A 144,179-nucleotide genomic window follows, 5' to 3' on the forward strand; every position below is an offset into this window, starting at 1 on the left:
CGTTTCGGCTGGAGAAGCTGCGAATTGCCTTGGCAACCCTTGGAAAAGATTGCGCTACAAAATTCCTTGAACTTCACCTGTCACATAAATAGTAATTAACGAAAGTAACAGGATTCAAGTACGAGTGTGCTCAGGCAATCGACATGCGCGGCATGCTCGAGCGCACAGTTTTGAGGCCAAGCGTTGTTATAACCGTCAGCATCCCGTCCAGCTTTCCACCCAGTTGGGTCTAAATAAATCAATTAGGTACCTACATTTAAAGCCAAAGCCGGTGTTGCATAAAGGGCTTCGCCGATTTCAATCAGTGCTGATGTAAGGTTTTCAGCTTTTTTGAATTAGAGTCCTTGTGCAGCCTAGCGCTTGCCGAGGACCTCTGGCAGAAATTCGAGTAATAACAGCGACACTCCGCTAAGGAAGACTTGAAAACAGGAATACTTCAACTTGTAGTAAATGTAACTAACTTTCTTCCTTAACTATTTCTTAATCATTTTGGTAATTTGGCTGTCCAGCTAAAAAAATGAAGAGAACTTAAGTAACTTTCTGGCTAGCTCTCCCAACAGAAAGGGGGGCCTTTTTTATACTCAGCTGAGCAGAGCTCACAGAGTGTATTAACTTTTTTCGCATAACGTTAATCCGTAACGGCATAAACTAATCGAGATAGATATAGATTTCTATATATCAAAATGATCTGGGCGAAAAAAGAAATTAATTTAGCCATGTCCGTCCGTCCGTCCGTCCGTAAACACGATAACTTGAGTAAATTTTGAAGTATCTTGATGAAATTTGGTATGTAGGTTCCTGGGTGCTCATATCAGATCGCTGTTTAAAATGAACGAAATCGGACTACAACCACGCCCACTTTTTCGATATCGAAAACTTCAAAAAACCGAAAAAGTGCGATAATTCATTGCCAATGACGGATAAAGCGATGAAATTTGGCAGGCACCTTACTCCTATTACTATATGTGTGCTAAATAAAAATTACCAAAATCGGATGACGAACACGCCCACTCATTTTGCTAAATGGTGATTTTCCCTTATTTTGTCCCCATAGCTCTCAGCTGCGTATGTAATGTGCGGTTACACCCGAACTTAGCTTTCCTTACTTGTTTCGTCTGCTTCTATTCATAAGTGCTCAGTTTTATTAGACTTTACAGATCGTGTTGCTGGACCCTTCATTCGTGTATCGCATTTAAGTCTGCTGGACCATAGGTCTTTACATTTGTTGTTTTTACTATGCAATACTGCCGCAGTTGAGCCGATCTTCCTATATTAAAGACATCCCTGTGAAAGGCACTGCAGCAGCCTGGATGTCGTTAGCTGATATCCAGTTATTTGAGAATTGTACACTTTCATATTCTCTTTCCAGGTTTGGAGTGTTAGTCTAGATTATAATATTCCAAGAAATACCTGTCTAGGCTCTCCTACGTTTCTCTCATATTTCTCCTATTTGGTATTACGTTGGATCGGAAAAGATTCTGTGCACAAGAGCGTAAAATCAAACAGAAAATAATAATAGTTTTCTGTATGAAAAAAGTCTTCTGAGTCCCAAAGGCCGCATGCCGGTTAAATATATAAAAATTCATTCCTAGTAATTTGTTGTTGATGTCAATATCATATCTGACGATTGCGATTTTTTGCATTACTTTCTTTGTTCACAAGTGGGTGTGTTTGTAACCCTATTGACTGAGAATTATGCCAACCGCAAAATGCTAAAAATGCGACCAAAGTGCTACCGGTGCCATTGCAAATAACTTGTCATCTGCTGCTCCCAATGTACGGATGTCATTCACTCATAGCTAAACAAAGTGAATAAAAAAATTATAAAAAAAAAATTTCAAAATTGTTGCTGCTATTTATATAGTCGCATTAGGGTTGCAATTGCTTTCTTGTTATTGTTGTGGTTGTCGTCATTTGCTGTCACTGTTATTTGACAAAAGGCAAAATGAAAGTTGTTTTCATATTTTGAATACAAATTGCTTTATTTGTATACTGCCAGCGCAGCGCATCATTCCACTTTACCCATTCGCAATTTCTCATATCTCAGGGGTAGCTCTATGAAGTGCATGAGGTTGTAACGTCAACTTAGTTACGTACAAGTGCTTATAAATACATTCATGCACACAAACATTTGAAAAATATGAAATCAACAATTTTGCATGCCAAAATTATGACGTCCTCATTTCATAACTTTGCAAGGATTTTCTTGTATAAATTGCTTTTCAGTTTTTCTACGGAAAGTTGACCTTTTTTCAAAGAAGTTCTAAATGAGGGACTGTTTTCATACGTGTTCTTGCTGTTCGCTGCTGTTGGTACTGTGCTCAGGCGTATTATTTTGCTATCTACTTTCAGACCTCAAAGAAGTTCCAATTTGAGATGTCGCTGGATCGTTTTGGAAGAGGAAAACTTAAATATATCTTTAGAGGAAGTACGATATTTGTGGTATTGGCGGCTAATCCGGAACAGAGGGACATCTCACGTTCCACTTAATTTTTGAAGATTCCACGTTCTACAATTGGTGTGGAATTTAAACAAAATATATGTGACATCTGGTAGCACCTTATTGCAAAACACGCTTCCTTTTAGTTGAGCTAAACGTCTTTTTCCATAAAAGAAGTGTGCTCTGTAAAATCAATTTGTAATAAAGTAAGTATTACATTTTGTTAAAAAAAGTATTATTATCAGCAAATTTTGAGTGTGAGTGATATTATTTGTTCATTTGTTAAATTGCGACTAATCGGCTTTTGTAATACATTTGATGGTGGCTAATGTGGTAATATACCACATTACCCTTATAAAAAATAATATGTTTTTCCAAAGAAGTAAAAAGCACTTATAGATGCCGAAAAAAGGACAAGTTAGGAAATGCAATCATTCTGACATGACTGCCGCAATTAAGGTCGTACATAAGGGAAGCTTCGGGATTTTGTCGGTGTCCAAAATATTAAACGCTAGACAGAGGGTTCATGAGCCCACTCAAGACTTATTACAGTAACGAATTAAAGGATTTTATGAGAGAAAATGGACGAAAAGTTATTCAAATCGATTTAGTTGGCCTCTTTTCCAAAGCGTATTATAAGATTAAGACTGGCCAGGTTGCAGTTAACGGTTTCAGGTGTATATTCGATCAAAATATTTTTACTGATGCAGACTTTATTGCTGCAAATGATATGTATGAGCACGTAACTCCGAAAACTCGGAAGTTTCCGAGCAAAATAATGCAACTTCCAAGACTGGACGTACTCTTTTTCGCAAACATATAAAACAAATCGAGTGACTTATCAAAAACCTGTGACATCAACCAGTAAACAAGACGTATCACCATGGAGGATTTTACCATTGCCAAATATTAGAAAACCAGTAGCTACCGGAAGAGAAAAAAAGTCAAAAGCGACAATATTAACAAAATCACCATATAAGAAACAGTTAGAAGAAAGCATTCGGAATATCCATGAAAAAGCGAAGCCAAAAATTAACAAGTAAGGAAGGTTAAGTTCGGGTGTAACAGAACATTACATACTCAGTTGAGAGCTATGGTGACAACATAAGGGAAAATAACCATGTAGGAAAATGAACCGAGGGAAACCCTGGAATGTGTTTGTATGACATGTGTATCAAATGAAAGGTATTAAAGAGTATTTTATGAGGGAGTGGGCCATAATTCTATAGGTGGACGCCATTTAGGGATATAGCCATAAAGGTGGATCAGGGTTGACTCTAGAATGCGTTTGTACGATATGGGTATCAAATGAAAGGTGTTAATGAGTATTTTAAAAGGGAGTAATCCTTAGTTCCATAGGTGGACGCCGTTTCGAGATATCGCCATAAAGGTGGACCAGGGGTGACCCTAGAATTCGTTTGTGCAATATGGGTATCAAACGAAAGGAGTTAATGAGTGTTTTAAGAGGGAGTGGGCTTTTCTGGACCAGGGGTGACTCTAGACTTTGTTTGTACGATATGGGTATAAAATGAAAGGGGTTAATGAGTATTTTTAAAAGGGAGTGGGCCTTCGTTCTATAGGTGTTCGCCTTTTCGAAATATCGCCATAAAGGTGGACCAGGGGTGACTCTAGAATGAGTTTGTACGATATGGGTATCAAATTAAAGGTATTAATGAGAGTTTTAAAAGGGAGTGGTGGTAGTTGTATATGTGAAGGCGTTTTCCAGATATCGACCGAAATGTGGACCAGGGTGACCCAGAACATCATCTGTTGGATACCGCTAATTTATTTATATATGTAATACCTGCCAAGATTTTAAGGGTTTTTTATTTCGCCCTGCAGAACTTTTTCAATTTCTTCTACTTAATATGGTAGGTGTCACAACCATTTTATAAAGTTTTTTCTAAAGTTATATTTCGCGTCAATAAAACAATCCAATTACCTTACCATATTTCATCCCTTTTTTCGTATTTGGTATAGAATTATGGCATTTTTTTCATTTTTCGTAATTTTCGATATGGAAAAAGTGGGCGTGGTCATAGTCGGATTTCGTTCATTTTTCATACAAAGATAAAGTGAGTTCAGATAAGTACGTGAACTGAGTTTAGTAAAGATATATCGGTTTTTGCTCAAGTTATCGTGTTAACGGCCATGCGGAAGGACAGACCGACGAGTGTGTATAAAAACTGGTCGTGGCATCAACCGATTTCGCCCATTTTCACAGAAAACAGTTAACGCCATAAAATCTATGCCCCTACCAATTTAATTTTTGTTCGACTTATGGCGTTAAAAGTATCCTAGACAAATTAAATGAAAAAGAGCGGAGCCACGCCCATTTTTAAATTTTCTTTTATTTTTGTATTTTGTTGCACCATATCATTACTGGAGTTGAATCTTGACATAATTTACTTATATACTGTAAAGATATTAAATTTTTTGTTTAAATTTTACTTTTAAAAAAATTTAGATAAAACTACAAACGTGGTGCAAAACAAATTCAAAATCGGTTCAGTAGTTTAGGAGTCCATTGGCCTCAAACTTGTGACACGTGTTTTTTTATATATTAAGATTAGACTACGTTTGCGTATTTCGGGTTCACTCGAATTTCGTCTTATAAATTGTAAACTGTTGTTGGCATACAACTTTTGATAAAGTACGCTATACATGATATTTCACTAAACAACTTGCGACCAACAACTGCCGAATTTGACTAATGGTTAGTCCAAAATTATCCAAAAATGCCGCAGGTCCCCTAATATATGTATAAGTAAAACTAGTTTTATGGTGACTTGAAAATGCGTCCGCTGATATGAAACAATTTGATTAACACTGCAACTACCCAATTTTATACCCATCAACTCAAATTATTTCCTTTTGGGTTATCTCTTTGCAGCAAAAATACCAAGCAATTCGAAAAAGCGACGTGATGTAAGATATATCGACTTAAATTTGCACCTCTGTAACTCTTACATATTTATAACCTTTAAATTTTAAATGAAAGCAGTTGTCACTATGTTTTTTTTTTTATCGAAACCCGTTTGTGGAAGCGGAGAAAGAGGGCGCCCTCCATTCCGCTGGAAGTATCAGGTGGAAAATGATTTAAATTCTTTTGGTGTGACCAATTGTTGCCAGTTAACGCAACGAAGAAACGACTGGCGCGCCCGTTTGGATGGCCATAATCGTTTAAACGGTTAAGCGCAAATTAGGTAATTAAGCAAGTTGTCGCTATAAAGACAGGATGTGGATATCCTGGAAATTGTTGTTTCAGAGAGCCAAATTAATGATTTTCCAAAATATGGTTAATACGAGATTAGTCATGGAAGTTTCACTTCTAAACATTAGTACATATACTCTGCAGAGAAAAATTATATATTACAAAAAAAGCTTACTAATGTTTGAATTTGCAAAAAAAGATGTATGTACTTAGTACGAGATGTATTCAAAAAGTACCGGAAAATTGTATATTTTAAAAATTATTTATTTATTCATGAATATCTATTTTGTCCCGTTCAAAGTAATCCCCATGAGATATTATGCACTTGTGCCAACGGTTTTTTCAATATTCGAAGCAATTCAAAAAATATTTTTTTTATCTTGTTCAGTTCCTCCTTCGATGCCGTCTTTATCTCGTCAATCGTAGCGTAGCGTCGTCCTTTCATCGGCATCTTCAGTTTAGGGAACAGGAAGAAGTCACAGGGTGCCAGATCTGGGGAATACGGTGGCTGCGGCATCATTATTTTGTTGTTTTTGGTCAAAAAATCGCGTCCAAATTGAGCAATTTTGGTACGAATTTCACGGCGACCCTTCTCATGCCAAATCATTGATAAAAATCGAATCGCACGAGCCAATCTATCTGTCTAGGTCCTAAGCAACTTCTCTAACGGTGATTCGAAGATTGGCCAATACCATTTTCTTCACTTCATCAATTTTTTCGTCTGTTGTTGGAGTACTCGGGCGTCCGGCACGCTCTTCGTCGTTCACATCTTCTCGGCCTTCTGAAAAAATTTTGTACCACCGATAAACGTTGCTTCGGTCCAATGTGGCTTCTTCATATGCCACAGTCAACATTCGGAATGCATCCGCGCACTTAATTTCGTTTTTCTCACAAAAATTGATACAGATTCTTTGATAATTTTTTTTTTTTTGAGTAGGTAAAAATCCAACACGAGCCAAAGCACGTGCAAGCAAAGCAGCTGTCAACAATTAAGTGAACATTCAAAATGGCCGAGCTTTTCGACATAAGTGAGAGACATAAGTACCAACATAACGCCATAAAAAAATCGAAATTCGAATATACGTAACCTGCGAAAATTCAAAATTCGCGATACTTTCTGAACACACTTCGTATACTCGTGAAAAGTTATACCTCTTTGGCATCATCACTCTTGAATTATAACTTTTGAACTAGATCACTTGGCGTTCTGCAAAGAGGATCAATTTGTAAGTAATGATGTCCCTTTTCTAAATATTGTTTGAAAGGAAGAAGAAAAATGGGATTTTAAGAATTGTACTTGTGTTAGCGTAATATATTTTCGTGGTGTTCTATTCTAAAAACAGGCACATTGAAATCGGAAGGTTTGGTGAAGCATGTGTTCCATATTTAGTATCGAGATTCCATATCTGAAGAACTTGTAGTGCGAGAGTTATCGGAAGTGGGAGAAAGAATAACGGAATTAGTGATGGACAAGCATAATAAGATAAGTAGAAGACAAAGAAGAATACAATTGGATAGAGACCAAGGAGGTGTAGCGCAGCTCACTTTTGAAATACTCTAGTACCTATTAATATTGTTTATGTAAATATATAGTCAAACATTTTAAAAAATTAATAATTTGGTAACCAAAATATCCGATTTCCGCATACCTCAAAAATGTCTGCGTTTTCCTTGAAAGCCAATTGCTCCCCTGAGTATTTCTGGTTTTTTTACATAAACCTTAGCTTTTTTTTTATTTTCACTCTTATCTCTTACCTCCCCTTGTGCAGTATTTTTTTTTTACAGTCCTTACATTCATCCACCCACCCGTAATCCAGCTTTACTTGCTCTTTTAACTGTAACAATAAAAAACCATATTACCTGTCATGTAAATAAATCACTGTGTTTGCTGTTAATATGACGTCAGCTTGTAATATTGCTTTGCTAAGGTCCCAGTTACAAACTTACAAACGTATAAACAAATATTTGCAAAAAAAAAAAAAAAAAATTCAAAATCCGCATAAAGGTAAAACTGTCAGCTACTTTTCAATTTTTGCAAATTTTTCGTTGCTGGCCTTGTTGTTTTTATTGTTTGTATATGGATTACAAAAAATTCAGAACCAACAGTTCTGTGTGTGGCGATTATAAACAATGATGAATGGATGTTACTGTGCAGACTCAAAGTATTTGGCAGAGGTAAGTAAGTACCGTTGTAGAGCATATTTTGTGTGATTTATTTGATTAGGGGAAATTTGACAAGCGCCGTGAAAAATAATAATCGATTTAACATATCAAATTACAAAATGGGGACAAATTTGACAGCATCTTCTGAGTGTTTTGTACGCGATTGATTACTGGTGGTTGGAAGATTGAAAAATGGTAAAATATTCCTTTTCATTTAACGAAACATAATATGTTAGCTATTTTTATACCTTTCATGAAAATGAAATGGTATATTAATTTCGTCACGAAACCGAAAATTGTAAGTCCTTAAAGGAAAATAGATAGACCCACCATTAAGTATACCGAAATAATCAGGTTGAAGAGCTGAGTTGATTTAGCCATGTCCGTCTGTCCGTCTGTCCGTCTGTCTGTTTGTATGCAAACTAGTCCCTCAATTTTTGAGATATCTTGATAAAATTTGGTGAGAGGGTGTATTTGGGTGTCCGATTAGACATTTGTCGGAACCGACCGGATCGGACCACTATAGCATATATCCTCCATACAACCGATTTTTCAGAAAAAGAGAATTTTTGTAATATCTTACCCAATTTAACAGATTGAAGTTTCAAACTTCACCATATACTTTCGTATATTGCACATATTGTTGCCTGAAAAAATTTATGAGATGGGTCGTATATATAGTATATATCCCCCACAACCGATTGTTCAGATAAGGAACTTTTTGTAATTACTGCCCTATTTTAAGAGGCTAGAGGCTTCAAATTTCAACGAATGCTTACGTATATAGCATATATTGTTGTCCAAAAAAATCATAGAGATCGGTTGTATATATAGTATATATCTCATACAACCGATTGTTCAGATAAGAAACTTTTCGCAATTTCTACCCCATTTTAACAGCTATAAGCTTCAAATTTCACCGATTGCTTACGTATATAGCATATATTGTTGTCTGAAAAAATCATAGAGATCGGTTGTATATATAGTATATATCTCATACAACCGATTGTTCAGATAAGAAACTTTTCGCAATTTCTACCCCATTTTAACAGTTATAAGCTTCAAATTTCACCGATTGCTTACGTATATAGCATATATTGTTGTCTGAAAAAATCATAGAGATCGGTGGTATATATATTATATACCCCATATAAACTCTAATTTTTACCCCCTTTTTACGGCTAAAAGCTTCAAAATTCATCAAATTTCATCAAATAGTTACGTTTACGTCATATATTGTTGAAATACGTGATTCGTAGTCATAGGTTTTACACGCAGACCACAAAAAACCTGAAACTTTGCATCCTCACACAAAGTACCTGCCTGTTTTTTATTTTATATTTATCTTAAAAATCGTTAAGGTATGTAGATCTGTTCACTATATTATATTTCTTATTTTACACATCCGATTATTCGGAGATTAAGAACGGGATAAGATTATTGTTCAGCCCCATTCATGAAAGGTATGAAGTCTTCGGCACAGCCGAAGACAGTCCCGTTCTTACTTGTTATTTTTGCAAACAGATTAGAAGCGTTTATCTTATCAACGTGCATTGGGTGTATGTACATTCATTAGGCTAGCCCGAATCACTTTTGATAACAACCATTTAAATTTGCTTTGCCCATTAGACTTCTCAAAGGCTTTTAATTCAGCAAATCATGAATTTATTTGATCTAAATTTAAAAACTTTTTTGGATTTTGTAAAAATTCTGCAAGGCTTATGAACAACGGGTTTCAACGAGAAAAAGTTGGATGTGAGTCATCTGTACTAAAACCTTGGTCCTTGGTCCATTGATATTCAATACTGTAACGAATTTTGGGTAATTTCTATTATTTATTATTTCTGCTAACGTTCGAAGCATTAAACTGTTGAATAAATAACTGCAATATTCATTAATGCAAAATGGTCTTTATTAGACTACTTTCACAATAACACTTCTACTTCTCAACTTCTACTTCTTAACACTTCTACTTCTCAAGAGAAGCGTGCTTAAATCAAACTGATTCGTCGTGCCTCAGCTGGTGCTGCTTTTATACTCTTTGGTTGCCTCGTTGACATATTTCTAGGCATGGTTCTTTTTCCTAAATGCTGTTCGCTTGAGGAGTTCGATTCTGTGATTTTCATTGTACTCTGAATGTTTAGGTCCGAGACCTAAATATTTCGGCCCACCCTCGTAAATCAATCCGCATACCGGTTTCTGCCTGTAGACCAATAGTTTCGCTTTAATATATATGCACTAACACAAACACGAATTTGTGTTTGCCGCTAGGAGCTTTTAGCACCGGAGCCTTGTTAAGGGGAAACTTAACGAAGGCTCTCGTACTGAGGGTTCAGCGCGTTTTTGCAATTGCTTGGTTTTTTTTTTTCACGACCTTCAACGGGAGCAATTCTGGCCATCCAGCGTCAAGGTAAGAGAACATTTATTCGAAACACAATTTTATTGTTAAATGCCTATAATTTAAATCATTTAAACCACTATTTGAATGTCTTAATTCGAAACACAATTTAATTGTTACCTCATTATTCTTGAATTCAATAAAATCCACTCGAATATATTTATTAACATTTTTCATATCTTTTAATTTTTCGTTTCACTGGGTTCAATTTTCCATTGGCGATTACGTGAGAGATTCGAATCTTTCACGTAATCATTTGGTCCTTCCGAACCGAGAATTTAACAACAAATCGAATTACAGTCCACAACAAACAACAGCAATTCAACAATAGCCCAATTTGGAAAGCACTCAAAGCGACCGAAGAAAAAAAAATACATTGGTAGAAACATCTGGAGTCATCTTGGTGAGAAGAAAGTGAAAACGTAACCCCAAGGCTATTAGCACCGTAGAACACAACCACACGGCAATTGCGAGAAATCACAACAAAGCAAACCGGACTTTTTTCCAAAAAAAAAAAAAAAAATTTACAACGAACTTATAAGGTACGTGGTTTCTTAAATTCGGGCACGTGTGTGATTCCTTTTTTGATTAAAAAATTAGATATAATAAAGTGGCAAGTTATTATTTAACGCGTACAGTGACTTTTGTACACTTCCCTTGACAGCGGTGATCACATATTGTGCATTACGTGCACACACACACACATCTACTCAAAACAATTTTCTTAAAATCCTCACAAGTGAGAAGATCCTCCAGTCACAGTATTGGTACGGGTTAACATAGCCCCAAAAATCGAATATCATTTCACCGCAGCTGCAACACATTTGAGGAAATAAATTTTAGTTAGTGGAAAGCCATCTTATTGGCATTAATTCAAAACTGAAACTTTATTTGACATCACACGGTCACACAGCGAAGCAAACAAAAGTCACTTAACAGCGTAATAGTTGAAAGTTCTTCTAGCTATCCACATATATACACATACATACACTTTACACTTATTGTTGTTTTGGGCGGGAAAGTTCGGAATATTTTTAATACAAACTCGCTATTCATATTGCCGGAATATACGTCGTAATTCCGGCACAGTCCACAAATCCGTACGTAGCGGCGAGTGTACTTGCAACTCAAGGAACACCTTAAAAATTACTAGCGCTGACGTACAACAACCACAGATACACGAAGTGAAACGTAACGTGCAACGACACTACAGTTGCCAAAACCCTTGAAGGACTCATTTTCGGCATTTTGTCAACCACACTTTCTTCACACATTATCCACTGGTTGGCCAGTTCTTTTTTACTTTTCACACGGTTTTTATTAAACTTTACGCACAAGTGGAAAAACACTCTGTACATTTTCCGTCATAATTAACTGGTCGGTTCTTTCAAACTAAGTAGTAGTTGTGCCACAGTCCATAGGAGGGTGTTGCACTTTAATCACTTTTAACACATTACACAAATATCACTTGGGTTCGTGCACACACCCATTTAGTTACGTAGGGTGGCACGATTGTAATAACACTTCTGCGACACAGCGAGTGTAGCAACTCTCAATCCCTAGGATATTGATCAGTCACCTCATACACGACTCTCTGCAAAGGCAAATTTCATTAAATACTTTGTGTTTAACAAGTTCGTTTTCCATTTAATAAGAAAATGGAGAGCTATATCCGCCAGGCAGATGCAGTGGCAGAATTTAAGGTAGATTATAATGCCATGCTCACAACTGAGCACAGTAAACACTCCTTAAAACTTCAAACGGAGGAACTAAAAGCCTTGTGGGAAAAAACAAAACGGGCATACGACGATCTTCTCAGTTCATCAGGCCTCGAAACAAAGGACATAGCAGCAGTTAAAAAGAAACATAAAGCCACTTATTTCAGTTTCTTAAAATGCCAAGCAACAATAAATGAGCTAGCTGAAAAAATAGAAAAGTTAGAGAAAGAAACAGATTCCGTGGGTCGCGAATACAGCGTACGCCTGCCTCCTTGTGACACAGATGTCTTTAAAGGGGATTATATTTCATGGCCGTCCTTCAGGGACATGTTCAGCGCCATTTACATACTTAATAAACGCCTTACCCCAGTCGAAAAGTTGTATCACCTCAACCAAAAGACACAAGGGGAAGCGAAAGAAATAGTGCGACGATGTCCACTAACTAATGATGGGTTCCAAACAGCTTGGAAGAATCTATGCGATCGCTATGAAAACAAGCGTATCTTGGTAAATGCACAATTGAAAATTTTGTTTAATTTAAATGCAATTGACAGCGAATGCGGTAGCTCGATCAAAAAACTGCAACGAGATATAAACAATTGCATCTCAGCGCTTCAGTGTCATCAAATTGACATATCCAACTGGGATGCAATCTTAACATATTTATGCTCCACTAAACTGCCTGAAACTACATTGGCTTTGTGGGAACAAACAATAGAAAACAAAACTGAAATCTCGAAATGGGTTGATATGGACAAATTCCTGACGAATAGATTCCAAACATTGGAAACCGTCACAGGGCTGAAAGGAAAGCCCCCTAAAAATCCATCCTCTCGATCAAGCGCTGAAGCACCATCGAAAAAGCTGACCTTTCAGACTAGTGTAGCCAAACCAACATGCAAGATGTGCAAAAGTGCGGCACACAGAATCGCAAAGTGTGAGAAATTCTTACGCCTGACACCAAGCAGTCGCATTGAACATGTGAAGAGCATACGAGGGTGCTTGAATTGCCTATCCGCTGGACATACGGTTTCTAAATGTTCAAGCACATATCGTTGTAGGACGTGTCAGTCAAGACACCACTCACTACTCCACCTTCCAATTCAACCCCAAGCAAACGAGCCACGGGATTCATCTGACAACGGTCCATCTACATCCAGACAGGCCCAAGCTAGGCGCGAAACTGAAACAGAAAACACTAGGGTTAATAACGTAAATTCATGTTTCGCAAATTCAAGCAAGGGAATACTACTAGGCACAGCGAGAGTCAATATACAACATAATGGTGTTAGCTTCTCAGCAAGAGCGTTAATAGATTCGGGGTCAGAGTGCTCATTCATAACCGAGCGACTCAAACGGCGAATTAAGTTGCCTTCCAAAAGAGTGAGTGCCCAAGTATCGGGCATTAACAACACGATTTCGGCACAGGTAAAGGAAGCGTGTCCCATGCAATTGGGTTCATTAATAAACCCTCTAGTTACAATAAACACAATCGTGTTAGTCTTACCCCAACTAACAGGAAATCTCCCCAGCTGCCATGTAGATCCAATGACAAGACAAGCGTTCCCTGATCTTGTTCTTGCCGACAAAAGATTCTTCGTGAACGAACCAGTCGACTTGGTATTGGGAGGAGACATATATCCTCAAATTATGTTAGGCGGACTGAAAAGGGATGTGTTAAATAATTTGATAGCGCAGGAAACCGTATTCGGGTGGATCCTGACAGGTCGATCAGACTCGATAAACAACACCCAGAATATAGTATCATATTTCAATGAGGTTACACTGTCCAAAAAATTGTCTGCGTTCTGGGAACTAGAGGAAATCCCAAAAAAGAGGAGTGAGCACGAGGATGATAAATACTGTGAAGAACTCTTCAAATCCACCACAGTAAGAAACAGCGACGGGAAATACGTAGTTTCTCTACCATTTAGAAAAGATGTATGTTTAGGGCCATCATTAAAAAGCGCATGTGCTCAATTTTATCGAAACGAAACACGTCTTGGAAAAAACCCAGCCTTACAAACAGAATATAACAGAGTCGTATCCGAGTATGAAACATTGGGGCATATGAAACAAGTAAGAAACATAGCGCCAGAATCGACAGAGTGCTACTTCCTTCCGCACCATGCCGTAATTAAGGAGGACAGTACCACAACCAAAGTACGAGTTGTATTCAACGCATCTTGCCCCACGACAAATGGCAAAAGTTTGAACGATGCCCTCTATCCAGGTCCCATTCTCCAAGCCGATCTTACTGTATTAATACTCCGGTGGAGATTGTTTAAATACGTCTTCAACAGCGATATTGAGAAGATGTATCGTCAAATATGGGTTAATCATGATCAAACAAGATATCAGCGGATCGTATTCCGAAAGGATCCAAAGGATACAATAAGTCTGTACGAACTTAAAACAGTAACTTTTGGGGTGAACTGTGCTCCATACTTAGCAATACGGACATTGCATCAACTCGCCGATGACGTGGAGCACACGCACCCAATGGCAGCAGACATTCTGAAGAATTATATGTACGTAGACGACGTACTCGCCGGCGGCCACAGTATTGATACCGCAATAAAGGCAAGAGATGAAATAACCGAGGCACTAAAATCAGCAGGATTTCCATTAAGAAAATGGACGTCGAACTACAAGAAAATTCTACAAGGCATACCGAAATCATATTTGCTAACAGAGAACTTTTTAGAATTTGAAGATACCAGCATGGTGAAAGCACTGGGCATAAGGTGGAACGCGCACGCTGATTATTTCTATTTTACGGCGAAACCAATAGAAGATTACAGCGCCACTACAAAGCGAAGCATACTCTCAGAGATTGCTAAGCTTTTCGACCCTCTTGGCTGGTTGGCCCCAGTGATAATAGTCGCCAAAATCGTTATGCAAAAGATCTGGTTAGAGGGTACAGGATGGGATGAAGGCGTGTCACCAACCACATTTGATCGCTGGCAAGTATTCACGCAGGAATACATGCGGATCAACGATCTGCGTATCCCGAGGTGGGTTCATTTTACGGAGAGAGACAAGGTCGAAATACATGGATTTAGCGATGCCTCGGAAAAAGCGTACGCAGCTACGGTTTTTCTTAGAGTTCATGAAAAAGGCCGAACCCACACCAGCCTGCTTATGGCGAAAACCAGAGTAGCCCCAGTTAAAACTATTTCGTTGCCACGACTAGAGCTCTGCGGTGCAGTTCTGCTTGCCGAAATAACAGAATCGGTTATTGACAACCTAAACCTGGCAAATCGAGAAGTGATCCTCTGGACAGACTCAACGATAGTTCTCGCATGGATCCGGAAGCCACCATGCTCGTGGTCTACCTTCGTCGCCCATAGAATAACCAAAATCATAGAAAAGGTAGGAACCAAGGTTTGGCGGCACGTCGACTCAGCGTCAAACCCGACAGACTTAGCAAGCAGAGGACTGCCAGCGTCGGATTTAATAAACAACTCTCTGTGGTGGCAGGGCCCTTCCTGGCTGCAAGAAGACCACGAAAACTGGCCAGCGCAAGAAGGCGATTATAATACGAACATCGAGGAAAAAAGGGTACGAATTCACGCAACGACCCAACAAACTAATCCTAACATTCTTGATAGGTTCTCCGATCTGTCTCGAGCTTTACGAGTAATTTCCTATATTTTCCGATTTTTTAAAGCAACCCACCCGCAGACTAAATCTTCCGGAAAACCGAAGTCAAAGTCACTTTCTCCACTCGAAATAAATGAAACAACTCAGCGTTTAATAATTATCTCTCAGAATCAATATTACCGCGAAGAGTACAATTGTTTAAAGGAAGGGAAACCGATAAGTGGCAGAAGCGACATTTTACCTCTCAGCCCCTTCATAGATGGAAATGGCAGCATCGGAACGGGGGGGGGGGCGACTCGGCGCCTCCAGTGACCTCCCCTACAACGAACGCCATCCTATTATTCTCCCTTACGCCTGCAGGTTCTCTCGTCTATTGGTTCAATTTATCCATTCCATCTCATTGCACGGGGAAAATCAGCTGATGTTACGCCTCATCCGCACTCAGTACTGGATTCCCCGCGTCAAAAATATGATTAGGTCTGTCATCCACAATTGCAAGGTCTGCACAATCTACAAAAAGCGTTCGCAAACGCAACTCATGGGAATACTTCCTAAGGAACGTACCACGTTTTCGAGGGCGTTTACCAATACCGGGGTGGACTTCTGCGGACCGTTCGACATTAAGTCATACAGCGGTAGAGGATGTCGGACTTCAAAGGGTTATGCCTGCCTATTCGTCTGCTTCTCCACCAAGGCCATCCACCTTGAACCGACGAGCGATCTTTCCACCGGATCCTTCCTAGCCGCTTTCTCCAGGTTTGCCGCCAGACGAGGCTGTCCGAAAAACATATATTCTGATAACGGTACTAACTTCGTAGGGGCTTCGCGATCGTTAAGATCAGAATTCAAAGCATTTCTGCGAGAAACCAAAGATCGTACCATCTCGAGACATAGCCACCAAAACCTGGCATGGCATTTCATACCCCCGGGCGCTCCTCACATGGGGGGCCTGTGGGAAGCTGGGGTCAAAAGTTTTAAAACCCATTTCAAAAAGATCGCTCTGGATCACAAATATACCTTTGAAGAGTTTGGCACCTTATTCTGCCGAGTAGAGGCGTGCCTCAATTCAAGGCCCCTCAGTCCTGCGTCTAACGACTCTTCTGACCTGGAACCGCTTACCCCCGGCCATTTCCTCGTGGGGGGGTATCTGTTAGCTCCTCCCGAACTAGACACGACAGAGACCCCGGCCTCCATCGTAAATCGATGGCAGAAACTCAAAGCCCTACACCAAACCTTCTGCAAAAGGTGGAAGGCCGAATATCTCACTGAGATGCAAAAGCGGGTTAAGTGGCAACGATCGCAACCCAACCTCAACCTAGGGGACTTAGTAGTCATTCGGGAAGACAACCTACAACCGAACGAGTGGAGAATGGGAAGGGTCGTAAAATTGCACCCTGGCCGCGATGACCGCGTGCGTGTAGTCGACCTGGATACCACTAAAAGACAAACAACACGCCCCATCGCTAAGTTGGTGCTGTTACCGGCGCCAAGCTACGAAACAGAGACTACTCCCGCTTAACCCTTCAGGGACCCACATTCTACTTAGAAAACTCACTTCCATTTCATATAATATTATTCTGTGCAAAAACTTGGTGTTCGTACCAATGAGTTACAAACCCGTATTCTTCATATATGCTAAATTCAAATCTTTGCTTCTTTAATGAAGATAAGGAGAGCTTTCTTACAAACAGGTTACTAAGACTGAATGTGTCAAATTATAAATATAAGTCTTACTAGCCCCTACCGCTGTGCCACCATTTGGGACTCAGAGTTGTACACCGCCACATAATTATATTTTCATAAATATGTCCCTGAAGCTTGGGTTGTATACCTGCGGAACGGCTGAAAAACCTCGTACAGTAGATCAAAGTCTTTTTTTAAATACAGTCCCAGTTTTAAACAACCAATGGCTCAAAATTTACTTGCACACGTATTATCAGGCTTAGGAAATCGTTTTAGCAAAGAACAAAAGCAAGTACAGCGTACCATAACAACAGTTACCACGACAACAACGATATAAAGAATCCCCATGTATTTAACAAACGCACATAATCCTTGCCGACATTATGTTTAAAATAAATACAAGATAACTCACGTGAATTCGATTACTACTAACACATGCATTTTATGAGCTTACTGACGATGATCCAAAGCCAATGTATAACGATCCCTATCGTCGGGCACATTCATCAAAGCAGCATAAAAGGGATGAAGTCCTGCCATTATAAAATTATAATTAAAGTTTATTCTACGGTTTAAGAAGGTTAAAGAAAACAGAGTACCACATACCTCTTTGTGTAACCAGAACACAATGACGCTAACGTAAACGGAATCCCGTGAAGTAAGCATTTCCGTAAATCGTAAAATGTGGCAGATGCATAGGTAGAGGGGTGGCTTTAATTGCACAAATCGATGTCACGGTATCATATTTTATTTTGGCACCGGCCAGCAAACCCTCTCTTTTGCATTGGATTCCATAAGGCTTTATTGGTGTCGTTGTTGATGATGCAACAATTTCCTAATTTGCAACAATCTTTGGTAGGCTCGGTGAGGATTCTGCACTCGAGTTGAGCATCAAACTATCTTGGTCAGTGGAGTCACCTAATAGTGATTGACTGGCCATATTGAGATCATCATTTGTGATAGAAGTGTTGGGTGAAAATTTGGCTTTTGTTGTTGTTGAACATTCTGGCCTGTGTCGCACTTGCCGCTTTGGTTGATGCTGTTGTGGTTATAGTTAGTGTCCCTGTACGGGGACGTCCCATTGGTGGAATGCACTTGCTTTTTAGCGGAGTTTGTCCGTGGTCGGAATTCACAGCGTCACCTTTTGCGTTGAACAGAATGTTCTTAATACCACTACCAATGTTGTTGCTAGCGCAAACCGCACTACTTGCCTTATTTAATGGGTACCATGCTAGCAATAGTTGTAGGAATACGTGGCCCAGGTGGATTAGCAAGGATCCTTTTGACAAATCCATAAACTTCCTCCACAACCATCTTGTCTACCATTGACTGCGTACATTTTCAAATCTTATGCGGCCTTTAGGCACACGTAAAACGTCATCAGCACTGCTAACTACTACCAGCGACGTTTCAGATTGAATTTTTTCACGCAATGATTCAATTACCTCCTTGCTTGATTTGGGCCGAATGATGCCCAATGACAAACAAAATTGGTATTTTTTGATATCCAATATGCGATCATTGGGTGCACCACGTACTCCATTAAATGTGTTATGAGCAAATCCCATACACGCTACACAGGCTCCATTCTCTGACCTGGCTGCCTGCAATGCTTGTTCACAAAAGTCGGCACTGCACTTTGTACACTTTTTTACAACTCTATCAATTATATATTTGTAGTTATAACATCGCAAAAACGTTCAGATATATAAAACTGCGAAACGACTCAACTCTGTTGAGGATCAATTAGATACCATTTTTTGAAGTCGGTCTTGGTACAAAGCCACTAGTAGGTACTGACTGCAAAGCAACAAGCACTGAATTGAACGTTAGATTCCGTGGTTTTCGTATTGAAACTAGGTTCCCATTTGTTTTTCGTACGCAAAATGTGATTTGGGTATATGTTCCAAATTGTATGTAATAAGATGTGGCTGTTTTGTTGTGGGAAAACGTATGTCATCGCCACTCAATTTAAATTCTTTTGAAAATGTGCACTGACGCTGTTCAGCTGTAAAGTTTTCGATTCAAAGGTTTACATGGGTATGCAATTCATCCATGTCAATCTTGAAAATGAAAGGATCTTTGTAATGAATTCGCCGAATACATCTGGTGATCCGCCTTGACCTTTCAAAAAGTAAAAATATGGTTTCACATCCTTTTCAAATTCTACGCCTAATACAAATTGGGCCAAGCCTTTACTCTCAACGCTATGTAAATTACCACCAAGTCTTACAAATTGTTGCAGCGTTGTCGATTTGTTGACGTAAGCCGCAAGATTGAGTGTGGGTACATGATCTGATTTTTGCCCAACCAATTTTCAATGACGACTCTTCATCATTTGTATTAATTGGCAAATGTTAGTTGCAACCGAAGGAATGTGTTGTTGTGATGTGTTTGCATTTGGATCATGCTCCCTTTCCATTCGCCTCCGCTCGTCCTTTAAATATTTATTCGCAGATTACCCAGTGGGGTATGTATGTTATCTACTTGCGTGGTTTGTCTTAAATGATTGGGTAGCTCTCTATCAAATTCCTCGGCCACGTCCAATTCGAAGCTTTGTCTAGGCAGAGTGGGCAATCGGTGGCGCATATTTTGAGACAGGACCAGTTTGTTTAGCGGTATATGTGAAGAAGCAAAAGTTACTAAAAATCAACATCTTCACTTTATTAACAGAACAAATACCACTTGGTTTTGTCTCGTTGATCGCAAATAAATGTTTCAAATTTTCCAAAATACGTCGTACGCCATGTGCGGGAAATGAATGAAAGAATTTTCATTCAGGAAATGCATTATTGTCAAATGTCAGACGACGGCATTGCCAGCACATAGAATGATAATCACTTCAATGGGTGTGTTCCGTGGGCACTAGCACCGCGTATTCACGCGTCTCAAAGCCTAGAAATTAAAAAAAAGCGAAATCAATGCGTTTAGCACCCTCTGATTTTATTTACATACCTTTTCTAGCAAGCCATGACCTACTCAAATTTTGAGAACTATATATTCCTACTATGTATATGAGTCATTATTTCATTTTTTTTGGGGGTTTTCCCGCATCCCATGCAAAACAACACTAAGAGTGTATGGTAGAGTAACGGTCATGACCCCAGGTTCACCCACTTTACAGATCATGAGCCACGTTTCGAAAGCCCATAAACTTACGTACCACGTTGACTGCCAATTGTGTAAGAGGCAGCACTCCATTAGGGTTTGTCCGGAGTTCCGCGCTATGACTCCCGAGGAGAAGTTACGAGCGGTCCTGCTTCATAAGTATTGTCCGAACTGTCTGTCTCCCTTCCATCGCGTAGGAAATTGCACCAGCAAGTACAGGTGCAAAAGGTGCCAAGAGAAACACCACACGACGCTCCACTTAGATGAGTTAAGGGAGGGCGACCACCAGGGTGAGGAAGATAATTTGGACGACACGCTGTCGATTCATTTAACAGAGCAAACAAAATCGTGGGCGCAGCAGGTGGAGGAAGAGGAAGAACTACAGGAGGAACGACCGAAAGCAGCATCAGCTTCGAATAGTCGCAACCCAGTGCAGAGCATGTTTCGGCCTTTACTGCGGAAGCAAAGAGAAAGGAAGATGGAGAGCCCACAGGTAAACGACTGGCGTCAAGACAAGCAAAGCCTCAGCGTCCCGAATCGAGGTCGAGTGAATAGCCAAAGAGATGAAATTACCAGGAGATGCGCGAAGACCCGACAACAAAAAAGGGCAGCGCCATACGTTAAGGACGTGCGCCATAAAATCGGTAACCGAGCTATAGAGAGCGCCACAACCGCCGGTTTCAGAACGGGCCGACTACAACCAAATGTGGCTCCACTGCCAACCATGCGGCCGTTCGTGCCAATATCCCCCACGGCCATTGTGCGTATAGAATCGCACGGGCAGCTCCACCTAGTAAGAGCAATTATCGACCCTTGCGCGCCCACCACCATCGCCGACAGTGAGCTGGTCCGAGATCTACGTCTCGAGCAGCAGGGACCCAAACGGTGCACTATAATACTGCGAGGGAAGTACGGCGCAGCCAAGCGCATTCATACACAGGCCGTCGTCTTTGCACGGCATCAAAGGGTGAGCCCGCCATACAGCATAGATCCCCAAATTGCGGTGCCCTTCCAGTTTATGCGTCTGGCAGACCCCCGATTCTATCACCCATCACCTATTCGGCTTACACTCGGCGCTGACATCTATGCCGAACTGATGGTGAGTGATACAGCGACTACCACCATAGGCGGAATTTTAGCCCAGCCGACGGTCTTCGGCGTGGTCGTATCCGAGGTATGCCAACAATAGGTTCCCATGCACATACATCCACACATCTAAACGTAACTAAGTGCCATCGAATTTAAACCACGTACATTTCTTCTAACCTTTTTTTCTTCTCTTTTCTCCGTAGAAAACATCAACAACACGCATAGTATAGCGAGGTGCAGTGTCCGCAGTCCGCAACTGCTCATCCGCTCGCCACCTTGCCTGGGCGAAGGAGGGCTAGGTTGACTCCCTGGGTCCATTGATCTCGATTTTTCTTAATACTTTAATCTATAGTCTATTTCCTTATCATTGCGCGCGGCAAGGGGGCCGGCATGTTTAGGTCCGAGACCTAAATATTTCGGCCCACCCTCGTAAATCAATCCGCATACCGGTTTCTGCCTGTAGACCAATAGTTTCGCTTTAATATATATGCACTAACGCAAACACGAATTTGTGTTTGCCGCTAGGAGCTTTTAGCACCGGAGCCTTGTTAAGGGGAAACTTAACGAAGGCTCTCGTACTGAGGGTTCAGCGCGTTTTTGCAATTGCTTGGTTTTTTTTTTTTCACGACCGTCAACGGGAGCAATTCTGGCCATCCAGCGTCAAGGTAAGAGAACATTTATTCGAAACACAATTTTATTGTTAAATGCCTATAATTTAAATCATTTAAACCACTATTTGAATGTCTTAATTCGAAACTCAATTTAATTGTTACCTCATTATTCTTGAATTCAATAAAATCCACTCGAATATATTTATTAACATTTTTCATATCTTTTAATTTTTCGTTTCACTGGGTTCAATTTTCCATTGGCGATTACGTGAGAGATTCGAATCTTTCACGTAATCACTGAACATTTCAACCAATATCGACAGATTATTTTTTCTGTATAATTTTTAAAATAAAAAGCTAAACTTTAAAGTTTTGTTAAATCATATTATAATCCCGGATTAAAGGGGATGATAGGCGCATTACAAAGAACAAATTTGAATGTATCATATACATATTTAGTAGGCGAGACTCTGCTAAACGCAAGTTCCCCATGAAGCTAAGGAGTAGGGGAGGGATGGCTTAGAAGGTTTAATCTGGTCATATCAATCGTTCCCGAGATAGTCAGGCTAGTATCTTAATGGTGCTTGTTACCGGAACGTACCGGATCTCTATTCGGCAAATAACCACCAACACCGACTCTCCAAAAACCCTCGGGAAGTGCCTTTATCATTAATACAACAACAATTAAAACAAGAAAATAATCTCTTATAAAACTGTAAAATAACTACATGTTAGTAAATAAAATAGTGGTAGATTTAGAAAAGGCGGTAGGTGTAATAAAAGTGAAATTTTCCAAAAAAAAAACAAAATATTGTTAGTTCTACCACAATTTTGCTGAAGTGGCTATACTGATGCCAGCATCTTCTATGCATAAGTAAGAGCCAAATCCGTTACACATTTAGAGTTTTCCAATAATAAGGTCCCAGATTCCGATAGAGTGCCAAATATAGCCCTTAAGGCAGCTATGCAATATAGAATATCAGTATTTACGGATCTCTTAATCAACTGTATTCCCTAAGGCGTTTCCCACCGCTCATGGAACGTCAAATACTTGTCCTTTTGCTGAATTCTGGTAAGTTGCCCGACCAGCTATCCGATTACTGGCCGCTTTGTATGTTTGAATCAATAGGATATACTTTCGAGCGCATAATTAGTGAGCGCCTAGAGCAGACCCAGGAAAGGCCAGTGGACTTGTCAAATAGTTAGTGTGAATTTCGAAAATCAAGATATATGATAGATGCAATTCAAATAGTTGTATACATAAAGCCCGCCCCTCATCTGCATTGCAGATGCCGTTCGAAGTCGGTGTAGGTTCCACCATTTTGTAGGAAAAATTAAATGGAGCACGACGGAAATTGAAAGAGAAGCTCTGACCAAAATCTCTTCGGATATGATTCGTGCCTTATATTTATTAATTTTTATTTTATGACAGTGAAAACTGGTTGCTTACCTACGGAGAATAATCGGTAGCTATTTAAGCAACAGAATATTCCTTTTTTATACGGTTAGGGACCAAGAGAGCAAATATCAACGGCAGCGTCCCCCAGAGATCTGTTCTAGGGAAAAAGCGACGAAATGCGACACATGCCTCAAATCGACTTTCTCCGAGGCACGCAAATGGTCATCTACGCAGTGGCCAAGCAACTGGATCTATTTTAAGTATTATGTAATGGCGACGAAGGAAGAATAGGAATAGATGATGAATATGGGGCGAGAGATGGCTAGAAATGAGACAGAAATGGTCTTGGTGAGCTTAAAGCAGACTTTGCGTGAGTAAGTTCTGAGCATAGGAGATTATCAAATAAATTCAAAGCTTTACTTGAAATATATAGGAGTAAACACTTACTTTAAGATAGCCTTTAACGAGCTCTACAGAGTGGTGGACAGCCATCAGCTATTGACCAATAAACTATCTCGATAATATTATAAGCAGTAACAGTGTAGCATGGATCTAAAACCACCAAAAAGTTGTACTATCAGCTAACCGAATTACTGCTATACGAATAGCAAGTGCATATCCTTTTTTATGTCGGAAAGTTCCAGTAAACTGTCAAGTGAAATAGCCGATCCTTGTGACATTGGAGTTGGGCGATCATCAGGTGATGCAAAAAAAAAAAAAAGCGCACAGTCACGAACAATATTTAGGTGGCAAGAACGGTGGAAAGTATCGATGAAAGGACGCTGGATCTTTACGCTTGATCGAAATGTAGCGGAATAGTATGAGCGAAAGCACAGCTGGCTTAACTATCACCTTACATAGATACTAAGTGGACAACGAAAGACGATGAAAGACTCTCTGTAAACAGAGATTTTGGAGAGGAACCTTTCATGATGAATTTAGTTCCCCTAATATGTAGACACATAGAGTGTTGGACTGCTGTTACCAAATGGTTTTCCTTGTTATGACGCGATTGATGTATACGGAGAGAGAGCACACATGAACATGCTTAGCCTAGTTTCATTGGGTCATTTAAGGCAGAGCGCTGCCAAAACAAAACGGAGACAAAAAACTTTCTACTTAGAATAGAAGAATACGCACTTACTAAATTGTTTTGTTTACCGGATCTCTTTGTTCTGATCAAAGAACGTCCGTCTTATATCCGAAGGGGGGCTTTTATTTGTAGGAATACCCACGAGCTTCGGGGTGGTAGACGGAGCACGCTACCACCACACCATGGCGTATTATTCGCACAGCAGCTTTACTTGCTTTTCAGCAATTATTTTAAGTGCTTATGAGTGTTGATTTGAAATCTACTACACTAAAAAATAAAACCAAAAAAAAAAAAAAAATGTATCACCACTTGACTAACAGCAATTCACGATTACATGAAAATTCATTGATATCACTTTTCCAATTGAAACTGTTATTCGCATCAGTAAAATCACCGCAGCGTCACCACAACTTGAAATGCTAAACTCACCGCCACAAATGCCGCCTTTGACGTCAATTTTCCAATAAAAATGTCGAAGAAAATGGATACTTGGAAAACTTTTCAAATTTGAAATTTCTAAAATAGCCTAAAAGTGTTAGTAGCCAGTACATTTACAGTATGAATGGAATTCTTAATTGGAAAACTTTGGCAAAACCAAATAAAAGTGGCAAAACAAACTGAGAGTGTGATAGCAAAAAGAAAAGACCAAAGACCGAAGACAGGAGACGCCACAAACAGTAAAAGATAATAAACCAATAACAACTACAAAACTTGAATGAATTGTATGACTGATTCCGAGCAGCAGCTGCAGTCACAGTTGCAGCAAAAGCAACAAAAAGAACAGCACCAGCTCAAACACACCGCAATGCTGCTACGTTAAAACTGGAAAAGGCCATTATGGCTGAAGTGCAAACTCAACAGGAAATAACAACAACCACAACTAGAACAACAACTAACAAATAAATACTGCTTGCACTTTTTAAGCAAGCAAATGGCATGAAATTGTTCTACAAAAACTAGCTTCTAATGCTACTTGCAACAAATTGCATGCAACATGCTGTGGCCGAAGCAAATACAATCACAGCTTGAGTATATCTTCTTGTGCTTAGAAGGTGATATCGTATCTTGCAGTTTCCGATTTTGTTGTAATACCATTTTAATTTGATTTGCGCCGTGATTGGCTCTGCTTTTGTTTTTGTAATAGGGTTTTTCAGTATTTGGTTTCGCACAAGTCTTAAAGAGATTAAGCTTTGAGTTTTAGCTTTGTTTCTGTTGCATTACATGGCTGTGCTGTTTGATGTACATTTAGTTGTCCACATCTTGCACTCAGCCTATGGCGCATGTAGAACAAGTTGTTCTGTGGTTACGCGCAGAAATCGTCGGTTTTGTTAATGTCATTTGTATTAACAATTGAAAACGAGTTGCGAACAAAATTTGTGAAATTGGGTGTTATTAGTGTATCGTAAGAAATTCTTTGATATTTCATTTCTAGCATTTGCGCTAGAGATGTATTTCCAATTGCCCGGGTTTTTGCTATTACATCAATATACATGGGTTATTCTTCGGAAGATTTATACTCGATGTCGCAGATTTCATCGGAAAATTTTTATTCGGTAGCTTATATTAAATGAATCGACATTTGTTTTTATTTTGTGTGAACATCTTTGCTCTAGTGTAAGCGTGCACGTAAGCATAAGTGTAGTGTAAGTGTAATGCTATAAGTGGTATGGTATAACTTTATTGGACGAGTATTAGACACGAGCGATGTGGTGTTTCACCCAGACAATAAAAAACGTATAGCACAGATACTAAAAACGAATGACCTCCCTCCCACTTTAATACAAAAATTGATCAAAGAATACCTAAAAGTGAAATACCCAAAGGGTGGAGAAAAATCTACATCAAAATATAAATCCGTGGTATAAATACCAGGTTTGTCTGAACACAGCTTATACTAATCATATATTTTTCAGCAACATGAGTAGCAAGGTAGACCCGATGGACAAAAATAACACAATATACAAAATTACATATGCGGGAGACAAAAAAGATAAATGTGCGAAAGAATATGTGGGCACAACAAAAAACAAATTAAAAACCAGAATAGCTGGGCACCGATCTGACATAAAATGTACATCATTTGTCAGCACACAAAAAACAGCACTTCCGGCCCACTGCGCAGAGAGCGGCCATCAACCTGACTTTGAATCGGCGAGCATACTGGAGAGAGAGAACAATTACTCCAAAAGATTTACTTTGGAAATGCTTCACATAGCAAATTGGCATACCGTATGAAGTATCACAGAGAGAGAGAGATAGAGAGAGAGAGAAAGAGAATGTAAGCGAAAATGTTGTCACTGCACTGTAGAAAAATGTAGGTACACATCGCCTAGATGGAAATTAAAGTCTCTGAGCATACACAAAATTTGTTTGCATGCAAGTACTTAACTAGTATATACACTAGGGTGGGTCCATTTGTATGGATGAAAGTTAACCGATATCGCGCCATCGATTTTCGATAGGATTTGGGCTCAGGAAAAAAGTTCCACTACGCATACCCAAAAAAATGTCGAGCCTGCGAAATTTCATTTTTTTGACTTTGATTTTTAAGGTTTTTTTCATGACCTACTAAAAAAATTTTCATATGTATACCCAGTCCGACCCAAAATAGTCCACTAAAAACGTTGTCGATAATAGTTTTTTGAAAAAAAAAAAATTTACAATCAAAGTCGAAAAAAAGTCAAAAAAATTAAATTTCGCAGGCTCGAAAATAATTTTTTTGGGTATGCGTAGTGGAACTTTTTTCTCCAGAGCCCAAATCCTATCGAAAAATCGATGGCTCGATATCTGTTAATAAATCGACCCAGTCGAATACACACATCTGCCTTACTGGAAATTGAGAACAAGAGATAAGGTCAATAAATGCGTGATACACAAATGGTTTACAAAAAAAAAAAAGCACGTGATTAGGTATTCAGGTTTAAGTTGAAATTTGTTTCTATTTATGGTTTTATTATTTGTAACATAATTGTACTTTTAACCAACTCACAGGATCTTCTATTATTTTCTTCCTTTGTGCTATATTTAAAAAAAAATTTATTGGAAAGCGTGGAAGCAACTTAAATCTTAAAAGTTTACATGAATACGACACTCTTTTGACCACTAAGCGAGCTCTATTTAAAAATACTAATTTTCTAGAATTACCTGTAGATTTACACATTGAACCTCACCCATTCTCCCGCATTTTTTCGACCCTGGATTGCGTTTCTTTTTTCCCATAGCTAGCTTCGAACACGACCACCTCCAGAAAAACGCATCCTACAAATTTTTTAGTGGAATAGAGAAGATGAGTTCGCAAGGTAGGATGCAACCCGATGAAAATCTGGTGAAAAAGGAGAGGAATACTTAAAAGCAAATAAAGTGAAGAGAAATGAGAACAGATAGGGGAACGGATAGATATAGTGATGATGGAGAGGTGAAAAAAGGAAGATGGAGATGAAATGACGGCGATGAAAGAAGCAGAAGTGTAAAGGTGTGAAAAAGGGTAAGGAGTAGGGGAAGCACTGCGAGAAGCAGTGGGAGAAGAGAAAAAAAGAGTGAGAGGAAAAGGAAAAGAATGTTAGGAAGACAAAATATGGATGTGGTTGAGAAGAATGAAGAGAATGGGTTGCGGAAAACGAAAGAGTAAGGGAGAGTCGGAGTACAAGAAGAATAGGAAAGGGTATTTAAAAGGAGTAAAGCAGAGGTAAAGGAGTGATAGGGAAGCAAATGGACATTTAGGGGAAGAGAAGCTGGTGAAGGAAATGAGAGGTGGGAGAAATTTGGTAAACGAGAGTTTAGAAGAAGGGGCACTGCTGAATGAAAGAGGATGGTTAAGGTCAAAATAAATTAAAAGAGATAAGGAGCAGAAGAGAAGTTTACATTTAAATGGCAATGGCAGAGGCAAAGCAACGACGAAAGAGGGAGAAGGAATGTGAAGAAAAAAGTGGAAGAGAAGTTAAAAAAAGGCAAGGGAAATGGAAGCAGAGAGTCAAGGAAAAAAAGAGGAGGAAAAATTAAAAAAAATATATATATACATATATATGCAGATGAGAGTAAAAGCAAGAGCTTCAATATCAATAAAAATTAAATCGATTAGAGGGAAATTTGTATTTTTAAAGAAACATTTCCTTTATATTAGCCTGGTCGAAAATGTTTCTCAGCACTAAAATTCAAGTAGATCGTACCAAAAGTTGTATTTTTTTAAAGGGTTGGCACCCGTTCTGCTATAATGAAGAAAAGTTTCAGAAATATTGACATAGTAAAAGATGTACCACCACTGTATAAAATTTCAAGCACATCGAGCTATAAATAAGATTTATTGAAACCAGTTGATCCCTGGTCCACTTTCCGAATTATTTAACTGGACCAAGTTTTGCCATCTAAAATCGGCTGTAATACACACAAAAAATGTCATTAAAATCGGTCTATGTAGTCGTTAAAATGTTCCGTGACATACACGATCACACTAGAAATATCAAGATATATTGTTGGTCTTGGCAATATTTTGACTAAATCTGTTTTGACATATCCTAGGAAGTTGCAGGGCTCACCTAGTATCATATATATGCATTACACAAATAAGTTCCAAAGAGAATATTTTACTGACACTATTAGCTTTGTTTGTTTTTATGAAATCAAATATTTGTCAATTCAGAAAATATATCTTTGAACGAAAAGCATTTAAATATACTTTTAAGTTTTTCTGGCGACGTATGTGACCTTTTAATTTTACATTCCTAATAGTTTATGTAAGTACGTATAAATGAAACCTTAAATAAATACTAGATATCTTTATCTTTTTAAGCCATATTTTATATATTCAATTCATGTACATTGCAGCTCTCTCAACTATGTCATTAGTAGTAGTCATGCCATTATTTAACTTAACAGCTTAACATATGTACGATTAATTAACAAATTTTCAAACTGAATATATCTATTATGCTCGCAGCATAACTTAAATATTTAAAAAATTTCTTCTAAAGAACATAAAAGTTGTTTATACTGACCAACTCATCGAAAGTTTTTCAACCAACTGACGCATCACTTGACCCAATCACGTAATAAAAAAAAAACTGAAGACAAACAAGAAATTAATTGAAAGAAAAATTTGTGTTATCTAACCTTTGAAATCTACAATCAAAATTGTTATTTTGAACGAGCACGTATCAGCATCACAGAATACATAATTCTTATGTAATTTAAGCTTAAAATGGAAAATGTATGCCTAACTACCCTTAATCGGGCAATAAACTTTACATTAAGATATTTTGTTACTCCCACTTATCATATATTTTATCTTGTAAAGTTTCACTTATGGATGTCCACTCAGCTGTCCTTTTTTTTTGATTGTATGTATAATTGCGGCATTTGTAAGCCATGTAAGTACACACACACATACATATATATGTGCTTGTGGATATGGGTCTGAAATCAAATACTCACGTAAATTTTTGTAATTTCACTCGCACTTTTCTTTGGGTGTGTTCCTTTACACTTCCAAGTAAAAACTTGCAAAGCAATATTTTCACATATGTAGATTTTTTTAATTATTATTGTGGCGAACATTACACACATAAATGTAAACATCAAAGCTAAAAGCGAAGAGAATATTTCTTATACATAAATTTCGTAAGCAGCTAAGAGCGAAGAAGAAAGAGAAACAGTCACACATCATGTAAGCATCAGATAGGAGCGAAGATGATATTACTCACACATATACGTGTATATAGCTAAATAAGAAACTATGAGATACAACTGTTCGAGAAGGCTGTTCGTGAAAAGTCTAGACCATAGGAAAAATAGGCGAAAGAGTCAACAGAGAGTATCAAAGCAGCGCCAGCTGAAGAATAATCAATCAGTTTGACATTAAGCGCTGTAATTAAAGTACGCGAGTAATCTAATTGTGAAATACTACTACCAAAGTAGTGTAAATAAAGAACATATTGCTATACTGAATACATGAGTTATTTATTCGACAGTTCAGAGCTGCAAACGATAACAGAAGCGGCGAAATAATTCCTAAAATTATCTGCATTATTGAAGAATTAGCGGCCACCGTGGTCTGATGGTAGCGTGCTCCGCCTACCACACCGTATGCCCTGTATTCACACCCCGGGAAAAGCAACATCAACATTTTAGAAATAAGGTTTTTCGATTAGAAGAAAATTTTTCTAAGCGGTGTCGCCCCTCGGCAGTGTTTGGCAAGCGCTCCGAGTGTATTTCTGCCATGAGAAGCTCTCAGTGAAAACTCATCTGCCTTGCAGATGTCGTTTGGAGTCGGCATAACACGTGTAGGTCCCGTCCGGTCAACTTGTAGGGAAAATCAAGAGGAGCACGACGCAAATTGGAAGAGAAGCTTGGCCCAAAATATCTTCGGAGATTATTGCGCCTCACATTTATTTAATTTTATTTTTATTTTTTTTTTGATGAACTCATTTTCAAGTAGCTTAAGCAAGTGACCTTCAATGTTCAACTTGACAACTTCCAACTATTCGACATTTTTGTGAGATGCAGATAAAAGTAATTTCTCAAAGCATGGCAACAAAACTTGAAATATGAAAAATAGTATTTTGGCGATATCGGATAAATTTAAGTATCAAGAAGAACACGCTGTTTTGTTACATTCATAGATTGCGTTCAGCAAACTTGGAGCACCTATTTTTAGGTTGGAAAGTATTACTTGTTTTGGCATCAGATACCAATTTTATAATCACTAATTGAAGAGATATTCAAGCGTTCCAACTCACATTTGCAGGAACATCATTAAGAAAGGGGACAAAATGGAACGAAAATGGTGAGCATTATAACTTGCCATTAATTGTGGTAATGTTTCAACTCTAACAGATGGGTCTTCGTCCGTGACCAAGTTGAAAGGTCAAGAACAGCAAGCATGAAAGATCTATCTTAAAGTAAACGAAATATTTAGGTAACGTGCGAAAGATGTGTTATACCCACAGCTTGAAAGAATCGACCCGTATGTGGGCTGTACCTATGTGCATCTTAAAAAGAGGAGTCCTAAGGAAAATAACCCCAATTCGATAAAAGCAGGGAAGGTAGGAAAGAACCTCAATTACCAGAAAGAAGGGGCAAACAGCGAGTGCATAGGCGCAGTGACGAAGGTGTGGGAAGCGAGAAAACAGCTCAGTTACGCTGCTAGTCTTACAAATAAACACAATATGCTTTGATCACGAGAGATAAAAAGGAACTTCCAGTAACTGGAAGAAGCGGCAAAAGACAAGAGCACAGACGCGGAGGTGGAGGAACTGGAAGAAGCTATATGATTATGCGAGACTTACAAATAGCCAACTACTTTGCGAACAGTGTAAATAGAGACATACCACTTAAGCCTGACAACTTGAACTGCGTTAGCGCAGTGGTGAAGAATTTGTAGAGAAAAAAACAGCTTATTGGCGATAGGAGCTTTACAAATAAACCTCCAACACAGTAAAGTGGAGTCGATGGAGTCGCGCAAGCTCCTCTTAACTTTTGAGGAGGGTTTGGATCAGCTCCATCTTGTTCAAGGTAACATTTAGCATGCTCTTTGACCGCATAGAAACGTAGATTTCGAGGTATACTCTATCAAATTTCATTTACTGTAAATGGAAACGAACCTGAAGCTGCGATGACGATGTCGTCTGCGTATGGCACTACCTTCATTAAATTTTTATTGCGTTCCAGTAAAACATCATTCAGTGCAAAAACCTACAAAAATGGAGAGAGATTTCTTCATGAGAAGTTTTTTTGCTTCCTTATACAGCGGATTGTAATCGCGCTGATTTCTATGTTGTAAAGTCCCTCATAGTGTACTCTTGCTTGTCGTTCCTCCCCTTTCAAAACACTGCCACGTACGTGTGAGACTTTTAAGTCCTTTCGCAAACTTGGCACAATTTTTTACAAGCTTATATTAGCTTCACTTGAATGCCTGTTTGTACTCTGCTTTTTATACCAAACTAGCGTACCCTCGCCCGCTTCGCTAGGCGGTAAATTCAATAATTTGCTGAAAGAGAATAAAATTAATACGAAACAAAGCAAATTCTGTGCTACAATTTCATTCGAACTTTATTATAACACTTTTTGGTAGACAACATTTTTGGTTTTTCCGTCTTTCGCGTAAATGAATAATGATGATGGTTTGCCTACTCGTGAGCAATCTACATACAAATCTCCATGACAAAAAATTGGTTATTCTAAATTAATTCCGCACATTTGTAGAGACTGTCCTCGCGCCTTATTAATTATCATAGCAGGGGCAAAGCGAATAGTGAACTTCAAACGTTTGAAATTAAATGGTAAATCCGTCGGAATCAGTGGAATTCTGGGTATCAAAACGTCTTCTCCTTTGTACTTCCCTTTCAAAATTGGTGCTTCGATAACGTTACCCATTAGCTTGTTCACAGCGAGTCTGATACCGTTGCAAAGTCATGGCACATTAATGTTGCGCAGCATAATAATCGGTGCTCCAATTTTTAATCGTAAATTATGAGAGTAGGCCTGGCAAATCGAGTGAGTTTAAGAATTCAGTTGGATAACTTACGACATCATCTTGATCAGTAATAGTGTCCATTGATTTATATGCCACTATGTCACCAGGTATGTATTTGATCCAGAATAGCTGAATTTATATCATTGACGTCCTTATTTTATCCAGGTAAAATTGCTCATTCGCTGAGCCACACATAGTTTTTGTAATGTTGAACTATGTTTGGAAATACACTCTGTATCAATGCCTCTTTAGACTGTGCAAAAGTGCAGAAATTGTTAGGCAATGTAATCATTCCTGTTGGATCGACAGACATTTGGCCATTTCCGATTTTCAGTAATTGCTGTGAAAATTCAGCTGCTTGCGGATCGTTTTTTAGTTGAACACGTACGTTTGTAGTAAGTGTAAGTGTGTTAACATGTTTCCATAAATACGATGATTTTAAACATGCATTGATTTCATCTGCAGCCGTGGATTTTGGGATCCCAGGTAATGTTTGCCTGAAATCTCCAGCCAATAAAATTGTTTACGCGGGGTAGGCTGCCACCCGTCCCATCTCCCTCTTGTACATACGTATATCCATGAATTTATATATATTCCGTATCTTGTACTGTATTTTATTATATGGAATTGTATTATATTGAATTACCCACAAAATCAATGAATTGTATCTACCCTTAAAGTTCCTACTGGGTCTCCTCATGGACGTGTGGCAGCCTCCACCGCGTAAAACCACCAAAACAAATTCGCCGCAATGTGCAGTGGGGCTATCCGTCATCACCGACAGCTGTCAGAGCAGCCATTTCGTTTATTATTGTCATTATTGAAAAATCATAAATCATCGTCGAGAATTTGTTTGCTTGAAATTTTCTTACCAAAATTTTCCTTTCGAGTGCAACTCATAAAGAAAAATCCTTCGCTACACAAACCCTACGATAATCGCGGTTTTCATACACCATATATCTTATTGTTACCCGCGTTTCAAACGAGTTGAAATCCCTCTATGAGAATCTCGCCAACTAAAATGCACTGGCCATACGAAATTTGTGATAATCGCGCATACTTGTTCCGAGCATTAAATAGAGTGCAGCAATTCAGCCAGAACCTTGAAGTGTTTGGAAATTGAAGGCTGTCCAGGCGTTATCAATATCTTCAAACGATATTATTAATGAGCGGTTGAGTGGCAAGCTACGCTTTGCACTGAAGCTATAAAATCACCATTATAATTTTTTTCCAGTTGGCTGTAAATTCTATTTAATCTTTTATACAAATAGTTTTACGCACTAAACTCTGTGAACAGTGATTATTATTTTGCTAACATTAAAGCTTGAAGTATCTAAGGATTACGCACTGTGAAAAGTTATTCGTCTGACATAAACCGACTGCAGTGGAATTCACAGCAAAAGGCACCACCATCACCAGTCGAGGCTTTCACCAAGCGGCGATCATTCAAGCCTCCCCAGTAGGCATCAGGAAATCGGTGAGTAACACCTTCTCAATTATCTAATGGTCCTTCGAGCCGGATGACCGGCTCCTATGGAATTACAACTAGACGACTAAGCCGTCTAGGGGGGGGGGGGGAGCATGTTTAAGCTACTAAAACTATGACTTTTTTTTCTTTCGTTGGTTTCATTAGCCATTGAGTGTGCTTGTAATTCTCAACTTGTTAGTGAAATATTCTAAAGATATAGTTTTAGTTTTTAATTTAAACAAGAGTTTCTTCAAATAGAAGATGCGGTGGCTCATTAGATCGAAACGTCAGAGCCACCAGTGCTCGCCCCCAATGAATAAATACAAGAGGTTCCTCAAATAGAAGATGAGGTGGCTCATTAGAGCGAAACCTCAGAGCCCCCAGTGCTCGCCCCCAATGAATAAATACAAGGTGGTTTTCAAAGCAAAACAAGGTGGCTCATCCCGCAGCCAATACCTTGGAGCCCCCAGTGCTCGCCCCCAATGAATAAATACAAGGTGTAACAGGTACATAGTGACCTCTCTCTAAATAAATTTAAAAATAACAAACAAATACATTAAAATAAAGTTATCATAAATAAGGTGTACCGATGCTTTGCATCGTACCGTATTTTAAATACAACATAAACAAAGTAAAATAACATACAGTCCATTAAAATAATAATTTATAAAATAAAAAAAAGATAATAAATTTAAAAAAATGCTTGCTTGCAGTGGGCTTTGAACCCGCAAACCCAAACGAGTGAGTCGGGTACGTCATCCACTGTGCCACGACTCATACGCCTACAAGCGCATCAAATTACTCCCTTATAACTCATATTAAACTGCTCACCCTCAACTGCCCCACGCTTAGCTAAAAATCATTGCACCTCCAAAGATTGTTTGGCTTCCTCGTAGATCTTTCAAAGTTCTATAAAGTGCTTCCAATGATGTCTTGTGTGCCATAGTACACTCGTCCCATACGACGAGCTTACATACTTTAAGAACTTTTTCCATTCCAGATGTTTTCGAAATACTTCATGTTGGTGTTTCATTTACCTGCATATTCAAAGGCAACTTTAATGCAGAATGTGCTGTGCGACCGCCTTCCAGTCATGTAGATGCCATGCGAGTGCCAATGCGACGTTATTATCTGATCGAATTGTTGCTAGTATCAATGAAGTCAAAAAGGTCTTGCCTGTTCCCCCAGGAGCATCCAAGAAAATCAATCCACCAGTCCCATGGCTAACATTATTCATGATTGTATTGTTGGTCATTAAATTTCATTAAATTTTATGTTACAAATGTGTTTAGTTCATTAAAATAATGATGGTATTCATGCTCCAGTTCTCGATTGAACATCACTTCAAAAAACGAGAGTATTCCATAAATAGTGTAAGGAATACGCCTTTAGGAGTATAGGAGTGTTCCAAAACTAATCTGTATTCATACAAAAAATGTGCTCCAATTAACATTGCGATGCCCTAGGAGAGGAGTAGGTGATCCCACTCTCGCTTTGTTTGTGAGTATTCCATAGAGTACATACGTGAGAGTACTTTCCATAGTAATTTCACTGTAGTACTCCATGGAGCACCCACAGAGGATCATATGCCAAAGTACTCCTACGCGAGCTTTAAATATCTGCAATTTTGGTGGTTGGTTTTTTAACTATATGTATGTCTGTCTTCGGGTGTAGGTAGTATATGTTTGTATTTTATTTGGTAGATATATGTAAATATTATGTTATAGTATTATATTTTTGAATTAAGTGTCGTATATATGATTCAAGGTTCGAATCGAGCTCAAGGCCAGAACAATAATTTTTTTTTCTAATGATAATTATTGTTATTTTTTAATTTTTCTAAATTTGAAAAATTGTATTTTGTTTTTGGAATAGTAATTAGAAAAATTTTCAGACAATCTGCCATAGCTGCGCAGATAGATCCATTTCGAAGGGTGCTAAGAGTTCATCATCAGTACGCTTTAGGCACGCTGCGCTAACCATTTAGCTATACAGCGGTGGTTTGTTTGACTGGCAAATTTGCTACTTCTATTCCTTTTTACCAATTATATTTATTCAGTGTTGCGCCATCTGGTGCAAATCACTGATAATGCTGGATATTTGTTTATTGTCAAATACTTTGTTTGACATTCCCAAGTGCTCATGGTTTATTAACAATTGTTTTTTTTGTTTTTATCGGCCTATTGATAAATCATTCAAGGTTCGAATCGAGCTCAAGGCCAGAGTAATAATTTTTTTTTCTAATGTAATTATTGTTATTTTTTTATTTTTTTGCCAGTCAAACAAACCACCGCTGTATAGCTAAATGGTTAGCGCAGCATGCCTAAAGCGTACTGATGATGAAGACTTAGCACCCTTCGAAATGGATCTATCTGCGCAGCTATGGCAGGTTGTCTGAAAAATTTTCTATTTACTATTCCAAAAACAAAACAAAATTTTTCAAATTTAGAAAAAATTAAAAAATAACAATAATTATCATTAGAAAAAAAATTATTTTTCTGGCCTTGAGCTCGATTCGAACCTTGAATGATTTATCAATAGGCCGATAAAAACAAAAAAGCAATTGTCGTATATAAGTTTAATAGTAACCGTGCGAAATTGGAATTAAAACAATTTGGTTTTCAAATGGAATATTTCTCTATACTATAGTATGTATACATAAAACCAGTTGCGCGATTGCATTTTAACAGAGCTACCATAGTAAATTTTAATATCAGTTATTTGTATGCAATATTTTACTTTTAGAAACTCTGTTCGATCGTCATCATGTCGTGATCACGGTCGTTAAAACACGAGCAATGATCGGCTGATGGTGGTCTGCAAACGCATTGCAAAGGAGTATTGTTAGACTACTCCAACATGAAAAAAATTTAACACGTAATCCAACAATTTTTGCAGGGATATCATGCATTGGACGATTTGCTGCTGGCATGCCCAATTGTACTAACGATTTGTTTGACATCGACAAACAAACGTCGTCAATCCTTATCAATGCTTCATTGTAAATTTCCAATGTGAATTCCAACTCATAATTTGCACTATTTCAACGCATTTGGTTTAAAATATCATCTTTGAAATTATTCCATATTTCCAATGGATTAAATGGGGGCACATTGCAATTACTATCGAAAATGATATTCGTGTTTGATGTGGACTGGCTATTACAGCTGAAACGGCAAGCGTATCTTCCCAATACTTATCATTCTCCAACAAATTTAATTGTTGACATGCTTGACGATATGTAACCCACAATTCACCATTAATTGTTCTTAAATCTTTGAAGGATGTTGGGCCACGAACATTAATTAACAACACGCATAAGTAAAAACACTCAGCATTATTTTGATGAACTGCATAAATGCGTCCTAATGCATCTGTTGAGAACACATTAGGATGACCTTGAACTGGTTTTCCTTGTTTTCGCCTTTGAAATGGTTTCCTGGATTTATCCCATGTGAAACATTTTGGCACTTCTGCATATAGCAATGTTCTTGCAAAATCGTTCAATTGACTTAAATGAAAAAAGGCAGTCAAAGTTGTAGACGGTGCACTTGTTGCTCTAAGCGCTGCATTTTCAGGAGTAAAATAAATGCGTTGGCCATCTTCAAGGTGAACCGCTAAACGAACGACTGTTCGATGTCTTTCGTGTATTGGGAATGAAAAAACTCGCCATATCATTTCTTTACTGCTTATATAACGCCCCATTTGATTTTTTTTAATCTCGTCGTTGTAATTTTGGACTGCACTGAATACAGCCATATCGCTTCCTTTAATTTCATATTTGCAAATGTTTTTAATTGATTTAACGGAATTACAGTATTCCACGTTAATATGCGCTTTGAATGTTTTGTACAACAATGGACAATATGGAACAATCCAACGATTGTCAACTTCAACATTTGGATTTCCCATCTTAAATATCGTTGATTTACCATTATCATCAGTGGATCGATGACGATATGCCGGATATCCATCGTCACCTGTGACCGTATCCGAAATTAATGCTCGTGGGTATCGCTTCGAACATTTTCTATCAGTTATGCACGGACAGTTTCATTCAATGCACCGCAAGGTCCATGTATCATATTTTTTGTGACGACTTCGAACAAATCTGGATCAATCGTTTCACCCGGTATTTCAGCTGATATCGCGCTATCAATTTGATCCGGTGTAATTTTATCAAGCAACCAAATCAAAATGTGTGCATGCGGTAATTCCTGCTTTTGCCATTCAACGGAATACAAATAACAACGCACCTCTCCAAACACTATATGTTTGACAATAGAGTCCATAAGTGATTTTAGTTTTAGTTTGAAAATACATGCAGTTATGTCGTGTCGATCAATTGGAGATTGGGCAGGAAACAAATGGTCTTTGATTTCACTCCATTGCGGATAGCATGTAAAAGTAGTAAACAGATCCGTCCGCCCATAAGCTCGAACATACGCCATGGCATATTCATGCATGTGTCGCGGGCTACCAGTATATGTTGCTGGTAATATGATCATTCTACCGATGTCGTTCACATTTCCATCGTTATTCACTGCATCCCGTAAGTGAATGTATTCCTTGGACCGTAACTTAGTCTGGTTGAATTTGATATAGTTTAAGTGTTCGGTTTCAATTTTCGCATACATATCTACAAAAAATTGGTGGAACAATCTTCTGCATTTCAGAATGTGGTATTTTTCATTTTCACGAATGATTAATCGATATGAATAATAATTCATAGCGCTAACTTTTTATTCGTTTCTGCGCCTGAATTAAAAAAAATCACATTTGTGAGATTATTATTATCATATGTGAATATTGATACCCATAATGTAAAAACACATCTGAGGTCATTCTGATCTACGTTCTGGGCAATATCTCGAGACACTAGTCACCCAGATGTATGAAAATTTCCCTCTGCTAAAGAACTCATCCACAGCTTTCATTTGATAACCATATTGTATAAACACATTCTTGACGTTCCCTGGTCCACACTTTGGCCTATATCTCGAGACCCTAGTCACCTAGGGGTACCAAAGTACCCCAAATTAAAGTACACATCAGAAGCTTCCATTTGATACCCATATTATACAAACACATCGTAGGGTTATCCGGGTCCACGTTTTGACCTATATCACAAGACCCTAAGAAATTTTTTTTGCTAAGAACCTTCCCCTATTTGATCCCTATAATATGAAAAAAGAACGAATAAAACTGGCCTAGTATCGGCCCTAAAACATGGACAGGAACGAACATCATTTCATTTTTATATATATAAATTAAAAAAATAATGTTACGTATACGCACCGGTACCCGTCCTTTCAGCTCGTACGGATATGTTTGCCTATATTTGTTTGGCTTTCAATTAGACGCGGAGCTTATTGCTAGTATTTATCTTATTGTTAGACATTGGAAAGATGACGACAACGTCAGCACTGACTTATAAGATGGCGTATTTTCGGAATAAAAGTTTGAAGACATCCCGGTGGATATGGAAGCAGGAAAAATGTACGCTTCATATTTAGTGTAAAAAAAGACTAAATAAAAGTTTTAAAATCCATTATAGATATCGTCTTACGCATTATTAAATTATGATAGCCAAAGGTATAATAGCAGGAAAAATACGTGGCAAGTATTACGTAAACAAATTAACTAAAGTGCTTTATATCTTGTTACTTTTTCCTGGATTACATTAAACGCTTGCAAATAAATAAAACAACCAAACGAACCAAATACAAATAACACGCAAAATGAGTAAAAATTTGCAAAGCACTTTAAAGTTAACCACAGATTACTATAATACATAAAGATATACACACACACACCCCAAAGTACACATGAGGCAGCAACATGGCTTCAAAGCAGATAATAAAGAGCGCTAGAGGTTCGAAAATTTGCAGTGGATTGCTCTATGAGAAAAAAGTAGCTGTAATCTGGGTATACAGCGCACTCATGCTGATATCTCTTAATACAAAAACCGATCATTATAAAAACTTTTTATACCGATAAGTGCTGACATTGGTAGAAAGGTACGAAACATCTAGTGCTCTTGACTATGTTTGTATATGGTAATATTGTATGTAAAAGTAGCAAAAGTTTGAACGAGGAAATGTGTGTGTATGTGTACTGCCATATAATAGCCCACTAACTTACCACCTACTTGCCACATGCCAGCGTTTTCGTGTGCCACCTTAACTTACAACACTATCTACTAGTATCTACAATCACTTAGTCACTTACACGTTCACCTCTAATTGAAACATTAAGTTTCACATCACGTACGCGGCGTTAGACCTCTGCATAACCGCAGGTTTCGAGCTAAAGTAGGGAAGTATGCTGCTTGTAATGAAGTGTCGGCGAAAGTATGCGTATAGATGTACTATGAAAAATGGAGAACAGTGAGTAATAGTGATATAATTTGTTTAAAAAATTTTTGAAATACACCACGAATAAGTTATTTGCAATTGCTAGTTAAATAAAATAAAGTATTATAAGGCGCGATAACTTCCGAAGAAATTTTAGGCCCACCTTCCAATTTGCATCGCGCTCGTTTTAATTTTTCCTACAATCTAGCGGGACTGGACCTATATGTTTAATGCCGACTTCCAACGGCATCTGCAAGACAGATGAGTTTTCACTGAGAAGCTTTTAATGGCAGAAATACACTCGGAGTGCATGCCAAATTACTGCCTATAAGCGACTACGCCTATAAAAACTTTTTCAAATTGAAAAAAATTTTTTTCTAAATTTTCGATGTAGTTTTACCAGGGGCGTCAAGATCTTCCGTGTGAGAGTCGGATCAAGCTACCACCACACTACAGCGTTCGCCAATATTTTCAATTTTATAGCTTTTTTATGGAAAAAAAAGTAGATGCTCCGAACACGCCTACCATCATTTATTCTGGCTGGCTCTTAAAAAAGCAAAACTAGCGCCTTTTAATCAATTTTCATTATATAAATTTGCTATTGTTTTACAGTTTCTGATGGATGAGCTATCTTATTATCGACGGGATATGGGCTTATTATTGGTACCTTATAGACGAGTTATCGATGAGTTATCAATTCTTATCGACGACGAGCTATCGGTTTCATATTATATATTTTTTTAATATCTAAACGTTGGTGAGCATTTATTGAAAATCTATCGATTTCTTATCATATTTGTCAATTTCTTATTAAAATCGTATTATAATCTCTTTACAGTGTTACCACCTTATTATCTGCATACTAAAAAGCTGCTATTGAAAAGTTATCGATATTTTTATCGATTTATCGACTTTCTTTCGATTCGTGATCGAAACATTTTCGATTTAATTTCAAAAGTTATGGACTACTTATCGAAAGTTTATCACTTTGTTATCAGCGCGTTATCGACTTGTTATGGAAAAATTATGAAACAGATACCAACACAAATTTTTAAAATTTGAAAGCTCTTAATTTTCACTATACTATTTTTCTTCCGAAACTGCCCACTGTCCTTCATAGTGTAAATATATTTAGCGGAATCTAGCTGCCATTTAAGTGGCGCAAAAATTCCTCTGCTTTTTAGAGTCAACAACTTCAAATCCAACAAACGTATCATAATCAACGGAGCCACTCCACGTTGTAGATTGCGTCATTGTGGCGCCGACCATCAGCAGCGACAGCTGCTTCATTTCAGATATGTCTACCGGTAGGACGTAGTTGTCAGCTCACATCTTACCCTATAAGTATGTAGATAGTATATAATATCACTACTTAATATTCTACTGTGAGTGTGTGTGTGTAAGTTTAGAGTCTTGTTTTTTACGTTAGCAACATTAAATGTTAGTCTAAAGTGATTATCTCAGCGCTTCATTTGTACGACGTCTGATTTGCGGTGGTTAACAGTTGGCAACTCACTTAGATACGTACCTTTAACTTATACTCTTACATTTACCCACTAACCTATACGTGATGTGAACTCTATGTCTATAAAATCTGCATAACAAAATCTTAACTGGTTTAAGTGCTAAGTAAATTCATTGGAAATGATATTGTAATTGAGTACATAAACTGATATGATGCGGTTGTGAATATTGAAATGGCCTAAAGGTGTTATTAGAATAAGTATTAGCGGTAAAGTGGTAGTGCAGGGCTGTAAAGTAGGAGCAAATTATTGGAGAGAATGCGAATGTGTATACTCATAATTTTACTTTCCAACTGGCTCACCTTTAAAAGGACCAGCCATTTACACGAAAATATGTCCGTATTGAAAATACGGATACCGGTGCGTATACGTAATATTTTGTTTTTATTAGCCGAGTTTTTTTTAATGTATATACATCTACATTTGCGGGTAAAAACAAAACGCTTATCATCACTGAGATAATGTTTAGGAGACCCATCTAGCGCCAATTTTTGAAGAGTCACATCAGTGGTTAAATAACTCGCTACAAAACGGGTAGTTATGACTAGCGGAGACACGCACCTCTGTTGGTCATAGAGTATAACCTTTGTAGTATAACTGAATCGGTTGGGATGAGTTGTGGACACACAAACTTTTCGGTCAAGTGGAGAATTGTGTAGATATCAAATGGAGAGACATATTTCAGTTGCAACTACGTATAATACTTAATTACTTACTTACTTAATTGGTGCTTAACCGTCTAAACGGTTATGGTCGTCCAACAAGGCGCGCCAGTCGCTCCTTCGTTCCGCCAACCGGCGCCAATTGGTCACACCAAGGGAGTTTAAATCGTTTTCCACCTGGTCCTTCCAACGGAGTGGGGGCCGCCCTCTACCTCTGCTTCCATAGGCGGGTTCCGATAGAAACACTTTCTTGGCCGGAGCATCATCTTTCATTCGCATAACATGGCCTAGCCAGCGCAGCCGCTGCATTTTAATTCGCTGGACTATGTTGATGTCTGCGTATAGCTCGTACAGCTCATCATTAAATCTTCTTCGGTACTCGCCATCGCCAACGCGTAGAGGTCCATAAATCTTTCGAAGAACTTTTCTCTCGAACACTCCCAAAGCCGCTTCATCTGCTGTTGTCATGGTCCATGCTTCTGCCCCATATAGCAGGACGGGTACGATAAATGACTTGTAGAGTATGATTTTCGTTCGCCGAGAGAGGACTTTACTTTTCAATTACCTACCGAGTCCCAAGTAGCATCTATTGGCAAGATTGATTCTTCGCTGGATTTCAGTGCTGATGTTGTTGCTAGTGTTGATGCTGGTTCCCAAATAAATGAAGTCTTTTACTTTTTCAAAATTATGGCTGCCAACAGTAGCGTGGTTGCCAAGGCGCGTATGCGCTGACTCTTTGCTCGATGACAGCAGGTACTTCGTTTTGTTCTCATTCGCAACTACGTATAATCCATAGTGAAATTTAGCACTACTAATTTTTTTCATAAGTGTAGATAAAGTTATGCACTTAGCAATCAATATCTAGTTTAAGTGCATATGCATATCCATGTAGAAAAAACACAGCTGTTATTTGGTATGTACCTACCAGCATATATATGGAGCTCACATAACCGTGTTAAAAAAATAATAACCAATTGCGCTATGTCTGAAAAATGACCAGAGGCGGTAGCTAAAATTAAAACATCTCCATGTCTTTGATTTTTAAATAAATTAAAAATATTATGAGGTGGGTTTTGTCAAAGGCTGAAGTCTTCTATACAGTAAATTAATGTATAGTTTTCGAACACATGCACACAACGCGGCTCTCGAACCAGAATCCCCACAACATAAAGTTCTCTCGAGCACGAAAGAGGGAGGGGAGAAAAGTAGCTTGTCGAAGTTAATCTCATCTGGCATGTAGAAATCAAAGGACGGTGACGGTTCTCTATGAAGGAGATCTGGCTTTCACCAGAAGGTAATGACGGGAGTATTGGTAATGATCACGCTGGCATATTAACGTGTTCGTTGCTCAACAGAGAGTGACCAGTGTGATGACAGAGAGTGACCATTGTGAATTACTAACAACGATCGGGAGAGGCGGTGTTTGTTCTACCTATGATGAAGTGTTATTAATAATTTAAACTACTGACTATTTATACTAGACTATCAATATACATATCAGACTGGGTCGATTTATTAACCGATATCGCGGCATAGATTTTTCGATAGGATTTGGGCTCAGAAAAAAAGTTCCGCTACGCATACCCAAAAAAATAATTTTCGAGCCTGCGAAAAAAATGGCGAAAGGGTCAATTTTTCGACCAAAACACTCCCCAAAACCCAAAAAAATGTTTTTATACTCAGTTGAGCAGAGCTCACAGAGTATATTAAGTTTGATTGGATAACGGCTGGTTGTACATATATAAAGGAATCGAGATAGATATAGACTTCCATATATCAAAATAATCAGGATCGAAAAAAAATTTGATTGAGCCATGTCCGTCCGTCCGTCCGTCCGTCCGTCCGTCCGTCCGTCCGTTAACACGATAACTTGAGTAAATTTTGAGGTATCTTGATGAAATTTGGTATGTAGGTTCCTGAGCACTCATCTCAGATCGCTATTTAAAATGAACGATATCGCACTATAACCACGCCCACTTTTTCGATATCGAAAATTTCGAAAAACAGAAAAAGTGCGATAACTCATTACAAAAGACAGATAAAGCAACGAAACTTGGTAGATGGGTTGAACTTATGACGCAGAATAGAAAATTAGTAAGATTTTGGACAATGGGCGTGGCACCGCCCACTTTTACAAGAAGGTAATTTAAAAGTTTTGCAAGCTGTAATTTGGCAGTCGTTGAAGATATCATAATGAAATTTGGCAGGAACGTTACTACTATTACTCTATATGTGCTAAATAAAAATTAGCAAAATTGGATGAAGAACACGCCCACTTTTTAAAAAAAATTTTTTTAAAATTCAAATTTTAACAACAAATTTAATATCTTTAATGTATATAAGTAAATTAAGTCAAAATTCAACTCCAGTAATGATATGATGCAACAAAATACAAAAATAAAAGAAAATTTCAAAATGGGCGTGGCTCCGCCCATTTTCATTTAGTTTGTCTAGAATACTTTTATTGCCATAAGTCGAACAAAAATTTACCAATCCTTCTCAAATTTGGTAGGAACATAGATTCTATGACGGTAACTGTTCTCTGTGAAAATGGGCGAAATCGGTGGAAGCCACGCCCAGTTTTTATACACAGTCCACCGTCTGTCCTTCCGCTCGGCCATTAACACAATAACTTGAGCAAAATCCGATATATCTTTACTAAACTTAGCCCACGTACTTACCTGAGCTCACTTTTTCTTGGTATAAAAAATGGACGAAATCTGACCATAACCACGCCCACTTTATCGATATCGAAAATTACGAAAAATGAAAAAAATGCCATAATTCTATACCAAACACGAAAAAAGGTATGAAACATGGTAACTGGATTGGTTTATTGACGCAAAATATAACTTTGGAAAAACCTTTGTAAAATGGGTGTGACACCTACCATATTAAGTAGAAGAAAACGAAAAAGTTCTACAAGGCGAAATCAACAGCCCTTGGAATCTTGGCAGGAATACTGTTAGTGGTATTGCATATATAAATAAATTAGCAGTACCCGACAGATGATTTTCTGGATCACCTGGTCCACATTTTGGTCGATATCGCGAGAACGCCTTCACATATACATCTAAGGGCCACTCGCTTTTAAAACCCTCATTAATACCTTTAATTTGATATCCATATCGTACAAAAACATACCAGAGTCACCCCTGTCCCACCCTAATGGCGATATCTCGAAAAGGCGTCCACCTATAGACCTAATGCCCCCTCCCTCTTAAAATGCTCAGTAACACCTTTCGTTTGATACCCATATCGTACAAACATTCTAGAGTCACCCCTGGCCCACCCTAATGGCGATATCTCGAAAAGGCGTCCACCTATAGACCTAGTGTCCACTCCCTCTTAAAATGCTCAGTAACACCTTTCGTTTGATACCCATATCGTACAAACATTCTAGAGTCACCCCTGGCCCACCCTAATGGCGATATCTCGAAAAGGCGTCCACCTATAGACCTAATGCCCACTCCCTCTTAAAATGCTCAGTAACAGCTTTCGTTTGATACCCATATCGTACAAACATTCTAGAGTCACACCTGGCCCACCCTAATGGCGATATTTCGAAAAGGCGTCCACCTATAGAACTAAGGATTACTCCCTTTTAAAATACTCATTACCACCTTTCATTTGATACCCATATCGTACAAACACATTCTAGAGTCACCCTGGCCCACCCTAATGGCGATATCTCGAAAAGGCGTCCACCTATAGACCTAATGTCCACTCCCTCTTAAAATGCTCAGTAACACCTTTCGTTTGATACCCATATCGTACAAACATTCTAGAGTCACCCCTGGCCCACCCTAATGGCGATATCTCGAAAAGGCGTCCACCTATACACCTAATGTCCACTCCCTCTTAAAATGCTCAGTAACACCTTTCGTTTGATACCCATATCGTACAAACATTCTAGAGTCACCCCTGTCCCACCCTAATGGCGATATCTCGAAAAGGCGTCCACCTATAGACCTAATGCCCACTCCCTCTTAAAATGCTCAGTAACACCTTTCGTTTGATACCCATATCGTACAAACATTCTAGAGTCACACCTGGCCCACCCTAATGGCGATATCTCGAAAAGGCGTCCACCTATAGAACTAAGGATTACTCCCTTTTAAAATACTCATTACCACCTTTCATTTGATACCCATATCGTACAAACACATTCTAGAGTCACCCTGGCCCACCCTAATGGCGATATCTCGAAAAGGCGTCCACCTATAGACCTAATGCCCACTCCCTCTTAAAATGCTCAGTAACACCTTTCGTTTGATACCCATACCGTACAAACATTCTAGAGTCACCCTTGGTCCAGCTTTATGGCGATATCTCGAAAAGGCGTCCACCTATAGAACTAAGGATTACTCCCTTTTAAAATACTCATTACCACCTTTCATTTGATACCCATATCGTACAAACACATTCTAGAGTCACCCCTGGCCCACCCTAATGGCGATATCTCGAAAAGGCGTCCACCTATAGACCTAATGCCCACTCCCTCTTAAAATGCTCAGTAACACCTTTCGTTTGACACCCATATCGTACAAACATTCTAGAGTCACCCCTGGCCCACCCTAATGGCGATATCTCGAAAGGGCGTCCACCTATAGACCTAATGCCCACTCCCTCTTAAAATGCTCAGTAACACCTTTCGTTTGATGCACATATCGTACAGACACCCCTGGTCCACCTTTATGGCGATATCTCGAAACGGCGTCCACCTATGGAACTAAGGATCACTCCTTTTCAAAATACTCATTAACAGCTTTCATTTGATACCCATATCGTACAAACACATTATAGAATCACCCCTGGTCCACCTTAATGGGGACATCTCGAAAAGGCGTCCACCGATAGACCTAAGGCCCACTCCCTCTTAAAATGCTCAGTAACACCTTTCATTTGATACCCATATCGTACAAACAAATTCTAGAGTCAGCCCTGGTCTACCTTTATGGCGATATCCCTAAATGGCGTTCATCCATAGAACTATGGCCTACTCTCTCTTAAAATACTCTTTAATACCTTTCATTTGATACACATGTTATACAACCACATTCCAGGGTTACCCCAGATTGATTTTCCTTATTTTGTCTCCATAGCTCTCAACTGAGTATGTTATGTTCGGTTACACCCGAACTTAGCCTTCCTTACTTGTTTTTAACTGTTATCGCCAACTTTTTTACAGTTTTAAAAAAATATTTTTTGGGTTTTGTGGAGTGTTTTGGTCGAAAAAATGACCCTTTCGCTAAATTTTTTCGCAGGCTCGAAAATTATTTTTTTTTTTGGGTATGCGTAGTGGAACTTTTTTCCTGAGCCCAACTCCTATCGAAAAATCTATGGCGCGATATCGGTTAACTTTCGTCCATACAAATCGACCCAGGTTAATTCGTATGTATGCATGGTTCGATGATTCCTACGGTAAGTAGGGGGACCGTTTCTATGCCAATCGCTGCTTGGTTAATAGCCCCTCTTACTAACGCTCGCGCTTTTATCTCTCTTAAACAATAGGGGATAGCGGTTGGTAAACAGCTCCCTCCCATTTAAGAGATGTTCAAAACTCAATAAATTGGCTTTGGAATTCTACCACAGTAGTAAGGTAGTCCTCCCTGCCATAGGCATTTGGACTTGTTCGTCCTCACCTGAGCAGAATGCTCGTGCAATACCTTTCTTCTGAATGAGAAGGTACGAAATTCCTTTCTTAAAAAATAATTTAAAAAATTAAAAATAGCAAGGCGCGATTACCTCCGCAGAAATTTTAGGCCAAACATCTCTTCCAATTTGCGTCGTTGTGTCCTTTTAATTTTTCGTACAAATTTGCGGGGCGGGACCTACTTTTTTGTGCCGACTCCGAACGGCATCTGCAAGGCAGATGAGTTTTCACTGAGAGCTTTTCATTGCAGAAATATACTCGGAGTGCTTGCCAAACACCGCGACCCTGCTTAGAAAAATATTATTCTACTTGAAAAAACTTGTTTCTGCAATTTTGATGTTGCTTGGCTCGGGGCGTGAACGCGGGATCTTCGGCGTGGTAGGAGGCGCATGCTACCAACACGCCACGGCGGCCGCCAAAGTCGAGTTTCGTATGGGCAATGGGGAAGAGATGTCAGACGGAGCAGATATAGTGAACCCCCCTCTGACCCAAAGAGAGTCCCTTTCCAGCTGCTGTAATAGCTTACGAGGAAATGTCTCTATTGAGTCTCAGTTTGATATCTTGTGCATCACCGCCTATGAATAATTTGAGAATTGCTTCCTATTGCGTAATAACGGACGAAATTTTCAACCTGGTGCTTGTGCACAATCACTTGTCGTGTAAATATATATGCGGTGGAAATATATGTGCATAGGTATATATGCACAGTAATTAGTAGTTAATGCATACACATATACATATTGTTACGAATATTAGCAACACTAAGGGATACTGTCATCTCTAAGCCGATGCTAAGAGTGAATTGTATGCACATGCATAAATCAATCATTATGACTACACATATGTATGTACACGCAGCGGAGAAGAGATGCACAAACATATGCAGGTATTTTATCTGAGATGCTCCCAAAAGTATGCAATTGTAATTGTGGAAATGTCGCTCACAAATACACGCGCAATACACGTGCATCTGTAGTTATAATTATATGACAGTAACTAAGTAAATTCTGGAAGCGCCTAGAAGATGCAACGAGAAAATCACAGACTATAAAAACACCAACAGTAGAGGCGCGAGAGTCAGTTTTGATTAAGCACACTATCTGTCGAGCAATAGTAGAGTTATTTATTGTGAAGTACTTTAAAAAAGACCATTTTGCATCACTGAATAGTGGTGTTATTTATTCAACAGTTTAGTGATTCGAACTTAGCAGAAGGTTGCAAATAAGACGATTTGCAGTAAATTCGTTACAATATGTTGTGTGAGGGATGGGCATGTGAATATTGCGGTGTTGAATTTGCCACGTCCCTATGTATTAAACACCATAATGGAGTAAACTCTGTTAACAATTTATACTGTCCTGCCCTTGCAAAATAAGAACGCAGACGACCAAGGCAGACACTAGTCACTCTGGTCCAACTTGATTCTTGATACTTTAACAGGTTGAACCCCTACTTGTCCAGACTCAAAATCTCAAAACGTATGTCATGCATGCGATGTGTCCCTACATGTTACCAATATTCGTTTCAAGCTTTGCAAGTAAATTAGTTAAAATATTCGATTATATATGCAAATAAAATAAAATGCTTTCATAGGACAAGGCACTGATAAGTGTTATCCTAAAGCGGTATGAAATCGGATTAATAAGAGCTTAAAAACTATCAACCCAAAATTCGCATCCTTAATGTCTAATCTAAAACGTCGGAATTATTATAATTTTTTTTTTTTAACTTGATAGTAAATTGCACAAAATTTATTAAGGTAGCTGTGCGTGTATGCAGTTAATAAATTTCTCTCTTTTTTTCTTGTGTAGGTAAGAATTTGGTTGAATAAAACTTTTATCTTTTTTAAACATGAACGATTTTATTGTGCCTTTTAAAAATATCTACAAAACAAAGCAAATAACACCCGTTGCTGTCGAAAATGGCAGCGTTTTAGAATGCCGAATACAACGAAAAAGATATACAACAACCCATATACAAATAATGTATGTGCATGTGTTACCATATGTTTCGACGATCTATGTGAATTTGTAAAAATCTGTGTGTATGCAGCCTAAGCTCTACACAATAGCCGTCCAACCTAGCTAGCAACTTCCAGCAGTACGCTAGCCAAGTGGGCAGTGTGAAACGCCAACATCAGCAAAATGCCAAAAGAGTTCGCATACCAGTAAGAGCTGTCAACAACACACAGATTTTAGTTAAAAGCGCAACAAACATACAAACAAAAATAGAAAAGTAAAAAAGGTAATATAGATGAAAAACAAGTAAGTAAGTAAAACATAAAAAAAACATATTTTTTTATAACAAAATTGTGTAAAATTTGGTGAATGTGCACCGTACATAAATTTTACACACGAATTCCCTAAATACAAAGTGCAAAAAAAAAAAAAAATACAATTGAAGTCCGCCGCTTTTGATTTGATATGGGCTACGGCGGAGATATGACCGCTGAACTAACGTGTAATAATATTATTATTATTATTAATAGGTCTAGAAGCACTGCGACTTTTGTGCAGATCTATTGTGCAAGGCCGTTCAGCCTAATTTTGTATCTGCAGGCTCTTGATGTATATGTGCACCTCTTCAGGCTTTTTGCTCCATATCACATAAGACTAAGAGTCCCACCACCTAGATGGGATAGTCGCTGCTTAGCTAGAGCGACGCATTCGCAGATAATGTGAACCGGCGTTTCATCATTCAGCTCACAGAAACGACAAATTTGGGTATCAGATAGATTTAATTTACTTAGGTGATATCGTAGACCGCAGTGTCCCGTGTAGTACCCAGTAAGAGTTCTTAGGTCCTATCTGCTTAGGATAATGAGTTTGGCTGATACTTTCATTGCCGGAAGTATAAACAGTTTGGCCTGCCTTTGCCCTGGGCAATCAATCCAGTGACGTCTGAATTGTTTAGTTTCCCAGTTACTTATAGTTTCCCTGGTGTGTGCTTTTGTGAGTCAACAAAAGGCTCTGGACCATAGAATGCAGATGTAGCACCCTGCTTTGCTAGGTAATCTGCATGTTCATTACCTTCATTTCCCTGATGTCCGGGAACCCATCCCAACAAAACCTTGTTTTTGGCTCCCAGGGCATTAGGATTTCAGTGCATTCATCCATCAGCTTAGATGTAACTATGTAGGATTGCAAGCACGCATTGCCGCCTGGCTGTCCGACATAATGTAGATGCTCTTCGATGCTGAGCTTCTCCGCAGACATTCTCTACCACAAACCTCTATTGCATGCATTTCTGCCTGAAATATAGTGGGGTAACATCTCAGTGGTATCGATTTTTTAAGTTTGGCCCATAGATGCCAGCGCCCGTTTTTCCGTCATCGAATTTCGATCCATCGGTATTACCTCTGAGTCAGGATCGTTATAAGGATTCCCTGCTTCCCAGTGGGTCCTGTCCACAATGGACACTTCTAAGTTCCGTGAGATTCTGAGCTTAGGGGACAGTACGTCACTCAGTTGTAATGAGTGATTTCCTATGAATTTTCTTATTACTTTCATATGCCCTATAATATTTCCTTCCTTCAACTCAGAAATATTTGGAAGTCTTAGTGCACCTAGTGTTGCCCCTTTCTCTATCAGAATAGGGAAGGGAGATATTCCCACTAAAGCACTAAGTGCGTAAGCAAGGGCCGTTCTCATCGCACCCGTTATGCCAACGCAAACTAATCGATGCAGTTTGCTTAGTTTAGACGTTGCCTTTCTTTGCGTGGCCTTCTGCCAACAAACTAGAGAAGCATAATAATAATATGAAACGAAAACTGAAAAAATACATTTGCTCAATTTCTAAAATCGAAAGATATTCAAATAACAAATATTGTATGGTAGTTGAGTAACAAATTTGGTAAAGTTTGATTTATTTGCTTAAAACGGTTCAATGAAAGTAATGGCTTCACGGATGCACCTTTATTATTATTATTATTATTATTATTATTATTATTATTGTACTCAGCTGAGCAGAGCTCACAGAGCATATTAATTTTGTTCGCATAACGGTAATCCGTAACGGTATAAACTAATCGAGATAGATATTGACTTCTATATATCAAAATGATCTGGGCGAAAAAAGAAATTCATTTAGCCATGTCCGTTCATCCGTTAACACGATAACTTGAGTAAATTTTGAGTTATCTTAATAAAATGTACGAAATCGGACTATAACCACTTTTTAGATATCGGAAATTTTGAAAAACGGAAAAAGTGCGATAAATCATTACCAAAGACGGATAAAGCGATGAAACTTGGTAGTGCGTTGACCTTATGACGCAGAATAGAAAATTTGTAAAATTTTGGACAATGGGCGTGGCACCGCCCACTTTTAAAAGAAGGTAATTTAAAACTTTTGCAAGCTGTAATTTGGCATTCGTTGAAGATATCTTGATGAAATTTGGCAAGAGCGTTACTCCTATTACTATATGCGTGCTATATAAATATTAGCAAAATCGGATGACGAACACGCCCACTTTTAAACAACATTTTTTTTAAGTAAAATTTTAACAAAAAATTTAATATCTTTACATTATATAAGTAAATTATGGCAACATTTAACTCCAGTAATGATATGGTGCAACAAAATATAAAAAAAAAGAAAATTTCAAAATGGGCGTGGCTGCACTCCTTTTCATCTAATTTACCTAGAATACTTTTAATGCCATAAGTCGAACAAAAATTTACCAACCCTTGTGTAATTTGGTAAGGACATAGCTTCTATGAAGGCAACTGGTTTCTGTGAAAATGGGCGAAATCGGTTTAAGCCACGTCCAGTTTTATACACAATCGGCCGTCTGTCCTTCCTCTGGACCGTTAACACGATAACTTGAGCAAAAATCTATATATCTTTACCGAACTTAGTTCACTTACTTATCTGAACTCACTTTATCTTGGTATCAAAAATGGGCGAAATCCGACGATGACCACGCCCACTTTTTGTATACCGAAAATTTCGAAAAATGAAAAATGCCATATATCTATACCAAATACGAAAAAAGGGAAATATGGATTGGATTGATTTTTTGACGCAAAATATAACTTTGGAAAAAACCTTGTAAAATGAGTGTGACACCTACCATATTAAGTAGAAGAAAATGAAAAAGTTCTGCAGGGCTGAATCAAAAGCCCTTAGAATCATGGCAAGACTGTTTGGTATTACATATATAAATAAATTAGCGGGTCACCCTGGTCCACAATTTGATCGATATCTGGAAAACGCCTTCACATATACAACTAGGGGCTACTCCCTTTTAAAACCCTCATACCCGTATCGTACAAACACATTATAGAGTCACCCCTGGTCCACCTTTATGGCGATATCTGGAATAGGCGTCCTCCTATAGAACTAAGACCCACTCTCTTTAAAAATACTCTTTAATATCCTTCATTTCATATCCATATCATTCAAACATATTCCAGGGTTAATCTAGGTTCATTTTCCTACATGGTAATTTTTCCTTATTTGACAAAGGATGAAGGAAAATCGTTCCAACAAATGTCACCCTTGGTCTACAGTTTGATCGATATTTCCCAAACGTATGTGATATGGAGTTAAAAACCACTTATAAACCGTCTACGGAACCCTACGAAACCAACGCAGCTGAGTATGTAATGTTCAATTACACCCGAACTTAGCCTTCCTTAATTGCTATTATTATTATTGTTACTAATTGCTAAGCCTCGATGCACTGCGCCCTTTATTTAGATATAATGACGTTGATCTTTCAACTTTTGATTGTATGTGGAAGACTTACAGGTATCAGAGTACCACTTCGGGCTTTTTACTCGATATCACGAGCGGATTAAACATCGTGCTACCGTAATGAGAGAGATGAAAGAATCCCCGGCTTGCCAGAGAGACGCAGTCGCGGAAAATGTGAACCAGCGTTTCATTCGTCACAAAAGCCTGTCGCATGTATCGGATACATATGAATTAGTCATTTTTCTTTTTACATGTGTATACATCTATATTTGCGTGTAAAAAAAACGCTTATCGTAACTTATATAATGTATAGGAGACCTATCTTTCGGCAATTGTTGAAGACTCGCGGCAGTGGTTAAATAACACGCTTCAAAACGGGATGTGCTTAATAGCGGAGACACACACCTATGTTGGTTATAGTGTATAACTTTAAGTTGAATCGGTCGTGATGCATTTTAGACACTTACACTTTTCGGTCATAGAAATGGAGACTAGTGTAGAGATAAAATTGAGAGACACATCTTAGACGCAACTGAGTATAATGCATACTGAAATTCATTAATACTAATTTTCTGCGCAACAATTTCGTAAGTGTAGATAAAGTTGTGTACTTGGCAGTTTATAGAGAGATTAAGTGCATATCTATACAAATGCACAGCTATTATTTAGGTGATATCATAGATTGCCTGTTCCTAATGAGGATTCGTGGGTCGTTTCTGCTTAGATTAATGAGTTTCGCTGATATTATAGTTGCTGGGAATATAAAAAATTTGGTCTGTCTTTGTGCCCTTGTAAGTTCGCAGAATGGCAACGCCTTAACCTACTAGCCAAGAAGTAATTGTGCAAGACTGCAGTGCACACAAGACATCGAGAGTAAGCATCCTCGCAGATATTCTTTACGGCAAAATTCTATTACATGGACTTTCGGTGGTAATAGTGGGATAACTTCTTATTGGTATACATTTCTTGAAGTTCGATCCACTGATACCAGCTCCTGTTTTTTCCATAATCAAATTTCGATTCATACGTAAACCAAAGTTCTGAGTCAGGTTCAGTGTATTTGCAGCCTGTTTCCCAAAGTGTTCTGTCCATAAAGGACACCTCATAGTTCGGTGATATTCTGAACGTCACGTAGATGCAATATGGGATATTCTAAAAACTTTCTTATAACCTTCATATGCTTTGGTACGTTTCCGATATAAAGTTCAGAAATATTTTAAAGTCTTAGTAAAACAAGCGTTGTCCTACTCTTCATAAAAATAGTGATGACAGGTATTCCCACTTAGTGCATAACTTCTCGATGCAGTTTGCTTGGTTTTGTTATTGCTGCTCTTTTCGTGGTCTTTGCCAGTTAGTCTAGTGCGGGCGAAGAAAGCCATTTTTGGTGTTTGGTTTGGTGTGTAACCCCTGCGTCTTTTTACTTTCACTGAAGATCGGACTTTGGGGTCACATCCCTTTGTATCATGAAAAATTTTCTTGTGCAGGTTAAAGCTCAGTTTTTTTTACGATTCATAGAGAGCACTTTCGCATCACACCAGTTTTCGATAGAGGGCATCATATGATGCGGATTGTTAAGTCATCTGCATACTTTTGTGTGTGAAATCCATTGATTTTCAGTAACTTTGACAACAATTGCTGATCTTTCTACTCTTTGGCATGGATATCACCTAGCGAATAATTATTTTATTTTTGTTCTTGCTAATCACAGCTTGATAGCTTGACTTGTCGTGTTATCGAGGGCTATATTCATGGAATTTACGCATGGAAAGACAAGTTGATATCTTAACAGATAGAGTTAGATTAGGTTGAGCTACACCATGTGCTAATAAAAAATTTTCTACATACGTCGTTACGACGATTGCAGCTGCTAGAGCATCGCTGGCTTTGGTATGAATATTACCATAACGTCTGTCCAGCTGTTTGGAATATAGCCGATCCATTATATATATGCCTTATATAAGTGGGTTAAGGCTGAAGCTGTATACTTGATTCCTTGCTATATTACGCAAAGATGGACGCCATTCGGTTGTGGTGACTTGAAAGGGCTGAAAGTAGACAAAGTAGAAGTTGTTTGGACCATCCAATTTAAATTCGGGGTCTTACAATTCATATTCAGAAAATAACAATTCAAGTTCAGAATTTCCAATATAATATCAAAAAGTTTTAAGTTGAAGTTTAGAATTTTCATTTTAATTATAGAAAATTACAGTGCGAGATAAGATAATTTAATTTAATTTATAAAAACTAAAATTCAAGTTAAGAATCTGCAATTTAAATTTAGAAACCTGCAAGTCATTTTAAAAATAGAATATAACTTAAGCTCAAAATATCCAATTTTAACTCAAATTCGCATTTTTTTATCATATTCAGAAAAAAAATCAATATCCGAATTTTCATTTAAAATTCAGAATATTTCAATTCAGATTTGGGGGCATTTTCCTGTTGCTCGGTTATTCGAAAGAATATAACAACCAATTTCAGAAAGTTTAAATTTAAATTCAGAAAATTTCAAAGTGTGCTTTTGAAAATATTTATGGCACAATCAATTAGGTAAGATTGAACTTCAATTCAAATTAAATATACATTACATTTGAAAAGCATAATATTTCATCAGATAATACATTTTTTTTATGAAGGGAGAGTAAATAGCTATTGATATCGATCAATATTGAAATCAATCTCAGTTGCATAAGAAGTTGAATCAAATACCAATTTTAAATTAACAAACGCTGTATCACTATCAATTTGGAGCAAACAAATTGCAAAAAAATTAGTTGATCCAGAAGAGTCGATTTTGATACCAACTTGGTTTCACACAATTTTTGTGCGACTAGAATATTTTCATAATCAAAAATTAATTGATTAGAAAATTAAGCAATGCAAATACATTTTATGTCACACAAGTTCTACGTCAATGCAAAATGTTACGTATACGCAATGTATGACCAGCGCCATTTTTTCAGCGTTATAACTTAAAAAGTCTTAAACTGAATAGAGCACCTGTGACCTAGAAATATTTGTACAGTGAATAGCAAATTTATAAGGGGTAAAATATTTTGGATAACATTTTGTGTGTTAGAGTTAAGCTATGGGTCCATTAAAGTGAACCATAAGTGAGTTGGACAATTTTTTCTCTTCTCAATTTTTGTTTTTTTTTTTTTTCGATATCAAACAAAATAAAAGTTACTGCTATAGGACAATCAGACGAGGCCAACGCATACACAAGTCAACTGAAAGATATTCTTTGACATTTTTGAGAATATTTCTCCATAGCTAAATGTACAAATATTTAAGTGAACTCTTTTAAGGGACAAAGCTTTAAGTGACCATTTATTGACCTATACAATTTATATCTCTTTCGTTTATATTTGGTTCTCTTAAAGTATTTGTTAATATTTTTAAAATAAAATTTTTTGCTTGCTCTTTACTGGCCTATAAAGTTTCCCTTACAGCTACAAAATTTAGTAATTTAATATTATCATATTTTATTTATTATAACGTACTTGCGCTTCATTTAAGTCTAAAACAGTATTAGTAGTAGTCCCTCTCCATCATACAAGGGTAATTTGTCTTCAACAATCTCTTAAACATTAATAAATTAGCATCTTAAAGTGGCAAATTAATTGTTATACTTTTCAGTTCTCTTTCCTTCTTCTCTAAGTGCAAATAAGTGAAGACATTTAAGGCATTCGCTGATCAGATTTACTTATCCTTCGAACTGTTCTGCTCTTACTACGCAGTTAGCTTTACTAAATATTTAATAAATCGGCGATTTGTGCAAACGCGTGCTGAGTATCCTGTTTAAATTAAGAAACTGTGTCATCTTAATTTTGTTTCTATGTGAAAATGTACTTAGTGTTTCTATCGATAAAATATTGAAGGGGGTTTTTAGGGGTCAATGAAACATTTTTATTATTTACAACATTCTTTTAAGTTAATTTAAAATCAAAAAAAATTATCACGATTCAAACAACCTTCGAATATTATATATGAAATATTTGAGTAGCCGGAAGACTTAGTTCTGCCCGAAAATTGGTTTACCTGCATTAAAAATTGGGTCTTGATTCCGTTCTAGATAGATAGTGAATCCCGTTCTCTCCTATCCTGGCTTCCTGTCATCTTATTATTTTTGTCATCCCTTCTATTCCATTTGTCTTCCTCCAATTCCTAAGCCCATTCCTAGTTGCACTCCCACTGCCACTCCCTCTGCGACCCCCACCGCCATTTTTACTATCACTAACATGCCCACTCCCAACTACACTGATAACCACACTCACACTGTCACTGTGCTCCTACTACCACCCCTTTCCCAATCCTACTCACTTCCACTTCTATCCCTACATGCACTTAACTTCTCATTTCAATTCCCACTTCTAGTCCCAGTCCCACTCCCACTACCACTCCCTATTTTACCTCAGTTTCCTCATACATACAATCTCTCTACCAAATATCGCACACTTGCTCAAATGGCCTACCGATTTCAATAAACCACTTTTAAACTATATGAAATTACTTCTTACTTACTTAGTTGGTGCTTAACCGTTTAAACGGTGATGACCGTGCAAAAAGGCGCACCAGTGCCGCTTCTTCTATCTGCCAACTGGCGCCAATTGATCACAACAAGGAAGTTTAAATAGTTTTCCACTTGATCTTTCCAGCGTAGTGGGGGCCGCCCTCTTCCTCTGCTTCCATAGGCGGGTTCCGATTGAAACACTTTCTTAGCCGGAGCGTCATCTTTTATTCGCATAACATGGCCTAGCTAGCGCAGCCGCTTCGTTTTAATCCGCTGGACTATGTTCATGTCTCCATAAAGCTCGTAAAGCTCGTCGTTAAATCTTTTTCGATTCGCCATCGCCAACGCGTAGAAGTCCATAAATCTTTCGAATAACTTTTCTCTCGAATACTCCCAAAGTCGCTTCATCAGATGTTGTCATGATCCATGCTTCTGCTCTATATAGCAGGAAGGATACGGTAAGTAACTTGTAGAGTATAATTTTCGTTGGCCGAGATAGGACTTTACTTTTCAATTGCCTTCTTAGTCCAAAGTTGTTACTGTTGTTGTTGTAGTAAAATCCAAAGTTGTTGCTGTTGTTGTTGTAGTAATAAATATAATCCAAGAAGGTTTTGAGGAGTGTTATCTAAGATTGATAGTCCTTTTCGGAGGTAGATCCAGCACGTTCCGGAAACAAGCACCATTTAGGTAAAAGCCCGACCATTTCTAAGTCATCCCGCCCCCACTCGCTAGCTCCAGAGGGAACTTGAAGTCATCATAGAGTGGGCACAGTACTAGCGACGTGCAGGTGAGGTTGGTAATTGAGTTGGAGAATGTATAAGTCGCGCTGACATCCGTTTGAAAGTGACGCGCAGTCACAAATACATGTAAAGAAGAAATATAAATATTAAGAAAACAAAATCTCGGCCATTTAACGAAGAAAAATATTCCAAACTTCGTATAAATCACATCAAAAAAAATATTGTTAGAATGGGTTGGTCCGTAGTTTACTACTTGGAAAACAGCTCACACCAATAAAAAAGGTCAATGAAAAAAGTTGCTTAAGTGTCAACTTTCAAACAAACCTCATCATTAGTTTCAAAATTTTTACATAACAAAAAATTTTGTTTTGAAGATTTTGATCAAATTGAACGTGTCGTGTCATTCCTCCTAATTTTAAAATAGCAAAATCATATTATGCTGCGGGCAAAAGGGAGGGAAAAAGAAGGAAGAAAGTTAAGGATGTCTGACTGGGACAATGAAAAGTTGTTATAGGAAACGGACGATGTACATGGATGGAGAGGCACGGTGGAATAGGGAGACATGGACCGGGAAGGACAGAGGCGTTAGGGGTGAGAAGGGAGCGGAAAGAGGTAGAAGGAGAGGAGAAGCAGGGCTGAGGGAGAGGAAGAGACATAAAGTCTGACTTCATTCAAGACGGCTGCTAGAAATCCATATCTTTTGAATTATGTTGTTTAAGCCAACATCTAATGCGCGTCGCACTCACGCCGATCTGCCTCACGTTTTCGCTTCTCAATAGGCATCTCTATTCCTTGTTCGAGTCACGATGGTGCTCCACCATACCGCGATTTGCCATGCCTCAATGCAGCGTTACTCTAATGACAAGGTCTTGTTTTTCCTAGACAACATAAGACTACATAGTTCAGTTGTAAACATTTGTTATAAAACTGAAAATGCTGTTAACGATCTTGCCAACCAGCTTACATTCAGCAAAGCAAAAATATGTTTTTCCATTTTTGTGAACTAAGAAAATTTGGATGAGTTACTAAAAAGTTTCGAGCCATCGTTTTATTTTTCTCACTATAGAACGTAAACTACGCCACTGCTTCAAACTCAAGTACTACATTGAACTATTTCTTTTGGTTGGTTATAAATATTTACAACCATTGAAAACTGGTTACTAATCGAATGTAATCAATTATGTTGATAGATTGCCATCTTACAGATACTTAAATGTACGTACTCATACAAAACTTGAAGTAAATAAAGATATGTAGCTTAAGTACAATACAACAAGAACAAGGAGTAATGCTGTTTGTGTGTCCAGAGATGCTCGTTGGCTCAATTGTCTGATTTTTTTCATGGTAAATGTGAATTAAATACTTTGAAATGGGAGTCTGTATAGTAAAAACATAAACATAGAGGTTTCTATAGCAAGTTTCTCGGGCAATGAGGCATAAATAAATAACTTTAGCTACCTTTTGATTATTTAATTTTACCATTTTTTGGTTAATTGAATTTGTGTGCGACTCTATCGCGAATCTTGTAAATACAAAATATTTTTGTCTGGTGATATGCCTTAAGGTATTAATATTATTAATGCGGCTAATTTTTAACTATTTTACGTTAAGGGTATTGTAGCATATCAAACTAGGAAATACAAGTTAGAATGAAATTTAACTTAAGATGCCTAGTTAAATTTTGGGCTGGAGTAAGGAATACGCTTCTTTTTTGGTTACATAGTTAAAACAACATAATATTTTGAGATAAAGTTTGGATACATTTTTCTGAGTTACCAAAAATTAAAAAAAAAACAAGTAAGGACGGGATTGTCTTCGGCTGTGCCGAAGATTTCATACCTTTCATGAATGGGGCTGAACAATAATGTTAGCCCGTTTGTAATCTCCAAATAATCGGATGTATAAGATATGAAATATATAGTGAACAGATGTACATACCTAAACGATTTTTAAGATAAATATAAAATAAAAAATGGCACAAAACCCCCTTTTCTGAACGATCAGTTGTATGGGATATATATTATATACAGCTCCGATCGAAATAATTTTTTCATGAAATCTTCTATGATATATTAAAATTTATATCACCGAGTTTCACGTTTATACTTTCTAAATTGCGCCAGGAATCACCAAAATCGTCTTATCTGAACGATCGGTTGTATGGGAGATATATGTTGTAGTGGTCCGATCCTACCGGATCCTACAAGTGTCTAATAAAATACCAAATACATCCTTGTGCCAAATTTCATTGAATTATCTCAAAATTTGAGGGATTAGTTTGTGTTCAAACAGACAGGGAGAAGGACGGACAGACGGACGGACAGACGGACTGACGGACAGACGGAGGGACGAACGGACAGACGGACATGGCTATATCAACTCAGATCGTCGCCCTGATCAATTCGGTATACTTAATGTTGAGTCTATCTTCTATATTTCTCAACGTTACAAACATCGGACCAAAGTTAATATACAATTTCATGTTCATGAAAGCTATAAAAAATTAGGAAGGGTAAGTTCTGGTGTAACCGAACATAACATACTAGGCTGAGAGCTTTGGAGACAAAATAAGGGAAAATCACCATGTAGGAAAATGGACCTAGGGTAACCCTGGAATATGTTTGTATGACTTGTGTATCAAATGGAAGGTATTAAATAGTATTTTAGAAGGGAGTGGGCCTTAGTTCTATAGGTGGACGAGAAATCGCCATAAAGGTGGAGCAGGGGTGACTCTAGAATGTGTTTGTACGATAAGGGAATCAAATTAATTATTACTGAGGGTTTTAAAACGGAGTGACCCTTAGTTGTATATGTGAAGGCGTTTTCGAGATATCGACCAAAATCTGGAACAGGGTGACCCTGAACATTATCTGGCGGGTACCGCTAATTTATTTATATATGTAATACCACAAAAAGTATTCCTGCCATGATTCCAAGGGCTTTTGATTTCGCCCTGTAGACCTTTTTCATTTTTATACTCAGTTGAGCTGAGCTCACAGAGTATATTAACCTTGATTGGATAACGGTTGGTTGTACAGGTATAAACGAATCGAGATAGATATAGACTTCCATATATAAAAATCATCAGGATCGAAAAAAAATTTGATTGAGCCATGTCCGTCCGTCCGTCCGTCAATCCGTCTGTCCGTTAACACGATAACTTGAGTAAATTTTTAGGTATTTTGATGAAATTTGGTATGTAGATTCCTGAGCACTCATCTCAGATCGTTATTTAAAATGAATGATATCGGAGTATAACCACACCCACTTTTTCGATATCCAAAATATCGAAAAACTGAAAAAGTGCGATAATTCATAACCATAGACGGATTAAGCGATGAAACATGGTAAGTGAGTTGAGCTTATGACGCAAAATAGAAAATTTGTAAAATTTTGGACAATGGGCGTGGCACCGCCCACTTTTAAAAGAACGTAATTTAAAAGTTTTGCAAGCTGTAATTTCGCAGTCGTTCGAGATATCATGATGAAATTTGGCAGGAACGTTAGCCCTATTACTATATATATGCCTAATAAAAATTAGCATAATCAGAGAACGACCACGCCCACTTAAAAAAAAAATTTATTAAAGTCAAATTAAAAAAAAAATGTAATATCTTTACAGTATGTAATTAAATTTTGTCAACATTCAACTCCGCCCTTTTTCACTTAATTTGTCTAGGATACTTTTAATGCCATAAGTCGAACAAACATTTACCAATCCTTGTGAAATTTGGTGGGTTTAGATTCTGGGACGATAACTTGTTTCTGTGAAAAAGGGCGAAATCGGTTGAAGCCACGCCCAGTTTTTATACACAGTCGACCGTCTTTCCTTCCGCTCGGCCGTTAACACAATAACTTGAGCAAAAATCGGTATATCTTTACTAAACTCAGTTCACGTACTTATCTGAACTCACTTTGTTTTGGTATACAAAATGGCCGAAATCCGACTATGACCACGCCCACTTTTCCGATATCGAAAATTACGAAAAATGAAAAAGATGCCATAATCTTATACCAAATACGAAAAAAGGGATGAAACATGGTAATTGGATTGGTTTATTGACGCAAAATATAACTCTAGAAAAAAAACTTTGTAAAATGGGTGTGACACTTACCATATTAAGTAGAATGAAATGAAAAAGTTCAGCAGGGAGAAATAAAAAACCCTTGGAATCTTGGAAGAAATACTGTTCGTGGTATTACATATATAAATAAATTAGCGGTACCCGACAGATGATGTTCTGGGTCACCCTGGTCCACATTTTGGTCGATATCTGGAAAACGCCTTCACATATACATACAACTACCACTACTCCATTTTAAAAGCCCCATTAATACCTTTAATTTGATACCCATATCGTACAAACGCATTCTAGAGTCACCCCTGGTCCACCTTTATGGCGATATCTCGAAACGGCGTCCAACTATAGAACTAAATCCCACGCCCTTTTGAAATACTCATTAACACCTTTCGCTTGATACCCATATTGCACAAACGCATTCTAGAGTCACCCCTGGTCCACTTTTATGGCAATATCTCGAAAAGGCGTCCACCTATAGAACAAACGCCCACGCCCTTTTAAAATACTCATTACCATCTTTCGTTTGATACCCATATTGTACAAACGCATTCTAGAGTCACCCCTGGTCCACCTTTATGGCGATATCTCGAAAAGGCGTCCTCCTATAGAACCAAGGCCAACTCCCTTTTAAAATGCTCATTAACCCCTTTCATTTGATACCCATATCGTACAAACATATTCTAGAGTCACCCGTGGTCCACCTTTATGGCAATATCTCGAAAAGGCGTGCACCTATAGAACTAAGGCCCACGCCCTTTTAAAAAGACTTATTAACACCTATCGTTTGATACCCATATCGTAAAACAAATTCTAGACTCACCCCTGGTACACCTGTATGCCGATATCTCGAAAAGGCGACCACCTATAGAACTAAGGCCCACTCTCTTTTAAAATAATCATTAACAAGTTTCGTTTGATACCCATGTTATACAAACAAATTCTAGATTCACACCTTTCGTTTGATACCCATATTGCACAAATGCATTCTAGAGTCACCCCTGGTCCACCTTTATGGCAATATCTCGAAAAGGCGTGCACCTATAGAACTAAGGCCCACGCATTTTTAAAAATACTCATTAACACCTTTCATTTGATACCCATATCGTACAAACAAATTCTAGAGTCACACCTTTCGTTTGATACACATATTGCACAAATGCATTCTAGAGTCACCCCTGGTCCACCTTTATGGCAATATCTCGAAAAGGCGTGCACCTATAGAACTAAGGCCCACGCCCTTTTAAAAAGACTCATTAACACCTTTCATTTGATACCCATATCGTACAAACAAATTCTAGAGTCACACCTTTCGTTTGATACCCATACTGCACCAACGCATTCTAGAGTCACCCCTGGTCCACCTTTATGGCAATATCTCGAAAAGGCGTGCACCTATAGAACTAAGGCCCACACCCTTTTAAAAAGACTCATTAACACCTTTCATTTGATACCCATATCGTACAAACAAATTCTAGATTCACCCCTGGTCCACCTTTATGCCGATATCTCGAAAAGGCGGCCACCTATACAACTACCACCACTCACTTTTAAAACCCTCATTAGCACCTTTCATTTGATACGCATATTGTACAAACACATTCTAGAGTCACCCCTGGTCCACCTTTATGGCGATATCCCGAAAAGGCGTCCACCTATAGAACTAAGCTCCACGCTCTTTTAAAATACTCATTACCACCTTTCATTTGATACACATGTCATGCAAACACATTCCAGGGTTACCCTCGGTTCATTTTCCTACATGGTTATTTTCCCTTATGTTGTCACCGTAGCTCTCAACTGATTATGTAATGTTCGGCTACACCCGAACTTAACCTTCGTTACTTGTTTCTACTTAATATGGTAGGTGTCACACCCATTTTGCAAAGTTTTTTATTAAGTTATATTTTGCGTCAAAAAACCAATCCAATCAACATGTTTCATCCCTTTTTTCTTATTTCATATAGAATTATGGAATTTTTTTCATTTTTCGAAATATTCGATATCGAAAAATTGGGCGTGGTCATTGTCGGATCTCGACCATTTTTAATACCAAGATAAAGTGAGTTCAGGTAAGTACGTGAAATAAGCTTAGTAAAGATATATATATTTTTGCTCAAGTTATCGTGTTAGCGGACGACCAGAAGGAGAGACGATCGACTGTGTATAAAAACTGGGCGTCGCTTCAACTGGTTTCGCCCAGTTTCACAGAAAATAGTCGTCACAGAAGCCCTTACCAAATTTCACAAGAATAGGTAAATTTTTGTTCGACTTATGGCATTAAAAGTATCCTAGACAAATTAAATGAAAAAGGGCAGAGCCATGCCCATTTTGAGATTTTTGTATTTTGTTGCACCATATCATTACTGGATTTGAATGTTGACATAATTTACTTATATACTGTAAAAATATTAAATTTTTTGTTACAATTTTTTTTTTAAGTGGTGGTTGTTCGTCTTAATTTTTATTTAGCACGCATATAGTAATAGTGGTAAAGTTCCTGCCAAATTTCATCATGATATCTTCAATGACTGCCAAATTACAGCTTGCAAAACTTTTAATTTACGTTCTTTTAAAGGTGGACGGTGCCACGCCCATTGTCCAAAATTTTACTAATATTCTATTTTGCGTCATAAGGTCAACCCACCTACAAAGTTTCATCGCTTTATCCGTCTTTGCCAATTTATTTATTTATTTATTTATCTCGTTTTAATCTAGAAAATGTGAACATTTTCATACAGATTACAAGAAAAAAATAGACACACAGTTATTTAATCATAAAAATTAAAAACTACCGAAAAGTTTACGTACATAAGTTATTTAATATCGATTTAAACATATGTTTTGTGGAGGAAAATTCCAGACCCACAGGATTTGATAGCATATTAAACTCTTTTAAAGCTCTTGAAATTGGAGCATTAGACGCGTAATTTGTTCTAACCGTGTCCAGCCAGAAAGTATCGTGATTGCGTAGACTCCTCTGTGGGATGTTGAAAGAAATTCTAGCCAGCAGAAATGTGCAGTCAATCGCTCCACTTATCAGGTCAAAAACAAAGGTGAGAGACTGGATAGAACGTCTGCTGTTTAACGATTTTAGCCTTATGAGCAAACAGCGACTACTGTAAGAAGGAATCGGGTCATTCAAATGCAACGACCGTAGGGCAAAGCGAACAAAAACTTTTTGCACACGTTCAAGCCTGGTAATGTGACAATTATAGAATGGTCTCCAGATAAAGACGGCGTATTCTAATTTAGACCGCACAAGAGAGGTGTATAGCAATTCTAATGTGTAAGGATCGGTAAAATCAGAGCTAAATCGTTTGATGAAGGCAAGTGTTGAATATGCCTTCGCTATTATGTAATTCAAATGGGTTTGAAACAGAAATACAACACCAAGATCAGTAATTTCACTTAAAGTGGATAATCGAAGACTATGGATTTTATACCATGTGGGTAACGGACAGCGAGACTTTGAGTAGCAAACATGTGAGCACTTTTTTATATTAAGATTCAACTTATTACGTTTACACCAGTCGGCAACATTATCTATATCAGATTGTAGCCTTACCCTGTCTTCGTTGCTCGTAATTGTCGAAAAAATCTTAAGATCATCAGCGTACAACAGAAAATTTGCGTAATTGAAACAGCTGGTTATATCATTGATGAAAATTACGAAGAGAAGCGGGCCAAGTATGCTACCCTGTGGAACCCCAGAAGTCGCAATGAAAGGATCAGATGATGCCCCATCAACCGTAACCACACATTTACGAGAGGAGAGATAGGATTCAAGCCATTTTAAAAGAGTGGAAAGAAATCCTAGAGCTGTCAGTTTCAATAATAAAATTGTGTGGTTCACCTTGTCAAAAGCTTTTGAAAGTCAGTGTAAACTGAATCAACTTGAAGGCGATTTTGAAACGCAGAAATGCAGTATTCCGAAAATACGGCGAGGTTTGAGACTGTTGGCGGCCACCGTGGTGTGATGGTAGCGTGCTGCGCCTATCACACCGTATGCCCTGGGTTCAACTCCCGGGCAAAGCAACATCAAAATTTTAGAAATAAAATTTTTCAATTAGAAGAAAATTTTTCTAAGCGGGGTCGCCCCTCGGCAGTGTCTGGCAAGCACTCCGATTGTATTTCTGCCATGAAAAGCTCCCAGTGAAAACTCATTTATTTTTTTTTTTTGAGACTGTTGAGCGACCTTTAACAAAACCGTGTTGTTGAGCGGAGATCAAGTGATTTACCGTAAAATAAATTTTATTTTTAACTATAGCCTCAAATAGTTTTGAGACTGAGGATATCTTTGAAATTGGCCGATAATTCGCAATATTGTTCTTATTACCACTTTTAAACACTGGAGTGATAGAACTGACTTTCCACGCATCAATAAACATTCCTCGTTCAAGTGATTTATTGAACAGAACTAACAATGGGGAAGCAAGGGCAGAACATTTTTTTAATAGGTATGAAGACAACCCATCCACATCGGTTTTAGTGGAAATCTACAGTTGTCGGATTCCTTCTTCTATATCAGCGAGCGTTAGGGTTAGCGATCCAAAATTTATTGGGGAATTTATGTTCGTGTAACACACCTGATCAAAGTCAGTGCCAGCTTCGAAGTTTGACCTGAAGAAATCAGCAAAGAGATTAACAGCTTCAATAGGGGAGTGCGCTTTGGTCTCATTGAGATAGACAACAGAAGGTATACTCGAACACGATTTTCTGGAATAGGCATATCTCCAAAATGATTTCGAGTTTTGCTTTATATCCGATTCGAACTTACGAGTATAATTACGCTTCAAGTCCCTGTTCATGGATTTAAATTTACTTGAATAAAACAGAAATTTCTCTTTATATATAACAGATTTGGACAATTTAAACTTCTTGAAATATTTGTTTCTTAAATTCTTAACTTTTAACAATCGTTTGTATACCAAGGTATTTTATATCTGGGTTTCTTAAGGATTGGGATGTGCTTAACGCAGATCTCACCTAACTTATATTTAAAGATTTCAAAGCAGTTGGCAACATCAACGTTGGAAAATATTGAATTCCAATCAATGGCATCAACTGCAAGGTTAACCATATCGGCATCCATTCGACTGAAGCAGAAATTAGTAAGTAGTTCATCATAATGAACCGAATTAAACTCATAGAATTCGACCTTTAAAACGAATGGTATATGATGAATACCAGGAGTAGATAAAGGATCAAGGCATTCAAATAAAGAAAAATGTACATTATCGTTGACAAAAATTAAGTCTAAAATGCGAGAAAGCCGATTTAGAAAAAAATTTATGTGAGAAAGGCCGCAACTGGATAAGTTATCAACCAAGTAGGATTCAGATATACTATTTACGTTATTTGCATATAGCTCATTAGTATCATCAATATAAGACCAAACAATATTTCCCAAGTTGAAGTCACCCATGACACAGATACTATCATTATTATGACTAGATGCTACTGCTAAAATATTGTCTACATGTGCTCGGTATAGCATATCGTTGCTTGTCGGAGGTATATAAGAAGCGCAGATTAAAATGTTTGAAACGCCTTTTACTGCCACGCAGAGCTGATCCAATAATGTATCATCATTCCTTAATGTCACGAGTGACGAGCGAAATTTCCGATTAACTGCTATAAGAACACCTCCGCCTCTACTGTGACCAGTTTTAATATAATCACGGTCCTTTCGAAACACATTGTATAAATTCGAATCGAAATATTCATTATCAAAGAAACTCTCGTTTAGCCACGTCTCAACGAGAACAAAAATATCATAGTCCAGATGCGAGCTCAAGGCATAAAGCAGCTTAGATTTGGTTCTCAACCCAGAAACATTTTGATAATATATTTTTAATATTTTGGCAGGATTGTTATTAACGGAACTGGTTATCGTTGTTGTGTTGATACACCTTCTTGGTGAAAAAAACGAAACGGACGAATTTTCACAAATTCAGGCCATATAGCTGGATTAAGCACCTTATCAAATGAACATTCCGAAACACCCAATTTGAAATTGACTTTGGTTAGGCTATCTATGGGAATGTCTTTCTCTACCACTGTATGACATATCAATAAATTGGGTTCAATTTTAGCATGATTTGAAACATACGATAATATATAAGATTCCTTAATAGTAGGCGAAAATTACGAAATATGCAGAAACTTGAAAACTGGAACTACTTTTAACTCGCTGGTATTACAATTACCAATAACAATTGGCTTACTTAGAGTTAGATGATATAATGAACATTACTAAATCTTTTAGAAACAAATATGGTGGAAAAAAGCTTTTGTCGGAGGGGGTATTTAAAGATGCCATGATTTGCATTGCTCACTTCTACAAAGATATAATAAATGAATCAATAAACAGTAGCATTGTTCCAAATTGCTGGAAAGTATCAACTATAGTACCTGCGGAAAAAGTCAAAAATACAGTAAGGCCAGAGGAACTGCGCCCAATTAATACGCTACCCGCAGATGAAAAAATTATGGAAACGGTGGTTAAAAATCAATTAGTGGCATATCTAGATAAATACCAAATTATTATACCTGAACAATCTGGGTTTAGGAAAAGCCATTCTTGCGAAACTGCACTGAATATGGTTATTGCGGAATGGAAAGAGGATATGACTGATAAGAAAATTGTGATCTCAGTCTTTTTAGACTTAAAACGTGCTTTTGAAACTGTGGATAGAGAGGAACTGCTGAATGTTATGTTTAATAATGGGATAAGAGGAAAATCCTTGGAATGGTTCAGAAGCTATTTGAGTAATAGAAAACAGAAGACGATAATTGGAAGTGCAGTTTCACCGGTTGCTGATGTACATATTGGGCTACCGCAAGGTTCAGTATTGGCACCGCTATTGTTTACAATATATATTAACGATATTAAAGAATGCTTGAAATATTGCAATATTCGACTATTTGCGGATGATGCATTGATAACCATTAGTGAAAGAAGTGCGGGCTTTGCGGTATCGAAAATGCAAGAAGACTTAGACTCCCTTTACAAATGGCTATGCCATAGAAAGTTGAAAGTGAACGTGGATAAAACCAAAAGTATGATATTTTGCAAAAATCAAAGCATTATGGGTGCCAATAACCTTAGCAATATTATTCTGAAGATAAGAACTGTTGAAATTCAGCAAGTAGACAAGATCAAATACCTAGGAGTCTGGATCGACAAAAACCTTAGATTTGGAGAACACATAAGTTATTTGGAAAACAAAATTGCAAAAAAAATTGGTTTTATGTACAGAACTTGTAAATATATTAGTCAACGACACAAATTATTAGTGTATCGATCAATTATTGAACCGCACTTTATCTATTGTCCAACAATCCTGCTATTAGCAAATGACACACAAATAAAAAAACTGCAGATACAACAAAACAAGGCAATGCGATTAATTTTAAAATGTTCGCTTAGAACACGAAAAACTACAATGCTAAATATGTTAAACTGGCTCAGTGTAAAACAGTCGATATATTATTTCACATTGAAATGTATACATCATATGAAATTAGGAATAACACCGAATTATCTGAACGGGAGAATACATTTTAATCATGAAATACATAACTATGGAACTAGAAGCAGCGGAAATATAAGACTGCCTAGAGTAAGAACGGAGTTCGCGAAGAAGACTTTAGAATATATGTATAGGTTATAAAATGTACAATGAATTACCAAATGCGATAAAAGACTGTGAAAATATTAATAAGTTTAAAGCAAAATTTTTTTTATACTGTAAGTCATTAAGCATGTAATGTATACAATTTATTTATATATATATATATATATATATATATTTTTTTTTTTTTACCTTGAACTAGGTCTTAAAGACCGTAAATAAATAAATTATTATTATTATTATTATTATATAATTTCCTTCGAGTACTTTTTGCTTGAATTTCCCGCTGGGTTACTTGGCGCACTGTGGATGCTGGTACATTTACCGAAGCAACAGCAGATTTAGCAACATATGCAAATGTAGGCCTAGCAGAGGCTTGCGACGCAGCATGAGGTGTCACTGCTAGCTTACGCTTAACATTTTCAGTGCCTGCAGCATTCCGAACTTTAGATTGGGACGTTGACGTCATTTCACTATCAATAGGTACATCATTGACAGAAGGGGAAGGCAAAATAGTAACGTCATCATTTGTGCTCATTTGAGGTTCTGACTCATTTGCAATTATGTTTTCCTTTATTTTTTAATTTATTGGCTTTACACTCTCAGCATTCGCTGATAGGTTAATAGCTAATTTAGAAACAATGCTACTAAGATTGTTAACCTCAATAGTTAGTGTTGAGAGAGCGGAATCTTTAGCATCAACCTGAGAGCGCAAAGAGCGAACTTCGGCAATAAGATCATCAGATTTCAGCAGTAGATTTTTGTTGTCTTCATGCAATGCATTGACACGTAACAGAATGTGTTCATTCTCTTGCCTTACTTTACTAAGCTCATTAGCAAGAAAAGCAATTTGATGCTTCGGATTATGCACATCTTCACTGACATCAGATATATTATTTGTTTTAAGCGGCAGAGTTGACAGGGGCTGCAAACGTATAGATGAGCGCCTCTCAGCTGAGCAGGCTTTGCAGAAAAAAGGCTTTCCTGAAGTGAGCAGAAAATCCAAGTCACTCTGAAGCAAACCTACACATTCAAGTTGAAAAAACTCTTTACATCTATTGCACTGCACTTTTGTATTCTCACGATTCACTTTTTGGCCGCAGTTGCACGGCATATTAAGTATTATCACTCTCTGATTTATGTTTGTGTTAATGTATGTTCGTTGTGCAGAAATTATGATTTGATTGGTATCATTTAATTTATCCAACCTTCACTCTAATAGTATTGCACTTTTCGGTTTTTTCGAAATTTTCGATTTCGAAAAAGTGAGCGCGGTTATAGTCCGATTTCGTTAATTTTAAATAGCGATCTGAGATGAGTGCCCAGGAACATACACACCAAATTTTATTAAGATACCTCAAAATTTACTCAAGTTATCGTGTTTACGGACGGACGGACAGACGGACATGGCTAAATGAATTTATTATTTCGCCCAGATCATTTTAATATATAGAAGTCTATATCTATCTCGATTAGTTTATGCCGTTACGGGGTACCGTTTTGCGAATAAAATTAATATACGTTGTGAGCTCTGCTCAGCTGTGTATAATAACATTTTTATTCTTTACATTCTATTCGTAGACGTCACAATTACACCTTTACAATTCAAGTTCAGAAAATTGCAATTCAAATTCAGAAACTCCAATTCAAATTCAGAAAATTCCAATTCAACTTCATAGACTCCAATTCAAGTTTATAAAATCCAATTCAAGTTCATAAAATCCAATTCAAATTCAGAAAATTGCAATTCAAGTTCATAAAATTAAAAATCAAGTTCAGAGTTTTCATTTCAAGTTCAGAAAATTACAATTCGAGTTCAGAAAATTACATTTCAAGTTCAGAAAACTACAATTCAAATTCAGAAATTTATAAGTAGGGTGCTAATTTTCAAAAGTTATTCCAATTCATACTATACATACATAATGTAATACTTATATGTTACTTGCGGAAGTGTTGATGCTTCTTTGATAATGATGCCAAAATGGTGGCTTGGTTATACTTTACCCAAATTTTCTTCAAGGGGTGTAAATCCCGAACCCAGAAATCAAACGAGGATAAATCTTTCCAACAAGTGCATGAGGACGCTCCGGCCAAGAAAGTACTTCAGTCCATACCGTTGTCTGGAAGCAGTGGAAGGGAGAGACCTCCACAGAGTTGCGGGAGGTAGGTGAAGGAAGACTTGACCTCTTATGGTGCTCCCAATCGCCGTCAGTTATATCGAAACAGGGAAAGCTGGCATTATTTGTTACGATACGGCCAAAATCGCCTAGGCTGTTAAGCGCCAATTCATGATGATGATGGCAGATAATTTGAGATAGTTTTGACATATGGTGGGAAGATGTACACAGTCCCTATACGTTACTTGTGGATGTTATGACGTTCCATTGACTGTTTAAGCGGTCATATCTTCGTCATCACTGCTGTCATACTCAATGCAGATCAATGATTTTGACCCTAAGAATATAGCTGGATGGTACTGCAACTGACTTCTTATGAGCGGAAGAGAGAGAGAGAGATAGAGAGAGAGAGAGAAAAGAGGAAAGGTTTTTTACGCTATCTCGCAAAATTGATTTAAATGAGTTAAGAAGTCCAATGCATCCTTAACAGATAGATACCTTCTTCCATACATTTATTTCCATTGGAGGAAGGAAAAATACCTGAAAGATTTTTTGAACTTGAATTGTAATTTTCTGAAATTGAATCGTAATTTTCTGAATTTGAATTATAATTTTCTGAATTTAAATTAGAATTTCCGAACTTGAATTGTAATTTTCTCACCTTTAATTTAAAATTTCTGAATTTAAATTGCAAATTTTGAACTGAATTGTAATTTTCTGGACTTGAATTTTAATTTTCTGATCTTAAACTGGAAAAGGTGCACATGATCGACCAAGCGTGAAAGATATGGACCCAAGCAAGGTGCTTTAAAGTGAGGAATATCGTGTGTAGGTCTTACAAACTTAGACAAGAAAAGTTACCTCTATCATTGAAAAGACAGGACTTTAGACTCATGACGGGTATTCTGACTGGAAACTACATTTTGGCATCACATGTCTTTAAATTAGGCTTGGTCAGTAGTAATGTGAGATGTATGAAGGGCGGGTTTAAGGAGGAAATGATCGAGCTCATCTTGCGATGTTGTTGTTGTTGTATTAACGATAAAGCCCCTCCCCGAAAGCTTTGGACAGTGTTATTGATGTTGATGGTCCTTTCCGGATATACATAGATCCGATACGTTTCGTTAACAAAGCACCATTTAGGTACTACTACGATTTATATGACCACATTAAACCTTCTAGGCCATACCGCCCTCCACACCCCCTAGTTCCATGAGAAATTTGGAGTCGCCAGAGCCTCACCTGCTAAATACGTGTATGATGCATACATATTTGTAACAGGATTCCCTTCGCGTAGGTGAGGTTGACAATTGGGTTGCGGAAGCTTTGAAGTTATAAAGCTTTGTATTGTGCTTATCAACACCTTGAATCCCACACGTTTTGTGCTCCAGCCCTGCGCTTGTCAGGCTAAGTCAACAGCTATTAGGAGTGATACAGCTGTCAGATCTAGAAGCAGCAAGTGGCATAGGTTCCAGAAAGGTTCTGGTATTTTCCAAGAGGATAGAGTTTTTCTATAACCTAGATCCTGGTTTTTGATAGGGTTTTTCAATTTGGTCGTTAAATAAACTTCTGCTAACACTACGCACTCATTCAGTCTATAGTGGACCAGCTTGTTTAATTTAACCTAACCTAACCTTGCATCCATAGGTACATATATACATCAGTATCAGTGAATCTTATAACCGTAACTGAATAAATCAACAATCAAGATACATTCGTAATTCCTTAGCGGATGCTCAAAAGCATATTGTCTAGAATTCTCATACTGAAAAGCTTACAACATAAAATTCTTACAAAATTTCTGGCATTAACTTGTTCCCGCTATCATGGCATCTTAATATCAAAGATATAGTACACTACGACTTCTGATCTTCTTGAAGCACTTATGCGCCAATTTGTACAAGCACACAAATTCGTTCAAATATAAATATGTAGTATTAAAATTTGTGTGTATATAATTTAATTTTTTGTTTGTTTATTTTTTTTTTTTTTTTTATAAAATTCTACTGGTGTTCCAACTGACTATTTGGTTGTTGTTTTTTCAGTTCTGCTAACTTATTGCGCTCCATTATGATTCTTGATTGCCAACAGCAACAACAACAATACCAATTCATTCCACTTTTAATACTCTGAAACCTAATGCCGTCACACCCAACTACCTTTGGTTTTATTTTTTTATTCAACAGTTGCACTGTCAACATCAGTCTTCGCATCTATACACAGAAGATAAGTATCTTCACGCGTATCCAAAACCAAATAACCGCATTGCATTGCCACGTTCATGCGCTCCTCCCACAACTCAGGAATATACGCTACCGCCCATCTCAAGACTTTTTGTACAACGTAAAAGTAAACTAAGCGAATTGAATTTAATTTCGAGCTTCTTGATTTCTTACTTATGTTTCTGCATAAATATGCATGTAAGTTTGTATATATAAGCACAACGACTTGAATGCGTATGCTGAGAATGAGATCTCAGGGGTAGGAGTGAAATGACTTGGCAGCGAAATTTTCTGTTTACGTGTAATTTGTGCCACTTGAGCGTCCAGCAATTGCTGGTATTGCCTGCCTGCCTTTGGCAGTGAAATTAGAATCAGCTAAAAAGAAAAATCATTGAAATTGATGCTTTTTTACGGTGAGAGACTTTGATCGCAATTTCCTTGAAGTACTTGCTTGAATTAATGCATATTTAAGACTCAATAAACGTGTCGTTGAGTTGGGCGAGAAGGGGAAAGTGATCATTGCTTTGGCTCTTCATGCCATTTAGCTTCTTCCACTAGGTAAGTAATTCTTTCTGGAGACTAGCCGCTTTTTCAACTTGTTATTTCCTTGTATACCACTCGTCTACCAGCTTACCTAGGTATAAATCAGTAATGTTAAAGTGTTTTTATTTGATCGGTTGCTGTGTTATTAGTTACGCTGAAGTGCTCGCTGCACAATTTCATTATACACAGACGTGGACTTACCTTCATTGTACGCCATGGATTGGTCTTTCGGCTGAATACATATTGTTGTGGCCTTTGTAATTTTATTTGCTCACAACATTTTCGTTGTGGTTTTGAAAGTTTTAATTACTTAGATGAAAATGGTTGATATGCAATTCCATTAGAATAACATCAATGTGGGGTTTGTACTGACCTGGATTTAAAGAATATAAACTGAATGCTGGGACGTTATTACTTCCACAAAATTGACCACATTCAACTCCGAAGTTTGTTTATTCTATACAGGATTTTTTCAAGTCTCAATTTTTCAAAAGCCAGTTCGATGCATAATAAACTTGAAGTCTTTGTTAAGATGGCCTCGGAACAAAAAAAATTATTTTTTACGTAATGGGAAATCGTCCGACGTATAGGCACTCCTTTTTGTGCTGTCGAAGGTGGCTTTAAAATTGACGAAATTGTGACGTGTTTTACTTCTTTTTTCGCGAGTTTTTTCCAAGATTTGGCGTGATGGTGAAACCTGGTCCATTCACGATGGGCTTCAATCTTTCGCACAATACGCTTGATAGGACGAAATACTAAGAAGACTGAGTGCGCCATAGCTGGTGCAGCTTGCAAGATCCTTCTTCTTGTGAAGTTGGCAAAGAAAATGTTAGATTCCAATCATTCATGCACTTCTATTTTGCAAAGAAGCTGATGCATTCGCCTTACCAACTCCTCGCCACCGTATGTGGATAGCTCCGCCATCAATCTGTCAACGCCTATTACCTTGCTATTTTTTAAACTGGTTATTTCTGTTCTAACTACTACATGGTTTTCTTGGGAGAACATTAATTCCATCATCACAGGTTGTGAGCTGGGGATCATCATCTTCTCTAAGCGTTTCATTGCTCTTTCAAATATCGGAATACAGAGAAGTGTTTCCTCCATAATTTAAGACCTATCTGCACATCGGTTACCAGGACGCCGTTTTCGTTTTTACAGGAGTTTGTCCCAGGCTTAAAACCTTCTGCGACAGCCACAGACAGTTTTTGTTTTGTATAATTTGCTGGCATTTTTCCTGGTGGTTAGTAGCCCATTCTCTTCGCACTCACGCCTTTCTGTCTCTGCATTTTTCTTCCGGTAAAGGCTTCTTGCTTTCCTTTTCAACTTGTTCTGGCATTCATACACTCTTCTTGTTACGTTCGCTTTTAACGTAACCCTTTTGGTAGTGTCCTTTCTTTCGGTTGTAACGCGGCTATCTTCATCGTACCAGTTGCTTTTCCTTGTCGTGGGCTTTATGAAGTGCTTTAGAAGTATGCTGCCACTGCTCCTGAACTCCATTCGGTTTACTTGTGTTCTCAGAGAGTAGGTGTGAGAATCTAGTTGCGAAATTATTGGCATTCTAAGGTCCACGGATCGTGCCCATAATTATAAATATGGAGGCATGACGTACCAATCTGCATGTGGAAATAAAAAGAAAACAGGTTTCTACATAGCCCGTCAAGTAGGAAATTCGTATGCAAAATCTGCGATATTAGATTTATAAATTTGCTCATATCTCCAAAGAGTTAAGTCTTAAGGAAAACAAAAATATTTGTTATAAATATGCAGCTTTCGTTACAAATATGGTCTAGAGAGTTTCGAAAAGTGACTAGTCCCACCTCATATCCAAAGTCATCTCAGTTATGCTTTCATTATTTTTATAAAATTGCTCTCATTATTATTTCCGCATTACTCGCATGAAAAATGTTCAACATTTCCGCCAACCACTGTCCACCGAATACGTGGTACGCATTCCAACAAGCACACATACACGCACACATACTACATACAAACATGCAGTCTCATAAACCAAAATATGAACATACTAAATTTAACACTCTCATAGCCAAGTTGGACAATCATTTGTCATAGGCGCATAGTGAACAAATTATATTTTTAATGAGCAACAAATTTTATTGCGCATAACTCCGCCTATCACACCGTATGCCCTGGGTTCAACTCCCGGGCAAAGCAACATCAAAATTTTAGAAATAAGATTTTTCAATTAGAAGAAAATTTTTCTAAGCGGGGTCGCCCCTCGGCAGTGTCTGGCAAGCGCTCCGATTGTATTTCTGCCATGAAAAGCTCTCAGTGAAAACTCATCTGCCTTGCAGATGCCGTTCGGAGTCGGCATAAAACATGTAGGTCCCGTCCGGCCAATTTGTAGGGAAAAATCAAGAGGAGCACGACGCAAATTGGAAGAGAAGCTCGGCCTTAGATCTCTTCGGAGGTTATCGCGCCTTACATTTATTTTTTATTTATTTATAACAGGAAAAGACGGAAATTTAAATTAATTAGAACATCCTCACAAGCTCAATTCTACATTTCGCATTTCATTCATTCAACGCCTGACAACATGGCCAGCAAATTGGTAAGCCTAACCAACCAAGTTGGTCTCAAAATTACTACAAGCGTTATAGGAACAATGATGCGTCGGTGCATGATGACAGCAGTAAACGTGCTAGTGGTAAGGTAACGGAGAGATGCAGTGCGCTAACGGTATAGCGGCATTAAAGTCCCTTCCGCAACGACAAAACATGTCCGAAATGACTTCCGTTTTGTGGGTGCGTGCATTTAAGTTTTATATTTCATAGCCCTAATACGTAAATGGTTGAAAGAAACAAAAATGGCTTCTCATTTCGAAGAGCTAGAGAGGGGGCGAACGTTGCAAACGACAAATCTTACTTCTTGTTTTTTTTCGAAAATTAGAATTTTTTTGCTTTTCCAGTTCAGCGTTTCAACGAAAACTTTAAAAAGTTTTGAAGTTTCTGGAGGTTATCATAAAAGTTTCTTTCCTATTTTTTTTAAGTTTCTTAAGGCACTGAGTCACCTGTAACAGTTCTCACTATCGCGAATCGCTATATTTGTTCATTCTTGTTCTCATAGGCGTATAAGGAATGGATTTAAAGGAGGCCATTGTATTGGTTCGAGTTGGTGAATGAGTCACTGCAGGACTTCCCACTGTCAAAGTTCTAGGGAAAGGAGTGTTGTTGTTGTTCTTTTTGGGTGGATTAAATATCACATATACGAATAGTTCAAGATCTACCACAATATTTGCTAAACATTCTAAGGGATTAGCTCAGAAACACGTGTATATTGAATAAAAAAACTCACGGTCAAGGAAATGTTAAAAATAAAAGGCGGATCGGCGCAGGGTTCGGTACTAAGTTACAATTATTACTCACGAAAATCTTGTTCGATTGGACATGTTCCAGAAAGTACCTTCCTCGTCGCTTTTGCAGACGACGTGGCAGCTGTGACAACAGCACCAAGTTGTGAGCTGGCAAAGTAGAAACTAAACCAGATCTTGCGTAAGATAAATACATGAATGGCTGATTACGGACTCCAGGTAGCAATTGCAAAAACTGAGATCGTCATCTTTACAAAGAGTCGGATTCCTATTATCAGGAATGTGACAGTTAGGGACTAACCAATAGAAACACGCACTTCAACGAAATAGCTGGAGATGAAGGTAGACAATAAGCCTACCCTCTAGGAGCACATAGAGGAGCCTGCGGAAGCGCTACGCACTTAGTACCGAATTTGAGTAGATTAGTGGTAAGCACAGGTGGTCCAAATCCACGTACAAAGAAGCTGCTTGCATCAGCCTCGAATTATATGTTCTTATACAGTACAGAAATCTGGGTGGAGGCAATGAAATACCCGAACAACCGAATCACCCTTACTACGGCCCAACGCCGAAGAGTGCTGTAAATAGCTTCGGCTTACCGCACGGTCTCGGATTGAGCTGTCTTGCGCTTTACGGAACCATATCGATACATTTTCTCGCTGAGTAAAGGAAAGAAAGATACGAATCCTCTATTCGATTCTGGAAAGAACAGTTATGCTACAGCTATGCTTAGGGAAAAGGGCGTGGGAACTAATTTCCAAAATGTGTCCATGGTTTGTGGATACCAAACGGAGATGTCGGTTTTTACCTGAGTCTGTTTATAACCGAACATTGTTACTTCCTCAAATAAGTGCACAGAATGGGCAAGGTTGAGAGCCCGAACTGCCTGTACTGTGGAAAAGTAGACAATGTTCGCAACACCTTCTTCGAATGCGGGCACTACGCCTAACAGCGAAGGAGGGTGGAAGAGATAATAACCTAACCCTGGATACTGTCATCAATACCATGATCTACCGGAGCAACAGGATACGGCCGGCACATATGGGACGCATATACAGCAAACGAAAAATTATGTGCCTAGCCGATTAGCTTGAGAGTAGCCATAGAGCTCACATAGCGTGCACCCACACCCGAAGTAATGCCAATCGCGGTTCTACGTACGGGGAATTGCGCGGGATGTGGGATGTAAGCTTTTAGTGGGTAGCTTTTAATGAAAGAAAGAAGTTCTATACTAAGAGAGTCTCGCAGTGCTGGTTGGATATCTCGGTCAGTGTATAAAGCACTTTCTCTTTCACCAAAACTCAAATACTACAGTTAGTTTGCTCAAGGTTAGCCACGGAAAGCCCACCCTAGTTTTACTCTTGAAACACCAAAGACTACATTTATTCTAAATTATTTTTCAGCGACTATCAGGCACAGGTTGACAAAGTAAATTTGATTTTGTGAAAATAAGGGACCATCACAAGAGACCAGAAAATAGACAGCTTGAAATATAAATTCAGTGCCATGTATAAACTATGGTGGCTGCCAGGAGCATAGACACTTCATGTAAATTTCTCATCACTGAGAGCTTTCTTGAGCAGAGATCACATAAATCAAGACTTCGGCCCCTTGCCTCTGCATTTAAAAACTCGGCAAAGGAATCTTATCGTCTCGAGTGATGGGTTACCGACCCCTTATTTTCTTTCTGAGTTCTGGCAACAAGTCAAACTTCTTTTCATGTTATCCAGCTCAACCTAGTCCATAAATTGTTTTTGTTGTAGCATTACTCCTCCCATCCAATACTTACGACAACTCACTAATTGAGGATATCCGCTAACGGGAGTCCGAGGAGACTTGAAGTTTCAATAGAGTTTGACCAGAGAGATAAAGGTGTTAGAGGCGTTGGTTCCACATCACAATTGAAATTATGGTTGGTGTCGAACAATTTACAAGAGGGACAAACATTCGGTATGACGGAGATGATTCTGGATAAGTTAAAACTTAACATATTACAGTATCCAGAACGAAGTTGGGTTGGAGTGACGCGCACTGCGAGTTTGGAGTATTTATCTTTAAGAACGGGGATCACCGTTCAATTCCTGGCATAATATTCTGACGCCTTTTCATGCATATTTCTGAGGGACTTGGTATGGAAATTTTTTTCATACGGCTGAATTTTTAAGTGCTGGATTTCTTTATAATGCTTACGGCAATGACTTCTTATGTTCCTGGGAGGCAGGGTCTCTTCAATCAAATGTATGTTGGGATGCTCAGGTTTCTGGGTATTCAGCAGAAACTGTTTACTCTGAATTTAATTTCTCTCCTTTATTTGGATTATTTTCACCTCACTGTGTAGGTGATGTTCTGGGGACATTAAAAAGTCATCCCGTAGCATTCTTATGACGGTGTTTTGACAGGCCTGTATTTTCTTCTCGTGTGTTTGTTTTAGGCTCGCTGACCATATTGTGGACGCGTAGCATACAAGCGACCGGCCAATGACTTTATAAATGGATATGAACGTACCTTTGTCCCAAGTGCTGTCAGCAAGGGACTTGAAGACTTTGTCGTGACTCTGGACTTACGGTACAGTTGCGCTTGCATGCTTGCCAAAATGTAAATCCTGGTCGAACGTTACACCCAGTATTTTGGAACGCAAGACAGTCGGTAGGGTTATGCCATCGCGGTGGATGTCCAATATGGTCGACATTTGTTTGTGTATGTTGTGAGGTGAAAAAACTGGAAGACTAAATATTGTAGTTGTGTTTCGCCGACTTAGAGCTTCGAATATATTTAAATCAATTTATTTTCCACTTTGGTTATGGTCTCACTACGCCACTGTTGGCCTAACTCCCTGCCACCTGATTTTACACCACCTTTTTTGCCAAAGCGGAAAATCAAAATCGATTGACCCATAAATTGAGCAACTTTTCCATTTTATTATTATTATTATTATATCTACGACTTACTTATTTCCTTTGTGTTTTATTTTATTTTATTCTATTTTATTTTATTTTTTACTTTTATCCCCGTATGGCAATTGAACCTCATCAGGTACACGAACGTCCACCTTCCGGGCACTAACCTGCACACCTTATTTGAATTGTATACAAATTTTGGACTCAATTGAATTTCCCCACATACCCTTTTAACTGCACTAACATACACACACCACTCTATAATACCTTTGTGTGTGTGTTTGTTTGTGTACGTTCAAAGGGACTTTGGTTAGCTAACGCATTTGCATAAACTTTTATTTTAGTGCCCGCACTTTTGGGACTTGTTACGCTTCAGATTCAGTTTAAAATTGTTATTCCCAGTATTACTTTACATTTTGTTAGTATTGTTTTTGTAATAGCTGCTGTTGTTGCTGATTACGTTTGCGATGATTCTAATTTTGGTAATTCGGGTATTTTTTTTGTATTTGTATTTGTCCACCTTCCTCTACATACCGTCTTCGCTATGTTCCTTTACGATTTTAATTTGTTCAGCAGTACTTTAAATTGAAACAATAGATTTCTTAATGTGTAGATGTGTATCTATGTGTGGGCGTATGAAACAATTGCCAATTGAGTGCGGGTATGAGAGAATCAAGTGATTTTGTACAGCTGCTTGAAATTCAATACTCTCTCTGCTTTGGCGGCAGTGGTTAAATTTTATGCGTCGCAGGACAATAAATGAATGAATGCCGCAATGTAATTCTTTGGAATGAAATTGATTTCGTCTGGAGACATTCTCAAATCACCTTTGACCTGCGTAAAACAATTGGACTTTTCTATTTGGCGGTTGTAGTTTTTTTTTTTTTTGAACGTTCATTAGACGGACTATAAAAAATAAGGGACTTTTGTTTTAAGCTTACACGTTTTTTAAGAAAAGCGCTCGTATCTCTCAGAGGCTCTTGTATTATCTTACATCACCATTAAAGCTTTTCACCAGCGAGTAAGGGGTTATAATACGCCCACGGTAGGTATAACGGTCCTAAAAGACGACCAAAGCTCAATGAATATCCAATCTAGGGTGGAGTGTTACTCGTAAGAGAGCAATATGGATGCAGTATGTCAATTGCTCTGCCAATCACGCTCGTTATTAAAAACTTTACCGCAGGAGCAGGAAAAGCCTGTCGTGATCTTTATATCCTGTATGATAGTTACATGTATAAAAGTCGCAGCGCCTTTCCATGGGATCAGCCCACTAGTGGGGTGTTCGCAGATGCTGTGGTTTCACCTCGCATAATAGAGAGTTCACTATTGGGGAAGTCGACAATGATGCTTGGCTGCATAGCTCTATTAAGTACGCTTCTCCGCTGATGTTGATCTTACACTATTTTCCTTGCAGTAATGTGGTCTCTCAGCTCTCGAAGTTGACAGTAAAGTTTTATATTCGGAGTATTGAAGTCTCTTCAGCTCTTGAAGTTAACAATTAAGTATTCTCTTTGGAGTAATATATTTTCTTCATCTTTCGCATCTAACAAAAAAGTTGTCTCTTTTCGTTGGAAATTTGGAAAAAAAAAACTTCGTTACTGCAGGCTCCGTCCCCAAGCTCCGAACGAGCTCTTTATCTATTCTTAGCTTAGCTTAACTTTTCAGTTGATTTTCCTGCAGAAGGTCAAAGAAACGGCTAATCAGTTCCCTTAACTATATGGAGATACTTGATGAATAAATGTGTTACAAAGCATATACCTATCTTTTGTGGATAAATTAATGTAAGGCGCGATAACTTCCGAAGATAGGCCGAGCTGCTCCATTTGTTTTATGCCGACTCCGAACGCCATCTGCAAAGCAGATGAGTTTTCACTGAGAGCTTTTTATGGCAGAAATGCACCCGAAGTACTTGCCAAACACTGACGAGGGTTGACTCAGCTTAGAGAAATTGTATTCTACTTGAAAAACCTTAATTGCAATATTATGATGTTGCCTTGCCCGGGGCATGCACCCAGCATCTTCCGTGTAGGCGGAGCACGCTGCCATCACACCACGGTGCCACTTTTTTGTGGATAAAAATTGATAATTTTAAGAGTGGGGTATGAGCTCACTTCTCTTTTTGAAATGTTTGAAAGTGTTTTGGGTTATGCTATACGATGGCATCGGATCTATCGTAGATGTAATTAGTAGCGATATGAATAAAAGGTTGTAATCAGATCACTGAATTGTAAAACAGGTTATTCCTGGTGCTCAAAAAAGGTTGCTCTCAGCCTTTAGTAGTGAAAATGTTACTTGTATCTGATTAGTCAAAGAATCAGAACATAATGCAACAAATTCAGAGTTGAGTGCAATGCAACCGGATGCCATTATCCATAAAACGGAATAGGGCTTAGATGGACCTTGTATCTTTCCAAGGTAAGACCCTGTTTTGTATACCCGATTACAAGCTAAGTTGGTACCAAAAAATTCGCATTGAAATGTTTGGTAGGGAGAATGGAGCCTTTCGTGGGGCTGCCAATCACGCAATGAGATTCTTTGTATGTTTGACACCATTAGGTTTGGCTATACGATGGCCGGTACTCACGTTAAGCATATAATATTTATACCATCCTTAAAGCCTCACATATATTACAATTTTGAAACTCAAGTGCTTGAAAGAAGAAAACATTTATTTTTTTCTGGTAGGTTCAGTAATTTTTTTTAGGTTAAAGCGTGACATAAATTTATTATATACCCATACTATCAGACTCCCCAGATGTTGTTTGGTTCTAATTTTGCATTTCCGCATGACTTGTAAGAGGTTTTTATCTCTAACACCGTCATCCCTCTCTCATACTATCACCCGCCCCTTCGTGTCATCTCTTCCTCATTCTCCTCTTTGTTTCCCTCGCTCCTCCCTTTCCCTTTTCTTCTTAGCGTGTATTTCTGCTAAGCTGTAAGCATATAGGTAATTGTGACTTTTGTGATGGAATGCTCTCACTTAAGAACTGTTTGAAAGTTTGGTTCACAGCGAACTCACACACAAATTTTTTTAAATGTAATTTTTGTTTAAACCATGGACTTGTGAGTAGTTCTTTGTTGAAATAAAGCTTTTCAGCTACAATTTTATGATTTTTTACACAACTTGGCAAACTGCCATGCCCTTCTCATTATATCCAATCTGACCATCTCTTACAGCTAAGCTTTAAAATGTAAAAATAACGTTTTCCAATTAGAGCTTTCTGTGCTGACTTATTACATTAATTAGGCATTTGGCTATTTCATTTTAAATATGAATAGTGTGGGAATGCAAATTTTTATTTAGATTTTGCCTTTCTTTTTCTTTTCAATCTGCTTTCCTTAACATTTAAATAAAAGTACTCTAAATATTCCTGAACCTCTCTATCAACACTTCACGTCATATCTTTGAGCAACTTCAGGCGCACTAAGCCTCAAAGCACCGGAAATCACATGTACATCAATAGAGTTGCTGACCAGTCCATTAGGTGTACAAGCAAACTTTAGAGTTCATGTCCATATGTAAATGCCTGGTCAAGCAAATAAACGAATGTCTTAAACCTTAACTAGATTGAAAGAAAGTTCAACGTAAAAAGCAATGTCCTGTTAGCGAGAACTGGACAAGCATCTTAAAAGCAAGTATATATATTTTTGAAAACTCATATGAAAATCTTGAATGTAAGTACCCAACAAAAAAGCTGTAGGAGTTTGTAATTATCTTGTTTGTAATTATCAGTGGTCGGCGCGTCATAGCTCAAATGAGCCAGACTAGCTTCGTACTCTCCATCGTCAGTCGTTAGCGACGAATAAATACTGCGCACGGCTGTCGCACAAATGTTAGATTCCCTGTGAGAAATTTTACGAAGGGGAAACGCAACTAGTAAGACACCCTTTCCATGTGTAGCTCTTCTTCCAATCATGTTTAGGCTTGGAGTTTTACTTTTTTAGTATGATATATGTAGTTAACTAGCTTATGCCCGTGGGTTCCACCCCACGTTTATATAAAAATATGCAAAATAAATAACACAAATTTTAAACTTATTTTAAGGATGTGTATTTGCGAATTTATGTAATGCTGAAACCATAGGATATACAATATTTTTTGTAAATTATATGGAGTCTAAATAAAAAGATTTGTCGATCAGCCAACTCTGGAGCAGGCTACTTATAATTGCCGTGGGTGAAACACGAGGTGGTAAGATTGACTCCTACTACAGCTAATGACTGCCCTTGAGCTTTATTATAGACATTGCGAAAGCTGACCTAATAGGAAATTGGAGGCGATTGAAATTAAAAGGCATATCTGTCGGTATTAATCGAATCCTTGTTATGAAAACTTTGTTGTTTTCGAAATTTCCCTATAAAATCATTGCTTCAATGACATTGGAGCTTTGTAGTGATAAGCCTTGTCCCAATGCATAAGCGCGGAGGATCCAAATAACGAAGCATAATTATTACGGACCTTTTTTAAGGATCATTCGGTGAGGAGGAATTGCTGATGGCTCCAAGGAATTAAGGAACTCAACCGGACAATACACAGCTTGCGATTCTTCCACGACAGTGTCAATGGATTGATAAGTTTTTTCGTTTGTTTAAATATTATATAGATGTAGAAGATGGAGACAAACTACTGAAATTAACAAACAATTTTAAAGACGGCATATTACTAAATGCCCAAAAGGAATAACAGCCAAACTCATTTCTGTAGTGAAACTTTAGCTGCTAAAATAACCTAAGTTTGTCCGGCAGCCATAGTTTTGAAAAATCCCATTTTTAGGGAATAGCCACGCCCCATTTTCCCTAATTCCACATTTTACTAAAGAGGATAAATTATGATAAGAGACGTCACTCGTTACTCGCAGCCATTTGCTCGATGTTTTCTAAGAGGTAGTCGCTGATTTTTTTTTTTTTTGTGGACGAGATATGCATAAAATATTTTCTATACATTTTCGTGGGGTATTTGTGTTTAATTTTCCGACCATATTTATTTAACTAATTAATTCTCTTTCCAAAAATTACAGTTGTACAAGTTGTCCACACCGCATGGATAAATGCGAGACAATTCAAAAATGTCCCTCTTAGAAAACACTCGGCATCAATTTTTTCATTTCCAGCGAGTTACTCGCCACTCGTAACAGACTGGTGGCTCTTATTATATTTATCCTCCTTTGGTACAACCTCATGGCAGTTTATCAATTAAAGTTTATGTTACCAGTTGAGTATCGAGTTGCCACATCATACATAACGAAACTAATAAAATAAAACTTCGACACACATAAAACACATTACAGATTTCACAATACGTATTGTGGAAATAGATTTTGATCCAATAAGGAGCAAACATTTTAAAGAAGGCCAAAAATGATCTAGGGGCTAAACGGGAATTTTTGGAGCTAAACGCAAAAAAAGGGCTAGATCTGGCTCCAAAATCACCAAGCTGATAACACTGATCCTTACTCTCAATCGTTAAGTCGTTAGCGAGACAGCAGCGAATAAACACAGCGCTCGGCTGTCGCACAAATGTTAAGATTTCTTTTGAGAAATATTATTATGGTAAAACGCAACTTTTAAGATGGTCTATACGTAACTGACTTAGTTTCTTAACATTTTCAGGGTGGATTGTTACCTTTTTAGATTTGTTATAGATAATCAGTATGATTTTTATTTTTATTATATTAACAAAAGTCAAAGCAGTATCATTCTGGCCTCACTTTTTTTCTGTGCCAAAAAAAATTTTATATTTGTTCTGCAACAAATTACTATATGCTTATTTCGTTTCAAGACACCCGGTCCGCGCAGGACATGATTTTTATTTCGATGAAATTTGAATATGTTGTTCTTTGGTCATAATAATGAAATTTTTTTTTTCGGATTTATCGGCAATTGAATTCCATAAAATGCAGTCGGTATTTTATTCACCTACTTTTTCAACTGTCAATAACTTTGTCAAAAATTAACCGGTTCTCATGACTTTTTCTTTGAAATGTTCGTTATTATATTTACTTTTCTATAACTTTATAAACAATAGCATATAGTATTAGTATTTAGTAAAAATTTATTACTTTTTCAAAAATTATTTTCTCTAAAAACGTTACTTTTTTTTTGATTTAAACTTTTTCTATATTGAGTGAACAGTTCATATTTCAACTTGGCTAAATACCTATTAGCCGAAACTTGTTGTTTTCGAGATATGAATTTTTGAATATTAAACATTTTTCCCCCATTTATTGATGCAATGCATAAAGCATACAATAACTTTGTCGAAAATTAACCGATGCTCATGATTTTTTCTTTGAAATGTTTGCTATTACTTTTAGTTTTATATAAATTTATAAACAAATGCATATAGTTACAAAAAAATTAGTTTTTTAGTATTTAGTAAAAATTTATGACTTTTTTTTCAAAATTTAATATTTCAAAGAAAAAAAACGGTTATTGTTTAAACTTTTTCAATATCGAGTGAGCAGTTTATATTTCAACTTGGGTAAATATCCATTGGCCTACGCTCTTTGTTTTCGAAATATGAATTTTTGAATATTAATCTTTTTTTCGCCATATATTGATCCATTACATATCAGCATACAAGGAGATCAATGCCAAATGCTTAAAATTAATTAAAATATTACATTTATTATTGAAAGCATTCATTTTTTGTTATAATGACGAATATTTCAAAGAGAAAATCATGAGAATCGGTTAATTTTTGACAAAGTTATTGACAGTTGGTAAAATAGGTGAATAAAATACCGACTGCATTTTAAGGAATGCAATTGCCGATAAATCCGAAAAAAAATTTTTTTGAGGCAAAAAAAGAATATAGGTGTTTCAGTATTTTGACCAACGAACAACATACTAAAATTTCATCGAAATCAAAAATCATGTCCTGCGCGGGCCGGGTGTCTTGAAATGGAATGAGCCTATAGAAAAGTAACTTAGTAAACCTCATTCATGTTTGTGTTTTTTTTGTACGTAAGCCACATATTTTTTAAACTTTCTGCACTTCCATGGCTGTGGCACCCGTATTAGTTTCGGAGATATGATGTTTTAAACGAGTGATCGCCACTATTTTTGCGCTGCTTGCCGTGCTAAACCACTTTGAGCCAAGTTTCATGTGCATTTACATGTAAAAATATCGATTACCCTTCGAAGGACTACAACTTGATCGATTAGGTGACTGGGAAATATTTCAAACTATTTCTGAATCAAAAATCCAGTTTTCCAAGAAGTGTTTTTAATAAAACCCGTCTTACCTTTAATTTCCTGTTGGGATACTCACGCTCTCACTAATATACGTACATTTAAATGTTTGCCGACCACTAATATAATATGATAATTTTATCTTCTTCGGAGATATAGAGAGAGGGTGAGTAAGCGTTACGTTGGGTCACATCGCTACAGAAAACTAATCTTTATTATACAAAATATTGCATCCCTGCAGAAAATATGAGCGACTATCAAAATCAAGGTGAGAGTTTCGCACTAAAGGCTTAATTTCAGAGCGGAACAATTAGTAGCTACATTGTACCAACAGCGCGTAAATCTGAGCTTTGTGTCTTTAAATCTATTAACCAAAGACTGACTATTTCAACACCACTTACGACTGAGCCAGTTGAGAACGAGTTCAAAAGGTCTGCAATGGGGGACACTTGCCATTTTGTAGGACACAAATTAGAAGTGTCAGTTGAAACCACTACGACGGGACTGAATTAGAACTAGTTTCCCTTTAGTTTAAAACTAGTACGATTCGCGGCAGGGACTACTTACAAATTTACGAACATGATGTCAACACAGCATCTAATTTAGGCAAGTTTATGAAGCTAACGAATTCATTCGTCATTTGGTTGGCAGCTGAAAATCAGCACAGCTTTATTATTGCTACTCTCTCCAAATATGTTTTAACACTTCTTTGTTTCCAATAATTTTTTAGTGTTTATTTGTTTGTCTATTTCTGTTTTACTTAAGGAACCCTCCGATAAAATGTTGAGAAGTAATCAAAAGTTCAAGCAGACTAGCAACACCGAAAGAAGCTTTTGTATATTTTCGCATTTTATGAACCGTATTTTACAAACAAACGCTTATGCTCAGAACGTCTGAATTATTTAATTAATAAAACAATATTCTTTTAGCATATCTACGAATCATTAATTTATTTTAACTAACACGTGTGCAAACGTCTTGCCTTTCTGCTTACTAATCAACGACTAAACTCTTACCGCTATGATGATTTTACTTTCCAACACAGCCACCTTTTAAGTATATGTGACCACTGCTCTAACTGCAAATGCCTTATGGATCATATAACGCGAAATATTTTTTGTTTGGACTCTAACTGGGTATGTGAGATCAAAATGTACATGAAAGCCATTCATTGCAACAAAGTGAATAACGATGATGATGAGAGAACTTAGCTGGAGGGCGAATACTTTTACTTTGTGATATAAAGCTTATGAGTTTATATATGTTTTGTATACCTCTAAAAATGTATACTTTATATAGGCCTTAATCTTTAACCAGCAGATTTAAGAGGCCTAAAAATTGTAATATTTGTAGTTATACTGCAGTAAACTTTGCTTGTTCGAAACGAATACTGATCTGAGTGCATCTAATCAGGGCCGTAGAGAGAAAATCCGGATCCGGGACTAAAAATTTTACTGGCCCCCTATAAAAAATCCACTAATACATTTGATTAATTTGAATTAATGACGTCTCATTCATGAATCATTATTAATGGATTACATCAAAAAAATTTTGCCACATCAACTAAATGATTTATGGACTAAGAGCTGAAAATAAAATTAACACAGAATATTTACTATTTATACTATTTTATTGTAACGTAGAAATAAAATTCCCTTTTAACAGCGACATATTGTTTCAAATAGTCTTTTATAGTTATTTGGTAACATTTTAATACATTTCTGATAAACTTAATGATGATTATAAATTTTAATTATTCAATATAGAAGGTTCGGATATCAAAGAGTGGCTTTTCTTGTTTTTTCGCTGTAAAATTTTTTATAATAATATCAAAATTTAACTGGCTTGCAAAAACAGATTCAAAACAAAGAGTGGCAAGTCCTGAAACTTGCTGTTGAGATGAACGCGATCGATGAAAGTTTTTGATTCTCGAAAGGACGCTGAAGGAAGGTTCTGCACTAGCTACAGTGACTGGTATAGTGCAAAAGATACGTAAAGCAACAAAAATGTTGGGGAAAATTGTATACAGATTTTGAACATATGTATGTAGATTAGACTGGGTCGATTTATTAACCGATATCGCGCCATCGATTTTTCGATAGGATTTGGGCTCAGGAAAAACAGTTCCACTACGCATACCCAAAAAAATGTTTTTCGAGCCTGCGAAAATAAAGTGGTGTAAGGGTTCATTTTTCGACCAAAACGCTCCCCAAAACCCATAAAATATTTTTATTTTTTTTTTCAAAAAACTGTTATCGCCGACGTGTTTACAACAGTTTTTTGAAAAAAAAATATATCTTTGGGTTTTGGGGAGTGTTTTGGTCGAAAAATTGACCCTTTCGCCATTTTTTTTTACAGGCTCGAAAATTATTTTTTTGGGTATAACATACAACATATAACATATTTATTAACATATATATTCATCCTGACACAGTAATTTTGAAAAAATTATTTACATAAAAAAGGGGAGAAGTAAGAAAATGAGAAATAGGGATACATTATAAAATGAAACACAAAGGGAGAAAAAAAAAAATTAGGTATAAATATTTTGAAAAAATTAAATATAATATGTAAAAGTTCACATTCAATAATACAGAAGGTATTAAAATAGAGTTGTAGTGGTTAACTATCATTGTAAAAACTAAACACTTTATTTGTAAATTGCAGTGTATTAGTAATAATCCTTAAACTAACTGGAAGTGAGTTCCAAAGACGTACCGCGTTGATAAAAAATTGACGTTCAGATGTCAGAGTTTTGTGTCTAGTGTAAATAAGCAGTGCCGTCCTTGACGATTGAAGAAACTGAAGCCTCTGGTATAAATAGTTTGGTTCCTGCGTATGAATAACCTTATGTATGAACAACACTGTTCTGAATTTTAACAAATTTTCAAAAGAAATATTTAACAACTTTACGGCATACGCAGACACATGGTCAAGTCGTTTTAGCCGAAATACGTATCTGGCAATGTTGCTATAAACAACATTAAGCATAGTTTTACATACAGAGTCGCAATTAGCATAAATCTCACAGTCATACAGTAGCGTAGGGATTAAGTACGCTGTTGCAAGAAAAAGTATAATGTGTAAAGGAGTGAAATACTGTGTTAGCCATAGTGTACGAAGCATTCCATACACTTTACCTACTCTACTAATGATATGATTATTCCATGCCAGAGTTTGATTAAATACCAAACCAAGGTTTTTCGCTGAGTCAACATATTCAATAACTGCACCGTCTAGCATTACCTTGTCTAAGTTTCGCGTATCGAAGGCTTTTCTGCGAATGACAATACATTTAGATTTGGCAGGATTAATTGATCAACCATTCGCAATGCCCATGCACTTACATTCGTCAATTCAGATTTAATATCATTAATACACATGCCAACACGATTAAGAGCATAAATATGAACATTACAATATCTTAGCGCATTGGGTAAGTCATTAACATACAACACAAAGAACAAAGGGACCAGGATTGAACCTTGCGGAATACCCCTGAGTACAGGTACAAAATTAGACCTATTGCCACCAACATACACAGCCTGAGATCTCTGCACGAGGTAGAACCTAATCAAAGCAGTGGCACGAGAATAGAAATTAAAAAGATTTTGTAGCTTCCGACATAGAAGCTCATGATCAACTGAGTCAAACGCCTTGGAATGATCGAGTAGAGTTAGAAAAGCTAGATTATTTCCATCAATTTCCATCCTAATGCTTTCTATAACATCCAACAGAGCCGAAATGCTACTTCGCTTCGGTCTGAAACCGGACTGACGGTCTGTTAGAAGTCTGTTATCATGCACATATGACATTATTTGCTTATGAAGGATACGCTCAACAACTTTAGACAAAAATGGTAGGATAGCAATGGGCCTGTACTCGTTATTTTTCTTATGTACAGGAATGATTTTAGCAACTTTCCAGCACCTGGGGAATACACAGGTCGTTAGTATGGAGTTAACTAGATGGGTCACATGTGACAAAATCTTTGGCAATATAAAACTTCGCACTGGTTCTATCAAAGCCAGTAGCGTTTGACTTCACGGAGAGTATGGCTTGCACAGTATCACAGTCATCAACACACATAAATTCAAGAGGACTAGCACCAACATTTACACGTTCACAGTAGTTGTCAAGACTAACACGAGGGTTTGATACAGGCAAACTAGCAAAATTAACGTTAATTTCATCTAAGTCATAGTGAACAGGTAGGATTTCTTTGGGTTTTCCCACGCCAATCGCCATTATGGTATTCCAGGTTTGCCGCGAGTTCATTGCCAGGCTAAACTTTTCATCATAAAACAAAATTTTCGCTCTTTTAATTGCTTTAGCAGCAGTAATTCGAGCCGATTTAAATTGTTTATACGTATCTGCAGTACGGTACCTTTTCCACCGCGAGTATGCTTTATTACGCACATTGATTAAATGTTTAATGTTAGCATTAAACCAAGTCCTACTGCACGGATTGACTACCTTAGTTTTTATAGGGACATAATATTCGAAAAGCCAGTTGATTTTGTCCTGCAGAAAGTTTGTTTTATCTTCAACAGATGTGAAACTCCGGATGAGACTCCACTCCACCAACTCCACTGCAGCAGTAAGCGGCTCATAATCAATTCGATTAAAATCACGATAAGTCACGGACATAGGTCTTTTGGTTGACTGGAAGTCGTAAATCATGAAAATTAAATCATGCTTTAAGAAACTTGAGGCAGACAATTGGTTATAATGGAGGGTTTTTTGGAGGTCACTGACAAAGAATAAATCAAGGAGAGTGCTATTAGTACGAGTGAAGTGATTAGGAGAAGAGGTGTTTGTCGGATATAGTCCAAGAAATTCCATACCTTGTTTTAAACTGTTATCCTCAAGCAAATTGCTGTTGAAATCACCGGCAATTATGATATTACTGTAGTTGCCTAGTAGTGATTGAACGAATTCGGTGAAATCCATAAAATTCACCTGCCGATTGGGTCGGTATACATATCCAATAAGAAGCTTATCATGATTAGAAACTATTTCAACAAACACATATTCAACAGGATCACCTTCACTAGAAACACAACTAAATCTACAGGACAAGCTTTCCTTTACATAAATCGCAACACCACCACCATGACCATAGCGATCAGCTCTGTAAAGTTTGTAACCATTTACTTTCACCAAACTGTTACTATGGCGTAAGGTAAACCACGTCTCAGAAACGCAAAAAACGTCGATTGCCGAATCTTCAAAATGGTATCTAAATTCGTCAATCTTTTTAAATAAACTTTGAGCATTTATATGAATTATATTAAGCCCGCTTGCTTGCTTGCCAAGGACACGCAACATAGTATAAGTAGAGTCTTTGGAATTCATAACATTAGAAGAGGACATAGTCATTAAACGGACTTAAAAAAAGAAACATTAAATTTACACTGCTATGCAACTCAAACAAAATGTAGTATATACTTAACGAATAAAATATGGGGGTAAAGTATGAACAAAAAGAAGAAATGAACACGGCTAGATAGAAAATATATAAAAAATATTTGTTTATATGGGTATGCGTAGTGAAACTTTTTTCCTGAGCCCAAATCATATCGAAAAACAGATGACGCGATATCGGTTAACTTTCGTTAATACAAATCGACCCAGGTTAACGTATATGTCATTTAGCAATTCCAATGGTGACAGACCTTTATCAAAATATGCTTCGTAGATGTGTTTCAGTGAATTATTTCGCATTCTAAGCTTTGAAAAATGTCCGACTTGTCTTTTGCGAAAAATTTTGCTGCGCTCGCCCGAACCGTAGTTTCATCCATATCTTGAAATTTCCACAAAAAAGAAAATGTCTCGCTCAAATTTCTCATAGCTGCAAATCGTTCAGTAATGTCATTGATTACCGAATCAACGATCACCAGGAATGTATTGTTTTTAAAAGAAGTCTCTGAATCATCCGTAATCATCTCACTTAAATTATCTTCAGAACGTCTTTTGAGTTTTCTCTTTCGAATGTCCGGAAATTTTGGCGAGATGTTCAATTGAATAGAAACTGTGTTGCATTCGTTTAAACTTCCATTGGTTTCTGATCAAATTCAAATCAGCTAATAAGGCATCAAGATGTCGGACCTCAACATCTATGATGGCGTCTGTAGCTTGGAGGACCACGTTTCTTTCGTTAATGGTAGTCAGTATTTTGAACCAAATTGAGGACAGCAAGATACATTCGAACTTGTTGATGTACTTGAGAATGCCGGTAACATCTCCGAATGCTTGCGCAGTCAAATTTTGCTTTTGTCGGAAAGACTGTGAAGAAAGCTCGGTACATTTCTTTGAGGATCTCCCATCGTTGTGGAGTGCTGCTGAATATAGTAAAACATTTTTGTACTCCGAAGAAAGTAATTGCAGCCGTACAACATTCTGCAGCATCAAGACCACATAAATTCAGACTGTGAGTTGCACAAGGCGAGTAATTAGCAATCCAGTTTTTGTCGAGAATGTGACGTTGTGCTCCGTTGTAAGCTTCTTTCATATTGGTGTCGTTATCGTACCCGTGTGCTCTACAATCTTTTAATGGGATTACATTTTTACCTAGAGTATGGAAAATTAAATCAGCGATTTCGTGGTTACAATTCACGAAAACCAAAAACCGTTCTTGAATTGTAAAATTTGTTGCATTCGAATTGAAATGGAGTTAGCGCAAAATGAACGTAGTCAACATGACTAGCATCAGTCATAGCATCAACGATATTAGCAAAATTCATGGCCTTCTTCAGTTTATCTAGTATAGTTTCCCTCACGTGTTTTGCACAACTTTCTATAAACTCGTTCTGAATGTCTGGGGAAAGATAGTGAACTTGTAAACGTTTGTGCTGCTGTTGTGAAATCCTAACTTTCTCCAAATGATCCCTAAGTATAGGATCATAATGGCTTATGAGAACTTAGATGCCCAAAAAGTGTCCATTTCGTGCACAAAGATATAAATTTTCGCCTTTGAAAGCTAGGCCTCTTTCTTATTCACGGAGTTGGTGGTATTGTTGGAAGACTGATGAACCTTCATCAGTGTCACCACGAAAACTTTACAATTTCTGATTCATGTAAACATAAATTTTTGTTTGATGTTGTTATTGTCTCCTAACTGTTCGAAGGTCAGTCAAAAAATCATTATCAATATTCGTTGCTTTTGAAATTTGCACATGGAACAACTAAAGACTCTCCTGAATAAAAAGAAATGTCTCAGTACCTCTAAATCGCGGGCACGGTGGAATCCCCCCATTCCCCCTCCCCTCTCGTCGGGCCAGCATCTAATTGACACTTCTAACATTGTGATGTTGGGAAAGTGGCAATTGTCCCCACTGTCAAACTTTGGGGCGCATTTTTAGCAGTCTCATTCTTAGGTGGTCGCTGCCTTTGATTGATTAATTTAACAGAAGCTTGGCTACCTTCTTGGTCCAGTTCTGAAACCTCTATTGTAGAACTACCACAATCCGCAAGGGTTTCCCATTTTGTCTGTGAGTCATGCTTCCACTCCTTAAATTACACCTTCATTTCTAAGATTTCGTAGACTAAGGCCTGCATAAGACTTCGTATTAAGAAACTCACATTATGAGATACAGCATAAGTATAAGGCTTATTTGACTTACATAGCATATTTTGACTATACTCAATCAAATTCCAGATGACAAGCAAATTAAAATCACTAACTTCTACCTCTCAACTAATTGCAAAAAGTCATAGATCAAACACTGACTTAAAGAGCCCGTTTCGCGAACACGTCTGCTGTACAATAAAATACTATTAAAGCTTTCGGCTAAACAAGATCACAACAGAACGAATTTGAGCATTGAAGGCGGCATAGCGCCGAAACCGGCTTGTCCTCAAATCAAAATTGACAAGGGATTACGGAAACTCCTTCAAGAATAACTTAAACCTTACAATAGGCGGACATGATTAATGAAGTAAGAACCGCTGTCACCATATAATCGCTTTCACGAACTACTCTCTTCAAATATTCCAGATTTTTAAGTATTTCCAATTTGTGAATCGAAATATTTTGTTTAACTCATCACAAAGCTGCACTTCTGTTCTGATGCATTTTGTAACTTATTTAGTTACGTCCAGTGAGAGATGTTGAGTGTTTATTGGATGCCAATGGAGAGCCATACAGGCAATCAGATGTAAATGTTTAAGTACTACAAAGACATTTACAAAACAGAATGTTAGTTTTTGAGTGTGCAAGGAGTTTACATTCGTATATTAAGGTGTGCCCTCTAGAAGTATATTTTTGTACATATGTGGTTGCTTTTTAAAAATATTATCATATAGTAATTTTCTCTTTTGATAGTTTCTCTGATTTGTTTCTGCGCGATATGACAGACATTTTTTTTTTGGAATTTATACGATATTTTAAGCATGAAATGAGTAATTTTCATATGATAGCTGCACACAATACCGATTCACAATAAATTATATATAGAAATAACTTTGTATATGGTATATAAGGCTCGTTTTATAACACCATTATCGAAGTAATATGAAATGGTATGTATTTGTGTTATATAACTGTGATGATATCTTTATGTGAGATATATTGATTACATGATTTCTGTTGCAAATCAAATTATTGCTTGAATCCTGTCAATTTAAATAAAGTTTTAAGCCTTCAGCAAACTAAATCAAAAATTGTCTTAAAACTCAATTGTGCAATTTTTTCAATATAAAATTAGTGCTCTCTGGTAATATTTTAAAATGTATTATTTCTTGCTTTGTCTGATATGAGGATAATTGAACCAGATGCCAATTAATATGATATATCTAAATGTTAAGTTGTGAAATGATATGCTATGAGATATGATACGAGCAGTTTTGTCCACAAGAATTTTATAACTTTTATGGCACTATAGTTTTATGCGCCTTAATGTAAGTACTTATGGGATGGAGCGTGATATAAAAAACTTTGAATCAACATCACAAGAACAAAATACCGACTTGATATGTAATATGATGAGATTTATTTAAACGTGTCTTCATAACGATTTGCTAATAACAAATGAACAGTACATATCTGTAACACTCCATTTAGCCTTCGAGGAAGTTCTTTGTGGTTACAATAACAACTGAACTCTTTGGTTTGTAATGTCTTCGAGGAGAACATGTAGTAAGTAATCACATTCATATTTTAATTAGTCAGTGACTACTTGATTAAAACGGATGACGAGAAAACATTATTTCGACAATATTCAGAAATCCCGAAATTTTTTGTTTTCAATGTAGTTTTTTGATTGGGTTTTGGTCGTGTTTTTATTCTGTATTTTGGGATTCGATATAACGGAAATAACTAATAACAATAAATACCCACGAAACATAAATATATGTGTTTTGAAGGAAAATTTTAGAAATGGGTTTATGCATCATTCTGTATTGTAAACGAACAGACGAGCGAATCATTTCTCAGCTATTTCTTTCAGCGATGGTGTTCTCTATCACTTCCGTTCGGCCTTTAGGTTTCTTACTTTATGTTAAACAGTTAGGCAAAAGCAACTGTTAAATGATATTTTGCAATTGTTTAATATAATACAAATACACCAACGATAGGTTTCTGAAACAAACGTAATAGGCACATGCTTTGTGTGATTTGATTTCAATGCACGTGATGCATTTTTATGTGATTATACTATAATATGATGTGAAGTCACTTCACCACTATAAGCACTAACTTATGCTATGTTCTATATTATACATATGTATTTCTCAACATCTTAGAGCACATATCACATTAAATCATAGCAGTATCATATGGCAATAAATCCCAGGTAATGAAATCACATCAGACAAAACAAAAAGATTATAATAAGATTTAATTTATATCTTTTGATATGTCTCCTAAAAAATATCACGTCACCTATTGGGCACTTAATATGATTATTTAGTGTATTAATAAAAACAAAAAAATGTTATGCGGCAACGTTTTTGCTAACAATTTTAAATAAATGAAGTGCAACGGGCTTGGAAAGTGCTCACTTTTAAGTTCATATGTGTTTTGCAACATCTTGGACCACATACCACATCATATTTTAAGAGTATTATATAACACTATACCACAGGTAATTAAATCACATCACTTATTTTGTTTTGTTGATTTTGTTTTTCTCTCGAGAACGAAAATCGGCACTAATGATGACACAATGCCGGAACCAGTTTGTCTCGAAACCAAATTTGCCAAGGGATGATGGAAAATCGTTCCAATGTACATCATAAATCACATCGCATAAAGTACTCAGAATTAATTGATTTCTTCTGGTGTGCCTCTTTGAAAATATAACGTCACCTGTAGGGTTATATGTTGATGAAAATAAAGAGCTACCCGACATCACTTTCACTTACAAATTTAAATAAATAGAGTCCAATTGACTTGAAATTTCCCATTTTTAAGCTAATATGTATTTTCCAATTTCACGGATCACATAATATCCTAGCAGTATCACATGACAATACATCACAAGTAATGAAATCACACCACACAAAGCAAAAAGACATTAATCAGATTTAATTTAATTTTATATTGGGTTCCGATCGATTTGTAAACTTTTTTGTGTATTTTTAAGCTCGTTCGATCTAAATGGGTTGAGTGCAAATAAAACGAGTTATTTCAACTTACGGCCCAACGTTTCGCCAACTTTCCTTGGCATCTTCAGGGGCGGATCTATATTTTTAACAATAAAATATACCAAACAACAACAGTTAATGATTTAAAATAATCTCTAGAAGAACATAGTTTCATACACCAATAAATTGAAAACATTCACTTACATTGGTATTTAAACATTGAAGCTAAAATACAAATTTAGACATTGATTGTTGTCATTAAACTAAAAAACTGATTTTTACAATTAAAAACGATACCATCTAATGTGGTACACTTGTCATACTAAAGTTAACTAAATAATATTAAAGCTCATAAGCATAATAGGTAGCTAGCCGCGATACCGTCTGTGTCCTCTTTCTTGTTCATCGTTTTATCTCTGTTTTGCAAAATCCGTAAGCTCTCTAATGTGTATCGTGTTTTTTCTTTGGCTTCCTTGTCTATAATTTTCGTGTTTGCAAAATCAATCATATGCTTGTGTGTTGTTGCGTGTTGCGAGGGAGCTGTGTTTTGTTTTTGCTTCCTAATATCAGCTTCATGTTCGGCTATTCGCGTGCCCAATGCGCGCTTAGTTGTGCCTATGTAAATTTTATTACAATTTTCATCGTTGTTTCCTTTGCATTCTATTTTATAAACCACGTTGTTTTGTTGTTCTATGTTGAGTGGGGTTTTTGTTTTTGTAAAGCATCTTGATAATGTGTAGTTAGATCGGTTAGCTATTGTGATATTTTGCTGTTTAATTATGTCTTGTGCTAGATTTTCTGTTAGCCTGGGAATGTGAGTGACAATATGGTATTGCTTTGTTTCTTTATTGGTTGTTGTTGGTGATTGATTTGGGGTCTGTTGCATTTCATGTAATTTGTATTGTATTAGGTCCGATATGAGGTGGTTTGGGTAATTATTTCTTTTCAGCGTCATTCTTATTTTATGTATATTAGCGTCATGAAATTGGATATGGCTTATTGTCAAAACTTTGTTTATAAAATTTTTGGCAGTATTAATTTTGTATTTTCGTGGTTGCGCTGATAGGAAATTTATTAGGCGCCCAGAAGCTGATGGTTTGGAGTACCAATCAAATATGAGGCCTTTATTAACTTTATGTATGCGTGCATCTAGGAAAGGAATGCTGTTGTTTTCTTCCATTTCCATAGTGAATTGAAGTCTGCCGTGGTATTGGTTTAGTGTGTTTAGTATTGAAGTTGCGTCGTTTCTTTTGATAATGGCAAGTATATCGTCCACATACTTCACCAAGAATTTAATGCTCTTGTGATGTTTGCTGAGCTCCGAGTATGTATTAGTTAGAAGATCGTCCATTATAATGTCTGCAATCGTGGGGGAAAGGGGGTTACCCATAGGCATTCCGAAGGATTGTGAATATGCTTTGTTATTGCATATAAAATAATTATTATCTTTTAAGCAAAATTCTAAAATATTTTGAAATTTGCTCCTAGGTATGCTTGTGTGATGCTGGATTTTATCCCATCTTTTCATTATAATCTTAATGGCAAGGGCAGTCGGTATGTTTGTAAAAAGTGAGACAACATCAAAAGATACTAATACATCTTCTTCGCTTATATTCATATCTTTTGTTCTTTCTTTTAACTCAAATACGTTTTTTATGTTGTAATCTTCGGAAATTAATGTTTTTAGAATTTTTCCTATGTGCTTGGCTAATTGGTAGCACGGGACGCTAACTGAGCACGCAATGGGACGTAAGGGGGAAGTCTGGTTTGTGAGTTTTTTTATTTTTTAATTTATTTCCTTTCATGTCTCTCCTAGGAAATATATTTCTTTGACGTGTTGATGGCAAAAAAAGATATGCTACTACGTCTACGCAAACTAATTTTCGTATATGCAATTCAATTGACATCAAAATAATAAATCACAATGAAACTAACACCCTAATGTATCACATATATATGTATATATTTCATTGTAAGGAGACACTGTTCCACTATTACTTTTCCCATATTTTAAGGTCTATCATAGGTATGCTAGCCTATAAAGCTCCCTTATATATACGTAAAATAAAATGGTCATGTTTTCTGTATGCATAAATCTATTATCGCCAAAGTAAGTTGGCTCAGAGTGGACAATGGTAGTGTAAAAATTGTTTATCACCACTATGAACTTATGCTTGTTTTCCTTTTTATAGCATACGCCAAGACGTGTAGGCACTCCCAGTAAGTATTTTTGAACACCTTGAAGATGTCGAATGAGTGCTGCCATACATTTGACGCCTTGCAGCAGCAAATATCAAGTGTGGAAAATTTGGTTAAAGTGGTAAATATATGTGTTATGTGTGTGGGCATATGAATACATTTGTACATTTATATGAGCGCCCTTTGGTCACTATGCTGACTAATAATTTCTTCTGATTTAGTTATATACAATTTGTCAAAGAAATTTAATTAAAAACTTTTCTTGCGAGCACACGGAGTCAAGTGCCTGCACCGCAGGATATTTAAATGTGAACTAATAAGATTTCAATTTAATTTTATTAAGATATTTATATGCATATATATTTTTATTTTTATTAGTAGGACGCTTTATTGCTGCTCTAGCAATTGTTTCCTTTCTGATAGCTTCCTTTTGTATATAAGCTTTTTTTTTCAATTTATGGCAGAGTGATATCCTGCTTTTGTGGGATGTACTAATCAAATTTAATTATAATATTAAATTTACATTTTTATGTGTATTCAATGGGCGAAAAGTTGTCGACCAACATGTGCTTTGTATTTTGAAACGCACAAAATACTACTATTATCCTTTCGTATATTTTTACGTTAGCTTCCAATATGCTTTTTTTGGCAAACAGTCTTTGAAATGATCTCATAATGCACATATGTCGCTTTGTCAAATGTAAAAACGTGTCACATCAAGTAAACTTGATTAAAATCTTCGAATTATCCCTCCCTATGAGTGTAAGTCAGAAATAATACGCTTGAAACACTTGCAAAATTTTGGCAGCATACCCACATATAAGTCAATTTGATATTATTTGCACCCTTTCTTGTTTCAATTATCTTGAATTCTACTACGTTTTTATTTTCGAAACCTTTACTTTGCATCCAACCCTGCAATCACATCAAAACAAGCAATTTCTTTTTGCCATTGCTCACTCACATACGTGTTTCAGAGTACTTGGTTTAGTTTGGTCAGTCATTCCATTTTTATGCATTGCAATTCAAAACTCCAATAAGTAACCAAAAACCTATGACACGTTTGTTGTTGATGTCAGAAGTTCTCATCAAGATTAAGCAAGGGTGGCTCATTGCAACCATACTGTTAAAATTTTTGAAAGAGCAATGACCAAATTATCAAAAAAATTAGTGGTTTATCAAGCAGAATGAAGAAAAACACTGAAGATGGCACAACGCCGAAAGTGACTTGGCTCCAAAACCAATTTTGCAATAGAAACCAACAAAAGTGGTTGTTTTAGCAGAATACCCAAATGCAAACAACTTCATATCCAGCTCAAAGTCCAGTGCAAAGTCCATAGAAAATACTCAAGATAAATTTCAGTCTTTAGGCCTTATTTTAAAGAATGCAGCTCTCGAAAAAATCTGTCCATATTTTTCTAATATTTCGTAAAGTTTTCAACTACTTTTGCACATGGTAACGAAGAGCAAGCATTTAATTTTCAATTTTTTGAGTGGTTACGAGAACAGCTAGTACCGCTAGTTTGGTTTGAGTAGGTAATTGAAAAGTTAAATCCTGTCTCAACGAATAAAAATTCACAATTCACTCATAAAACCTGTCCAACTGTATGGTTCTGAATCACAGACGGTGTCTAGAAAGTATGTGATGAGCCTTTCCGTGATGCCGACAGTGAGTATCGAAGGAGATATGTTGAGCTGTATCAGCTTAAGGTAGATGTGAATATAGTACAGCGAATAAGAACCAAAAGGCTGCGCTGGCTAAGTCATATTATGCAGTTAAGAAAGTTTCGTCGCTTTATAGGGGACGTTTTCACTGGTTCAAATTATCAAATGGAAGCAGTTGTCAATATTATTTTCATTATAATCTTCGTTTTTGGTTTTCATAGTTTGGCTTATTTTAAACTCTCTATTCACAATATTTGAATTCAAAATTTTTAGGCTCTGCGATCCCATATTTGTAATTGCAAAACAGCAAGAAAGAAAAATATACATGTTCGCGAATTCAAGGTAAAATATAAGGTTATAATACCTTTAGATTACCAGTACCAAAATTCCTGAATACCTCAAAGTAGTGCAGCTATGGTCTTGAAAGTAAAGTCGAAGTAATCTCAAAATAATCTTGAAATGTCCGTGAAGACAATCAAAAATTAGTCAAGTAACGGTGGCGAAATTTATTCCGAAAGTAATCTCAAAATGATCCTCACATAGTTCCGAACTAATTTTTGTCCACAAAATATCTGAAATTGTTTGCTAATGCTATTACAAAAATTATTATGAAAAGGTCTTGAAATTATTTCGAAAATAGTTCTGAAAGTCTTCCGGAATAGTTTGGATATTTGCACCAAAATAATCGTGAAATAATTCAAATAAAATCCCGAAACAGTTCGAATAATATACCGAATCATGCAATGATCCCTATAATAGTCTCGGAACAATACCGAATAAAACAACTTAAATGCTCACAAAAATTATTCCAAAAGGATCCTCAGATTCTTATGAATATAACCCTGATATTATAAAAGTAAATTATCCAATGATAATCTCGAAACAGTATTGAAATAATACCAATAAGACACCGAAAAATACCGGAATTACACCGTCTGGAATAGTTCCAAAATAGTCCTACAATAGTTCTAAAGTGATTGTAAAACAATCTCTTATGTTGTTTGTTGCGAACAGGTCTCAAATGGATCCCGAAATATGATCCTGAAAACCGTCTTCAAATTATTAAAAAAATATCTCGAACGCAACCACGTGTAACGTTCACATGTGAACGTGTGGTTTCTACATGGTCTCTATGACGTGTATCGCTTACTTGTGATCGGTAATTGTGCAAGGTATTGCTGTTTATAATGATGATGATGCTGACAATGGTGGTGATAATGATAAGGTGAAATCAATGACAAAGAGCAGAATAAAAGAAAAGGCGAAAGTTTAACTCGGAGACGTATATCTAGCGATCTCGATTAAACTAGCCGGTCAACAAGCATCTTACATACGTAGGTCCGTGGTACTCCTAGAGTTTTTTTACTTGCAAATAGAAAACTAAAATTCACTATCAATTCATTGCCCTTAGTCGCGACGTTACAGATTCAGGTTGAAATATTTCTTTTTGGCTAGTCGAAAAATCGGCTGTTGTAATTTTCATTAGTTTTCTAGTGTGGCACCTTCAACAGATTTTGCTGAACAACTCTGTTGTATGCCTCAGCCACAAGATAATATGCACCCAATCCACTTTCAACCTAAACTAGTCACATTGCCTCTTATGACTTTGAATATTAATGTTGCGGAAGTTGTGGTCAAGCGGAAGCTTCGCGCCCGCAAACGACTTGAAAACCAGAGAAAATATAGAACAGAAAATCAATAAAAAGAAAAACTATGTGCAAAAAAAACTAAAAAGATAAGCATCATTTATGTGTTACCAAAAAACTGAAATCCTTTACACTTTCATCTTCTGCTTTACTCTTTGCTAGGTTTTTTATCCTACTTGCACTCAAATATAAAATCTGATAAAATTTTCATTACCTTATGGCCGCACATTATCGGCATACGACATCATCACTATATTTTTGTTTACTCACTCCAGTCACCCCTTTTGTGTGTAGTTATGTAGTTGCCCTCTTGCCAAGAGGGCAGGTTTCCAAGTGTTGCTAGCACAATGTGTTGCAGATGATGATGCTGATGTGGTATTGTGATACATACATTTATACGATCAGTGTTGTTTGCTACTTCTTTTGTTATTACTCTTGGTGATGATTGTATTGTAAAACTGTAATAAAGCGAAGTCGTAATATAAAAGAGATGCATTTCGCCAAAAAAAGGAAACATTTCAGATGCTTATGATGATGTACGGTGGTATATTTGCATAATTCGAGTGCAAGCATCACATGATAATGATTTTATGTGAAGAATTCTGAATTTTTCTGAAGAAATGTGATATGAGTGTTGTGTTGATATGTAATATCTAGAAAGTTTTAAAATTTGAATTTTCTTAGAATCCTGGTTGCATACAAAAACCGAACTTTTCTTCGAAACAAAATCAATCTCCATGGAGAAAACTTATAATTATCATACTGCACTACCGACGATGAAAAGTTGCCATCACAAAGTAGTCAATGTTTCGCTCCTACTGAAGTTTGTGTGTGTAGGTTTTGTCTAACCTGGAGTGTTTTCTACTATTTCCCCATCCATATATTTTTATTGTTATTTCAGTCTCAAAATCTTAGTTCAAACACCATCAGGATATTTGTATGTGATCTGATGTCATTTGCTCTGATGCGATGTGATACGATTGATGTGATGAGATGCAATATATTATAAATTTGGATCAACCCTTCGGCTAGGGGCCATCAGTCTTAAAGACATATCGAATATGAATATTTTCGTCTGATGCGATATCATTTGATCTGAGGAGATGTTATATAAATGCAGTGATGTGATGCAATGTATTCGAATCTTAATCCAGTTGAGGTGAGAAGCATATAAAGGTGATTGGGGTACCTTTATTCACCAAATTAAGAAATCTCCATTAAGAGTACTTACGAGAATAGGGATGATATCATGCGAACTCTCCGTCAATATCGAACTATCACATAACCATATTTTTATCCAATGTCATAGCATTTGATTTGGAGCGATGTGATATAATTGCTGGGATATGATTCAATATATTGGAATCACGCTAAGGTCCCTAACTAACCCAAGTTCTAAAAGTCATATGAATGTCATTGGGCTTTCATCTATCACAAAGAAAAGAAATTTCCGTGGAGACTATTTATCGAGACAATATCATAACAATGGTTCACCGATGACAATAAATAATATCACAATATTTGTATCTGATGTGGTATCATTTGATATGATGCAGTGCAATATAAATGCTGTGATGTGGTCCAATATATTATAATATTTTTAATCAGGCTGAGACCTTTAATCCGTACAAGCTATAAAAGGAAAATGACGGTAATTGGGTCTCTTTCCTTCACAAAATAAAGAAATATCCATTTAGAGTACCTATAGTGATTATATCAACCAATACTCCGCCGATGACGAAAAATCACATTAGAGTATTTGAATGTGATGTGATGTCTTTTTATCTGAGAGATGTGATCTGAATGCTCCGGTGTGATGCAATATATTAGAATATTTTTACTTAAGCTGAGGCTCCCATTTAGTATAAAAACACATAAATGTTATTGGGACTCCCTTTTGCAAAAATTAAATAAATATGCATGGATAATAATACTTGGGGTCATATCATACCAATGCTCCATAGATGACAAAAGATTATATCGATGTGATATAAATGATGTGATATGATGCAATATAGATATAATATTTTTAATCAAGCTGAAACCCGTAGCTTGTCAAGGCTCTATAATGCATATGAAGGTAATTGTGCTCCTCCTTTCACTAAGTAAATAAATATCCATTCAGAGTACTTATAGGGATCAGTTCATAGCAATGATCCATCGATGACGAAAATATCACATTAGAACATTTTCCGTTCTGCATGACTATAAACAAATTTATTCAGATTTCTGAGGATACATTCTCCACTTAGTCTATCGAAGGTAAGGAAGGTCACTGCAACTGAAGTTCATAAGGGAAAGTCATACGCTTAATGTCCATATGTTATAACTAACATTTTATGTGTTTATTAAAACTAATTAGGTTCAACCCCGAAAAAAAACTTTGAAAACATGGAGCTACGGTAATTTTTTGAACACCAAAATATAATTTCCACGCATTGTACTTACTCTCCTGAATATCTTATGACACAATGAAGTAACTAACAAGCAAAAAATAAAAATAAAAAATAAAAAAATAAATTCAACAACAAAAAACTGACTTATGCAAAAAACCTAAAATTGCAAATTATTTCTTTGGTAGCATTTCAACAAATGGCAGCCGGAAAGAGTCCAACAGGAAATACAAGCAGCAGCGACAACAACGGTGGTGTCCGCACAAACACGTAACTACAATAAGCCAAAGCCGTTGTGGTAATAATACTAGCCACAACAACAAAATAAATAGTATATCAACAGCATACGATATCCAACCAACTGACCAGCAAGGCACTTTGAACGTTTCATACAGACAGGTATGACACGTTGTGCAAGCAGTGAAGGGCCGTTGCGCCACAGAAAGAATAATCGCATCGAAATAAAAAGGGTAATCATTTTATCTTGCATTCAGATCACACACACGTCGCATTTTGTGGGTTGGCTCCAACGTTTGACCGACTACCTCATTTGATGTTGGAGATCTTTTCTGTTTTTTTACAACAACTCAAGCAGTCCTTTATTATTGTATGCTCTACCTTGCTTACATTTGTTGTGGTTTATTTTTTATGTGAATTTTTTTTCTTCATTGGCATACTTCAAAAAGATTTCATTATTCCGTGTTTGAATCACAAAAGCTGCCCGACTGACTGTTGATGGAGAAATTGACCATATTTAAATTTATATTCAAACTCATTTCAAACATCATTGCTTTGATTGACATTTGTATATAAATGCATATCACGAATAAATACCGTTATTCACAGTTGCCGCTATCATTGTGAAAACTAAAGTTCTTTTAAGCGCTTCTGAAATAAATTCGTTTGCATTTTGAATATTTTAATTTTTGTTCACACGAGTCCATTAAGCACAAGCAAGTGCAACTGCTTTTCAATCCGTTATTGTGGTTTTGCTCTTTGTTCTTTTATTGTTGTTTGTTGTCATACCAAAAATTAGACATAAACCCTTCTTTCAAGTCGTTTCAATTTGTGATTACTACTTAGGCTATTTTCTTTATATGACGAAATTTTTAGTAAAGGATAAATCATATTTGAATAGCTAAATTTTGAAATTGCAATTTTATTTTCCATATACCGCTTTCATAAAAAATATTTTTATTTGCATCTCTATTACTATTTTTATTAACGCACATTCTGAATATTTAGAAAAATTAACGGACACGAAAATAGCAGTGGCTATAAAATTTCTTCAGTTAAATTCTCTTATTTTTATTTGTGACAATTTAAAACTATGCAAACAATTTCAAAAGCGTTTTCGCTAAATTCGAGAAAAGTTTACGAAAATTTCGAATTTGTAACTAAAGTTTTTTTTTAGATTTTTTTTTGGAGGGGTAGTATATATTTTCCCCATATGAAAGCAAATCTTAAACAGCCTTCGAAAAAAAAAAAAATTTTAACAACAAATACGAATTGGAGAGACCTAAAACCACGATACAAGAACTCAAGATAGTTCCACATTGACATATTTGCTAGCTCCATTTCACGCTCAATTCCCGCGGGAATGCTCTGGATTATTGGAAGTTGTGAGAAGCAGAGTTCGTGATATTTTTACACGTGTTGTGATATGCGCATGTCTATGACTATGGTGTAATCGAATTTATGTACATAACCTATTGAAAGCTATGTGAATAGGTCTTAAGAGACACAATTCTTGTTCTTTGCGTTAATGGGCTTGCGATGGGATGCAGGATGATTATAAAATTGCAACCAAAATTTAGCACGTACGTTCCTGCTTGTTGGGGATTTCCTACTAAGGGACACGGATGATGAATTGAAATCATTTCCAAATACTTAACAAACTTCTACTACGCTGCTCGGAATTGCGTTTATACTGACATCATCAACAATATAATTCTGAAGTTACGAAGTTATGTAAACTGAGTACTGTCTTGAGACTTAATCTATCAATTCTGCAAACCATTTTTATACCGAGCTGTACTTGTGCACAGGGTATTATGACTTTGATTGGATAAAGGTTGGTTGTACAGGTATAAAGGAATCGAAATAGATATGGACTTCCATATATCAAAATCAACAGTATCGAAAAAAAATTTGATTGAGCCATGTCCGTCCGTCCGTCCGTCCGTCCGTCCGTCTGTCCGTCTGTCCGTTAACACGATAACTTGAGTAAATATTGATATAAAAAAAAATAAATGTAAGGCGCGATAACCTCCGAAGAGATCTAAGGCCGAGCTTCTCTTCCAATTTGCGTCGTGCTCCTCTTGATTTTCCCTACAAATTGGCCGGACGGGACCTACATGTTTTATGCCGACTGCGAACGACATCTGCAAGGCAGATGAGTTTTCACTGAGAGCTTTTCATGGCAGAAATACACCCGGAGCGCTTGGCAAACACTCCGCTTAGAAAATTTTTCTTCTAATTGAAAAACCTTATTTCTAAAATTTTGATATTGCTTTGCCCGGGGTGCGAACCCAGGGCATATGGTATGGTAGGTGGAGCACGTTACCATCACACCACGGTGGCCGCGATGATATATCATCACCAAATTTGGTACACAAGCTTATCTGGGCCCAGAATAGATTGGTATTGAAAATGAGCGAAATCGGATGAAAACCACGCCCTCTTTTTATATATATAACACTTTCGAAAACACAAAAAAAACCTGACTATTTAGTATATAATACACCTATGATGTTGAAAATTTTTAAAATGGGCGTGGCACCGCCCACTTTTTATAAAATCATTTTTACAAATATTATTAATCATAAATCGAAAATCGTTAAACCTATCGTCACAAAATTCGGCAGAGAAGTTGCCTTTACTTTAAGGAATGCTTTTAAGAAAAATTAACGAAATCGGTTAAGGACCACGCCCACTTTTATATAAAATAATTTTAAAAGTGTCGTGGACGAATAAAATAAGCTATATCTTAGCAAAAAAGAGCTTTATATCAGTGGTATTTCATTCATCCAAGTGGATTTATAACAATAAATCGGAAAGACTTCAAATTTTAAAAAATGGGCGTTTTATGACTAAGCAATTTTCTATGTTTCGGGAACCATGACTCGAAGAAGAATTAGCAAAAGCTAAAACTTATACCATAGCCATCCAGTAGCACAACTTATCGCTCCTAGTAGGAGCATAGGGCGGAGACAAATGCTCTCCAACGATTTCTATCAGTCGCTAAAGGTCTTATTTCATTCCCGGTGGCGGTGGAGAAGCTCTCATTGAAAATCGTACTCATCCAAGTTTGTCGAGGACGTCCCCTGCGCCGGCTTCTTTTTGGATTCCATTGAAAGGCCATTTTGACTACGTTGTCATCTTCTCTGCGGAGAGTGTGACCGATGCAACCCTACTTACGTTTTTTAATTTCAGTGTTGATTTGGGGGTTGGTTGTGAGTGACAGTAGATCGGCGTTACTGTTTGTTTTTGGCCAAAAGATACGGCATTCTATTCTCAGACACTTGTTTATAAACGTTTGCAGTCGTCGGTTAATACAGAATATATTTCACGCTGGTGTTAAAAATCCTCAGTTTTGTTTTCATCGACTGTATGCGAGAGCGCCATAATCGGCTTAACTTGCGGAATGCATATCCTTGCAGATACATCCGATTCTGCGCCGCCATCTTTAGTTATTTAGCTACCAAGGCAGCAGAATTCTTCTACATCCTCAGTGACGGTAGTGCTGCCATTTGATACAAGTTGTAGAGGAGAAGTGTTTGTTGTTTTCAGTCTCATAGGTTAGTTTTTGCGTAGTTAATTTTCAAACCGACTGCGCGAGCGTTGATTTCGAGTCGCTGGAGTTTTCCGGCAACAGCAGCTAGTGTGTGAGTAGTGAAGACGATATTATCAGCGTAGTCTAAATCGCTTATTTTCTGATTCAACCTCCTTTGTTACCCATCTGGGGCTTCTGCGTTTGTACGCTTCAAGACATAATACAGCACTACTATGAAAAGCAGCGGTGATACGACGCACCCTTGTCGTACGCCTTTGTTTATGCTGAATTTGTTGCTGTTTTTTCCTTTGAAGCGTACACTGATCATTGCATCTTTGTAAAAGGCCTTAATCATGTCGATGACTTTCTCTGGGACGCCACAGTTTTGCAGCGCAATACATATCGCGTCACGGAAGATTGTGTCAAACGCACGTTCAAAGTCAACGAAGAGAAGATATAGTGGCGATCTCCATTCATTAGGCTGTTCTATGATTATTCGTAAGGTATTGATGTGGTCCACGCAAGATCAGTTTGGTCTAAAGCCGTTCTTTCTTTATGCAATTGTGCGTTTAGCGTGAGCGATATTCATGTAAGTATGATGAATGCTAGAACCTTATGGATTGTGTTAAGCAATGTAATGTAGCGCCAGTTTTTGCATTTTCTAAGATTGCCGTTTTTTGGGATAGTGATTATAACCCCTTCTTTCATTCACCAGGAATTGTGGAGCCTGTCCACGCTGACTGTATAATAGGATGTAGGGATCGGGAGATTTATTGTTTCTCAATTTGGTTATCGCCTCTAGAATCTCTTCGTATGACGGCGGTTCTGTTGGAAATTTTCTGTTGGGGTTTCTTCTCTGCGTTGTTCGTGAGTTTGACGGAACTTCTTCGCCGGGGGAGTTGTTCTTAAAGAACTCCTCCCATCGGTTCAGTTGGTCTTCATCTGAGGTTAAAATGGTGCCATTTTCTTGCTTTGATGGGGAGTACCTTAGGCTTTGCTGCTATTTCTGCTTCGTTTGCTGTGCTTTCGGCAAAGCTTCGTTCATCTCTTTTTACTGAATCTCTGACTTGCCGATGGGCCGCATTATAGGTTTGCAGGATGCGATCGCGCTCAGGAACCGAGGAGATGTTGAGTTGAGCTTTCAGTTGTTTGCGTTCTTCTATCAGCTGCCAATAATGCCGCTCATCCAAGGCTTTCTCTTGCATTATTTCTTACCGACAGTCTTTTCTGTAGTTTGGCAGCATGCACTTGCGATTTGCCTCTTTGTCAAAGTCTCACTTTCAGGTAGAGAATTGATTAGCTCTTGTTGGTACTGATGAGCAATATCCGGGCTTTTTAGCTTCTCAATATTAGATAATTTCTTACGAGCTTCTTGTTTTCTAATGTCTTCAGGGCGGAAGCGGAGTTCGCCGACAACCAGATTGTTGTCGCTGTATACGTCCGCACATCTTCGTGTGCGCACATTGATGAGAGAGTTGTGAAACCGTCTGCTAATCAATAGATGGTCAATTTGGTTGCGGGTATGGCCGTCGGGAGACTGCCACGTATATTAGTGTATGGTGCTATGCTTAAATTTCGTGCCACCTATGAAAATATTATGATTTGCGAAGAGCTCGAGTAGACGGTCACCGTTGTTATTTCTTTTTGACGCTAGAGCGTGCTTACCCATTATCCTTTCGAAATTGGCATTATCTGTGCCCACCTTGGTGTTGAAGTTTCCTAAGGCGATAACTATGTCCCCCTTTTGGGGCAGAATTAACAGTAGAGTAAAGCAAATCATAGAACTCTTCCTTGCGTCGTCAGTATCTGGTTCCGTTGGCGCGTATCATTGTGTTATTGTAATATTGCGGAACTTACTTCTAAATTGGGCTACGATCATGTGTTATGAAATTGGTTTATAGCTTAATAGCGAGCTTTTTGTGCGTTTGTCCACTAGGAAGTTACACGCATAGGTACCATAATACGGCACACCCTACGATCACGATGCTAAGCATGTGACTTATTTAGTTCAACAGAATAAAGTCGCTGACCCGGCACACGCGCAACCATCGATCAGGTCACCTTACATTAGTTATGGGAATCGCACGCTAAGCATTTCCTGTTTACACAAGCGAGCAGTTCTGGATAAAGCATGGGAACTGCAATGTAAATATTTTAGTTAATCTAAGAAGTTATTTAAGTAAGTTACAACGTATGTTTAGGGCAGTAGTTAATCAGCGTGCAAGTGGCACGAATAAAGAAGTTGTGACGTTAATCTAAAGTCGTTCCTTGTTTCATTTCACAAGTATCGGAGGACAGTGAGTTCTCCGCACCTTTAATTTTTTTACATCTCCCAGGAGACGGGAGATAACTGGCGCCCGAGCTTCGGAGTACAGGGTTCGCGTCGCGTGTGTTAAGTGAAAAGTGCACGAAGAAGAGAGAAAATTTAAAATTCTCCAATCTAACAGTGAAAAGTGCAAGAAAAATAGAGAAAATTGAAAATTCCCCAATCTAACAGGGAAAAGTGAAAGAGAAAGAGAGAAAATTGAAAATTCTCCAATAGAATCCTCAAATGAGACATTGGATTGTGTAGGTCACACGTATATTTTCTTACAGTTCTTATCTTTTCAGCATACCTAATCATGAACGAAATGAAGAAGTCGCTAACTGAAATGAATGGCGCCGTGAACGTCATCCTCGCTAAGCTGAGGATATTCGAGGAACGCCTCAAAAGCGTAGAATCGACGAACGCTGACGAGTCCATACAAGGACTCAGCCAAACCCTAGAGAGACTAGAAAGTAGGGTAGAAGAGGTTCATCGGCAATCTGTCGATAGTGAGGCAACACCAGTAGAAGAGCCTCTTGTGACTCCTCAGACGGAGGAGGACCTCAAAGAAATAGCAAGGTTACCAGATTGTGTGAAAGAACTTCAAGTGTTTGATGGATCTCGGGAGCACTATACCTCCTGGATCCATAGTGTAGAACAGGTTTTAAGTGATTATAAGCCCGTTCAGCAAAAGCCAATATATAGGGCAATTTTAAGGCACATAAGATGCAAGATTAGGGGAGCGCCAGATGCCGCCTCGGTGTCTCACAACATTTTAGATTCGGATTGGAAGAAAATTAAGGAGATTTTCTCCTTGCATTATGCGGACGTTAGGGATATCGAAACCCTTGATCAGCAACTTACCCTCATGACCCAGGGGCGGCAAAAGTTGTCCGAATTCTATGCCCAAATAAACAAGCAATTGTCACTCATGATAAATACAATAAGCACTGATAAATATGTGCACACAGAAACGGTTAAGGCATTGGCCGAGGCACATAGACGAAGAGCCTTGGATGTCTTCATCAGGGGGCTAAACGGCGACTTGTCGACCTTGCTTCTTATGCAGAAGCCAAAATCCTTACCTGAGGCATATTCGTCATGCCTCACGTTCATGAACGTGGATCGGTGAAACGCTATTTACCGCCCCCCACAGGTATTAAACAGAAGTGGCCGAATGTTCGGCGATTCGTACCAAACTCCATCACAGCGTTATTTTCCTCGCGGCAGCACAGACTACTCTGGCACACCGCAGAATCCAGCCCCGAACCATTCAAGGTACAATAATGGAACCCACTCCAATGGGAGCTTTATAGACCGACATCAAAATCAGAGGGGATTCAACTCCCCATACGCCAGGTCAGGGCAAACCAGGAATAGGCACCAATCTGCGCAAAGCTGGCGCAACAACAGTGACCCCCCCCCCACGGCTTTAAGAGCGGATGCCGGTGCATCCTCTCAAACCCGCCAGACAGGAAATTCCAGGTTCTCTAGGTACGACGGGCCAAGGAAAAGTCAGTTTCCAACAAAATTTTCAAACAACGAAACAAACAAGAAACAAAAATTGTTCCATCTGGTGGCCGTAGACGAAAAGGAGGGAGAAGATGCCTCCAATGAACAAAACGATTCAACAATTGACCAACTAAATTTTACAATGGGAGCCTCGTGTTCGGCGTACCATATTTAGAGTACGTCACTCAGGGTCAAGGTATATTAGAGTTCTTAGTTGACATCGGCGCAAATAAAAACTAAATTAGCGAGCGCGTAGCCTTAAACACTACCCCAGTGGAAAAAGCATTCCATGTAATCTCGGCGGGGGGTAGAATCAAAATCGACAAGAAGGTTTGCGGAAACTTTTTTCAGTTTGTTGGTAGGGATCTGCCGACTACATTCTTTGTCCTTCCCGGTCTAGAATCATTTGACGGGATAATAGGGGATGACACTCTCTCAGAAATTAAAGTGGTGTTAGATAGGGAACTCAATACCCTCATCCTTAAACCAGACATCCTTCTGCCTCTTAAGCGAAAGACTGCGCAACAAGTTAACTCCATTAATATAGTCATCCCTCTTGACAACTATGTCACCGAACATACGAAAAGCAAGCTGTATGGAATACTAGAAAAGTACGAAACTTTATTCGGTCCAGTCGACCAATCCACGGAAATTCAAACCAACCTCCAGGCTGAGATAAAAACAGTAACCGAAAACCCCATTTACACCAAAAGCTATCCCTACCCCGTCAATATGTGTAGAGAGGTCGAAAGACAAATTCAAGAACTGCTTTCGCAAGGCATCATCCGTCCGTCAAAGAGTCCCTATAACTCCCCCCTATGGATTGTCCCAAAGAAATCCGGCTCGGATGAAGAAAAGAAATACCGGATGGTCATTGATTTTAAAAGGTTAAATGCCGTAACGATTCCCGATACATATCCCATCCCGGACATCAACGGGACTATTGCCAGCCTTGGCGAAGCCAAATATTTTACCACACTGGATTTAACGTCAGGATTCCGTCAAATCCCAATGAAAAAGTGAGACATCCCTAAAACGGCATTTTCCACCATGAATGGAAAATATGAATTCCTGCGACTTCCTTTCGGGCTATAGAATGCGCCCTCTATCTTCCAAAGAATGATAGACGATGTCCTCAAAGAATATATAGGTCGAATTTGCTTTGTATATATCGACGATATAATTATCTTCAGCAAGGACGAGGTCACACATTTGGAGGACATCGAAACAATTCTTTTTAGACTACTAGACGTGGGACTCAAAGCTTACCTCAAAAAAACACAGTTTTTAAAAAGAAGCGTTGAATTTGTGGGTTATATAGTAACGTCCGAAGGAATCCTGCCAGATCCTAAGAAAATAAATTCGATAAGAAATCTGTTGCCACCCTCAAATCTAAAAGAGCTCAAAAGTTTTTTAGGTTTAACTTCTTACTATAGGAAATTTATTCGGGACTATGCCAAAATCGCGAAACCGCTCACTAACCTCAAAAAGGTGAACACGCACAATTTAAGGCTACGCAGTCCAAAAAAGTGCCAATATCACTAGACAGGGACGCCCTTAGGGCATTCGATGACCTTAAGGAAATGTTGACAACCTCAGAAGTCCTAAAACTTCCCAACTTCGAAAAAACCTTTAACTTAACAACAGACGCCTCAGACTACGCTATTGGCGCGGTATTGTCGCAGGACTACGATGGTAAAGACAAGCCAATTGCGTTTATATCGAGAAGCTTAACAACCACAGAGGAAGAGTACGCTACAAATGAAAAAGAGATGCTCGCCATCGTTTGGTCGTTAGACAATCTGCGAAATTACTTGTATAGTGCCAGGAAAATACGTATATTCACCGACCACCAACCACTAACTTTCTCCCTCGGCAATCGCAACTTCAATGCTAAGCTGAAGCGATGGAAAGCCCGGATCGAAGAGTACAATTATGAACTCATCTACAAACCCGGAAAATCTAACGTCGTGGCTGATGCCCTTTCTCGTCTAAAAACCCAAATAAACCAATTGACGGATTCAGTGCCGCCCACATCCGAGGTCGGTAGTCAGAATGCAACCATGGGATCAGATTCTGATACAGTCCATAGCGCAGAATAGGATAACACAGACCTGATCCCCTTCGTGGAAGTACCACTAAATGTTTTCAGAAACCAAATTGTGTTCGGGGGCAGCCTTCAAATCTACGAAGAACCGCACCCTGGACACTCACGCCACTACGTAGGGATAGAAAACATTAGTGAAAACGGACTAATTAGCATCTTGAAAGAAAAACTGTGCCCAAATGTCATCAATCGTATCAAAATACCGGAAGATCAGTTAGGTCTATTACAGAGAGTTTATTTAGACCATTTTACCAACTATAAGGTACGAATATCGCAAACCCTTGTGGAGGACTTAAGAAATCCAGATAGTGTATATGAAGCAAAAGCAAAGGAGCACAAGAGGGCTCACCGTAATGCCACGGAGAATAGGAAACAACTTCTTGAGCGTTGCTATTTTCCCAAGATGAGCAGTCAAATTAGGAAATATGTACTGGCTTGTGAGACGTGTAGACTCAGTAAGTACGACAGGCACCCCCATAGGCCTGAATTACAGGCTGCACCAATCCCATCGCGAACATGCGAGATCCTTCACTTAGATATATTCGAAATTCAAGGGGAAACATTTTTGAGTTGCATCGATAAATTTTCTAAATTCGCAAAGCTTTTTCACATCAGAAACAAAGGAACCCTGCACCTTCGGCAAAAAATAGTGAAACTTCTGCACTATTTCACCACCCCTAGAATTTTAGTCACTGATAACCAACGCGGATTGATTAGCCCTGTTATACAAAGCTTGTTAGAATCTCTAGGAATTCAGCTTTACCGCACCCCAACTCAGAGGAGCGAGGTGAACGGCCAAATCGAGAGATTTCACTCTACGTTACTTGAAATTTTTAGATGCCTAAAGGCGGAGACTGAAGCCCTCAGGACCAAGGAACTTGTTATCATAGCTGTAGATCGCTATAATAATTCAGTCCACTCGGTAACGAACAAAAGACCAACAGACATATTTTTTAATCGCTCACAAGCCTCCAACTTCCAAGAACTCCTTGACCAGAGCAGAAAAATGAATATCCAAATTAAAGCACTATTGAGGGAAAAGCAAATGGCTCAGATAAAAAGACACAATAAAAAAGGATGCTACCGGAGCGTTATGACGAAAATGACGTCATATACGTGAAGGATAAGCAAATAAAGGGGAAGCAAAAACCTCTATACAAGAAAGAAATCGTTTCAAAAGACAATAAAGTTTCAGTCACCACACTTAGTGGGAAAAAAATTCATAAACTCCACATTAAAAATATAAAAAGAAGGGGACAAACTGCCCCCACACAATAAAACAAACAAACATACAAAAAACATGAAAAGAAATTATAAAAGATCTAGCACCAAGAGGGAGTTTATCTAACAAGAGCGGGCTTGTAAGTGGGACAAATCGTGCCTTAGTAGGCTCGTAGTGCCATCGAATTTGACAAATGGCTACACTACTTCCAAACGGGATTCTGGCGATCTCCCCATAGCTCGTTCGAGAAATGTTAACACCTCTGGTCCAGGAGAAAAAAGAAAAATTTGAGCTTATGCGCCTAATCCGCTAAGCAAATATTTATTTAATTCTCTGCGCCTAATCCGTAGATGAAACAGGAAAAAATTTGAGCTTATGCGCCTAATCCGCTAAGCAAAAATAAAACAAAAATTTTTTTTTTAAGAAACACAAATAAACAAATAAAAATAAAATTAAAATATTAATCCAAAGAAAAGAAGAAAAACGAAAAAATTGTTAACAATGAAAAAGGATACAAAAAAAAGACAACCAAAATTTTTCACCTTTTTAATTTTCCTAATTTTTTGTTCCCTTTTTATTTTTGAAACCCTTTGTAATAACAGTATAAAGCAAAATTTTAAAATTTTATTTTAATCTTCCCCACTAATCATAATTTGTAAACCACCGACACATTAACAAATTAACATCGCTAGAAAGGCGAAAATCCTAAACTAAAACAGTAACGCTAGTTTAATGATAATCAACCTAATCTTAAGAATTCCGCTTACTAATAATACTTTCCTACTATCAATAAAATTTTTTTCTTTTTTATTAAATAGATAACCGTAACTTAGTACTTAGAACATAACAACTACTAACTACATTAAATTAGAATTAACATCTTGCATTGCAGATTCCCACTGCTGGCATCAGCCATCAGCGCACTACACATATTCAACTACAAGGCCCCAATAATAACCATCCAGAGCGGGGATGGGTGGATCATAGGGGGCTCATTCAAACTCATACACGTCATCGACCTACAAAAGTACACCACGATGGTGACTCAAGTGGTTAAATTAGCAAGTCATCTAGTCAAACGAACCGACGAGCAACTCTTAGCCCAGCACTACATCAACCAAACACTCGAACGACTCGAAGAGTTGATGGGAAGCACAAGCAAGACTAGAGTCACCCGATCCATTGACTGGATTGGGTCAGCATGGAAATGGCTGGCAGGATCGCCTGACGCAACAGATTGGAATAACATCCTCCACAGCCAAAACCAGATAATAGCGAACAACAACCATAAATATAAGATCAATAGAAAGCTATTCACAACCACCGAAGGAGTATTGAAACGAATTGAAGAAGTGGTGAACCGCACCAACTACGTAGTAAAGGAAACAGAAGGAATCGAATTCGAGCAAAGCGCACTTCGCAACATCGTCCTCATTCGTGAAGAGGTCAATGAATTTGTGCGAGCATGTCAATTGGCAAAGCGAGGAATTGTTAATACCAACTTGCTAGAGATAGACGAAGTGAACCAAATCTTATCCGAAACAGTAACCCTCCCATACCAGAATGTAATTGAGGCAATCGAATATGGCCAACCATCGGTCCTCACAAACGGGACACTTCTACTCTACGTCCTATCGATGCCGAAAGTGACGGCCAGTAAATACAATCTTCTGATTACCCGCGCTGGAATCTACGCTGGTAAACAAGTGGACTTACCGTTCGACAGAATGCTGGTCAATCAAGAGGAGACATACGGGTTGACGAAGGATTGCATGGTTATCGGCTCATCCACAGTATGTAGCTCCGAGTCCTTGATTGCGCTGGAAGAAAACAGCTGCCTGCCACGACTCTTGAAAGGTGGGGCTGCTAGTTGTCAATTTATTAGACGAAACGGATCCCGTATAGAGCTGGTTAACGAAAACACCATTTTCATTTCAAACTACCAGGGCATAATAAGGAGCAACAATGCCACAATTACTATTAATGGCACATACGTAATTCAATTCAACGACGGGTCAATCAAGATTGGCGATCAGGAATTTTCCAGCAATGAAGCTGTTACCGCACACGCCCTCCCAGCCGTACTTTCTAACATAAAAAACCATACCATGAAAGTCAACTTGGAGTACATCCACGACATCGCAATGGAGAATGTTAAGTATCTAGGCTATGTCAATGAAAAAATCAATTTTTCTATCGTTACAGAGGCTATCTCGATTTGCGCAATAGCCCTTATTGCCGGAACGCTGTGGAGATGTTACACAAAGAAACTAGACCTTCCACCGGTTCAAATTCCAACGCATTGGACGGGAAACATTAGCATAAATAGGATCCCCAAAAGCAAATCTGCACCTGCATTTTATCGCTCAGATCCTAGCCTGCCAGTCACAAGCGTCAGTACTAAATCATCACCAGAAGGCCGCAAACACTCCTTACAAAATTTCTCCCCCTCACGCTTTTCGACATTTGATCTACGAGACGCAGATCTTTAAAGGGGGAGGAGTTACACGCATAGGTACCATAATACGGCACACCCTACGATCACGTTGCTAAGCATGTGACTTATTTAGTTCAACAGAGTAAAGTCGCTGACTCGGCACACGCGCAACCATCGATCAGGTCACCTTACATTAGTTATGGGAATCGCACGCTAAGCATTTCCTGTTTACACAAGCGAGCAGTTCTGGGTAAAGCATGGGAACTGCAATGTAAACATTTTAGTTAATCTAAGAAGTTATTTAAGTAAGTTACAACGTATGTTTAGGGCAGTAGCTAATCAGCGTGCAAGTGGCACGAATAAAGAAGTTCTGACGTTAATCTAAAATCGTTCCTTGTTTCATTTCACAAGTATCGGAGGACAGTGAGTTCTCCGCACCTTTAATTTTTTTACATCTCCCACGAGACGGGAGATAACTTGCCAACACCGTTGGAGCGTCTTTGCGCATTACCACTGTAGATGAAATAGTGGCCCGCAAGTGTGGTGAATTCTCCTTGCCCCGTCCATCTTATTTCTGATAGACCTAAGATTTTAATATTGTAAAGCTCCATCTCTCTGCAGACTTGCGCTAGTTTTGATGGGTCAGAGAGAGAGCGTTCGTTCCGTGTCCAATTCGAGTTATATGTTTGAAGCCGAAGGTCGTTGTCGATAGGGAGGTGTTATATCCGAGGCGTGTTTCCGTTTCTTGAGTGAGGTTTTTGCGGCCGGGGTACTAACCCAACGCAAACTTCTAGAATGAGTAGGACAACGGTATTTGCTCTGTGTAAGGGTCATAACCGCCTAAGCTCGGTCGTCATAGCCTCGTCAGCGAGACAAAGTTCACCGCGGGAAAGTGGGGTTGACATTTGAGTAGGAGAGGCTACGTATTCGCAATCACTACCCTATTAGAACTCCTAGTACTTTTCCTAACCTCGCCTATATTTGAAATGGTGAAGTCATTTCTACCTTTGTAAACGTTGGGCCCAACTGAAATATTGTATGCTGAACGAAATTTTTCTTTAGCATATTTTTACACGTATTTCATCACCTTTAGATACATATATTTTAAATAAACCTTATTATTACAAAAATGTTTGTTATACAAATAGTTCATAATCCAATCAATATAAGACCACTGAAGAAGCTGCCCAAGATCTACATATACATATACACAAGCAATCATATAAACGAGCCCATTTACAAAACACATCATGAAAGATGTTCTGTCAATAAAAATTGAAATTGCCAACGTATGCAGGTTAACATCTTTGTGTTTATGAAAATGGCAGTCGAAAGGGTAATAACTATACAGGAACAGACGTTTTTTTACACATAAAGCTACATACATGCATATAAAGAGGTATACCTTTTATGCACCCTGTAGGTAAGTTTTTAACTAGTGATGCAAATTTCTGATTCAGAACTAGTCACAAAGTAGCAAATTAGTATTAACTCGATAGTAACTTTATTTTTTTTCTAGTTCAAAACTCTACAGCTTGGGTTCTCTTACTAAATATTTACCATATATTAGGAAATTCTGGATAATTCTGCGCTTTCTGCTATCGTGAACTCAATTGAAAACTACACTACACTAAAATGTTCTGTATATAAGTGCTCTTTATAAACAGCACTACTATGGTAGTAGATCTTCGCAATTTATGTTATTCAAGTACTTTACTTATAGCGTATTAAAACCAAACTGACTGCCCATCACTTGAACTGCTCCGCATTTGTACTCTCAGTTGCCTCGTTCGCCTATTTCACACACGGTCTAGACTTTTTTTCAAACAGCCTTCTTTTGTCAACTGCTGCATCTCATCTATGTTAAAGCGTGAGAAATAATATTTGCGCTCTTTGTTACTGTGTATGCGTGTGAGTAATGTTGTATACGGTCTTGTGTGTGCGCTATTTGTTGTCACTTTTGCTTACATTGATATTGTTGTTGTGCAGCATTTATTTACCAGCGGCATAGTGGCGTGTCGAAACTGAAAAATATATTCGCCACAATATGCTATCTATAAAAACTCTCACTAGGTTCACGCAGCTTCGAGTATGACATGCCAACCTAATAAAACCGCACCGCGTTTTTTTGGCGCACGCGAACAACCGGCGTTTTTTGCCCTAACCCAAATAAGTATGCGTTGCGACAATGTAAGGCATGTGTGCAAACGTCAAATCTAAATGCCACGCAGAATAAAAATTGGAAGTCGAGTTAGGTTTTCACGCAGCTAATTCAATTTGGGATGCTCTCATACAAGTTGTATGTGCATGAGACATTTTTGACACAAAATGATTTGCATGCCTTTATAATAGGTTGGCATGTGAGTATGCCTTCTTTCTCGACAATTTACTACAGCCTTTTCCTTGCGTAAACTCTGTAGCACATACATACAAACGCAAATTTCCCGGAAAAAGGTTCTACCCCTGGTAATACTTCCCGATAGCTTCAACAAAGAACATTAAAACAATGGCAAAAAACTTATATATGACTCAATTCATATTAAACATGCCCAGGTCCCTCAGAGAGCAATTTCGTCGAGTCCGAAACATTGCAAGGAAGCTCGAAATAAGTTTTATAATATAACCTGTGTTTTTTCACATCTATATACATATGCACTTCAACCTTTGTGTACTGTTTATTGCGTAGCTTTATCTACACTTATAAAATTTTTGCGCATAAAATTAGTACTAACAAGTAAGGAAGGCTAAGTTCGTGTGTAACCGAACATTACATACTCGGCTAAGAGCTTTGGAGACAAAATAAAGGAAAATCACCATGTAGGAAAATGAACCTAGGGTAACCCTGGAATGTGTTTGTATGACATGGGTATCAAATGGAAGGTACTAAAGAGTATAGTTCTAAAGGTGGACCAGGGGTGACTCTAGAATGTGTTTGTACGATATGGGTATGAAATTAAATGTATTAATGAGGGTTTTAAATGGAAGTGGCCCTTAGTTGTATATGTGAAGGCGTTTTCGAGATATCGACCAAAATGTGAACCAGGGTGGCCCAGAACATCATCTGTCGGGTACCGCTAATTTATTTATATATGTAACATCACGAACAGTATTCCCGCCAAGATTCCAAAGGCTTTTGATTGCGCCCTGCAGAACTTTTTCATTTTTTCTTCTTAATATGGTTTGTGTCACACCCATTTCACAAAGCTTTTTCTAAAGTTATTTTTTGCGTCAATAAATCAATCAAATTACCATGTTTCATCCCTTTTTTCATATTTGGTATAGAATTATGGCATTTTTTCATTTGTCGTAATTTTCGATTTCGAAAAAGTGGGCGCGGTTATAATCGGATTTCGGCCATTTTTTGTACCAAGATATAGTGAGTTCAGATAAGTACGCGAACTGGGTTTAGTAAAGATATATTGGTTTTTGCTCAAGTTATCGTGTTAACTGCCGAGCGGAAGGACAGACGGTCTACTGTGTACAAAAACTGGACGTGGCTTCAACCGATTTCGCCCATTTTCACAGAAAACAGTTAGCATCATAGAGCCTATGCCTCTACCAAATTTCAGAAGGATTGGTAAATCTTGGTTCGACTTATGGCATTAAAAGTATTCTAGACAAACTAAATGAAAAAGGGCGGAACCACGCCCATTTTGAAATTTTCTTTTATTTTTGTATTTTGTTGCACCATATGGAGTTGAATGTTGACATAATTTACGTATATACAGTAAAGATATAAAATTTTTTGTTAATATTTGACTTTAAAAAAATTTGTTTTTTTAAAAGTGGGCGTGTTCTTCATCCGATTTTTCTAATTTTTATTTAGCACATATATAGTAATAGCAGTAACGTTCCTGCCAAATTTCATCATGATATCTTCAATGACTGCCAAATTACAGCTTGCAAAACTTTTAAATTACCTTCTTTTAAAAGTGGGCGGTGGCATGCCCATTATCCAAAATTTTACTAATTTTCTATTCTGCGTCACAAGGTCAACCAACCTACCAAGTTTTATCCCTTTATCCGTCTTTGGCAATGAATTATCGCATTTTGTCGGTTTTTAGAAATTTTCGATATCGAAAAGGTGGGAGTGGTTATAGTCCGATATCGTTCATTTTAATATCGGTCTGAGATAAGTGCCCAGGAACCTACATACCAAATTTCATCAAGATACCTCAAATTTTACTCAAGTTATCGTGTTAACGGACAGACGGACGGACGGACGGACATGTCTTTTTTTCGATACTGATGATTTTGATATATGGAAGACTATATCTATCTCGATTCCTTTATATATGTACAACCAACCGTTATCCAATCAAAGTTAATATACTCTGTGAGCTCTGCTCAACTGAGTATAAAAAGTATGTGTCCTCACTATACTCTACTTCCAATTTTGGTATGCATTATACGGTGTAACCTATGGGGTTTGCCTCTACACTATCTCTCCGTACACTACTACTACGTGTAATTCTCCATAAACGCTTTTATTTAGTTGCAAATGTAGTTTATATACATGTAATATAAACAAGGCCAGATTCTGTCAAAAAATAGGTACGAGCTGAAATTTTTCGAAATTTTACCTGGAGCACAACGGTTTTATAATGTGTGTCGATATCTTCAATGCAGATACTTATGGAGTGGTCGGAACTATCGAAAAAAGGTATCAAATAGAGGTGACATGTGGAATTCTGTTCCTATTCGGAACTAAAATAGTACCAACAAAAGAACTAGATCTAAACTGTAAATTTTTTAAGCTAGTTCGAGCCTATCGAAAATCAGGAACAAAGCAACTAGTTCAAAATTGCACAATTGTATCTACTTAGTTCGGAACTATAGAAAAGGTAATGCAACGGGGACAGTTTCCAGCGCCTAGGATATCGCCACGTTAAATTTGCTCTTCGATAGCGTAAGCGAGAGATAGAGGGCGAACTAGTTGAGGCTCCGAAAGCACTATAAACGCGCCAGATTTGAACTAGAGATTTTACCTACAGGGTATGAACTGTGTTAGTTATAGACGAGTTTGTAAGTTGGTGTATAACGCTTTTACCGGAAAAGAAGGTGAACCAAGTAAATTCAACCACAAAATCGTGTAAAAATGTATTTTATTTATGATAACTGTGTCGTGCTTGCATATGTCCAGACCAATAACTTTTTTTTAAATTACAAGGTTTAAATAAAATATATCGATTGTCCCTATGAAGGAAGCGTGGCGTGTGGGTCAAGTAGAAAAGGATGGGCGTACTATAAATCTGAAAGCAAGCGTTTGAGAGGAAAAAAAATCGAATTAATGGAATGAAAGGGTTGTGTGAAGAAACATACACATACACATAAGTATGTTTGAGTAGGTGTGTGAATGCATGTCGTACGAGAGCATGGAATTTATATGTGAAAAATCATCGTGCACGTGTAATTTACGTACATATGTGAATGGGTGTGGGTGTGTGTCGATGATCTCTGTCCCAAGTACAAAAGACACATTGTGTGGTCAATGAAGGAAATATGATTTGGATTTTGGCAGCCATTGATTACATTTGTGGGACAGACACAATGTTCAATGCATAAATAGCAGAGAATATTGAACCTTGAACAAATTTATGAGTGTGTCATTTTGATTGGTATAACTGTGCATTGGGTGTATGTGGGCGGGGCAGGTTGGTCGAATCTCATAAACTATTGATGATTTCACATAGAGGAAATTGAGTTTTCGTAAGCTGAGTTGTTAAGGTATGGGCATATAAAGTTTATACTTACATACATTCTACAAATATTAATCCTCTAGGATAACAAACTTGTTTAAAACTACCTACTTGATTTGAATTCAAAGCTGAACTAGTCAGGCAACTGTAATTTTTTCATATGAGCTCCTGTTTATCAATATGATGAGAGGAAAAATGTGAATTAAATGGAGAATGATGGGGAGGATTTGAAGGAAGTCGTTTCCCACGGCAGTCGGTTATATGTACCGGAGCAATTCGGAGTTTGTCCCGACCAAGGCTTGTCACTTCAATGTAAGCCCATTTTATATGTTGTGTTCCTTCAACGAATTGTCAATCTCGGAGCAGATCCTTGCAGCTGCACTGCTCCATGCTCTTTTGCTCTGGGAAGGTGTTCAACTTAGCCCTGCAAAGAGGAGAAAGTGGAGGTATAGATATAGAGAATGAAGTAGAAGAAAGGGAGGAAGGCAAGCACAGGAGATTCGAGGGGTTGTTGAGCGCATTTCCCACATAGAAAAAAGACCCACCAGCGGCAAAAGACCATCAACATCGACTAAACACCCTAGAACCATCGGGATGTCTTTTCATCGCTACAAGAAAAAGAAGGATAGGTAAAAATGGCATCTACGGAATCTATACTGGTGTATTCTATCGTCTGGCTAATCAGGATCATAACAGTCCCCTCGCTTATATATTTCTAGCTGGCGTCCCAGGATTTAGTCTCGGAAGCAAAATTTCAGTGCTTGGTTGATTACCTTCTTTAGTCCAGATTTTTTCTTCTTCTTTAACTTCTGCCTTCCGTGCGGATGTATTTTGAGACTTGGACTTAAGTTGATATCTGCTTTAGCTTAGGTGGTAGTCATAGATCCGTAACAGCATGTGTCAGTTGAAAAAATTATAGCCAATTGGGTGTACACATTGCTAAGCTGATTCTGTTGAGTACGACGAGGCATTCACGATTAGCCATCAGAGACACATTGTCATTAGGTTAGCCTCCCTAGTGATTTTTCCTCTGAAGTGTCTGATTCTGAGGTTCCTTTGCTTGCACTAGGTTACCAACAGCATTTTCTTCATAGAGCCTTAGCTAAAGATGTGGGACAGAAATCTGATTTCCGTGTTGAGCATATTTATTTTAAGTAGGCGAGCGCCTTGGGATGTGAGCTATGTTGCTCACAAAAATATAAAATAGTTCAGACCCTCATTTATGATGGTTAAGTCAGCAGCGGCAGCCATGGTTTGGTGGTGCAATACTCTACCAAATACATCGAACTCGAATTCGAAGCCATGTTACCTTGAATTGGCCGGTCAATAATGATCTCTCATATACTGAACGTGCCCATAGTGTTACCAGAATTTGTTTTTGTCGACCAAACGGAAGAACCCCAATCAGGTACCAGGACTTTTGTTACAGAATTACTCCGTCCTCTTGGAAAATACTAGAAAATACTGCCTCGGTATCTGGCAACTCTGCCGCCCCTAATAACTGGATCCTTGACTTGGTCAAGGCCTCCCCAGCGGGTTAGGGGATCAGAATATACCCGCGGTAGGTATGCCTGTCGTAAGAAGCGACTAAAATACCAAATTGAAGGGGCTGTGTAGCGCAACCCTTCAGGTTGTCAGCGCAATATATAGCTTCTCCAAACCCAATTGACAACCTCACCTATTCGGGGCGAATCCTGTTTCACTAACAGACGGGGCTCTGGCGACCCCAAGCTCCTCATGGAAATTGTGGGTGGGGAGGGAGGGGATGGCATGAGGGTTTAATGTGGCCACATAAATCGTTCCCGAGATGGTCGGGCTAGCACCTTAATGGTGCTGTGGTACCGGAGCGTACCGGATCTGTATCCGGCAAAGGAACATCACATCGATAACACTCCCCAAAGCCTTCGGGGAGCAACCTTATCGCTACAACAACAACAACCTGGTGAAGGAAGGACGCGACCACAAAACGTGGTCAACAGTTTATTTCTGCAGCTCGCACTACTTACACCTGCTGTTACTGACGAGACCTTACTTATAAACATGTGATGCCAGAGGTATTCTCTCTTCAGATACATAAGCCATTTTGTGAGTCTAATAGGCTTGGCACTTGAAATTTTACAGCCCAGCGGCTAAATCTCCTCGTGGGTAAATTGCGCCAAATATTTTGTATTTATTTAATTCAACAAACACACTATTTATAGAAGGATGGATTTGGTATGATTCTGCCTTGAAACAGTTCCATAAATGGGGACATTTTTAAAATTATTGTCACATGAGACAGGATTCTCACACATCGGGTAGACATTGGACTAAGGAGAACAGTTTCTATGTTCTAATGCGAGTTTGATCAAACCGGCAATATTTAAAGTTCTGGCTTATATTTATTATTACTATCCTGAGCTTTTACCGACTAGTTACATTTCAGTTCAAAAACTGTAAATGTAAACTAGTTTGCTTCTTACCACTTCGCTGTTGTGATCATGTTGGTATGTTATTTTATGTGTATATGGGCTTTGTTACCATATAAAAGCTACTGAAGGAAGAGTAAAAGTTGAAAAGAAATATTCATTTTAGGAAAAATTAATGCCCCGTTTATGCACGCGCACTAAAACGAAGAATAGTTTCCTGCAAAGAAGCTGAAATAATAAATGTGAGGCAATATTAATAAAAATGAGGAATAGCTAAATGTAAATTTTAAAGGACTTTCAGTTTGAGGTCAACCATCTACGCAAATGAAGGAATATGAAAATCAATACAATCAAAACCTATCAGTGTTACATAAAAAGGAACAACGGCAGAAAACAAACAATTTTGAAATTTAAGCTTGAAATTCAAGTTCAACAGCCGCTACTACCCTAGCTTCAGAGCTGTTCATCATTTATCAGCTTCACCTTAGCCGTTGCGGTAAATGACAGCTGAGTAGACAAGCAAACAAGCAACGCCTCATCGCTTATCCCGATGAAAAATCAAATTATTTGCCTCGAAGCACAAAATTACTAACCTACACACACTTTTGAAGTATATATTTAACATTGTGCACTTCTCTGCTTAAATAGCAAAAAATCAAATATTCTATATTCTCTCACTAATGTCATTGCATTTAGTGGCTGCCACAATTGCTGTTGAATGAGCCTCTCATTCCTCCGTTGTCAGTCATTGATAAGTGTAGACTCGTCAATATTACTCGCATGTCATCAATCATTTCTTTTCAGTCTTGCATACATACTTATGTGTCTCACATATTCACGTAAACATACAATCACTGGCTCGTTTTCACAGAAAATAGAAAAAAAAATTTGTATTGTAAACATGTCAAATGTACAAAATATCGTTTAGGCTACAACGTCAAAACAATCGTCTCTATAATGCGAAAAAATGTACAACAATGAAAACTATTTATTTAAGCTTCCCATTACAACGTGCCAAGGCGAATTCAATAGTATGGAATCACTTTGCAACGTGCGGTAACCCATCCACGATGAAAACCAATACATAGATATGTACATACGCAAAATTATTGACATTTAAGTCAAGTGGAGACCGAAAAGTTGAATCCACTTTACCGCCTTAACTAAATATTAAAGTTTTGAATTAATAAATATGTAAGTAAAGAAACTTATCCTTATACATATATGAAAATACGTACATATACATATGTGTACGCTCCGCCACCGTGTACGTGAGCGGCCGCCGTGTTTTGGCGGTAACGTGCTCCACCTACCACACCGAAGATCCTGGGTTCACGCCCCGTACAAAGAAACATCAAAATTTTAGAAACAAGTTTTTTCAATTAGAAGAAAGTTTCGAAGCGGGGTCGCCCCTCGGCAGTGTTTTGTCCAGCACTCCGAGGGTATTTCTGTAATGAAAAGCTTCTCAGTGAAAACTCACCTACCTTGCAGATGCCGTTCGTAGTCGGCGTGAAACATGTAGGTCCCATCCCGGCAAGTTGTAGGAAAAATTGAAAAGGAGCAGGTTGCAAATCCGAAGAGAAGATCGGCCCAAAATCTTTTCGGAGGTTATCGCGCCTTGCATATATTTTTTATATGTACGTTCCAGACCTCAACAGTTTATGCATGTCATCAAGCACATTCTGCGTAATTTCTGCTGGATTTCTTGGTTCTTTATTGATGAGGTACTATTTTGGGGGATATTGAATGTAAGCGTAAGGTGTAAGTGTTAGCGCAAGCATAAGCGTGATATCTGTAAGCGGTATGCTATATGGGGGATATATGTGTGGTATTAATATTGTGACGAATATTAGCAACACTAAGGGATACTATCATCTCTAAGCCGATACTAAGCAATCACTTGTATCTACATAAACAAATCAATCATTATGTCTACACATATGTACGTACACGCAGTGGAGAGAAACCACAAACACATGCATATATCTTATCTGAGATACTCACAAAAGTAGGCAATCACTTGTGCAGGTATCACTCACATATATACGCGCATATGAGAAGCTATAATTGTAGTTTATAGCTGGTAACTAAGTAGTAAATTCTAGAAACGCCTAGAAGTATGCGAAAGAGGAAATAGAAGAGTATAAAGGAGCGCAAGCTGAGCAATCATGGAATCAGTTTGATTTAAGCACGCTATCAGTTGCGAAGTATAAGTGTTATTGTGAAGTATTTTCAAAGTAGTCTAATAAAGACCATTTTACATTATTGAATATTGGAGTTATTTATTCAACAGTTTAGCGATAGGAACGTTAGTAGAAGGTTGCAAGTAAGCGGAATTTCCCTAAATTTGTTACAATATACTGTACGAGGTATTACACACTATAGAAGCTAAGCCGTAGTCTGTGGTATTGGTATATAGTAAGGAGTATTAGAAAAAGTATGTGAGAACAAAGGTATGCAGGAACAAAGTATGTGATAGAATTGATATGAGTGAAATCACACAGCAAATCAAGCTAGACATCTCACCTACACACAAATGTGTCTCTAAACATAAAACCTGTTTATGCATGCAAGTGCACGAGAGATGATCTCACTGCTGTTTTGTTGAAAATAAGGAGCAAGAGATATAATATCAAACATAAGCAAATGCATTTTAGTGATATTTCAACACGGCGATCGCCGTGGTGTGTTGGTAGCTTGCTCCGCCTACCACACTGAAGATCCTGGGTTCACGCCACACGCAAAGCAACATAAATTATAGAAACAAGTTTTTTCAATTAGAAGAAAGTCCTTCTACGCGGGGTCGCCTTTCGGAAGTGATTTGGCAAGTATTTCTGCCATGAAAAGCTTCCCAGTGAACACTCATCTACCTTGCAGATGCCGTTGGTAGTCGGCGTGAAACATGTAGCTCCCATCCCAGCAAGTTGTAGGAAAAATTAAAAAGAAGCAGGACGTAAATCGGAAGATTAGCTCGTCCCAAAATCTTTTCGAAGGCTATCGCAACTAGCATTTATTTATTATTTATTTTACCTCTGTTGAGCAAAAGTCCGTAAGGTAGTGACGGACTACGCAACTTAGCATATAGTGAAAGAAGTTGAACTCTTAAATAGAGAGGAATGTAAAAATAATGAATGTTAAATTGTAGTTGATTTCACATAAACATATGCTTGTAAAAAGGGCAAGTATCTTATTATTTTGTTTTTAATTAAAACAAAAATAATTCCGTGCTTTAAACCTGCCTTTATACTAGGGTTAGAAAAGTTTATAGAGGCTGCCCTCCAGCAAGGCCTGATTGAGCTAAGTCCTTTCTTACTTTAAAAATGTAAAAAGTTTCACTTTCTAATGCAGCGCAGTTTTTCTTCAATTCCAGCAAAGCCAAGCTCTACTAAACAGTCGACAAAATACTTGTTCAGAAACTCTATGCATGTCCTGGCTAAATCCGGGCATCTTCAGAGGTGATGTTTAGCACTTTCTGTCTCCACCTTATCACTACATCATGGCGTTTAAGGTGTACTAGCGTCAGACGTGTCCCATAAATATTAGATCAGTGGACCTATGGGGAAACGATTCAAATTGGTAAGGAACCCAATACAGTTCTCATTTATGCGTTGTCAAGTTTTGTCGAGTCGCCTCACAGTTGGGATACAGTGTCCATCTGACATTGTCTTTCGCGGTAGATATAAACATGATAAAGTGTTTGCCTTAACTGAATTATCTCTGTCTTTTCAGCATCTTTCTTCGCAAGTTCATCAACAACACATTTCCTAGGTACACCACTTTGACCGTGGGCCCACATCTCGATTCTTGTACACCGAGAGGTTAGTTTATTACATTTATCAACTGTCTACTATTTACTGCTACCTTGGACGAATTGCTCCTGCCTTGAAGTATTTGATTGCTTATTAACAGTCGTACTAAACAGCAACGGAAGGGAAATTTTTGGATAGTAGCCATCGAGCAGCCTCCTTTATGGCTGCTAATTCTGCCTGAAGGACGCTGGAGTTGTTCGGTAGCCTAATATTTAGGGGAGCGAAAAGTCTTTAAAGTAGATCTTAAAAGTAGATACCACTTCTCATATCGCCATTAAGTTTGGAGTTCTCCGTGAAAACTGCTAATGGATTCTGGTTATGGACCGGAGATATCATCCCATTCATGTTGCTTGAAGACTCTGATAGATCATGTGTTGTTTAGAGAAGAGCTCATAGTGGTATATTCTAGTTGGCAATGTTTTTCGGGATGGCTCGCAGAATAATGGTAAGGTCTAATAAAATGTCGTTCCATGGCATTATTGCATTCAGTCTTATTGCATTAAAATTCGCCTGTGGCCTGCCAACCAGATGGATTTTGACCCATATTTTGCACACGGCTAATTTAAACACGTAGAGGTTGGTTACAGTCTTCCTGAATCTGTCCTCGACATGCATGGTAAAAGCTCGGCTTCAGCTCGAAAACTTAAACCTGCAATGCCAGAATAAAAATACAAGGTGATTAATCCTAGGCCATTGACTTGAGGCATAGACACCATCCAATCAAATCTTGGTTGTTAAGCACCTGCTTTGACTATTTCGGTATTAAAGTCGTAGTAGTAGGCTGATAAGAAAAGAAAATTGCAATAGCCATAGCTTTCTTGTAAGTATCGTTAGATGATGCAGTATACTGCAACTGTTACAATATCTTTTTCCACTGCAAATTTCGTCTCGTGATACTTTCCAATAAGACCTTTTGCGATTGATGGCTATCGAAGGTTTTGCCCTCATACAGCCTGTCTATGTTCGATCCCAACTCGAGTCTGTGAAATATACTCAAAGAACCTGCCAGAGGCTTTAATGGCCAGAAAAGAATCCTACAAATTCCTGCAGACCCACGAATACCTATTCAGTGTTTACCGAAGCCGGTGGTTAGGTATCTACTTCTCATAGCTTTGCTTGAGACCCGTCATACACAGTTATAGTTTACCGTAATGCAATAATGCTGTTATCCTAGCATCACTTAGTCAAGTTCCAATAAGCCCTAAAGTTCCCGTTTTATTTAACATCCTTTGATTATCTAAATTTATAGCCTGCTCGTTGTTCAAACGAAGGTGCTTTCCAATAATCGTTTATCAAAAATCGACGTGCTTAATCAAAATGATAAAAAAATTCGTTATACTCTTTATATAGTAAAAAAGTTAAATTGAAGAAGCTACGAATTATGTCGATTACCTAAAATGCTTTTCAATTCATTGCACACATTCTGTGGCTGACAAAAACAACAAATAAGGAAAAAGAAATAAATCGAACAATATTCTTAGAGTAAATGCACAATAAGCGACAAATTTATGACCCAACATTAACAAAGTCTTTACGATTATTGTCACACCTGAAACACTGAGTGGACACAAACACATACAGACATACACCCACACCAGCCCACGCCCACAGCAATAGGAAATAAAGCAATTGAACCTAAATATTCGTAACTCAATCAACTCATTGGCGATGGAATATCGTTTTGTATTCGAAAGCACGATTGCAACAAATCCAATAAACTTCAATTGAGTAGAGCACACATACACACATGTCCATGTTATGTATGTGTGAGAGTCATTCCGCTTCAAGACGGTGAACAACAGTTGCTAGACAAGATCTCTAGAGTTCTACGCGCTTGGAAAATGCGAGCAGACTCAAAATCGAGTATGTTGCTGGTAAAGGCGCTTATAATAAACCTGTGGTAGATATGTCTGTAACAGGAGGGACACAGCTTCAAGGATCTTAAGATCCAAAGGGTCAGAAAGTATCGTTCCTTACGCAATCGTGCTAATACCAGTAGGTTCTGGTATCAGAACATCGCGGATTAAATCCTGTAAAAGACTACTCATATCACTTTCCCAAATTTTGGGGAGTGTTTTTGAGCTTCGCAACTCATCTTCACCTTTTCAAATGTTTGCTGAAGTGAGGGTAGAATGAAAGAGCCCTATATAAACGACTTCTTAAAGTCTTTTGAGTATACAATAATTAAATGAGATTTAGGCGAAGGTTGGCGTAGCACTCAATCAAATCAGAGTAGAGAGTAATGAAAAAAACAAAAACGAATATCTGTATGCTAAGCACATACGACGTGTTAGGAGTGTGAGGAAGGTTAGAGGTACCAAGAGTATGAGGAAGGATATGAAATCTGGACTCGGTTATTGTAATGTAATTAATGGAGTTGTTGAGAGAGGACAGTGTCGAACTCACTTCTAAGGTGAGACGACCGCTTGAGTACCGAGCGACCAACAGCGGCAGTGAGACAATGGACAAGACACAATAGTGAAGCCGAAGGAAGGTCTATACAAATACACCGGCATTCCTCCACTACCTGATCAAGTGCCATTTTAGTTCCACTCATCCATTGCAATCGAGTTGCAGCTCTTTTTATCTGACACTGTGAGCTCTGAAGAGTAGGTTGGAATATTCTTTGTTCCACAGTAAAAAAGATGGAGTTTGAAGAGATGAAGGTTGAGGCTAGGCATTTTTTTGCTTTTATAGGATCCGTATTGCTCTCATTGCATCTCTGGTGAGTAGCCCAGAAAGCCTAACCTACTGATCGTTGTGTAAAAAACAACAATTAAGGACGGGACTGTCTTCGGCTGTGCCGAAGGCTTCATACCTTTCATGAATGGGGCTGAACAATAATCGTATCCCGTTCGTAATCTCCAAATAATCGGATGTATAAGATAAGAAATATTTAGTGAACAGATGTACATACTTAAACGATTTTTAAGATAAATATAAAATAAAAAATGGCAAAAAACCCCTTTATCTGAACGATCGGTTGTATGGGATATATATATTGTATATAGCTCCGATCGAAATGATTTTTACAGGAAATCTTCTACTATACGTTAGAATATATATCACCAAGTTTCACGTTTTTATATTGAAAACTAAGGGAGAAATGGCCAAAAATCTTTCTATCTGAACGATCGGTTGTATGGGAGATATATGTTATAGTGGTCCGATCCTACCGGATCCGACAAAGGTCTAATATAATTCAAAAGTAGATCCTTGTGCCAAATTTCATTGAGATATCTCAAAATTTGAGGGTCTAGTTTGCGTTCAAACAGGCAGGCGGACGGACAGACGGACATAGCTATATCAACTCAATTCGTTGTCCTGATCAATTCGGTATACTTAATGGTGAGTCTATCTTCTATATTTCTCAACGTTACAAACATCGGACCAAAGTTAATATACCATTTCATGTTCAAGAAAGGTATAAAAACGTTGAGATGTTGATCTACGCGCTGAAAACGCACTAGGTTGCGGAAATGGCGGCTGTCATTAAGGTTGTATAATCTGAGTTGGATGAAGTCCCAAGCAATGTTTTCTATGGCTTTACTTAAAGAATATTAACTAAAAGTGCTTCTAAACCGCTAGGGCGGTTTTGGCAGCTGTGTCGCAAACTGCCGCCGCGATCAATCCTGCTTCGTGGTAAATGATGACAATCGGGAACAGTAAATAGAATTAAGTAAGTAGAAGCTTAAGTTGGCCTAAAGCTGCACCAATAAAGTCCAACTCTTTCATCGTCTGTAGACTTCAGCCTTTAAGCAATGCTTTTAGATAGAACTTATTGTTTATTTGTATATTACATTAAGCAGGCTACTCCTGCGCTAATTTAAGTGGCTTGTAGTATCGTCTTTTTTATAAAATTGACAAGGCACACTTACAGTGAATCAAGAACCCGTATTTTAAGAGCTCGGCCAAAGTTCGTCTGTGTCCCAATCTACCTAGATATTGCTCTTCTCACGTCCTCATAAACGAGTATATAAGTTTTTGGGATCCGTCATCTTTCTGGCTATTTAGCCACAAGAATCGATATAAAAGATCGAAAACACTGTGGTTACTACTTCTGCTTTCCTGACTATTATGACATATAGCATAGCAATGCTCATTTGCCTTTCATTCTTGCCCTGTTCTTTGCATCTTCTGTATGTCGGTGATGTCAGACTTCCTTCCTTCACCGAAGTCATCAGCAAATCGGGCAGGCTTGTCTTGATTTAAAACTGTAAGGGTATTCAAGGTAAATGTAATCGAATGCGAGTCTTAAAACATTTGGCAGATGCAGTTAATATCCCTTGAAATGACGCGGCGCTGCAAAAGGCAGTCCTTCAAAATTTTGAAAAAAAAAAAAAAATTGTATATCTCCAGTTTTGTATTATTTGTTATGGAGTGACCCTTGAAGTTAGTTTATTGCGCAAGCATAAATGTTCCATGAAACGATGATTGAGCCCAGGTCTCATCCACACATATGTATATATAATGTCCGGTCACCAAGAACTGATACCAACCATGAAACATTGAAATATATGGAAAATTACAATTTATTGGTATTTTCCTGCAACAATGCACATACACACCCTGATACATACGAGCAAATTTGGAGCATGGTAGAGTGGCTATCTAAGTAACTGTCACATATGTATGTATGTGAGTATAAGCAAATACACACACTCTAACGTTTTATTTGGCGGAAAAAGTGCACATTGTTAACTGCGGAGATTTATTACCTAATACTAAAGGGATTGGGACACTTTCAGCATAATTTATTGCACTCTTTTAGTTGGCCGTAAAAAAAATGCTGTGGAGAGAGCGAAGAGTGTGCTAAAAGTATAAGTAGATATCTTTTCAACTGTTACAATTCTTTGTTGAACTATATATTCGACAATCATGAAAGGCGTGGCAATTTGACCAAAATGATTAAAGTTAATACCTGAGAAATTAAGGTTAAGTGGGAAAATATCTAAGGATGCGTGCCTGCTTTGTAAGGTTACAGCAAAAATTTGTTGTACAAATGTATGGGCTTAAAGTGACCCATTAAGATATTTATCAGAAGCTGAACTCACGGTTTTTGTATGATAAAGGTGGGAGATAGTTTGCGCTCTCAGGTGGAAAGTAGTAGTATTGTACCGTAAAATTTGTAATTCAGTTGATTGCACTTCATACACATACATACAAGTTTGTATGTAGGTATGTGTTGCTGGTTGAGTTAACAGAGGTCTCTGAAAATATTTGCATATTTATACACAAATCAACAAAGTTGCTGCAAATCAAATTAAAATCTGGGTTTTTGGTTTTCTAATTCACAGTAACTAACACTAGTTTCTAACAGTACACAGAACACACAGTTTCTAACAGTAAATGCTTTTGTAAGATAAAACATGTAATGTAGATTAAGATGTTGTAAAAAATTGTTTAATTAAGGGGGGGGGGGGGGGGGGACTCATCGGCCTTTTCGTTACACTTTATCACTTTATGACCGAGAACTAGAGTTGGGTCGTTCCGTTCTGAACTTGTTAAATTGACCAGGTCTCTTAACTGAGCAAGTGAACTAGATCTTCGATTTCGGTTCTATTTGTTCTTTTAGTTCTTTCTCTCTTCTCGTTCGCGTACATTGTAAATACATACATACATATGTACGTAGAATTTCACAGTGAGCACGAATGTCGATGGTGCCACTTACACTAAAGATATGCATCTGTGGCGCTGATACAAAAAGATATGTGTGGACTATTTATGAAAAACATCTTTTGTAAGACACTAATTATTACATTTATTAAACTTGAAAAGCTCATGTTTACAATTTGTGTCTGTACTGTTTCAACTTCCTGGATCTTCTGAAATTTGTAACTTTTTTTGAAGTTAATTATACATATGTATATATATTAACTTACTTATTCATAACACATTTATATATACCTACACAAAGCATCTATAATTTTTGACTTTGTTCGTGGGTGTAAGTAGCAATGAACAAATTTGCTTGAAAAAAAAGGAACAGATGAACAAAGAGAACAACTTGTTCGCTCATCAGAAAAAGAACGAAGAAAAAGAAGAAAGAACCGAATCTCTGAAATGAACGAAAAAGCACAACTCTACCGAGAACCCAGTATTGATGTCTGGTCTGGCCTGAGCGAAGACTCTCCAATGCGTCTTTGCATTCCAGGACACTTCTTGATAAAGTATTTTGTGAGATTATTGCTTTGATCGGTTCCTGACTATCAATATAGACTGACGGGATTAAGTTCATGACAATAATTTCCACCTGAGAGACACTGCAGTGATCTGGCAACCTGTAAGATCAAATTGTTTCTGGATTGACACAGTAAACAGCAGAACCGACCCCTTTCATTAATTTGGAGCTATCGGTATACTCGGATAATATGGCAGAACCATTCCCGCATCACTGCGCCAACGCTCCTGCTATTTTTTTGTGATCCCATGATATCCTTCGAATCTCAGGTAGGTGACCATGTAGTCCTTTAGCCCTATATGAGACTGCGCTATGCTGCTGTGGCTGAAAAGTCTGCATTCAATCTTCCCCGAGGCCCCGTGTCCAATGAGTACACTGAAAGAGAAATACTGGTAAAATCAACCGAAATACGGGTCAATTCAACCGAAATTTCTGTCAATTCTTATTCATCGAAACAGGATGTTGAATCAACTGCATACAAATCGTTGATTCGCATTTGACCGTTTTAGTAATCAAATGAACAAAAAAGTTGTTGCGACAGCTTTGTATGAAAGTACCTATGTTGCCATATAAATAAAAATAAATGTAAGGCACGATAACCTCCGAAGAGATCTAAGGCCGAGTTTCTCTTCCAATTTGCGTCGTGCTCCTTTTTGATTTTCCTAAAAATTGGCAGGACGGCACCTACATGTTTTATGCCGACCCCGAACGGCATCTGCAAGGCAGATGAATTTTCAATGAGAGCTTTTATTAAAAATAATTTACTGTAATGTACTCCGCCTACTATTTCCATATTTTGCGTGATTTGTCTTTCGTAAACAATTATATTAATTTTCTTCTTCAAGGATAAAACTATTACTTTTATGAAACATTTTTGATTTTACGCAAACTGCTAGGAACTTTCTAGCTTTCTCGCCTTAAGGTACCACCTAATAAGTTAAGGAATTGTCGATGCTAATCACAATAACTAAATAGTTTCGTAACATAGCTGTAATGACCATAGAAACGATTTAACAGGGAACACACTTTCGTCGGCTTTTTTATGACCTTAAGTGTACATCCTCAAGTTCCTGATCGATCATGGAGCTGATTGTTGGCATATATCTGCTGATTACAACGTCATCTGAATACGCCATCCTTTGCACTGGTAATACTATATCAGCCGTCAACTTTCCTCTGTTCACAGAAAATTTGGCCTAATATTTCTGAAGCTTAGGGTTCGTGCCGTTCAACTTGCTTAGGTCGGATGTAATTCATACGAATTGGTACTATCCGTGAAAACAACCAGGACATATTGCTGGTATTCCAGTTGTTTTTCTATGTTCGTGGCCACTCTATGCATTGTAGTGTCGACTGACTCGTCTTCGGTGTAAGCATGTTGTGCTGACGGACAAACCAAGCAGTCCAAACAAATATCTACATATTGTAACGAATTTACTGCAAATCCTCTCATTTGCAACCTTCTGCTAAGTTTGAATCACTAAACTGTTGAATAAATAACTCCAATACTTAATAATGCAAAATGGCCTTTATTAAAGAACTTCACAATAAATAACTCTACTATTGCCCGACAGATAGCGTACTTAATTCAAAACTGATTGACAGCTCAAATGAAACTGATTTCTCGCCCCTACGTTCGCGCCTTTTATACTTTTTGATTTCTCATTGCATACTTCTAGGCTTTTCCATTCCAGAACTTACTAGTTAGTTATCAGCTACAAAATCGCCAGCCACAACTACGTTTATAACTTCTCATTTGAGTAATACTTGCAAAAATGATTGCCCTCTCTTGTGAGCAATTCAGATAAGATATGTGCATGCGTTTGTGCATTGCTTCTCCACTGCTCGTATACGTACATATGTGTAGAAGCAATTATTGATTCGTTTATGTAGATATATAATGATTGATCTATGGATGCGCATGATATCACTGTTTAGCATCGGCTTAGAGATTGCAGTGCCCCTTAGTGTTGCTAATATTGTAACAATATATAAAATTCAAATTATGTGTGTATGTATGTAAATGCGTTCTAAACGGCTTGGCCGATCACAGCCAAATTTTAAACACCAACTAGATAATAATTTCGATATAAGAGAGGTTTGGCGCCTTTTATACAAGTGTAAACTACATAACTCTGAAAATATTAATGCTAGAAGATTAAAATTCAGTAAGAAGATATATGAGGACAATCATAAATAAACCCAAGCAAATGTGGAGTGAGGAAGCAGTGGCCGTGGCTCCTTCCATACAAATGGAATATTTCATACTGCATATCTCTAGGTGTAGTAATGGTAGAATAATGAAGATTGGTAAGGAGAATAATAAAAATTGATATGACGTTAAGTTCTAACACCTCCAGTTAAATGTGGAATAGGTGAAAGAGAGGCATGGCACCTTCCCTACAAATGGAATTTTTCAGAACTATGGCTATCATACAAACTTAGGTTGTTTTTACAAGACCTCGATATCATCGAAATATTTTTTTATTTGTACTCCAAATAATATTTAAAAAAATTGGCTATCCTATGTTCTCAGCATAACCTTCGCAAACACGAAGAATTAAATTTTTTTTTTTTATTTATTTCGCATGTTTTTATAGAAATGTGTGGTGAAACCCTAAGTCCTTTATAATTTTCATTTCTGGTTGTAAGAACTAGAGCTGCCAGACTTTATGACTTCTTAGAAATGGGCATAATATAAGCCTTAGCAGATAAATTACTTAAATTTGTATTCACAAAAATACCCAGTCCAACAACTGTTTCACATATATATCAGACCGTCAGGAATCAGCTATAAAGCCTCCCGCCCAAAGAGATGTTGAGTGGACACATTCATTTAAAGAATTAACAACTGGCAGTTGAAGTGAGGATAAATAAAGAAAAAGCGATTTAAAATATAAACACAAATTAAATGAAGACCAAAACCCCGAAAAAAGGGAATTCAAAAATCACGTGAACCAATTCTTTTCTATATTCGCAATTCGGACATTCGCACTACAACAACAGAAGTTAGACGATCTAACAGAAATATGCGAACATTTTTAAGTATGTGTGCAGACTTCATACCTTTCATGAATGGGGCTGAACAATAATTTTATCCCGTTCGTAATCTCCAAATAGTCGGATGTATTAGATAAGAAATATATAGTGAACAGATGTACATACCTAAACGATTTTTAAGATAAATATAAAATAAATATGGGATTGACATGCAAAGCAAGACGATGCGATAGAAGAACATGGATGTGCTACTTAATTTCAGCTACGAGAGAGACTATAGCAATCAACGAGTGCTGGTGAAAGAGAGTCAGCAAATACCACCAAAATCAGAAGCAGTCATCTGGGCAAAAGTTGATGGAGATTGTGGGACAAACAAATTGTGGGTTGTCAAAGCAGCAAACAAATCAACACCGAACTTACTTGTAGGAAAAATCCTGGCTATAACAAAACAAGATGGACGTATCTCGGTAAGAGTACTCAATGAGTTCAATTCACCACTCAAACTGACCAGAGGAGCTATTTTGGGAAGATGCCAAGAGGCTGAAATAATAATCAATTGTGAACAGCTCCAGGAGGAGGTTTCAACTAGCAATATTGATCTTTCAGATGACATCATGACATGGACGGAGGGACTAGAGGAAGACTATCAGAGTAAGGCAAAACGACTGCTCCTAAAGTACGCGTACATATTTGACCAAGATGGCTCCAAACCAGGCCACACCAACGTTGTGAAACATCAAATTGACACTGGAGATGCGAAACCGATCCGTCAAGCTCCACGTAGTGTTCCACTGGCGAAGCGGGGAGTTGTGAGTCAAATCGTACAAGAAATGCGCGGCAGCGGCGTCATCGAACCATCAGCTAGTCCATGGAACTCACCGGTGGTACTTGTGAAGAAGAAGGATGGGAAAATGAGGTTTTGCGTGGACTACCGTAAGTTGAACGACGTCACGAAGAAGGATAGCTACCCATTGCCAAGAATTGACGATACTCTGGACTCGCTATCTGGTTCGAAATGGTTTTCCACAGTGGACTTGAAAACCGGCTACTGGCAAGTTGAGGTGAAGGAGGAAGAATTAAGAGAAAACAGCCTTCAGTGTCGGTGATGGTCTTTGGAAATTTACAGTGATGCCCTTTGGACTTTGTAATGCAGCATCTACTTTTGACAGAGACTCATGGAGCAGGTACTGAAAGACTACATTGAAAAACATGATTGGTGTACCTGGACGACATCACCGTATTGAGGAAGAATTTTGATGAACATCTTAAGAACTTGGAGGGAGTTTTCTAGAGAATAGCTGGCGCTGGTCTGAAACTAAGTCCCATAAAGTGTTCGCTGTTTAAAAAGAAAGCCAATTATTTGGGTCACAAGGAAACGACAGAAGGCATCTGTACAACGAATGAAAAGATAGAGGCAGTAAAGGATTGGCCAAGGCCACAGAACTTGCATGAATTAAGAAGTTTCCTTGGGCTGTTTTTACCGCCGATTCGTACCAAACTTTTCCAGCCTAGCCCATAGCCTCCATGAGCTTACAAGAAAAAATAAAGCTTTTGAATGGAAGAAGGAGCAAGAAGTGGCTTTCCAAATATTGAAGGAGCGT

The sequence above is a fragment of the Eurosta solidaginis genome, unplaced genomic scaffold (genome assembly GCF_040869045.1).
Source record: "Eurosta solidaginis isolate ZX-2024a unplaced genomic scaffold, ASM4086904v1 ctg00000118.1, whole genome shotgun sequence".
Lineage (NCBI taxonomy): Eukaryota > Metazoa > Arthropoda > Insecta > Diptera > Tephritidae > Eurosta > Eurosta solidaginis.